Source organism: Canis lupus, chromosome 24 (genome assembly GCF_003254725.2).
Source record: "Canis lupus dingo isolate Sandy chromosome 24, ASM325472v2, whole genome shotgun sequence".
Classification (NCBI taxonomy): domain Eukaryota; kingdom Metazoa; phylum Chordata; class Mammalia; order Carnivora; family Canidae; genus Canis; species Canis lupus.
The window spans coordinates 27947036-28091214 of NC_064266.1; the positions used below are offsets into that span (position 1 = coordinate 27947036).

General features: G+C 42.0%; 2 long non-coding RNA genes across 2 annotated transcripts; one reads left to right on the forward strand and one right to left on the reverse strand.

Moving 5' to 3' along the window:
- Positions 1-1773: 1773 nt before the first annotated feature.
- Positions 1774-3839, forward strand: LOC112673391 (uncharacterized). Its single transcript, XR_007405575.1, has 3 exons — positions 1774-2208; positions 2447-2475; positions 2570-3839. It is a non-coding gene; the product is annotated as an uncharacterized LOC112673391 (long non-coding RNA).
- A 29650-nt stretch (positions 3840-33489) lies between these two features.
- Positions 33490-72985, reverse strand: LOC112673949 (uncharacterized). The gene is made up of 7 exons (XR_003145142.3): positions 72915-72985; positions 58540-58621; positions 56169-56231; positions 52148-52289; positions 38234-38340; positions 37627-37803; positions 33490-34510 (listed from the first exon to the last, which is right to left on the reverse strand). It is a non-coding gene; the product is annotated as an uncharacterized LOC112673949 (long non-coding RNA).
- Positions 72986-144179: the final 71194 nt, after the last annotated feature.

Here is a 144179-nt window from a genome sequence, read left to right on the forward strand (position 1 = left end):
TCACTGTCAATGTCAGCAGGCGAGCTTTTCCAATTTTACAAACGTCTTTTCTTTCAGGAGCTGGAAATGTTCTCAAAACTGTCCTGAAAGCAAGTAATGCTTTCGGTCGTTGTCACCTTCGTGAAGAACAAACTGCAACTTTGCTTTCTGACTTCATTCTCCTGGTGACATTTTTCACACAGGCTCTGACAGAGACGGCAATTATAAAGACATCCAGGTTGGCATTCAAGGATTCCTGAAGTTAACAAATTGTCCAGGGATAAATGACAATGAAGTTAGCAGACTACACATTCCTTCATGAAAATGCACACACAAGGGGATCGGAATCAAGCCTGGAGATGAGGCTAGCCCCCACCCATGTTCCTGGCGGGGTGTGTTGGGATTATCCCCTGCGCTTCTCTCCTTGGGAGGCCATTTGGCTTAGGCTGGCTGGGCTGTGGACACCTCAGCAGGTCTGAGAGTTTGGAAGGTTCCAGAGAAAAATGATGAAAAAATACATTGCTGAACAAATACAATATAGCTTCTGGATGTGCTGACGATACTCAAGGGTAGGGATGGTATTTGTTCAGAGTCCCTCTTGCATATGTCTGCCATTCATGGGCCCCCACTGCCCAAAGCCTATCCTCTTTGTGCAGACTCATTACTTCTATAGTCTAGCCTTTTTTTTGGTTTCGTTCAGCTGCTCCTCATTCAAGTGTTCTCATTTCCAGGGGTTCAACATCCCTGTTCCATCTGCCTGGGATTGCCTCTCCAATTTCCCATTGAGTGTTTCGGCTCTAAGTCACCTGTTCTGTGAAGCCCTCTCTTTTCATTCCCAGGAGAACCATCTTCATTCATGATGGAGATGGAGTTGGGGGACTTGGGAGTAGTGCCTCAGGGGTCTGGGATTGTCTAAGGAAGCTTCTTTACCTTAGAATATAGAGGATATACAGAACTCAGCCCCAGCCAAGGCCTAGGGACTGTTCTCTGTGAGGTAGCTGAGTCCATCATGAAGCAGGAAGCCCAAAGGTGCATAACCAAGTCCTGATGGAGCGAAGTCAGTAACTTAGTGCTGCTAAGTGTTTGGTGCTCAGTGCTTATTGTGTGGGGGAACATACTACTCGCCTAATGTTCACAATTCAGGATCTCAGAGCTGTGTGCCATTGTTATGCAAGCCCTGTTTTATAGATGAGTATGTGGAAAAATAGGTTTAGAACTTTTTCAAGGTCTTACAATGAGTAAAAAGTGAAAAATAAGCCAAGAGTATCAAAGGCTGTAGGCGGCCAATGTGAAGGCAGGTCAGACCAGAGGTTTGGAGTGGAAAAACTGAGGAACCCCTAAACCTCTGGGTTCATCACTACCATCAAGACCTTGAACATTTAAAGGGTAGCCTTCCTCTGACCTTCTTCCTGGGGTGGTAACTGGAGTTGGTTAGAGTTGGTTTTTAGACTTTTCCTAACTCTTAACCCCTTGGCCATACACCTGCGTGCAGAAGGGCTCATACCACTCCTCCTTCCAGGGCACTGGTCCTGGATCTGTCCTGGAAGGAGGAGCCTGGCCCTGCAGACCAGGGAGAGGGGAGAGCTGAGGAAGGTGGGGAGGGTGGGGCGGTGAGGTAGGTGGGAGGTTACATTGAGCATGGACAGGTGTACTTGGGAGATTGTGGGTTTGATTATCCTTTCCTTATTAAGGGTGACAACAAGACCATTATGAAGTGCTTACTGGGTCATACAGCCTGCATTGTACTTGGGTTAGCACACTTAGTCCTCATTTCCACCCTCATTTTGCCAAGGAAGAGGTTAAAGCTGAGAGCAGTAGAGCCGGAGGTTGCATAGCAAATAAGAGGCAGGGCTAGGATTCAAACCCAGCTCCTCACTGCTCTGCTCTACTCCCCAGAGAATGTGCAGCTCAGGAGCCCAGGCCAGCCCAGGGGAAGACCCCAGGGGTGAGGGCAGTTCTCGCTCTCAATATCTTCCCGGAAATCAGTGCTATTTAGTGACAGTAAGACGTTGAAAGGTGCTGTGATGTCCCATCTGGGTAGAGGAGGTAGTTCACTATAGGCTAGTTCTGTCTCGGTAGGAAAGACTAGCTGTGCTGTTGGTAAGTAACATAGCTGTGTGCGTCCCTCAAATATCTAGTACTTGATGCGGGGCCTGTGACCAAATGGACAGAAGTCTTGAAGGATGCATTCAGTATGGCTGGCTCTGACCTCTGACCTCCCTGCCGCAGGTAACTCCCACTCCAGACCTTGGAGAGAACCCCAACAGCACAGTCCTTCTCTCCTGTCTCAGGGTTCCCATCTCCTCCTTTGGTTTAAGTGCCATGCAGCCTAGGTCTGTAACCAGACATTTCTACCGTCACTTCACTGTTTTCCTCAGGCTCTTAGCTGGTCTCCTGCACCCACCCACCCTCCTAATCTCCAGCTCAGAACCAGCCCCACCATTTTCTCTCTCTGTTCCTTCCCTAGGCCTGGAAGTCCCCCTGAAGAAAAATCACGTATGTGTGAGATGATCGTCCTTATGATGTGTAATTCCAATCTCCCCAAATTCCTGGACTTTGAAGTCATCTTTTTCTTCTTTCCCATCAATAGCCACAGGCATTCGAGACAGAAGGAGGAGGGAAGATGGCACAGTTTACTTGGTGTTTGTCAGTGATATGTTTTTCACGTCTTGTTTTGATTAACTGAAATAATTTTCACTATCCCCCAAACCAAACAGACCTTTAACTCCTGTTTTACAGCGTACGTGATGTGCTTTGGACAGTCATCATGTTTATGACACTTGACCATTGTTTTTCTCTGGCTCCTAGATGGGATAGGACAGCCTCACATTTCCCTCCAAGATGTTCATGTCTTCCGCCTGGGTGTTCTAAAAGGTTGTTCATCCCCAACACACATTTTGCATCCCTGTTTGTCTCAAATCTGCATGATTAAATTTAAGAGCTGCCCTCCTCACTCCCAACATATGGACTGCATCTCTGCATGTACCTTTAGCTACCATAGTCCTCAAACTGAAGTGTGTGTGAAAATCACCAGAAGGTTTGTTCACACTCAGATTGCTGGGCCCCATCCCCAGGGGTTTGGATTCACTAGGTTTAGGGTGGACAGAGAATTTGCATTTCTAGTGAATTCACAGGGGAAGCCAGTGCTGCTGGTCTAGGGACGCCCCCTTGGGAATGACTATTGTATGCTCTTCCTTTCCTTCTTGACTTCTATCCCAGATAAACAGGTGTCCCCTCACCTGTATGTGGCTAATCTCTCCTGCTGAAGACACTTATCATTTTCCCCGGAGCCTGGATATAAGAGTCATTATAAGCCAGGCCCTGGAGCTCCACCTCTTTAATTAAGCGGTAAACCAGGCCGAGTCAGACCCTGCCCTCATGGAAGCCTCACTGCATGTGGGAAGAGAAGCATCTCTGGGGGTGAGAATAAATGGGATTAACTCTGAATGGGTGAAAGCCTTTCTTTCACCAGACTGATGATGGGGAATACATGACAGAGTTTGTCTACATGACGGTGAATATGGATAGATCCTGAAGTTGTCAGATAAGCAATCAAGTGATTCCCCAAACATCGGGACAGCTGAAGAGAACCTGACATGTTCAAATGAGGCATTCCAGCAAAGGATGCGTCTCCTTCTGCAAACTGACCCACGGGGCTCCACAGAAGTCAGCTTGTTATTTGCCAAATAGAATTGTCTATTCCTGGGGCACCTGGGTGGCTCAGTCACTTAAGAGTCGGCCTTCGGTCGCTGTCCCAGGGTCCTAGGATCGAGCCCCACATAGGGCTCTCTGCTCAGTGTGAAGTCTGCTTCTCTTCTCCTCCTCACCCCACTTGAGCTCTCTCTTTCTCTCTCTCTCTCTCTGACTCTCTCTCTCTCTCTCTCAAATAAATAAAATAAAAAGAGTTGTCTACTTTTCGTTTTTGTATCTTTTGCAATATTTCAATGAGACACACCAAAAAATAAACTAAACTAAATACACACACACACACACACACACACACACACACAGAGGAAGGTTGGCAGGGAGATACAGCAGTTACCTTTAAGGCAACTCTTAAATCATTTGATCTTTTTGAGGCTTTTGCTCAGACAGGAAAGTCAGCGCTCGGCACTCCCGTCCCCAGTGGAGCTGGGTGGAGGTGGAGACAGCACAATGCCAACACGCGCGGTTTCCCTGCGGCGGCCCAGAAAGCACTTGTGAACGTGGCAGCAAATGAGGTCTTAAGTCGGTGCATAAAACAATCAAATCCATCACAGCCTTGGAATGGCCCCTCATAACTCAGGGACTGTCGGAGCACTCCGTGTGTGCAGGGAGGCAGTCGTGGAAGAAGTGACAAACTGAGCTCTGAGTCTGCTAAATCCATTCTGGCAGCCAGAGGAATACATTTCCAAAGCCAAGTCACATCATTTTCCTTGAGCTCATTTGACTGCAGGCTAAGAAGCTATTGCAGAAAACAAAGGGATGGTGGTGGGGGTGGGGGTGGTGCTGGGATAATGAATATTAATGAACTTAATTCTCTGGTTCTTGGTGGTTGGTCTAGGAATGGTAGAATGGGAAGGTGGATAAAGACAAATAAATTCAAACTGATGTTTCAAAACGGATGGATGGTGTTGGCCACCCGTCTATCCACCTAATGCGAACCTACTGGGCACCTACTTACTCCATGCCTTCTCCCGGGGCTTGGGGAAATGAGCACCCACACTCTGTCCTCAGGGACTTCACAATCTATCAGAGACATCCGATGTACAAGAAATCACGACAGTTCAGGGCTTTGCTTTGCATTATTGAAAACATGCGAAGTGGAGGGGAAGTCAGGGACAGCGCCCCAGAAGACGTGACGTCTTAAACAAGACTCCCTCCCCCCAGCAGACATGTTGATTTCCGGTTCTTGAGGGATGAACCTGAGATTGGGTGAAAGCTGATGACTGTAAAGGTATAACAACCATACCTTCCAATTTCCTGGGAAAGTCTTTATTATACCCATTGCTCCGGAAGCTTCATGATGTGAGTTGAGTCCCACAAAAAGATATGTCCAAGGCCTAACCTCCAGTACCAGTGAATGTGATCTTGTTTGGAAATATGATCTATGTAGGTGTAATTAAGTTAAGATGTGGTCAGGCAGCTCGGGTGGCTCAGCGGTTTAGCACCGCCTTCAGCCCAGGACGTGATCCTAGAGACCTGGGATCGAGTCCCATGTCAGGTTCCCTGCATGGAGCCTGCTTCTCCCTCTGCCTGTGTCTCTGCCTCTCTCTCTCTCTCTCTCTGTGTGTGTGTGTGTGTGTGTGTGTGTCTATCATGAATAAATAAATAAAATTAAAACAAAAAAGTTAAGATGTGGTCATGTCAATTGGAAGGGGCTGCCCTAAATCCAGGGACTGGTATCCTTATAAGGAGGCTTTGCAAAAACATAAAGGTCTAGAGAGCCATCACAGAGGGGAGAAGACTGTATGAACATGAAGACAGACATTGGAGAGATAAAGCTAACGACCAAGGAATGCCAAGGTTTGCTGGAAAGCACCAGAAGCCAGGGTAGGTAAGGAAGGATTCTTTTCCCTGGAGCCTTCAGATTCTTCTCTACCAATACCTCAATTTTAGGCTTCTTGCCTCCTAAACTAGGAGAGGATAAATTTCCGTTGTCTTGAGCCACCCAGTTTGTGGCACTTTGCTACAGCAGCCCTAGAACACTATTACAGCTCTACCTCTGAATTTTGATTCAGAACATGTGTCTGTATTTTAGTGTTCATGAAGATACAAAATGAGGCTGGGAGGATACCTACCCAGGCTCCTTCTTGTCCTTCCTTGTCCCTGCCAAATCCTTCCTGGATCTGGTTTTGGGTTAGGAAGGTCACTCCTACCTCCACTTGGTGTGGTCATCAAGCTGACCACATAACTTCAGTTTCTCTTGGAGGCTGTGGAGGAGCCCTTGTCCTAACCAGTCAGCATTGGCCAAACTAGATTTGATTTCAGTGGATTCCAAGTAAAGTCTGAACGTTCCATTCCTCAGAAAAAAGTACTGACTTCCCTGCCTTGGATGAGGCCAGAACCTCCTGGCAGGTACGTTCAAAACTACTAAAGAGAACAATTTTTGTAACTGTAGACACCTGATTGGGATAGCATTCTCAGATGACTGCCAGTTGCAGATTATATTAGCATATACTTTTGGGAAACCATTTTGTATTTTTATCAATCTCCATAAAAATGTTTGGATCCTTGATTCAATAATTCAACTTTCGGGAATCTACCCTGAAAATAACTCCAAAATGCAGACCAAGTTGTGACAGCAGTGATGTCATCTTGGTAAAAGAATTGAAATCAGTCAAAACGCCCAACAGTAGGGGAATGGTTTGGTAAACCATTAGAATATATTCATTAGAAGAGAATATTATACAGCTACTTAAAAGAATGACCTTGAACATCATGTAGCAACATTGAAATGATTGTAATGTGATGTTAAGTAAAAGGAACAAGTTTAAAATTTTTTTATGAACTGTGCTGATAATTATGTTAAGTACCCACTGAAATCTGGCTGGAAGGAAATACACCAAAGTGATCATTTTATTTGCATTTGCTCTTAAGAAATCTCTTTTTTTTCCGGGATCCCTGGGTGGTGCAGCGGTTTAGCACCTGCCTTTGGCTCAGGGCGTGATCCTGGAGACCCGGGATCGAATCCCACGTCGGGCTCCCGGTGCATGGAGCCTGCTTCTCCCTCTGCCTATGTCTCTGCCTCTCTCTCTCTCTCTCTCTGTGTGACTATCATAAATAAATAAAACTTTAAAAAAAAAGAAATCTCTTTTTTCATCTCCGCTTTTGGATTTTTCTGTAATGAGTTTTTATTTTTGAAATATAAAATACAAAGGAATAGACCAGTAAAATAATTTATTTATGTGTATAAAATTGATGGAAAATCACAAATAATTTTTATCTGTTCATTAATTAAACACCGGTTGCTATTTCACGTGCACATGTAAAATAATCTTGCCTATTTCTCCTGAATATTCTATAGGGAAATTACCTTCCTTTAAACTATGACCTCTGGCCACCAAATCCAGCCCATTGCCTATTTTTGTTAAATAACGTTTATGGGAACAAACTACATCTGTTTATTTAAAGCTGCATTCTAATAGCAGAGTTGAGTAAATCATATGGCCCCCAAAGCCTAAAATATTTGATCTCTGACTCTTTACAGAACGTTTTTTGACTCCTGCTTTAAAACAGTCTTCCATGTGACTTCAAATAACTCCATTTGGTCTTCTCCACTTACAGTCCTGATAGAAAAACTGGTTTGATCTTTTGGAATGGGCAAGTGGCGTTAGTTGAATCCATGAACCCAGGCCTTGGTGGTTTTTACACTGGCATTTATGAGATGACTTACTTTGGATGTGGTTGAAGAAATACCCTATATTGCTGGAAAATTCCAGATTTGTTTCTTAAATTGTAACATCCGTGGCTCTGGACACATCCTTCTCCCCCCATCCCAGTCAAATAGGTTCTGGATAACTAGCTCCCGCCCCCACACTGAATCCATTCCACGTCGTTAAAACAAAGGTCCAGGGTATTGGTATGATTGTTATTATCCACTTCAACAGATAGGATTGAATTCGATTAGCAATATAGCAGGGAGGTTGTTCCTCCAATGACAGCATAGTCTTACCCAAAAGCAGTTCAAGTTCATTAAAATCACTATTATCTGACTCTCAATTAAGTGTGATGATAATTTAATTAACAATGCCCACTTAATTGTTGATGGCAGGAAACGGAGACAGACAGTCTCCATGGTGGCTACGGCAGCTTTACCCTGAAATGCAGGACACGCTTTCTGAACCAGCCAGCACAATGAACTCTGTGCACTTCTTTGGCAAAGGAAAAGCCTGAAATAAGTAAACTTGGCTCGGCTTAGAAAATTGAATTTTGATCTGGGATGGTGAGGCTGAGGATTTACACCAGGATGCCCAAAATGGAGATCCCAGATCAGCAACCTGAAGGCTTTTCATTAATCTCATTCATTCATTCATTCATTCATTCATTGGCTTTCTCTCTGTCTCTCTCTCTCTCTTTCTCTCTGTCCCTTCCTTCCAACATCTATTAAAACCTTAAACTTGTTCTATTAAGTACGAGGTGCTTTGTAGGACACAGAATGAGCAAGGAGCCATCTTTTTGACTGGAAGAGGCCAGGGCAGTCTGAATTTCAAGAAAAGGAATGATAATGTTAACAAGCAGTTTGTTGAGTCCTTATCATGCGCCAAACACTATGTTATGTGCTTCAATCTCATTATCTTATTTTATGTTCACAAAACCCTGTGAGTTTGGTAATATCATTTGCATTTTACCAATGAAAGAAAGCTGGGGATTTGGGAAATCTAGTAACATCTCTAGGGTCACAAGGCTAATAAAGGACAGAACCAGATAGAGCACTGCTTTGTCGGATGCCCTTGCTCTTAAAAACTGATAAATGCTTCTTCTTTCCCGATCTTAACCCTACAGAATGGCATAGACTACCACTGTCCCTATTGGCACCCCCCCTTAGTAGACAAACATTTTCAAATATTTCATGCATCCTGAGAAAAGCAGAACCCTCAGGGGAGCCAGATCCCTGCCTTTTATTAAACATCCTTTCTTGCTGCTCCAGGTTTCGATGTGGGAAGTCCAGTCTCCAGATGACAGGGTTTAGAAGAGCAGGGCTCAGGGCAATCGGGTTCTGTCCCAGTGGGACATCTCCCCATGACCTGGGCATTAGTTGCTTTCTCCCTATGCCTTCAGTGTTCCACTCAGATGCCCCCCGCCCCCCCCACTGAGACACAAGGACCATGCTTCCGCACATTCCATCAATCCCTGAAATTGTTCAAAACCTGGAGAAAAATGCACCTGTGGATTTTTCCAGAATATGTCCATAAGCTTGCAACAGATTCTACAAGTCTGTACAAGGGACAAGGGTAATATAGATGTAGCCAGCCTCTTCAAAGGTATTTCTCAGTTCGGTGACCCACAGGCCACCAACGTCATTTTGTTAAAAATGCAAATTCCTGGGCTCTAGCCTAGGACTGGCTCTCTGGCTGGTGCTACCCAGGAATCTGCATTTTTTTAAACAAATACTCTGCTCAAGAAATTCTGATCTTTGAAGTCCTGGGTTGAAGTCTTCCTCTGACGTTGCTGGCATCTGGGTTTGGAGGAAAGCCAGGGCGCTGCTGGGGTCTGGAGGGGCTGGAGGGGCCAGGGAGGCGGCCCCTTCGCAGGTTCCAAGGCACACTGTGTGGTGTGGTGGATTTCTCAGTGGTCTTCTCCCTGGGGCTTTATTCTGTCCATTGTTCTCAGCCTTGGAGATTGCTGCCAGTGTGTGGGTGAACCTTGCTTCAAAAGGAGGTGACTGCATGACCAGCTTTTGTTTGGAGCAGCCCCTGGGGCTCCCTTTGCAAGGTATGCTGGAGGCTCTTGAGGCCAGGGTTATAATTTCCTCTGTTTGGAGGCAGGAGGAGTGGGGGTTGGCCTTTCCCAGGCTTTCTGTGGCCTTGCTAACGTGAGAGTTGGTGTGTTTGCTAGTTCTTTGTAACCCCCCAGCACCTCTTAGGTAGCTGAGCACAGGTTGCTCCTGACTTCAGTGGCCCTGAGGTCCTGGACAGGAAGCCCCCTGTCTGGCCCTTCTGCTTGCCAGGCCAGGGTCAAAGCCACTCGGGCAGCTGTCACCGCAATGACCACAGCTGTATAGTTCTGGGTGGTGACCTCCCTGTCTCAGGTCACAGAGGAGTGGGTGACACCAGACTCACTTCGGACAGCCAGCCTAGTGGCTCCATTCCGGGACTCCTGGATGCTCATGTAGCAGACCCCACTTTGGTCTTCCACCCCACTTCCCTCTTTTAGTACCTCTGGGCCACAAACCCTGTGATGGCTCAAAATCACCAGGAATTCCTCCTGAGTCCTAGTTATTGAGGACCAATTTCCTGGAATTTCCTCCCCAGGTTTCTGAAGTTCAAAACCAGCCACATAGAAGCCAGTCATTGATAACTTCGTGAGTATTTACGACTGGTGGAGCTGATGAAAGGTAAAGGGCATTCCCTGGAGATGATACACTTCCCTCTTCTTTACCCCAATCCATTATCCTTCCTTTGGAGAAGTTTCTTGGCCTCCCAACTGGTCAGGAACCCTGTTCAATGCTGACAGCACTTTATAGCATATATCTGTCCATAATCATACATTTTTCGCATGATTCCTTAATTAATGCCTGTCTGCTCCAACCTGACTGTTAGCCCCTGGAGGGCAGGGATCCTGCTTGTTTTTTTTTTTGTTTGTTTGTTTGTTTGTTTTGTTTTGTTTTTTGCCTTCCTTTCTGCTCTGATGCTTGTCACTCTGCTAGGCCCAGAGACGGCCATTATTCTATTTCTCCTGAATGAACCCAGTGAATGAATAAAAGAGTAACTTCCTGCATGAAAGCAGTTTGCTGCCTGGATTGAAAGCATTAAACCCCCCTCTCCTGCTCCTGCTAAGCAACTCCTAGGATTTGTGCGACAAAAAAAACCACGCATGGCTCAAACCCGCCTCGGGGACTTTCTGGGGCCTCCAGGTCACCAAGAGCATATGGCTTGTGCTCTGAAACAATTAGCCTGACTTGGGCTGCATTGGATTTTGTTAAAATGTGTGCCGATTGCTACGGAAACTGTTTGCATGTAATCAATCTTCAGCGGCAGAGAGCCGTCTGGTGCGGGCAGGCATGTCAGGCTTGCTGCTCTAAGGCCTGCACCCCAGCTGAGGACGCATCCCCACACCGCAGTCCACTGCCCCCGCAGGCCTTTCCCTACTGGGCGATTGTGCGAGTTAGTCTCCCTTTGCTGACTCCAAACCCAGTGGGCCTGCTTGTGGGGACCGGGGTAAGGGGACAATGCGAGACAGAGCAGGGAAGGAGCCAGGTGAAGAAGAATTGTGCCAACAGGGGTGGGGGCCCAGACGTGTGGAAATGGTGCTTGAATTGCAGCCGTCAGCTGGGCTCCTTTGCGGGGCCACCGCACATCCCTACTGTGGCCAAATCCGCATTGAGGGAAGGTCCAGTTGTGCAAAAGGTAAAGTGGTCAAATAGTCTACACGTCTCGTGGTTCTTGATGCCTGCCTCCCCATTAGTGATGTAGGAGGCGTGTGGTTCCTAGGGCATCAGCTGATTGGAAGGATCGATAGTCGATAGGAACCGTCCAATCAGAGCCTCAGGAGCAGCACCCTGCAGGCGTACCCAGGGCCCAGATGGCACCTTGGTACCAAGTCTTCAGGGGCCCTCGAGCCACCGCTGCTGGGTCTGCTGCTTGCATTCCCGGCTACCAGCCCTGGCTGCTAGCATGTCACCTGGGGAGCTGTTTACAAATACGAATTCCCTGACCTCACTGAATCCCCATTACCCAGGGATTGCAGTCTGGACATTTGTCTCCCCGCCCACCCCAAATAGTCCATTGATTTTGATTCAAAAGCACAGCCAATCCATCTGCAAATCTCACTGGGAGGTGGGCTTGCCTCTTGCTCTCCCGTAGCTCAGCTCCTCCTCCTCTATTTACCTGATGTCACACCTTGGCTCTAACGCTCTTTTGTGTCAGGGCAAAGTGGAAACTTCTGATAACTCCAGAGCTTAACTTAATGTTTTTTGGCATTTCTTAAATAATGTAGTCTCATAAGCCAAACAAAACAACTTTTCCTCTCTGATTTTTTTTTAATTTCGTGTCTTTGTCCATAAGCAAGCAAATACTTGAAATAAAATGTATGCATTGCTGAGTATCCATTAATTTAGTTCCCAGTTTGATAAGCATGTATCTGTGCTTCTGTTTCAGTGAGAAAATGTTAATTGTGTACAGCACCAGTGACAATATATATAAACCTAAATTAAATTAACCATAGCCCTATTTTAAGATATTTAGGTTGCTTACAGGTTTTTTTCACTGTTAGAAATAATGCTGAAACCTATATCTTCAAACATACAGCCTTTCTGTATGTAGGAATTTTACTTTGAGTATGTTTCCAGAACTATCACTGAGTTTTATTCACAAGCCCTTTTAATTGTTCTGGAAATCTATTGCCAAGTTTTTTTCTGAAAACGTGTTGCCAATATATACTCTGATAACTACTTATTCATGAAAGTTTCATCACCTTCTTGCCAGCACCGAGTATAAACATTTTATTTTGTGTTTTTACTAACTTAGTAGTTCACTGTGGCACTTCATAGTTGCTTTATTTGCATTTTAAAGTGTATTTTAGACATATAGACAGCCTTGCTGCTACATAAACTTCACCTGTGGCAGTATCATCACCAATTTGATACATGTAGAATTCTGTTCTTTGGAATAACTTGTAGGGTTTATGTCAAGAATTGCCTCAGGTAAGAATCCCACCCTGTTGTCTCCTTAGCCAGCTGCGGGACAGTAAGTTGGCCATCTGAGGAAGCTGATGAGGCCCTGGGGAGTTGGACAAACAGGCTCCTCTGCTCCCTAGCCTGGGGTCTGAGTAGGCCCTGGGACGTTCACCTCTTAATTCTGCATGCAGGCTCATACTTCAGCTTGTTTGCCATTCTACACCTGCATCCGACCCTCTCTTCGGTGCAGGGAGTCTTAGCATCACTCCTTTCCCTCACTAGTTAATGAATAATTAATTCAACCAAGTATGTATTGAACACCTACCATATCCTGGGCAGCGTGCTGGGCAGAGGCTACAATACTGAAGGGGGGAAAAGAAGCAACTGAATAGACCTTGCCTGCATGGATCTGATAGCCTGGATAGTCTGATAGTTTATTAAGTTGTCACACGCAACCACGTGTCACTCACTCTGCCCTCTCCCCCTGGTGGTCTTTGCCCACACCACTTCCCTCGGCCTCAGAGCATCTGTGCCTGCCAATCCCCCTGCTGGTTTTCCCTCCCTCCGGCTGGCTCCTCTGCTCTCTCCAGATGTGCTCAGATGTCACCTCTGCAGGGAAAGCTCTGAGGACCCCTCTGTGCTCCCTAGCTGCTTGTCCCAGCTTCACTTTTCCCCACAGCTCTTGTCACTGTTCCAACATATCACTCACATGCACGTTTGCTGATTGTTTCTTCCCTTCACAGGGGAAAGGTCTGTGAAGGCAGGAGCTCTGTCTGTCTCGTTCACTCCTCAGAACAGTTTCTGGCATGGAATAGCCTCCTAATAGGTGTTTCTTGAAGGAAACAGTGAATGAATGAATGAACGAATGAATGAACGAGTGAACGAATGAATGGCTGAATGTTCTTTTTTTCTTCCTGATTTTCACTTGAGGAATTTGTACAGACACTTGTTAGCTGCAGTGAGCCTGGGGGTGAAGGATGGGGTGGGCAGTGGGCAGGGGAGGGAAGTTGAGACCCCACATCCACTTTGGGGTGATTTCTGAGAGCCTGACTCCAAAGTCATCTGACTCTGCTCCCCACTGACTAATGACAATGGCAACAACAGTACAGTGGCAGTGTTTTCGAGGGCCCTGGGCACACCCTTATTCCTTGCAGGAGGACTAGCAAGAGAACCAAGGACCAAGGCTTTGGTTGTCACGTGGGGGAAGCCCTGGGCTCTGGGCAGTGGCTCGGGCATTTTTCACAGGACAGGGAGGCACTGCCCTGGATTTCTGGAGATGCTGAAGGATGGCTTTGGGGAGGCAGAGCCTGAGTCAGCCAGGAACACTGTGATTTCCTGTCTGCACGATTAACATCATTATGGAGGTGTAATCTTCCTAATTAGTTTATTTCATCAAGATTTGATTGAAGGCTTTTCTCATCTGCCTCTGTGGCCTCCTTCTACCTAAGGCTCATGAATAATAGGAAGCAAGATGTTACATCTGACTCAGCTCCCTCCTAAAGAGACCAGCCCATAAATAAAACATCTGGGTCTTGCTGGGGAAGGGATGGTGAGAGGGGTTCTGAGTTGGAGCCTATTGATTGATGGAGACAGGAGAGTGTTTTCTTAAGTGAGGCAGGCAGTGATTTCGTCTCTGGACGTGGGCCACAGGGCCTGGTTTCCCCACGAGAGCAGCCAGCCTGGCCGTGGGCACTGATAAATGGGGAAGGAGGACAGCACTAGGGTGGCTGCAGTACCAGCCCATAGGTTCACTCTCCATTCTCGTTTCCTTTTTCTGTTTCCCAACTAGACTTCTCTTAGAAGAGAGGACGATTCAGGCCTCTGGAGGTCTTTTCCTAAGAGGTTCTAACAGATCTTCATGTTGTCATGTAATTAATCGACAATTTCTGTGATTTTTCAGCAACATACAGAGAGAATGGGTCCTTGCCCAGTTCGACTCTTGGCTGGACCAGGTTTCAGCGACTTGTCTGTATGACAGAGGTTGGACAAAACCTCAGATGGCACCTGTTCTCCCCAGGGCTCTCTAGCGGCAGACGTTGCTAATCAATCACAGCTGCTGACCTGGGAGGGCATCCTCTCATCATGCCCAGAAGGCCATTTTCAGTACATGAGGTTTAGTTCAGAAGAACTGAAACCTACTTCTCATCCATGGAATCTGTGATCCTTTTCAGCCTTAAGCTTTTCTCTGATGATGGCTGAGAAAAACAAAACAAAAACTCTCCAAACACAAACATATCCAAGTGCATTCTCTCCAGAGGTAAGAGACTATCTGGAAACCAAAAAAAAAAAAAAAAAAAAAAAAAAGAGCCATCATGGCCCAGAACTTGGAAGGGAAGTTTTTGTCAGGATGGCATTCCCTTGACAACATGGACAAGTGGTGTAGGTTTTTAAGAGATGCCTAATGATGGCACCAGGAAATACTTGGAAGGCACAAAATATGCATCGAGCCAATCAAAACTATTTGGGGTGCCAAATGCCACTCAAAAAAAACATATAAAATTTACCACTTATATGATTGTGTTCTATTTAAATAAGGAATGCTACACTGCAATGAGAACTGTCTACAACCACACACACAAATGAGGCTACATCCAGCAACAGCGAAGATGTTAAATGATAGAAGACCAAGCCAAAAAGGGGCCATATTGGGTCGCTCCATTGATACAAAGCATGACAGCAGTGAAACTGCTCTATGTTGTTAGACATCAGGTCGGTGTCACTCTTGGGCAGGGTAGTGACTGGGAGAGAATATGAGAAAAGCTTCTGGAAGATGTAATGTTTTATTTTTTTGATTGGGTTCTAGTTGATGGGTGTATTCAGTTTGAGGAGAATTCATCCAGCTGTACACATAATAGTGAGAACACTTCGAAATAAAGTTGAAGAAAGTCTTGGGGTTGGAGGGACATACTTACCAGTGGGAATTCCCATTCTCCCAGGTCCTGGCCTCTGCTCACCTTGGCTTGTGCCTTGACCCTCCTGACATATCACATCCCCCTATGTGGTACAATGGGCATTCCTCCCAGTGAGACCTGGCATAATGAAGTGGAAAATAATTGGGGTTGGAGTCAACACTGGGACTTGATTTCAGTTTTGCCATTTTTGGGATGCAGGGTTCAGGATACATGGCCTCAACAGGCCTCGTGCACCTGTGAGCTTCAGTTTGTCCCCTGGGTCTGGCCAGTGGGATTTAGTCTCACCTTCCTTTAGATGTGCTCGGGTGCCCTACCTCTCACCTCTTTCTTCTTGTCAGTCTGTTGCACACAAGGGTGGAGGGGTGGGGACCATAAGCTGGTAGCATCAGGCCACTGTGGAGAACAGAGCCTTGAGCAATGATTCAAGATTCCTCTAGTCCCTAATGGAGACTGACTATAAAATCATAGCTGACCCAGAAACTCGTATTCAAGTCACAAAACAAATGAGACAATTACCTGGGGAGGCCTCCCAAGGCAGACTTTTTGCCACAAAGCACAATTGGCCAACTTGTGACAAGCAGAGACATCTTCTAGCAATGTGAAGTCTTAGGGCCATCCCTGGAGCTTTGAGGGAAAATGTGCTATTTAAAAACTCATTGGTGCCTTCCACATCACAAATCTGTTTAAAGTGTGGTTGAAGGAGAAGTTAAAAAAAAACTATTGAAATTGAGGGAAAAAAAAAATCTCTCCATCCCAGAAACCCAAAAACCCAAGGGGTTAATCCTCTCCTGTGGCTGAGGAAATGCCAACAAGCCTTTGGCAACCTTCCTCCTTCTTTATATAACAACACTTCCAAGAGCTGATGCTAGGACCGCCCAGTAATGCTTTTAATTTGTGTGCAGTTGGGAAGAGGCCAGGATTTAATCGAAATCGTTAGGATGGCTTTGCTTGGAGTAGCTGAGTGCTCGCAGCAGAGCTAGGCGACAAGGTAGCGCTGGAATAATTAAAAGAAACACCTAAGGTCGTTATCGTTGCATGAGTTATTCTAGATACCAGGCTACAGAGTAAAAACGGTGGAATCAAATAGCACTTTTGTAGCTGGAATAAAATTTGTGCTCAGTTACTTTCCTATTACACTTCAATTTTCTCTTTCCATCCACCTAATAGAAGGAGCTGGGGCTCCATGTTTGTTTAACGGGAGTGAGGGACAGACCCTGGGAGCTGGTTGTTCCTCAGCCAGCCCAGGTGCTCAAAGTTGCTATTCTTAGCCCCCTCTGCACTGTGGGTGGTCTGAACTGGCTCACCCTCCTGAATTACACGTGGTACACAGCTGCACAGAGAACATTCCACTCGCCCCACCTTCCCATGGTAGTCCTACCCACATGAGCCCCATCCTTGAGCAAAATGTGGAAAACCAGGCACAGGCATTGGGATTTCCATATCTGCCCTTATTCCCATTCTTTTTCTAAGGGGAACCATGGGGTCCCAAAGCCCCCAGACAACATATGGTCAAGATGAAGAATCATGTCCCTAAAAGACTGAATAATTCAGGTGAAAAAAGAGCGCATCTGTGAAGTAGAGATATTTACCTGACTTATTTATATATGATAAACGCTTACAAGTGTCACAGGGGACCAAGCATATGCCATGCCAGTTATTCACTCGATCAACAAGGGTTCATTTACTTCTACAAACCATCCATTCCTTCTCTTCCCCGATTCTGTAAAGCCTGTGCTAAGTTCTATTGCGAGAATAAGAGAAAGAGCTGAAGCTTCTGAACACTGGCTGGAGACAGGTCTCGCACACAGAAGGGTTCTGATTGGTGTTTGCACATTTACTGGGGCCAGTAGGGCATCTGTCTTTCTCTGAAGCGATGTATCACCCATGGTATCAATGACAGAGACCTTAGTAGACAACCGAGGCACACCACGGTCCAACCCTATTTTGTTTTCCAATCTCAGCTCTTCAGGAAAGCACGTTCACTGCTGCCATTAGGTGACAAGGAAAGGACTATGATGGTGGGAACAGGTGTGACCACAGAAGTCAGACCCCTGGCTCTTTCCTCTCAATGGATATCTCCATTAAAAAAAAACAAACAAAAAACTATGACTTAGCTACTGTTGTGATCTCCATTTTATGTGTCAGAACACTGAGTTTAGAGAATTTAAACCACTTACCAGGGTCATTTAGACAGCATGTGGCAGAACTGAAGCTTCAATCCAGGGCTGCCTAAGCCCACATTTAAAATCCTTAAGCTGGGAGAAGACAGTGAATGACCAAGGAGAGAGTAGTTTAGAGAAGTCAGGAGAGGATTTTAAGAGGAATGATTAGGTATATTTGAGGAGTGGGAAAACCTATGAAGAAAGGTAGATTTACAAAGTAGAAGACAGCTGAGGATGCTGGTCCTAGAGCAGGGAGCAGAGGACAGAATCACAAGTACCAGTCACCTTGGCAAAGAGGGACATCTCCTCCTTGAAATAGGGAGAGGATGAGTGAAGCTTTGGGATACATTTTGGTTTTTTATTTATTTTTTATTTTTCAAATATTTTATTTATTTATTTGAGAGAGAGAGAGAGTGTACGGAGGGGGGGTGTGAATGGGGAGAAGGGCAGGGGAGAGGGACAAGCAGACTCCCTGCTAAGGGGGGAGCCCCAGGGCAGGGCTCAATCCCAGGATCCCGAGACCATGACCTGAGCTGAAGTCAGACATTTAACTGACTGAGCCATCCAGGTGCCCTTGGGAATACATTTTAATGTAGGGGGCCACCTGTGGGATAGGGGAAAGGAAAAACGGGGAGTTCCTGCAATTGTCACTTTGAGCTCTGCCCTTGGGAAAGTATCAGTTATCTATTGCTGCAGAACAAGCCACTCCACAAAATAGTGGCTTATGGCTGGCCATCATTTCTTCTCTTCCAGCTGCCGTCAGTGGGTGGGTCGGCTGGGACAGTTATGGAGGCTGGGTCTCTCTTGGTGTTGTCTTTCATCCCTTGCTTCTTTAGAGCCTGGGGCACAATTGTTTCCCAGAGGGTAAGAGTGGAAGCTATAAGACTTATTAAGGCTAACGCCCTGGAATACGCACAATGTCATTTCTGTCACATTCTCAAGTTCAAGTCAAATCCCAAGCCCAGCCATGGAGGTTGAGAAATGGGCTCCATCTCTCAATAGGAGGAGCTACAAATTCTACTGCATAGGGACTGGGTAGAGAGAAGTGGGATTTGTTGGGGCCATTATTTAAACCATTTATCACAAGATGGAGGCCAAGAGGAATGGGTATCATTAAAGCGGAAATTTGAGAAGGTGAAGTAGAAAACATTAGAAGACGATTTAAGAGGATTCCATGGGACAACCAAGTAAGGACACATGTGTTTTATCATACAGCTTGGAGGCAGTTTCATTAATTTGGAGGAGTATCTCACTTCAGAGGGTCAAGTCTGGACTCCTACATGAGGATGGAAGCTATGACCAGGCCGTGGCTGGAGCTGCTATGCAGTAGGTACTCAGGAAATGCTAAGGACTGGGCACCACTTTCCATTCCCTGTCTGTGTCTTTTAACTTTAAGGTGGGACATTGGAAGCAACACTTTCAGAATCCCATGGAAAAGGCAGTGAGTCTGAGATCCTCTCTTAATCTGAGAGTCCTCTGCTTACCTAAATCCAGCCACGGTCAGCCTTTCCCCCAGCGGGGGTGCCTACTGTGGGCTGTCGGGGCCAGTAGCTAAATATTTGATCTCCACAATCAAATCAAGTTGGCTTTTCAGGAGAATACTCATCCGGGCAACTAAATGCCAATAGGGTCCCTCAGGTCCAAGTCCTGGATGTTGACTTTTCATTACTGGCCACAGTAAAAGCTTCAAGGCAATGCAGTGTATCTCAAAAGGAAAACATGGAGGCAAAGGGAAGTAGCTCCTTTTGAAGTGAAGAGCAGAGGCTCTGGATTTTATGAAGGAGGCTGGTGCCCATATCCCAGCAAGTAGCAGTCCCTCAGCACTGACCTGCCAGAAGCAGGGACTTTCTATTCATGGCTACCAGTTCCAACTGCAGAGGAGCCTAACCATGGTTTCCTCACAGGTCGTGTTTGGTCTGGCTGTGTATTAATTAGTTTATCTGATATTTTACACACACATACACACACACACACACCTTTATAGGGGATACACCTGAATACTAACACTGTATTCTCAACATACTTGTTTTGTTCACAAGTCATTTCTGGAGCCATCCATCTAGCGTCTTACACGCATCTTGGACTCCATGTGCCAAAATGTTCCTGATTCCTTCAGCTGCTGTTTGTTGGCCTGTCTCCTATTTTCAGTTGAGCCCACAGAAGCAGTCATTTCAGTGCCCGACCTATTTGGTAAGTCTCGGCCTTCCCCAAGACTTCACCTGTCAGCACAGGAACACCTTTGCCCAAGGCTGCTCTGTTAGCCCCACCCCCACACCCCCTGCCTGCCTGGCAAGAACTTTCTACAGCGAGTCCTAACATGCCCTCCATAATCTGCTCTGCTCCTTCTTATGTGGATCTAACTTATGTTTCCTAACTCCCCTCTTGGCTTTCCTCTCTACCCATGGGTAAGGACAAATGTCAAAATCCAGACCTGGTGGTTGCCTGAGGAATAAAGGCCACTTTCTTTAGCAAGCAGGGTGGGAAATGGCTTAGTAAAGCTCATAATTTAAGGTTTTCCTTCTGATTCTCCTTGTGTGACCATGTGCCACCTCCACATCATGTTTGCCTTGGGTGCACCTGAAAGCATGTGGCTCAGACACAAAAGGGACTGCCCCCACCAGCAGCTAACAAAGGACCCTTAGCACTTGCGGAGCTCTGCATTTCCAGCCCAAGGACTTGCCATTCTTGGTTGGTGTCAGTTGAGGCTTTTCCCCTCCCAGGATAGGTATGGTCTTCTGTTTTTCTCCAAAATAAAAGGATGAAGTTGTTTCCTACACTTGAGGCCGACTGTTTTGTCAGCAGCAGCAAACAACTTAATTCTTCTGCTACAAGGCAGGGCTGGAGCTGGTTAGAGTGCTCCACCAATGGCCAACAGGAGAAAAAAAATCATTAGAAAATCAATTTTTACTTAATTGAAGATTCTTCCTCTGAACAGGAACAAAGAGGGATTTATCACCTCGACTGCCTCTCCGCCTGGGTAATGACCACATTACCTACTTGCCTGAGTTTCCTTTGGTAGATAAGATGTCTCCAGCATCCAGGCTCAGCAGCACCACATGTGCTGATTTCTGAGGGTCTGAGGGTGCTCACGATGGCAGTATCCTGGATGATGAATTCATTCTGGATGTGGGCAAGAGCTACTCCATCAAAAGATGATGAGAAATAATGCTCAGAAATGGGATTTATGAGGGACATTGACCTGTTGGTCTTTTTCTTCTTGCAGACAATTTAAAGTCAACTTCTCCCTAGGGCTGCTTATTTCTCTTCAGCATCTGCTATTGAGCCTCCTAGGAAATGCTGAGCCAAGGTCCCCAGCATCTGTTTGGACAAACCTTGAATGCCAGCAGTGTGGGCACCACACCAGGGCCCTGACACCTCAGAAGTGATGAACAGAATCATGACTCATCCAGGAACTGAGAAGCAACTGAAGGAATTGAGAGCATTTCTTTTTGAGAAAGGAAGGTTCAGAGGAGCAAGGGGAACCATCTTCAAACCTTTGAAGGGAATGGTCTTGCTCAGAGGTGCTGACATGAGCAGAATCAAGGTGCCCCTGGCAGGGAAAAATAGTGGAAATAATGAAGAAGCTATTTTGTTGCTGCTTAGAAATATTTAGGATTGGCTTAAGAAGAGTGGACTGGAGGAAAGTTAGCATTTTTGAGGTTCTAAATCTGCCATTATTTCCTCCAAAACAAGTTTCTCTCCCCCCTCCATCATCCTCTATCTTTAGATAGTTATTGAACAGCAAATCCCAATTCGACAAGTGTCTTAATAAGATATCCCTTGAGAACTTCATAATGTAGCCCCCAGAGAAATCGGGCCATGCTAGCATCAACTGAACTTTGTTTACTCTGGTTTCTGTCAACTGAGATGGTGTTTTCATGGAAGGGAATGCAGTGTCCCACACAATCTGACTCCAACCTTCCACTCTGTTGTATGTCCTTCTCTTCTCTCTCCTGCAAGACATCTTCTCCATGATGCCAACACAGTGACATTCCAGTCTTCCTGCATGAGTGCTGTGCCTTCTCTCATCTGCTTCTCTCTACCAACCTATCCTGCATGGAGGCCCTTTTTCCCATCATCTTTGGGAAATACCCATTCATCCTCCCAGACTCAGAAGTTGAGGGTCTGGCCTCCCTGTCCCCAAAATACCATTTTGATGCTTTCAGTATATTGAGTATATTATACTGTGAGCTTATGTTTATGCATTCAACCCATTAGGCCAAAACTCTATTCAAGGATAATTATCATGTCTTATTATTTGTTTGAAAAAGTTATCTCCGTAAGGCCTATTTGAAGGGTCAGGCATCACTTGTAGAGTATTCATGCCCCGAAAGGCATTAGTTTACATCATGAATCGCTCACTGGGGAATAAAAGAGGGTGAAGTTAAATATCAAGCAGAAGTGTTAAGAGAACTTTAAACTTGCTCAAGGGGTATCAGATGTGGTTGTCATGACAGGTAAGGGGTTATGAAGGGGCAGTGAGTGCCCTGGGCCTCCCACAGTACAGCAAAGATTTTTCTCATTTATCAGCCACGTTCGTGAAGACCTCCACTTCACAAGAGCTCTCAGAGGCAGGCAAGGTAGGGCTGCTCAACCCATTTTCAGATGTGCAAACTCGGGCTCAGACAGGCTAAGGTACAGGATTCTGCTCTCCAGGGTGGAAGGGTCTATCAGATGAAACACTGCCCAGAAGTGTGATGATGAGCAAAGGGAGAGGAAGACAGACAGAACATTCTTAGGCTGCACCCAAGAGAAGGCAACACACAACTAGCCTTGAGCTTATCACACTTCCTCTGTTTCTATATTGTATCTGTGCTCCTCACTTGGCATTTATCTGCAAGCAGCTAGGAGCCACCTCCCACAAGGTCTGGGTGAATCAGAATTGGGGTCTCTACATAACGGTATTTCAACATTGAGATTCTCTTAATTTTAGTCAGTGAGGAGCAAAGCCCTGACCACTGTCCCAGGTTGTTCCCAGTTTGGTGAGACCCTCAGCAGTCCACAAATGTCTGCGGAGCAGAAAATATGTGGTAAAGGACATGTGTGCCCACCTCCTGGAAATGACTCGGGACAGATCTTGTGGCCACCTGAAAATATTCTTAGGTCACCCTACCTTTCCTCCATCCTGGAGTCGCCTACAAATGGCCATTTTGGACATCCCCTTACCCCTGCAAGGTAACCATTGCTGACGGTTCTGGGTCTAGAGTATTCCAACATCTTTTCATTTTCTAACCAACTGGTCTAGGAGATTCAGTTTGAAATAAGAAAGGGAACGGATCAACAGGATAAATCAGATATGGGTGAACTTATCAAAGTTCAATAAACATAAAAGTGATGAATTTTGAAGTCACATAATTAACTCAGGATTACATGAGCAATAACTGAGTAATTACACCTTTAATAATGCATTGAACTTGTCAGGAATACTTACTCATTCTGCTCAAATTTTTTAACAAGATAGCCTATAGCAAGTGACTGTAATTAGATATTGCCTCTGAAAACATCGACAGCCGCTAATTGATACCTTTTATTATAAAGCTAGATGCCAAAGATTGCTGTTGAGTGGATTAAGGAATAATATTAGATGTGTTAGGATCATAATACCTACTTGCAAGAACCTAATGCAAGTGGGGAAAAAAAGCCCCCTCGACCCATCAATCACCCACATAAAGTTGGTTCAAGTTTGCACTGGTTTGCTTTAAATTACAGCCTGACAGCAATTGCTACTGCCTGGGCTGTCAGGAAAGGAAAGTGGGGGCGGAGGGGTGGGGAGGGAGACGAGGTTCCTCCCACTTCCTGCTTTCAGGTGGACGGAGAAAGAGAATTCTGGAAGAATGGAGATAGTAGAAGGTCTCCGTGTGGGGAGGGGAAGGAGGAAGCATGTATGTTTTAACCTTTTGAGGAGAGATTATTTTTTTTCCTGCACTTCAAGATTGATTTTCAGAGCTTTTATGTATTGTTTTAGATTTCCCTACAGCTATTTGAGACAGGGTTCTAATGTTTACAAAGGTAAGAGAGAGGCTGTGGCTTTGGGGTGCCAGGGAGGTTCTCCACCCTCTGCTCCAGCCTTAAGATATCTTCTCTGAACATTTTTTCGTGGACCCAGATTTTCTATTAACAAGGTAGCCTTGAGAAACCTCTCAAGAAGGCAGATGGTTTAACTGGCAGGGAGCATGTGCACTGCCTCCAAACAGCAAGCACTTCCAAAGGCCTGAAGAGTCAGTCCCTCGGGGTCAAGAGCCTTGCCTCTGCCTTGTTTGGATTCAGCTCTGCCAGGGTTCTCAGCTGTGCAATATCAGGCAGGCATTATGATTGCTCTGTGCCTCAGTGTTCTGGTCTGTAAAATAGGTTTACAGTCTAGACCACTGATGTTTGCAGGGCCAGGGTTTGGGCACAAATAGAGACTGTCATACCAGTGACTAAGTATTTAAAAATTGTACATTAAACCAGCGAACTCTTCTCAAAGCAAATATTTTCTATCCTCCTACTTTGACAAATACACCTTCAAAATGAAAATGTGTGAGCAGGGAATTCCTGGGTGGCTCAGAGGTTCAGTGCCTGCCTTTGGCCCAGGGCATGATCCTGGAGTCGGGCTCCAGACATGCAGCCTGCTTCTCCCTCTGCCTGTCTCTCTCTCTCTCTATCATGAATAAATAAATAAAATCTTAAAAAAAAAGAAGAAGAAAAGAAAATGTGTGAGCTATGGTATGTATATGACTAAAAGACATTAAAATCTAAAAGATAGCTGAATTTAATTACTATCTCATGAGTCTGGGTGTGCTGTTGGTGGAACAGAGATGTTAGATGAGTAGTCGAGGCATATGCGATCCGTAAATTATTTTACATTTATTCTCTAAAATGTATTTATTCTTTCAATTTCTCAGCAAAGTCACTAATGATGTTGTTATGATTAGATGACATATAGTTTTTGTTCTATTGGCAATAATAACCTAAGCATTATAACACAATATATATTCAAAGTGTGTATACATTTTCATATATTCATATCTTATATCCATCAAAAATGCAAACTAAAATCGATGTTGAAATTGTCACATCAATGTAAAGAATAAAAAAGTAAATGTAAAATATAATTTTTAAATGTTTTTAAAAATGTTAGTATTCTCAAATATTGAAAAAGTATTTATCAAAATCAAAAGGCAAAATAAAAAGTTCATTTGGGTGGGCAATATCAGAGAGGGTGACCGAACATGAGAGACACCTAACTCTGGGAAACGAATAAGGGGAAGAGGAAGGGGAGGTGGGCAGAGGGATGGGGTGACTGGGTGATGGGCACTGAGGGGGGCACTTGACAGCATGAGTGCTGGGTGTTTTACTATATGTTGGCAAATCAAACTCCAATAAAAAAATATGCAAAAAAAAAAAAAGAAAAAGAAAACGCAAAAGGCAAACAAAAATGAAGATAAATAGGCATCGATAATTTAATGACACGAATAAAATTGTATTTTTAATTTACTGAGAATTTAATTAAAATTTTGCAGAAATTTTTTTAAAAAATCACCACTCTGGGATTTAGTATTCATCTAGTTGTCTGTGTAACAAAGTGGTATCATGCTTCATGCATGTTATGTCTAGACTTACATATATTCAAATTTCAGAGAAATATGAATTGCTTAACATTGCAAAATATTCCGTAGCTGATATGTGCACTGTTTTGAATACTGCACTGATTTGTGAATAACTGGAGAACTCTAAATTGGAACACGAAAAGAAGAAAGAAAATGGATGCTTGTCACCACCAAGAAATCATACTTTGTTATAGAAGAATCTATTGCATTCCTGCCCAGAGGAAAGATTTGACAAGCTAATTAATGTATCTTTTCTCTCCTCCCGAATCCTCCCCAACTCCAGAGCAGTGTCCATCTCTGAGGACAACAGATCGCACAACCCACAAACCTCATGACATTCCAACAGTCTCTTCTGGTTTCAAGGTCATCCATTGGGCACGAGCAGTGACAAGTATTTCCTTGGGATCTTAAGAGTGTTAATCATGAGAGTGGCTATATAGGGTGCTGGTTCCCATGTGACAGAGGCACTGTGACATATTTAAAAGGTTTTTTTAAAATAAACTTTTTATTTTAGAATCATTTTAGATCTATAGAAAAATTGTGAGGACAATACAAAAACGTCCTAGACACCGAGTTTTGGGTTTTTAATATTTTATATAAATATGGTCTCTTTGTTACAATTGATGAACCAATATTGATTAATTGTTATTACCTAAAGTCCATACTTTCTTTAAATTTTCTCAGTTTTCCCCTAATATCCTGTTTCTATTTCAATATCCCATCCAGAATATCACATTGTATTAAGCAGTCTTATCTCCTTAGGGTCCTCTTGCCTGTGACAACTTTTTAGACTTTCCCTGGTTTTGATGGCCTGGAGAAATTTGAGGCTTGGATTTTGAAATGAAGTTGGGACTAGTCTGATGTTTTCCTTATGTTTTGGGTTGATAGGTTTTGGAAAGAAGACCACAGAGGTGAAGTGCAGTTCAGGCTATCAATGGGACTTATCACGGTTGACGTTGACCTTGGTCACCTGGCCGAGATGGTGTTTATCAGGTTTCTCCTACGTAATGCTACTCAGCCCTCTTCCCCCCTCTGTACTGTGCTCTTTGCAAGGAAGTCACTGTGAACAGCCTGTACTTCAGGTGTGGGAGTTAGGCCTCACCTTCTGGAGGGCTAAGTATCTACATCAATTATTTGGAATTCTTTATCGGAGATTTGTCTCTTCACTTCCATTTGCTTGTTGAATCTTTTTTTAAAAGATTTGTTTATTTATTAGAGAGAGAGAGAGAGAAAGAGATAGCAGGGGAAGGGGCAGGGGGAGAGGGAGAAAAGAATTGCAAGCAGGGTCCACTCCCAGTGTGGAGCCAGACGTGGGGCTCGATCTCACAACCCTGAGATCATGACCCGAACTAAAATCAAGAGTCGGATGCTTAACCGACTGAGCCACCCAAGTACCCTTTGTTAAATCATTTTTTATATCAGTGTGGACCGATGGATATTTATCTTATATTTTGAGTTATAATCCAGTACTTTAGACAATTTTTGCCTGAATTGTTCCAACTTTGACCATTGGGAGTCCTTTCTGTTCACTCCTGTGTCCCTAGATGTTTTGTTTCTTTTCTTTCCTCTTTTCTTTTCTTTTCTTTCTTTTTTCTTTTCTTTCTTTTCTTTTCTTTTCTTTTCTTTTCTTTTCTTTTCTTTTTCTTTTCTTTTCTTCTTTTCTTTTCTTTCTTTCTTTCTTTCTTTCTTTCTTTCTTTCTTTCTTTCTTTTCTTTCCTTCTTTCTTTCTTTCTTTCTTCTTTCTTTCTTTCTTTCTTTCTTTCTTTCTTTCTTTCTTTCATTTTTTTAGCACATCCTTGCTTTATGGCACAGTAGGATGCTATAGGCTCATCTTGAATACTTTCTGCCCCTGTTCTAGAATCAGTCACTACCCTAAGGTGTCCATAAAATTGTAATAAAACTACTTTTGTGCATATGTTGGTGGGAATGCAATGTCCAGGTGCAATGTCCAGGTCCAGGAGACGGTCCTTTCCTGTAAGGATCCAAGAGCACTACCATTCACCCTCCATCCATCATGAAGTTCAAGGGACAGTTAAAGGAGTTAATGTGTACAGAGTGCTTGGGGCCATTCTTGGCATATAGTAGAAACTCAATAAATATTAGCTATTATATACTACATGCAGTATAAACTTCCCCAAGTCTTGCCTGTGAGTTTTGCTAACAATGGCGACAAAGCAACAGAAATGAGAGCCAATGTTTGATGTATACGCCACAGTGTAAAAGCATGCAGAGATGAGTTACATCCAGAGATGATTTCTATGGTTCACTCTCTGGGGCAAATCTCTGCAACCTGGATGCAGGTGAATTGCCCTGTAAGTAAAGATAAATCTTCTAATACCCTTGTCTATGCTCTGTGTATTTTATACTTTTTGCTGAAGCTGCCCCCTTCCCAACAGTCACTTTGGATAGTAAGCCCCTGCTTTCTGGCTGTAAAAACTCTCGTTATTTAGTAAAGAAGCAAAGTCCCTGCTGGAAACTGAGGCAAAACTCTCCAGGATGGGACAGCTCCCTGGGACTGCAGCCCCATAAATGTGTGTCCAAGGCTTGTGGAGAGTCCCACCTGAGTACTTTGACGTGTAACACCTTACTGTCCAACCTGGGCATGACTTACAAGATATCATTATGCCACAGTAAGAAAATATAAATATTTTGGAGGAGTCGGATGAATGAGACAAACTCATAAAACTATAATCCCAGGCATTATACAGTAGCTGTCAAACGACTGTTAGGGACACAAGTTCTGCAGGACACTAGGAAGGAGAGGAGAACAGAAAAGAGACTACAGGGATGCCTGGGTCGCTCAGTGGTTGAGCGTCTGGCTTCGTCTCAGGGTGTGGCCCTGGGGCTCCCCACACAGGGCCTGCTTCTCTCCCTCTGCCTATGTCTCTCTCTCTCTCTCTCTTTCTCTCTCTCTCTGTGTGTGTGTGTTTCATGAATAAATAAATAAAATCTTTTGAAAAAAAAAAGAGAGATGACAAGCACTTACGAGTACTGTCACAGAGCTACGAGGGCGTGGATGCTGGGATGAGGTGGTCTGGGCTCCAATCCCACCTCTGCCACTTGGCAGCCACATGACCTTGGGTATGTTATTCAACCTCGCTATGTTTCTGTTCCTCATCTGTCAAATGGGCACTCATCAGAGATCTGAGGGTGAAACAAATTAATGTAAAGTACTTAAAACAGACACTGGCATATAGTAAGGGCTATTGGAAATTGTTGCTGTTTTTACTAGATGCCAAGTGCTGTGCCAGGATATCTCATTTTGCTTTTCAGGCAACCTTGTCAGGTGACTTGATCTACATTTGAAAGACAAACTCAGATAAGGAGAGGCTGAGCATCCAGGAGGCTGGGTGTTGGTAGGAATGAACTCGAGTGTATGTGAAGACAAAATCTGATTTGGGCAGGCAGAGGGTCTGTAACTGAAGCTTATGCTGGAGAGGTTTGGAGGGTCGGGAGTAAGACAGATCCTGCATCATGGGAGGATGGAAGGAGGTGACCCGAGACCGTCTGGGGCTACAATCTGCCTCTTTATTTTTTTTAACCCTACTGTGTGACCTTGGGAGTATGATTTAAGTGCCTTGAGCTTCAGTCTCATCGGTAAAATGGAGATAAACTGACATATTGCCACGGTTTATTTTATGTTTGAGTGCACTTATATGTAAAAATCATTTATCTTTATAAGTGTAAAAAGCATTTTTACATGTGCGGCTTTGTACATGTTACGAGAATCTGTCTGGTTTGTATTACGTTTCTTCAACTCTAAGCCGCTGGTACTTGTAGCGCCCACCATCGATTTAACAGCAGGTGGTTAGAGGCCAAAGAAATACTGCCACTTTAAATGTAAATGTTACATTTAAAATGAATCCTTATTACAGAAATGATCAAATATAAAATGAGAGTCCTTCTAAGAACAGAGAAATGGAGTAGTGGAATCTCATTACATCCTCTCTCCTCCGTCCCTGCTGGTAAACTCTCCTTCTAAATGACAGACCTCCTCTCTGGGGCCTAACCCACAGCCCTGGGCTTGCCCAGACTCCGCCTGTGGTGGCCCCAAAGGCAAGGTCTGCAGCGGAGAGTGGGATCTCATGGTGATGCCGCAAACAGACCAGCCCCAGGGAGGTGGAGACTGCCGTAGGGGTGCATAAATTCCTCCGCTTTGAAGAACTTCAGAGTTAAACATCATTAAATCATTAAACAGTCCACCCAAGGGGAGTTAATACACAGAGAAGCAAAGCTAATTTGGGCTCTCAGGTGACTAACTCAGAATTGCCCACTTAAACTCTGACCCTTTAATTCATAGAAATATGTCCTAGAATGTATTTCTCCGGAGAAGACTTTTCTTGCCTGCTTCAAAGTCTGGTCCTCTCTGCTAGCCAGGGTAGAGGGCTGAGGTAGCCTCACTGGAGCTGGTCTTAGCATCCAGAAAAATCTCCATTAATAATCTGCACAGCGGTGGGCTCTCTTGGTGAGAATACAAATTATCAGCGACCTCTGGGGACCCCTCGCCAGCCTCCGATTGTAATGGATTTCAAATGCAGGTCTCTCTTGTCAGGACATCCTGAGATGAGATTAAATCCACCCTTCCCATCTGGGGGTGATCTTGCTCCCCTATTCTGCCCCAGAGGACATTTGGAAAAATTTGGAGATAGTTTTGGTTGTCTCTTGACTTAGGAGGGAGGCTGCTACTGGCCTCTGGTGGGTAGAGGCCAAGAGTGCACAGGCCAGCCCCCACCAAGTGTCAATAGTTGCTGAAACAGAGGAGCGCTGGGTTAACCGCCAGAAGGTGACCTCTTGCAAGGCCAATCTTCTCCATAGGCAGAGGGATGTAGAAAGCCCCCACTCCCTTCATCTCCAATTTTTGCCCCTGAGAAGATATGGAGAAGTGGTATCTGGTTCTGGAATCTTGAATCTCTGCTCTGTGACTCAGTAGTTCCAGGACTCTGGCAAAGTCCCTTCATATTTTTAAGTCTCAGTTTTCTCATCTGTAAACTGAGGGTGAGGATAGTCATCACTGGGCTGGTGTGGGAATTGACCCTCATATAGTGAGAAGCACTGAATAAATGTCTGCTGTTACGGCCATCTCTGGACGGAAGCATCCTTGGTTGGGGCAAATGTGGGCTTCATATGCTACACCGGACACTGTGTATATACAGTCAACCTGAATGTGCGTCCCAATTGGCACAGACTTGTCGCGAGGTCAGGGACTTTTAACCCCAGGCTCCTTTCCCTGTCCCTGATCCCGCTGCACTTCCTCAGGCTTGAGCTTCTTCCACCATGACCATGGCAATAGGCTGCATCTCCAGCCTCCCCGGGGTAATCAGAATGTCTGCTGGAGTGAGCTATTGGAAGTGACAGTCTGAACAGATTACTCTCGTGCTGAGTCTGGCCACCCGCCCCCAATGCCTGCCTGCAGACTAAAATTTCCATTTCTCACCATGCCCCCACAGCCCCCCACACCCTAACTCATACTATTTGCTTTGCCCCAAGTCCATCTGTACCCACTTTATACTGTTTCCCTAATATATTGGCCTGCATCTTCTTCTTAGCCTTTGCTTGTGACATCTCCCCCGTCTGCTGTGTGCCATCCTTTAAAAAATTTTCCCATTATGTGCTTATCATCCAAGATTCAGGCCAGGGGTCACTCAGCTGGGACTCCTTCCCCAAAGCCCAAGGCGGTCCAGACTTCCTTCCCTTGCACGCCCCTGGCACAGAGGGCATGCTGCCTGCCCCCCGGAACTCCTTATAGTGCTGGATTTGAGGGGAGGTACGTGTTTCACCCACTGATCGTTCCAGAAAGGCATTCTCCTAGAAAGAAACCACTGACACCAGACTCTCCTAGCCCTCCAGTTTTGTCAGGACCAGTCATTGCCGTGGGGCATCCTTGATGGCCGGCCTCATTGTCCTGGGGTTCAGAAGCCAGAGCTGCAAATCTGCAACTTCCCAGCTCTGTAGCCACAAGCCAGTTACCTAACTTCTCTGGGCCTTGGTTTGTGGAGTAATAACATCAGCCTCCCCCTCCCCGCCAGGTTTCTCTGTGCAGATGAAGTGAGATAGTTTACCCAAGAGCCTCAGCGCAGTGCCCGGCACTAATGTACAATGGCAACAGTTGTTCACGTTGCGGGGTGCCTCGTCCTTGGAGGGAGCAGTAGACCAGGCATTCACGTGGGAAGCAAGGTGAGCCTGAAGATCTGGAGGTGGGATCCCCAAAAATAGCTCCATCAGTTTTCAGCCAGGAATATGCCAGGCTCAACCACCTGGGCCCTGGGGTGTGTGTGTGTGTGTGTGTGTGTGTGTGTGTGTGTGTGACGAGGGGTAGCACTGTTCAGAGTCAGAAACAGCATTTAGCCATGGGCTTCTGCCCTGACAAGCACTGTGAAGCATTGCTCTGTTCTGCAAAGCTCTGAGTGCACCAAAGCCAAGACAGGGGTCTCGACATCAGAAGAGATGGTGGGGTGCAAACTCCCCCCCCCCCCCCCCCCCCCCCCGCCCCCCGCCCCAGGTTGGCTCGTGCCTCCAGGCAGCACAGGAAGCCTTGGAGAAGCATGAAGGCCCTTTTGTGACAAGCCCCAGGGAGCAAAGGGAAAAGCTAAGGCAGAGTCTAAATCTCCCCCTGAGCCCTAGGAATTTGCCTCAGGGGAGGGTCAGGCGAAGGAAGGTTTTTTCTGCTGGCAAGCTCTCCTCTAAAGATCATCCTGACCTCCTACTTCAGTCTGTAAGGGCCTGAGGGATGTAAGGCAATGGATGTGTCACCAATCAGCCTTGGTCCTGAGCCCAACGGCTGCTCTGTGTGTTCTTGGGGAAGTGTCCCCTACCCCGCTCTGCTCTCAGAGTCTCCATCTCCACAATGCCATGGCCATGCTGGCTGGGGATCTGCTTCTGGATGTTTCCACATTTGTCTCATGAGATCTGGGTCAGAACCCACATCACCTTAGCCTTGTCTAGGAAGGGCCTCTCTTCTGCAGGCCTGTAGCTCTCCCCCTGACTTTCTGCACTCCCTGCCCCTTAAGGGAGCCCCACAGGACCCAGGGGCCCCCAGCTTCTGCCCCATTGCTCTGCTTGCGCCCTGTAGACCTGCTCCCGGCTTGTTTCAGGAACACATCAACTTCATGCAATGGTTAAAGGTGCAAACGCCGTGGTCAGACATGTAGAGTTCTTTGTGGGATGTCCTTGGGCAAAGAACTGAGCTTCTGTAAGTTGAATTGAATTATCAGGTGGGGATGATAAAGCTTTCCCTTCCTAAGACGGATGCAGCCACGAATGGTGAGATCACAGGAGCAGCACTTAGCTCAGCACCCGGCTCATTGTAGCTGCTCAGTACTGGGCTGTTTCCTAAGTGACTGTGTCTGGTTTAGATCTTTCCAGAACTGCTGTCACTGAATCCTCAAGTGCCAGCTTTCTCTTTCTTCTCCATCAGCCTGTAAATTCCTTGAGGGATCAGTGCTTGGCACATAGTAGACACTCCAGGCTTAGCAATGTCCCTCCCTCCTCCTTGCACACGGGGACGTGAGCTTTAACCAGTGACCTCCGGGGTTGGAAGGACATGGTGTGGTCCTCTCAGCTCCACAAGAGACTTCCACTCCTCCTCCACCTCCCTGTGTGAGAGACCCTATCTGGTCATTCCACCAGCTTCTAAAACATGTTCCTCTGAGTCCCTTCAAAGTTCCAGGAAGCATGTCATGTGGCAGGACATGGAGACTGGGGCTGAGGTCCCGGGGCACACCAGTTCCCAGCACCAGGGCAGTGCAGTGCTGCACACCCCGGGGAGCCTGTTGGGGCTGCCTGGCACGGTGAGTGGGGAAAGATCACAGGTGCCCTCTCACACCAAGGAAGTGAGGATGGGAGGGGGAGGGGAGAGTTACTGGGGAGAAGGGCATCCGTTCAGGATAAAAGGACAGGAAGTAATATTTGTCAGGGAGACTCTTCAGTCCATAAGCGGGTCTGGCGCTCAGTGAGGACAGAGGTCAGGGCGGTGGGGCAGGAGGAGCCATAGAGGGCAGTGTGCTTCTGACAAAGCTCAGGCCAAACCCATCAATGGGGAGTTTCAGCACCAAAGTTGTCTCTTAGTGGCGTCCAGAAGGCTCTATCCCAACACTCCCTGCCGCTGGGTCCTTGGTCATTGACTGGGAGCAGTGCAGGGATTTGGCCTGACATTAGGGACAGAGGGCCTCACAGGTGTGGCAACTGGATGCTCTCAATCACCTGTGCTCCCTGCAGCAGGTCCCCAACAGGGGAGGTCTGAGCTGGCGGCTCCATGGCAGCCACACCCGAGATGACTTCTTTCCAGAAGCCTCGATCCTGAAAGCATCTGTGACAAAGCCAAAGGCCTCCCTTTCTAATGGAGACACACACGTTTATTCACTGTGTACACATGAGCATTCAGACAAGCATAATGCACACACAGGTTCACATACCTGTAGTGTGTTGTGCAATAAGCACTGAAGGTCAGCTAGTGACAAGATAAATGACCTTGAAAAAAAATCCCCTTCCCATGAGCTTAATTTTTCACAACTATAAGATTAGAGGCACCACCCTTTTGATGCCAGCATTGTAGGAGTTTATGCATCGCTCTTATCACCAAAAGCAGGAGAGACAGTGAGTATCGGTGAATAGTCCCAGCAAAGAAGAACCACTCATTCATTCATTCAGCTCACATGGACTATCCAGAGACGGCTGGTGTTTCCAGTAGGTTGGTGTGAACAAATGATTCGGTTCTTGTCTTCTAGAGCAATATTCAAGTAGAGACACAAGGAAAAAAAGAAGGAGGAAATAAACAATGGGAGACACTTGTAGGGGATAAATAAGATCCAGTGTCAGAGAACCGCCTCGAATGAGGTCTGCTGAGGTATGCCGCACACTGTCCATTTGTCCCCTGTGACAGGTGATCTATCCTGTCCACATGTATTTATGGGTCATTTCCCGCGTGCCAAGCATGGTGCTATCTGTTTGGTTAAGTGAATTCTTAGTCAAGACCATGGACAAAGGCCTTCCTTCTGGACATTTTTCCAGACCCGCTTGGCTTTCTGTCAAAACGGTGCTTGTCACAAACTGGTCGGCATCTCTCATCCCAGTTTTATTTTCTTCCCTGGAAAAAAAGGCAATGTGAAGTGGCCGGGGGACGTGTCTTTGGTGGAAAGTCAGGGGGTCAACGCTTGCCCTGCTCTGCTGGGTGCCGGGGGCAGCTGGCACCGTCCCGTTTCTCACTCTGCGGGGTGGGGTGGCAACACGACCCAGACAGATGTCTTCCAGCTCCTGGGGGACTGCACCGAAATGCTGGCTTTTCTGTGGAATGGAGGCAAATCTTTTGGTTTGATCAATTCGTGAGCTTACTCGGAGGTTTCCAGGCTTACTTGGATGTTTTTGCTTCGTCCAGCAAGGACTTGCTATTTATTACCCTAACACTGGGACCGTTCTGTGGCTCCACTCTGAATGTCTCTATGCTTTACTTAATCTAAATAATCAACGGTGGGCCCTTTCCCCTACAATCCATGCTTTAAGAGTCCAGGTGTAGGTGAAGATTCCAACTCAATAACTTGGTATCATGGATCTGCTTCACTAAGGAAAGAAAAATCAGTGTTTTCTTTAAGGCCGTAACGAGCCCCAACCCATCCCTCCCAAGAAAATATGCTTTCAATTCCTCACTACCACGGTCGCGCTCTGCGGCCTCGGCCACTTCACCTACTTCCTTGAATCTGTTTCGTCCCTGAGATGATGGTTTGGGGGTATATCCCACCTTCTGTGCTTTCCCTCTCAGGAGGAATTTTGTCTGATTTGGAAAATCCAAGGAAGGGCAGTGACAAGAGCCGAGCGGCCCCTCCATCCATCCATGGGTTCTGATGAAATGAGGTTGCCCTGTTGGGCATCTTTCTCTTGCTTTGGCACCCTCAGCCCTCGAGATTGCAGGAAAATCGGGTGACTTTTGTCAAACAGCTGCACTCGGCATTGTGTTGGAGGTCACGGTGCTCCGTCAGAGGCGGAGGTAATGTATTTATTTGTCACTGCCGCCCGTCCCCGCCGCCGCCTTCCCTTCCGTTTGTTCTGCCCAAGGCCGTTGGGGTCCGACAGAGATCAACAGTGTTTCTACAGAGATGAAGCTGCTCGTCCAAACCTGAATTAGATGTTAAATCTTTTTGAAGTAGGGAGGAGGTAAAGGAGGGAGGAATCATATTGTGCTAAGAATTTATCCTGTGTTGCTTCCTGTGAGATAATGTCCCCGGGAAGATTTGTTACCCGGCGAGTTGCAAACTGCTGTTTCAGGCTGATACGTGCTGCCAATTCATTCTGATGAGTTCCGCCGGTCGGAAAAGTAGCTTTCCCTCCTTTGATTCGCTGGGGCTGGTTGGAAATGGATGATGGGTTCAAGAGCTGGGACAGCGTATGTGCCATGCCCGGGACGCCTGGAATCCCAGATGCCTCGGGTCACACTCGGTGCTACAAAGGAAGGCCAGACCAAGACCATTGGGCTGAAAATTGCTCTCGGCTTCCAGTTCATGTGCCTCTTTTCTGAGTCACTTATTGGGAAACTATTTCCCTACGGATCCCCCATTCACACACACCCTACTCCTGTTCTGCATCCAGGTTCCAGACAGCCCTAAGGTCCTGTCTCTGCTAGGCTGGGAGGAAGCTCAGGGAGCCAGACTCCGGAGGCAGGCAGATCTGGGCACAGATTCTGGTTTCATTCCTAATGGGCTCACTTGGATAAATTGCAGTTGTCTCTGTGACCATCAGGTTCTTCACCTGTGAACCAGAGATGAACACGGTAGAGGTCTACCTCGCCACTGAACTCCACTACCAAACTTTTGCTCTCCAAATATGGGAACTGAACAGATTCAGATACCGTTTGTTTGTTTGTTGTTTGTTTGTTGTTTGAGCAAATTCCTTGTATCTGAACTCTTGCCACTCATGCCCTGAAACTCAGAAACAAAGTAGGGATGCTACTGTCAATAGGCTCACTGTCGACTTCAGCCCCATCAGCCCCTTTCCGAACCACTCCATGTCTCTTTTGCTTGTTTCCAGCTTCCTCCTAGTGGCTTTGCAGCTATGAATCAATAATCTCTGACATTTGCTTCAGTTCTCCCCAAGGAAGCATCTTTCAGATTGCCTTTAATTGGTCCTCAACACAGGGGCACTTCCCTGTGACCCATCCTGGCCTTTGGTTACCGCCAGCAGAATGCCAGTGCATCCTGGTCCTGTTGTGCGCCAGGATCAGCTTGGCATTTTGTTCTCAGGTCTATGATACTCCTGTGGAAATATCTTGTCAGACGGATCCAGCCGCCTTCTCCCGGATGCCTCTACCACATCTCCACCACGTTCAGGGGGTCCCTTCTATTTGTGGAGCTTGTGAACTCTTGAAAATGTTTTTCAGAAGGAAAGACATGTAGCCTTCTACAAAGCTTTGGGATCTTTCCTGACTCTGGCTGCAAGATTCACATAAGTCTTCTCTCTGGACCTCAGTTTACTCCTCCATCCAAAGAGACGGGAAGTCCTCAGGACACCGTTGCATTTTTCCAGGACCTCTGTCATCTTTGGGGTTACTTCTAGGGGATCTCCCTTGGAGAGGGTGGGGTAGGAGGAAGACCATAGGGAGGGCCTCCTGTTCTAGTAGGTTACAAGGTCAACGAGGGACACCAGAAGCTTCCACACTAGGCAATGCCACCCCAATCCACTCCCTTGGCTTTCTGCACTCAGCAAAGAGGAAGCCAGAGTGGCCCAAGAACCCACACCACCTAGATAGGTTCCCAGTCTCTCCCTCTCCCCCAAACCACTCAGTTCTCAGAAACCACCTTTCTGTGGTGATGCTTAGGCAGAACTGGAAAACTTCCCTGAACAAATGGTCAGTGAGAGAGTAACTGGTAATAAACATCAGCTGAAGGCACTCTGGGGACCTGTAAGGGGAGGACAGACAGAGATCTTCGCTTGCACAGTCCCGGGGTCGAGGGAGCTGAGTGGAAATGACCTGGAGTCCAGTGGTGTGTGAATGTGACACTCAAGGATGCTGTCCATCATTTGGACAGGGCAGGGGGAAGCCTCCTTAGGATGCTTCTGAATACTTTCCCATATTCAAGAATTTTCCAGCAACCTTGCTTCCTCAATCTGAGCCTCTTCCATGATAACTGTAGGACACTTATTGGAACAAATGGATATTCTGTGTGAATAGATGTTTATCTGCACTGAAAGTGTTTCTCTCCTTCTTTAGAGTTCTACTTAGTTATAGAGCAGCTTGGGGACCAAGCTTAAGTTCCAAGTACATGGCACCAACTGCTTAACATTTTGTGGGAAGAAAGAGAAAGAAGGAGGGAGAATGGAGGGGGAATTACTCAAAGTGTGTCAACTGGAGCATTAGTGTTAAAATCACGTACCCCTGTTCAGATTGGACCTTTCTGGGAGGGTCCCAGGAATGTGAATTTGAATAAGCTGAGTAATTTTTAATGCAGAGTGAAAGAAAAAAACCCAAAGATATAGATGACTTTGGTATTTGGCTTACTTGTCACTTATGAGCAACTCTTACAAAGGAGAGATAACTGGAAGTAATGGTCAAATTCAGAGACTCCTGTGTTCAAATGCCAGGTGTACTTACCAGTGAATGACCTTGGGAAAGCCACTTTCTGCCCCTCTTCTTCCCAGCCTTGGTTCCCCATCTATGAAATGGGGATGTTGATAGCAGTGCTCACCTTACGGGGTTGTAGAGGAGTAGTTTTTTATATACAAAACACTTAGGAGACTGGGGGTCTTTGAAAGAAATTATGGACAGATCCAGCACAGAAATACTTTTCCAGTAGCCTTGTTGGAATAATGGACGGAGAGGTCTCTAGTGTGGTGATATGAGGGCTCCTGCTGGGTTTCTTGGTCTGAGAAGTGAATGAAAGCCATTTACTTTATGGATCCACAGCACCAATGGGGACAAGGATGGGGCAGCGCCAGCAGGAAGGCCCACTCTATAACCCCTCTGACTTGACCTTCCTAGTAGACACTCAGCTGCTTTTCACCTCCTGGACTACGAAGAAATGTCTGGATTTCTGCTACACAAAAGGGGAGCCAAGATGGTCTGGAGAACCAACAGAAGCTCTCTATGCTCACCCATACTTTTCTATTAATTATGAGTGAACCACCTTCATGGTGGTGTGGGGACAGCCTACAAGGTCCCCTCCTTCAAGTATCCTAAGCAGGGTCAAAGCTGAGCAGTGCAGAGAGGAAAAGGAATCCTCATCTCCCACTGTCTGTCCCTTCTCTCTTTCACAGCCCTCCAGGGTTGAAGAAGAAGCTCTCCTCCGTATTTACCTCTAATCCTCAAGGAAAGAATTAGCTGGTTTTCCCTTCCTCTTTATTCTGGAGGGAGACTACTTTTCCTCTCTCCAAAGAGGCATCCCTTGCCCCTTTTTCTGGAGCTACAACGATAGACAAAATACACACACAGAAAAATCATCTCTAAGACAGCACACAAACACAGGTATTTCAGACATATTATACTTGACACACAAATACATGATGCCCAATAAATAGTTATTGAATTGCACAGTATGGTTGAAAGAGCAGGGACTCAGAATTCAGGCTGGTCTAATTTAAATCTCGGCTTTGTCACTCACTAACTGTATCAAGTCAGGACTGACACAGTGGCTATGGGTAGCAACGAAATGGTTTGTGCCTCATCACTGTTGTGATTTAAGCAGAGCCTGTTCACTGTGCTCTCTACAGGCATGAACTTAAGATTTTGTTTTACAAGCTGATGATTATATTGGCTGTCAACGGAGCTTAAATCCTGGCATCTAGGAACTCACTTAAATACTTGTTCAAAGAATATCTGGGTCAGAAATATTCCCCTTTTCCTTCTTGAACTGTTAAAATTCAATAGGAAAGTGACCTGTTCAAAGATGAACTCTATTTTATAAAGATGTTTTCAGCGGGCCCTGGGTAAAAAATATTTCATAAACCAGAGGAAGCCACTAAATCAAGGAGTCGAAAAAGAAATAGATTTGCTAGAGCGGTACCATTTTGGTGTGGGAAGGTGATATATGCAACATTTTTTACTATATTTGGCTGCAAACTCCAGACAGTTGTTGCCTTGATCTATGACTGAGATTCTGTGGCAGGGCACCATTTGAACTAGCCCTCCTCAGGGCTTTTTGCTGTAACAAGAGATCATAAATGATGATGATTGGGTGAATATTTTGAAAATAGGAGAAGGAGGCAGTTTCAAGTGCAAAGTTCTGGTGGATTCATGGAGCTAATGGATATGTCTATCGAGGCACAAGGAAGACGGGCCACATGGACCGTCATTGGTAGAAGGTATGGGTGTGCCTAAAGTGGCTTCTGATAGGGCTTCTGTAGCCATCTGTGTTCCCTGGGATGCAGACTGAGACAGAGCTTAGCAAGCAGGGTGTTTACTAGCAATGCCTTTAGGATCCATACCTGTGGATAGGAGGTGAGGGAAGCAGGAGTGGGAAGCGGGAAAAGCCTAGCTGTGATGCAGATCCAGAGATAACCTTGGCTGAATCTGGAGCTCCAATTGTCCCCAGCTGGGCTGAGGTGCTGGGCTTTCACATTATGGCATCAATCAATGGATTCAGGGTGAGCTTGGGTGAGATGGGTCAGTGGGGCAGTTGAAAAAACTGCAGAAGGTCTGACAGGTGAACAATGTGACCAACAACCTTCCTTGTGGCTGAACCACAAGGCTTCCACACACCAATTTGGGTGGTGTGCCTCAGTGTTCACTGTTGCTCTTGCAGGGGGACTGGGGATGTCAGGTCTGTGTATGGTTGGTTGGAAGTCTGACCAGGGTTAATCTCCTAGGTTTCTCTAAATAAGAGCCAATTACTAATTGATCCGATAACTCCTTGCAGTGCCAGAGACTTGGGTGAGAGCCAGCACACAGCAGTTCTTGCCAGCGATCCATTCTGCTATGGAAACTTCCTCTTTCCTGCAAGCATGAGGAGTCTGTAGAGAGAGCATCTTTATGGTTGACATGGGCTTTGGAACTGGACTAACTTGCAAGCCGGGCTAAGCCACTTCCCAGCTGCCCAACCTTAGAACAATGGCTTGACTTCTCTGAACCCCAATTACCTCCCTGTAAAAAGGGAATAATTACTCTACATACCTTATATGTTGCTCTTTCCAAGATCATGCAAGCAGTCAAAGTTATTATTACTTGGGGATCAGTGGTATGTCAGAGAAGGGAGAAGATCTACCCATTTACCTTTTCCAAGCCTGATGTTAGCATGATGGCAGCAGAAGTCTTAGCCTGGTCTTTGTGGGCAGAGGTCCTGTCGGGGTCACACAGTGTGGTTCAATAGAGTCTCTGGGATCAGTTCCTCCTCTCAAAATCCTGGAGATGTGGGGATCCCTGGGTGGCTCAGCTGTTGGTGCCTGCCTTGGGCCCAGGGAGTGATCCTGGAGTCCCAGGATCAAGTCCTGCATCGGGCTCCTTGCATGGAGCTTGCTTCTCCCTCTACCTATGTCTCTGCTTCTCTCTCTCTATCTCTCTCTCTCTGTCTGTCTCTCATGAATAAATAAATAAATAAAATCTTAAAAATAAAAGTTTAAAATCCTGGAGATGATGGAAGCCACAAAATTAGCCTCCAGGTTGCCTTGGCATTGGGTGTCCTACTTGATTGAAACTGAAGGGAACCAAGGATCAACTCATATCAGGAAATGGCAATGTCAGGTGCTAGAGTTTCAGCTGTACATGTGCCCAGAGATGCACAAGGAACCATGTGGGTGTGTCTGAATGTTAAGCTCCACTCGTTCTCAAAGTGGATCCTTGTCCAAGGAGAGGCAGCATAAACAGAATTTGTTAACAATGCAATTTCTGAGTCTCATCTCAGACCTACAGAAACCCTGGTGAGAGAACCCAGGACCTACATATTAATAAGGACTCCAGGTGATTCTGATGCATGTTTCTGTTTGAGAATCAATGGTGTAGATAAGAAGTCAACATATTTTTTTTCTGTAAAGGACCAGATAGTAAGTATTTTTGACTTTGCAGCCCATGCGTTCAGGCTGTCAAAATGACTCAAATCTCCCCACTGTAGTGCAAAAGCAGCGATAAACATTATATAAATGAATGAATGTGTGTGTGCTCCAGTAACACTCTACTTTACAACAGGCAGGCTATGGTTTTTTAGTGTCTGGTATAGGCACCTGTAGGATCACAATTTCTTTCCTTAAGGTGACTTCTCTCCTCCACCAGGACATGCTCATTCCTTTATTCATGTATTCAATAACTCATTTTATTTCTCTGTTGTATACCGTCTACATGCTAGGAACTCTGCTAAGGATAGGAAATGCAACAGTAAATAAGAGACACCATTCCGCCATCATGGAACTTAAAGTTTAAGGAGAGACCTAAAAAGCAATTCCAAATAACTATTAAGATAATACATGACACAGAGGAGAGAGAATTCGAAGGGTTCAGAGGTGACCTAATCTAATTTGGGGAGGGTAGAAAAGGACTTTCTAAGAAGTTGTCTTTATTTTTTTTATTTTTAATTTTTTTAGAGAGGAAGAGAGAGACAGAGAGAGATGGTGGTGGGTGGAGAGAGGCAGAAGGAGAGAGAAAGAAAATCTTAAGCAGGTTTGCTGCTCAGTGCAGAACCTGACATGAAGCTTGATCTCACAATCTTGAGATCATGACCTGTGCCAAAATCAAGAGCCAGGTGCTTAACCGACTGAACCACGCAGGCAACCCTAAGGAACTGCCTTTTAAGATGGAATCCTGACAATAGTAGCTAGGTTCTGATACTTTTGTAAGGACTTTGTACTCATAGCTCATTTCATCCTCCAATAACCCACAGAGGGAAGTACCATTTTTATTCCCGGCTCATGAAGAAGAGAGTGAGGCCCAAGAAAGATGCACAGTGTGCCCCCAAATTCGAGCCCAGGCAGTTTGGGTCTAGAGGCTGTGTTCCCAACTACAGCTTGATATCACCTCGGTAACAGGAAAGAGAAGAATATTCTAGGCAAAGACAGAAATTTACAGTCTAGTGAGGTGAACAGTCCCTACTTTAATAATTTTATTTTAGAGACTATTATAATCTAGGTATCATGTTAGACATCAAGGGTGCAGCTGGATAGAAGTCAGAAAGGCCTTCATCGAGCTTATAGATGAGTCCAGAAGACATATGTTGCTGAAAACCAGGGGAGAAAAAGCAGAGGGGGAAGTGGGGCGAGGAAAATGTACACAAGAGTTTAGGGGATGGTCTGAGGCTTCATTCAATACTAAGCAAAGAATGGGCAGAGAGATTAAGACCAAATCTCCCTTCTTGACTTTTTTGTCCAGTGACATCTCTAGAACTCTTGCTGGTTAAATCCAATTTCTGGCCATAGTTTTATATTTATATATATAATTATTAACATAATAAATATATAATATATCTAAATACATATGCAATTTTTCATTATGTAGGGAAGAGAAGGATAAATCATTAGTTGGTATGGGGTTATTTGATTAGTGATTTGTTAATAAAACAAAGTAAATGCTCACTTAATACCCTATCCCCCCCAAAAAAAATACCCTATCCCCAAATACTATATTCTAGATGAATTAAATAACTAGACTTTATAACAAAATTCTATCCTAGTATAAATAACATAAACATCTTGACATACTTAAGTTTAAAATCCCTCAAAAATGTTGTTCTGTCAGAATATATATTCAGAAGATAAGAAGCAAAATAAAAATAACACCACATGGAGATGAATTTGCATTGAGTGTGGCAGAAAGAGAATTACTATCTGTGCTATAGAAGGAATTTATATAAATACCAAAGGAAAAAAGTCCATAATTCTGAAAGTTAAATGTGAACATAATTTCAAAAGACATGGATAGGACCTAGAGCTCACAATATAGAAAATAAAATTGGCTAATAAACATGGACAGTATTTAATCTCAGAGGTAACCAAAGAGATTTGAATACAAAAGCAGAGTGATACAGTTTGTCAGCTAAATTAGCAAAGTTTATAAAAACAGTTGTATTCTGGAGAGATTAAGTTTGGAACGAATACTCTCACTCACAGTTAATAGAGTTCAAAATCAGCATAAAATTGGGGAAATTTTGCAACCTGGCAAAACATATCAAGACCATCAAAAATATTTACACCTTTTGACCAAATATCTGCATTTCTGGGAATTTTTCTAAGGACATTGTATTCATTTCCTAGAGCTGCTGGAATGAGGTACCACAAACTGGGCATTCCAGAACACCACAGAAATGCATTGTCTCACATCCGAAGGCTAGAAATCTGAGATCAAGGTGTGAGCAGGGTTGGTTCCTTCTGCGGGCTGGAAGGGAGGATCTGCTCCATGCCTCTCTCCTACTATGTGGTGATTCGCTGGCCATCTCTGGCATTCGTGGTTTGTGAGCATATCACCCTGAATTTTGCCTTCATCTTCACATGATGTTCTGTGTGCATGTCCATCTTCCCCCTTCCACCTGTCCTATTGGATTTGGGCCCAATCCTTTGGGATTTTGGCTCTTGTTAACACTCTCTCAGGACATATTGCAGGAGCTAAAAGATCATTTAAGTGTCCAAAGAGAGAACTATGTTAATTCCCCATGGCATTTTCCATTTGCATCAGGAAAAAAAAATTACCATTGATCTCACTATTGTCTTCTGAGAAAGGATGCTTCTGTTAAATGAGAAGCTGCTTCATGAGCTGATTTTCTTGATTCATTTAGCAATCCAGATACACAAGTAGGAGTTAGCAGGTGCGGAACAGCTCACCAAGGTGTAGGAGGAGTAATTTGAAGTCTTTTGGGAAGCGGAGAAAAAGACAGTAAGAGTAAGAAGATGGGAAGAAGAGAGGAGGCAGCAGGCATTGGGCAGAGAAGCCCAGGGCAGAGCTCCACATGGGTGGCTCTCTTCTAGCAGATAGGAAAACCTATCATTTTTGAGTTCCTATTGTGTTATCTCTTGGTGAAAACTCTAGCTTGGTATGAAGTTCACTACATTTAAAAATGCCGTGAGTGAGTGATTTCTGTTCTTTATCTCATTTGTTAATAATATAGTTGATGAAAGCTTGGTCTTCATCTCACAATGAAGCAAGCAGGAACCCCAGAGGTAGAGGAGACAATGAGATTAAAAGGATTAGGAGCACCCTGGACTTTGGAGACATTTGGGGAGGCCCCAGTCTAGATAAGTGGGGCTCAAGAAAGTTGTGCCTATATCTCCATGTCTCTGAACGCTCCAGCATACCTATGGGTTACACAAGCATGACCAGCTTTGCCCTCTGGTAGGAGCGGACCCTGGGATGCCTCTCCACCAATCTCCCTTCCTCTTGGGCTGCTGCTGCCCTATCAGCTGTCCCCGGGCCTCTTTTAAATGGGAGGAAGCAAAGCCTCCAACCTACACGTTTTAAAGGACTTTTTTTTCTTTTTAATTGAGGAAAGTTTGCACAATGCAAATAAACAATGGATCTCATTTCCAGCCTCTCCCAGGGGAGGAGGGGAAGGGGCTGCACTTTGATTGATGCAGGAAGGAAATTGAGGCTCAGCTTTCCAGAAACTAGTGCTAGAATGAGGAGACCAGCTTGAGATACGTTGCAGAAGAGGAAAGCCAAAACTATTTTCCAATCACTGATCTAAAGCTTTCCAATTTCAAGCCCTTATGGGATTTAGTATTTTAGGGGATAAACAAGGTAGCCTTGAGGTTACCCAGAGAAACATGAACCATCTGAGCATTTTAGACACTGGGCTTACCTTTGGATGAAGAGAGAGGGAATAAACATTCACTGAGCACCTGTTGTGTAGTAGGCTCTGCGTTGGGCACTTCAGTGTTTTCTCATTTAATACCATGTTACAATATCCCTATGAAGCATGTGTAATTAACCCACTATACAGATGATGGATGGAGGCTCAGTAAAGTGACTGTCCAATGCCACATGGCCACATGTGCCAAATGCTGTTGACATGGTTTGTAAGTGATTGGTCTGGGAAGATGATCTGGCTGGCAGCTCCTGTATTGAATAATATAGAGATAAAACATTGCCATCACTGCAGAAATTCTACTCTAGAGAGAGTAGAACAGGTTGAAATAGTTCCAGGCAAAAGGAGAGGGTATTTGTAAAAGTAAGGGATTTAGTAGGAGTGAAGCAGAGCATCCTTGGGACTCCAGGAATTAGTTGGAGCTCCCTAACTTAGACTCTGCAAAGAGTAGATATGGAGGATTACAATCCGGTAGCAGAATCTATGACCCTTCTCCAAGACTCAAGGAGCACAGATTGGAGGACGTCACATGGACAGTGCAGCTCAGCGGGTTGGGCTGCAGAAAGTAGATAGATCATGTCTACACCTTGAAGGTGGTCACTGGAGACCTGACACAGAGTCAGCTCAGTCCCTAGCTAAATATAGGGCTGGTACGGTTGTGCCTGATGAATAGGGCAGAGCTGTGGCAGATAGAGGCTGACAACAAAAACCTTTAGCACATCTTATGTCCACATGCAGACTGCACACATAAGGGTGTGTGTATGTGTGTATGTGTTTTGGGGGGCAATTAAGCATGCTCCGTTCCTTGACAGAGTAGCTCATTCTCTTGCATATCGTGGAATTCAATTTGAGTCTCGAGAGCACTGACATTGGAAATGAGATCTCGGAGATGTTTCAACACCCAAATAACTTTCTCCCCTCCATCTGTGAGCATCTCTTTTCAACTCTTGTCCACTTTGAGCTTTCTCCCTATGGGCTTGAAAAGATGAGTTGGCTCAAGCTGTAAAACAGCTTTCTCTCGTGTGTGTGTGTGTGTGTGTGTGTGTGTGTGTGTGTTGGAAACGTCTGTCTAGCTCATTCATAACTATGCACACTCATCTGGAATAAATAGACAAAAACTGACTGATGTAAAGGACTTCCATTCCAGAAAGGTCTGTATTCGCTCAGCAATAATTGCAGCAGAAATGTCTCTGCCAGCTTAGTCTCTTTGCCATCAGAATCAGGTCCTGAGATATCTCTAATAAGCAGTTAACCACCACTGATGTTAACAGTCCCCCAGTATAATTGCAAATAGAATACTCATATAAGATGCTTCTGGTGGAAAGAAAGGGGGGTCTCTGTTAAAACCTTACTCTGAGCTTGTGTTGGAGATCTGCAGTGCACTAACAAAGGCTTTGAAAAGTCCTGCAGTAAAGAAACCTTTACAATTTTGTTTCAGCCAGAATTTCCCAAGCTAGTTTAGAAAGCCAGCCTTCTTTCCTTCCTCCCTTTTTCTTTTCTTCTTTCCATGAAGCATTTGTAGAATAAAGCTCAACGGAACATATTTTGGGAAACACAAGCCTAAATACAATTGAATCTTGACGAGCACGTACATGTGTGCATGTGTGATGTTTGTGTGTATGTGTGTGTGTGTCCCCCCACACTGCCTTTCACTCTCTGGGAGTCTGAAACAATGATGGTATTTGAAGGAGGTTGTAATATCTGGGCCTTTCCTGAGAAGTCTGGGGATAACCCTCATAATTCTGTGATCCTTTTTAAAGTCATTACCTACATTTTATTGTTAAACATGAATTCTACATTTAACTGTTTATTTATTAGTTCAGTTTCAAATATACCAACTCCATGATCACTACAGGCAAGATGTTACCTCCTTTTTTTAAAAAAAGATTTAATTATTTATCTATTTATTTATCTATTTATTTATCTATTTATTTATTTATTTATTTATTTATTTATTTATTTGAGGAGGGGCAGAGGCAGAGGGAGAGAGAGAATCAACAAGCAGACTCCCCGCAGAGCCATGGAGTCAATTTTGGGGCAATTCCAGGACCTTGAGATCATGACCTGAGCTGAAACCAAGAGCCAGCAGCTTAACTTACTGAGCCACCCATGAGCACCAAAACATTATTTTCTTAATGCAATCTTCAGAGACATTGTATCTAATCCTTTAATAAAAATTATGGCAGACAGATGTGGTTTGATATTGCATTAGTCTCTTACCATCTCTTACCTGGTATGTCCTCTTCCCTTCCTCACAATGTCACCTGAGCTCTCCCTCTGGCTCCCTTCATCTCACCATGACAAAGATTATTATATACAAGATTGCCCCACTTAAACCACATCATCACTCCCCACTGCTAATAAGGTAAACCCAAACCAGCTTCTCTGTGCTGTGCTTTGCCAGTGCTGTTCCTCTTGATATGCCCTTTTTTCTCACTCATCTGGAAAATTCCTAGTCATCCTTAGGTTCCAGTACAATTGTCATGACTCCTAGGGAGTATTCCTTGGTGTTTGCAGGAAAAAATTATTTGTTCCCTCTACTATATTCTCATTGCATTTTTTATTTACCCACATTCGTGGCTTTTGGCTTTGGCTTTTAAGATAAAATGAGAATTATGGGAAGGAAGCATGTATCAAAGAGAATTTTGAAAAGAAATATATTGAACTCAATCTTCCCTGTCTTCTAGACTTCCTTGATAAACTGACACCATTGTCATTATCTGCAACTGTCATACTCTCTAACCACTGGACAATATGTGTTATATACATTATCTCTTTGATCCTTAAGAGAAAAATGTGTATTTTGTACCCACTCTACAGATGGCTTTATTCAAGGTTGTCTGGCTCCAAAGTTGGTGCTACATCCATTGTGTAACATTGTCTTTTGGGTACATGATTATCCATATCATGTATCCCTCAGCACACTCCATGTTTATAATAATTACCTGTAATTCTCAAATAAACTTTTTTTAAAGATTTTATTCTTGAGAGACACAGAGAAAGATGCAAAGACATAGGCAGAGGGAGAAGAAGGCTTCCTGTGGGGAGCTTGATGCAGGACTTGATCCCAGGACTCTGGATCATGACTGAGCCAAAGGCAGATGCTCAACCACTGAGCCATCCAAGTGTCCTCAAATAAACTTTTCAAGACAATATTAGTATCCTCATTTATAACCAAAGAAACTGAGTCTTATTTGCCCAGGATCATCAAGTAGGTGGATAAGAGATTAAAATCCTGTATTCTTTCCAGTGCACCACACAACCTGAGGTTTCCATCATTTAGAAGATAGAAGCTTGAGATTTAGAATGGAGATCAGGAAGCCCTATTGGATCCTTAGTCATACAAGTAGATTCAGGAATTATAGTTCATGGTGGAATGATTAACCATTAAGAACATATAGGAGAAAGAGGAACATGCTAAATAACACCACAGTGGTGTATTACAACAAAATCCAGCCAATGATCCTTATTCTTCAACTGACAGATTGCAAGGAAAAGAGAGGGAGAAAGCAAAAGGGGAGAGAGAGAGAGAAATAAAGAAAGAGGGGGTACCAAGACAAATGCTTATTTAAGAGAATTAAGTGATATGCCAAGAGTTGCAATGTATGTATCTTATTTCAATCTTGATTTTTGCCAAAAAAAAAGAGAAATAAACTATAAAGAGATCAAGGGAAATCTGAATGCTGATTGAGGGTCTGATAAAATTAATAAATTACTGTTAAATTTTTCGGTAATTATGCTTAAAAATGAAGTTCTAGGGGTGCCTGCATGGCTCAATCAGTTAAGCATCCACCTTTAGCTCAGGTCATGATCTCAGGGTCCTGGGATTGAGCCCCACATCAGGCTCCCTACTCAGCAGAGAGTCTGGTTTTCTCTCTCCCTCTGACCCTTCCTGCTTATGCTTCCTCTCTCTGTCTCAAATAAATAAATAAAGTCTTTAAAAATGTAAAATAAATAAAAGTGTTCTATTTTACATAGATGAATATGAAAATATATATTGGTGCAGTGATAGATATCTTGGATATACTTTAAAACAATCTGGGAGAGAGGCCAATGGTAGTAATATAGATAAATCTAGGTTGGTCATAAGTTTATCATTGTTGAAGCTGGATGATGGGAATTCAGGAGTTTACTTTATTACTCTGTCTAAATTCAAATTCCCAATTATAAAACATCACAAGTAAATGATTAGCCAGATATGCCCATCCCATGAGCTGAAGGATTGATAGGCATTTTGAGTGTTTTGTTATCAATAGATTAAGAAATCAAAGCAGAAAACATGTCTTTGAATCAGATTCATGTTCCCATAGCCAGTTTGCTAGGTCTACCCATTTGGAAATGAATTACTGGGAATGAGGAGAAATAACAGCATTTCTCCTTGTGCTCTCTGTTACTTACTGTCATGAGAGCCTATATTTTGAAAATGGCTTTGGATTTACCTTTTGAATTATTAATATATGTGAATTTGTGTCCCAGGAACAATTTTGCAGTTTTATGACATGTGATCAGTCTAGAAGATTCTAGGAGAGAACCCATGTTTGCCAAAGTGACATTGGTGTGCTAAAATTAAGTTTCCATAGCAACTCCTACTTCAATGTTGGTTGGTCCTAGAAGAGGGCATGCTGATTTCCCAACAAGAAGGAGGGAGTGAGGTGGAAACAGCAGGAGTTAGGCCGTGGGAGGGACTGTTTGCTTCAGGAAGAAGAAAGTCACTTTTAAAGAAATATATTTTTAAGTAATCTCTGCCTACAATATAGAGCTCAAACTTAGAACCCCAAGATCAAGAGTTGCATGCTCTACTGAGCATGGTGACTGAGCCAGCCAGGCACCCTGAGGAAAGTCATTTAAATCACTGAGACCAAGAGTAAAGCCAAGTCAGTTTCCATCTGGGGTAAGGTTGATATGCAAGAAGTCTTATTACAATGGTGGGCAATAGTGGCAGAGAGGGATTTGGGTCTTGGCAGAGTTTTCTTCATTCTATTGAAGTCAAGTTCGCTCAAGTCAGGGTGTGGATGTGGTAGGGTTGCTCAAACAGGTGTTGTGGAGGGAGAGTCTGGGTTGGAGGCTATGATTCTTTCTTAGGCTACATTACCCACGGCATCAAGAGTAAGAATCAAGAATAAGTATAGGAGACCACCAGCCCTTAGGCAATATATAGGAGCTTGGGATGAAAAGATCCATACATGGCACGTGGGTATGTGCTGTGTTCTTTCTTACCCCATCTGTGCTGACTGTCATATAGAGAATGTAACTATTTCTGAACTGGCTTTCCTGATGGGCAGGGACACGCTGACATCTTTCTGAACTGGGTCGTCATTGCCTATTCCTGAGGAGGGCTAAGGCGTCTGGGGGCAGTAGTCAGCATTCACAGCTGTGCTGGGAAGGCTGGGGCAAGTGCAGTGAGCAATTTTTCCAGCTGCATCTTTGCTGGACCATGAGAAAATGCAAGACAGCATTGCCTGAAGATGAGGTCTGGCCTCTTTGCCAGCCCAGTTTCGAGCTGAGCCTGAAACTAAAGCTATAGGCCCACAGCCATTGACCGTCATGTGACCAAGGCTTCCCTGAGTCAAGGAGCCTCCAATGCTGCAATCCACACTCCACACTGTGCTGTTTACTTATCTGATGGAGCTGTTCTTTTGGAAAGCTGTGTTAGTCCTGTAATGCAAAGTGACAGAGAAAATAAAAACACCCAGCTGAGAAAAAGCCACAATGTTAATGTGAAACACAAACTTTCTGTTCATCTGAATCGTAGTTTATTTTAAAACAGAACCATAACAGCTCAGATTCTGGGGACCGGGAGGGGCTGTGGCTGCAGCTGCCCAGCTCTCAGATCCTTTCCCCAACTCGCCTTTTGGTCTTAATTCTTGGCACTTCTCCCAGGAGTCAAAGTGGTGTGATGTGGGTTTGCCCTCCCTGAATATGACTCCAAGACCAAGGAAGAGTGAGATCTGGAGTTTACAGTAGATGAGCCTGAAACTAATGTCACCGTGCTCTGCCCACTAACCCTGCAGTCTCTCTGACTAAATAAAAGCTTGGCCCTAGGTCCCCAGGAGCTTTGTTCTGGAGGAATCTGGCTTTTGTGTTTCGTCTGAACCAAGTTTGGGGTCTGATCCCAAACTCTTACAGCTGGCACTGAGCAACATCTGGTTGGCATCTTCTCTACCCTGTTTCCTGGTGTTTGCCTGCATTTTTTGGAATTAGCTCAGTTTTCTTAATATTTTTTTGTTTCTGAATGTTTTCTGAACAGTATTATCCATATGAGAATGTTAGCCGTACAAAAGCCCAGGGGAGAATCTTGCTATGTAGGCTGCTTCCCGTCCTCATTCCACCTCCAAACTGGAAAAACAGGAGCCCATGGTGGAAAATGAAGAGAAGCAGTCCAAGTTTAGAAGAAAAGCAGGAAATTATCCCAGAGGAGAGGCTTTCAATGAAGCAAGGGGAGGCAAAGTGTGTCAAATTGTACCTGAGAAGACAGATCAGAAAAATGGCCACTGGGTTAAGGGTTGGTGTCTTCATGTAGGGCTGTGTTGGTCAAAACCAGAATGCAATAAATCAGGAAGTGTATAGGAGTGAAGAAAATGGAAAATTAAATTGCCTTTTCAAGAGTTTTGCTCATGGGTATCAGTTCTCCACTGGGGATGCACATTAGAATCCCCTGGAAAGCATTTTAAAAATACTGATGCCTGGGCTCCTTCCCAGAGATTCTTATTTAAATGGTCTTTTGAGGGGATTTTTTTTGCTTATTTTATTCTATTTTTAAGATGAAAGCCAGGGGCACCTGGGTGGCTCAGTGGTTGAGAGTCTGCCTTTGGGTCAGGTCATGATCCTGGGATCCTAGGATGGAGTTCCACATCAGGGTCCCTACAGGAAGCCTGCTTCTCCTTCTGCCTATTTCTCTGCTTCTCTTTCTGTGTCTCCCATGAATAAATACATAAAATCTTTAAAAAAAGATGAAAACCAATGGAATTGTTTGTAGCCCTACTGTAAGTAGTCAGTACAGAGGAAGAGATTAAAAGTACAAGGTGGATGATGGACCAATGATGTCATGAGATTGCCCAAGAGGTAGCAGCTGGAATCAGCCTATAGCTTTAGTTTCAGGCTCAGCTCGAAGCTGAGTTGAATTTAGACCTGGGCAGGTAAGCTCAGAACACAAGATGGCTTCTTTTGCCGTTGTGTGTTCTCACTTGATGGTTTCCAGTCCTTGACAGGGGACACCAGGTTATCTTCTGAGGTTTGTTGTTGTTGTTGTTGTTTAATCAAAGCAGAGTGTCTGATGAGGTTTAGGCTTGGTTTACTGACACTACTACCCTCAAGGAGACATAGCAAATGGTATGGGGAAACTCCTTCCTTGTGCTTAAGTATAATTTTAAAGGCACTTGTGGTAGAGGAAAAAATGTTAGAAACTGGGGGTGGGGAAACTATAGACAATAAAAACTAGTTACTAAGGGTAAATACTGACTTGGGAAGGGAAGGGTGGCTGTACTTAGACACCTACCTGAGCCTCTCCATGACAGCTTCTGAAACTGCAAGGACAATTCATTCCAGATCCACTTGGCTTCATCTTAAAGTATTTTGTTGGAAGAAGCCCAAATTCAAGCTAGTGGTTTGTCACCATGAGTCAGTTTTTATGTGCTGTGCTAGAAAGAAGGAGATAAATTCAGACTAGAACAAACCAGTAAGCCAGGGAGACCGAGACACAGTCAAGTGCTGATACCCCAGATGAAAAGGCGTGAAGACATCGTGGCAGGTCAGGCAGACAAGGTCAGGAGGGAGAATAGGCTGCCAGTGAGGAGGGGGGCAGGCAAGAGGAGGGGGGCCAGGCAACAGGGTGGAGATGTCCCTGCCAATGCTTGTTGGAGGCTTTTCCCAGCTCTGTCATTGCCTTGGCAGTGCAGTGTGGCCTGGGCAGTAAAATGACAGGTAGGGATACCTATCGTCAGGCTCTATAATCACTGATTCATGTCTATCATACTTGATAGAAAATGTATTTTTTAAAAAATTGTTTTTGTGTAAAGATCAGATGTCCAACACACACAGATACACATCAAGTGATCTAACACGTATAAAATAAAAAAGCAGAGTATCTCTCTTACCCTCTAAAGCCTGCTCTTCAGAGGCAACCATCATTAATATATTCAGGGTATGAATTCTTCAATGGGCACTTTTTAAATGCCATTTTTAAGGGTTACACTAGATAATTGTATAATATTGTGATAAATAAAAGGAAGAAGTGTTGCAAATTTCCAACATGGTTGCACAGGGGATGCTCTCTGACAAGCTCAAGTTTTTGAATAATGTCTACCAATGGTGAGGAAAATAGGCTAATTTTATCGGAGTGATTTTCGAGGAACAGTGGATAAAAGGAAGAAATGTAGACAGACAAAGACAGTCCCATTCTGTAAAGGTGTATAAAGAGGGATTATCAAATTTTGCAGCAGTCATTTTACTGGCTCTGAGGCACCATTGAAGAATGATGGCTAAAGAGATCATTTGTGTGCGTTTAGACAGGAATGTTATGCTCACTGGGAGCCAGGACTCACTTACTAAAATAAATCAGGAATTAGGTTAAACCACCATTCATTCTTTTAAAAATAAGGTCTTCAGGTTAGTAATTCAAGGAGAAAGAAAAGAAATCTTGTGCCTGAAGTTAATCAGGGCCTTGAAATGTGATTTCCTGATATCCTTGGGGATAAGACAGAGGCACATGTTCTGGATAGCGTTGAAATCGGGATGGTTTTTAGCTAACAATGCCAAAGGATGCTATAAAATAATCAGCCTCAACGGAAAAATGGAAGGAGCTGCATTGTAACTCCTGTCTTATTTTATGTTTTATTTTCACTGCCTTTTGTGAAACATATATATGGTATCTGGTACATGATAGATGTACACTAAGTATTTGCAAGAGATGCAATGTGAGAATGAGTGCAGGAACAAATGAATGGATGATCCAATGAATCTGAAAGGGACAGATAACTAATAATCTGGGTGATACATTTAAGAAAAAAAAAAGAAAAAGAGCCTCTCGGGCAGGGGACTAGAATGATCATCAACTTGACATGCGGTAGGTGGGAATGCAAGGATTCTCAGTTTCTAAAGCACAGAGAGGAGGCTAGGTGGCTGTAAGAAAACTTTGCCATTCCTGAGCTTCTTGGTTCCCTAGCTTCATGCTGTTTGAACATTGTGAGGTTTTTGCACAGAAGCTTGCAGAGCCCTCTCCGCTCCCAGAGAAGGCACGTGGTGCACCAGTAAGACTTTATTGGTTTCCTACCTAACAGTCTCTGCACTGTAGAAATTCTCCAGCGTCTTGTGGTAGCAATCTGAGGACTACAAGAAGGAACCTCCTGCCCCTTGGCCTCTGGGTTCATTCCTGAGACGATTTTCAGTCTCTTCCTTTGCCATCCTTGAGCACACAAGTAAGATTCCCTTCACTATGTTTTGGAGGAATCTGAACTTTAATAGTTGGTTCAGTTTGTGAGTCTCCTCTTCTCTTATCCCAGCTCCACATTATCCTCTCACATATTTTTGTCCTTCAGTGGTGAAGAGGACTTTTAAAGAGAGCTTTTAAGATCCATTCTCTTAGCAACTTTCAAACGGACAATACAGAATTATTAACTACAGTCACCATGCTGTACATGACATCTCCAGGACTTATTTATCTTAGAACTGAAGTTTGTACCTCTGGGCCACCCAACCCCTTTGGGCTCGCCCCACTCCCACCTCTGGCAATTACCAATCTATTAATTATACCTCAATTGAAAAAAGAAAGAACTTGCATCACTTTGTGAAGAAGTGGCCCTGGTGGACATGAAGGGGACCACCCTGTCAGGGAGGCCAAGGAGGTACTGGTACTTAGAGCGTCATCTTGTTGCTGAGAGCACAGTCTCTGATTCATCTCCTATCCTTTATATTCTTGTTACTTAAAGTGTGGTCCAAATTTCCTAGGAGTTTGTTGGAACTGCAGGCTCTCAGGCTCAGCCCTAGATCTAAGGAATCCGATTCTGCAGTTTAACAGGATCACTGGTGATTCACTGGGCATGTGAATGTTTAGAAGCACCGCTCTGTAGCCCCCAAGACAGAATGGTGAGGAAGCAGTCAGCTAACACTTGTTCTGTGAGTCGGCAGGGAGTCAGAGGAAGGGAGCGAAGGGGAGGGAAGGGAAAGGAGAGAAGATGAAATCATATGAATCAATGTGAGGTGAAAACAGACTGAATTTGTGGCAAGTATGACATAGAACATTGCACCTAAGGGCATGTGATAATACAGAGCAATTGCTACAAGCTTTTCCCACTTTAATAAAAAAAAATAATAATAAAATTTTAAAAATAAATAAATAAATAAATAAATAAATAAATAAATATCACATGCCCTAGGAGGAATCACTTGCATATTCATATTTCACTTCCTGTCTTAGAAAAGGGTTTCTAAAGAGGTTAAATATCCCCATGCTTCCTTGGGCCAAGGTTTTAGAAAACTCTTCATAAAAAGAATTTCTCCCTGGATGAGGAGAAAGTTGGGGAAACTTTCTGGATGTATCCAGATGTATCCACTGGATGTATCCATCTCTGCAGCTGGCATGGCTTGAAAAATGTACAACTGGTATCAGGGAGCTCAAAGTTTAGTGTGGGAAGACAAGCCTATAAACACGCCCACTCCAACAGCGTGATACATGTGCTCCATCATGTGCTGTTACAGCCAAATGCTCTGAACTTCACGGGAGCTCAGGGAAAGAAAACTGGTCTTTGCTGAGACTGGGAAAGGGGTTGACAGGAGCTACCCCAGAGGGTACAGTACTTAAGGTGAAACTTGAAGACTAGATTGGCATTCACCAGATACTCTAGAACAAGATGGTAGTGTGCACTAAGGTGGTAAAGAGGAAGGCATGTCTTGGGGACTGAGGTGGTGTGGTGTGGCTGACACGCAGGGCATGGGGAAGTAGGAAGCCAGGGGACAGGAGGTTAGTGAGGTGGGTGTGGCCAGATTAGAAGGGCTTTGAATGCCAGTCTAAGCAAGGGAAGGTGTGAGTCAATGATTTTATTTTGGTAAGACAATTTGAAAGGCAGTCTGGGTGATAGACAGGGGTGAGGATGGAAGGGGGAAGTAGGGAACAAAGGTCAGAGCAGAGGGTAATCCTAGAGTGAGGGGACCAGTGAACAAGGCAGCTGCATTGCTGAAACAAGACCAGATGGTCCCGAGGGAGGGACTTCAGGCCGTGACCCGCCATGGAGGCAAAAGGACTCAGGAGTATTTCAGAGAAATTCAAGAAAGATTTAGGCTTCGTTGTACCGTGACTGGTTTATTTATTGGCAAATGATCCACAACAGTCACAAACCTGGCTGCCGAGATTTCAAGGCCAGCAGTGGGAAGGACAAGAACACTTAGATGTCCAGAAGCTGTTTTCTATCATTATCATGTTTTGATTTGCTTTTTAAGTAACTCTTTCCATTCTGCGAAGCTCTGGAGGAAACCCCAAGTGCCTTTTACCACCAGGATAGACGTTTCTCCAGTTAGTAACTCACAGTTATGAAGAATCTGAAGTGAACTTCCAGTCAGCCTCTTCCTTGTGGGTCCATGGAGCTCCCCTAAAGGCACATCAGTAAGGTCAGTGAGTGGAAAAAGAAATACGGGTAATAAGGTGGGAAGGGAGGCTTTGTCAAATATTTTAAAGAGTTGACAAGAGGCCAAAAGTCTACTCTGCTAAATCTAAATATTTAAACTCAGAAGCAAATGTCACTTGGCTTTCGCAAAGCATGTGCTCAAGGTGAGGGTGGGGTGGAACACTTGTAAACTCTTCTATTTGAATTTCTCTGATCTTTTCACTACCCACACTTTTTACAGCCAGGACTGCAACATGACCCCTCTTCATCTTCCCCATATGCCAGAATTTCCTAACTGAGGCTCTGTGGTTCTCTAGAGTCTTGGAATATCTTGAAATTGAATGTGAACTTGATGTGTATACATATAGCTTTTTGAGGTTTTCTTGATATTGAGTCATTATATGAGATTCTCAAAAGATTCATGACCTATAAGATAGAAAGAATCGTAGCTCTACACATCACCACCCTTAACCAGCCCTGAGTATGCACATCATCTCCCTTTCCACTAGAATGAATTCCCAGACATTCTCTCCAGTTGCCATCGCTATCCCGAACCCTGAACCATGGTCTCTATTGCTTGTTTGGCTGCTTAGAAGACACACAACAATGAATGCACCTCAAACCTGATCGTATTATGTTCTCTTCAAACTTTGCCACCTCTTTGTGTGTGACAAAATGCCTCGTATTCCCTTCTTACCATCTGCAGCCAACCCATCACTAACTCCTGATAATATAACCTCTGTCTTTGAAAGTTTCCTTCCATTTTTGGTTTTCTGTTACTTAGAAAACAGAATTTAAACTTGTAAACAGGTTGTAGGAGCCCTTGAATGAGTGATCCTGCCTCATCTCCCAACATCACGCCAGCTAGCACTCCACCTACACTGTGCACATGTTCACAGTGCAAGCTGGTCCCACTTCCTGGAATACTCTTTCCCCAATTGGATGCATGACAATCACAACTGCAAGACTTAATTCAACCATTTCTTCTCTCCAGTGTCTTCCTAACTACAAAGCTACCTCCTCCTTTCATGTATATACAATGTCTTTGGTGTAGCACTTAATCCAGTGGTCCTTTTCTTCACTTCTGTGCCCATCTCTCCAGCTAAGCCTTGTGTTTCTTGATGGCAGTGACAGTGATTAATCTGCTGCTGAATCCATAGTGCCTAGTGCAAGAGGGCTCGGGACTCTGTAGGGGTCAAACAACAAGCATGTACTTTGAATTGTATGAACTCAACATTACTCCATGTAACCATGCTTTACACTCATCTGATTGATAGAAGATAAGACTCCTGAGCCCATGACTCAACAGGATCTTAATTTGGAAGGTGGTGTTTACTTGAGTAGGAATCCTGTGTAGAATATTTTCCAACAAGAATTCTCCTTGGGTCAAATATCACCAATAAGTACGAATCATCTTGGGGGGAGGGGGATTTATTTATTGATTATTTCTTATCAGAGACTAGTAGTTCTCTGGCACATTAACCAAAATTTATTAAGCTAGTACTAGGTGCTAGTTTCCTATGGTGTATACTGGAAGTACAGCCATAAACAGAACAAGTACATGCCCTGCCCTTATGAGTTTATATTTTAAGGTGGCTCTCTTGTCTTTATTTTACCATTTGCTTCCAGATTTTAATCATGTGATCATTTCTGAACTGATAAAAATATTTGGTTTGGTTTGGTTTTTGCTTTTGTTTTTTGAGGCATATCCTACATCTACATTCAGGTGTCCTATTATAGTTAAAATGAGACTGGTTTTAAATTATAATAATAGGAACAATTACGATTATTGTGAAGAGCTGTTCAGTAGGAAACTTCCTACCATTTCTGAGGCTTGGTCTTATTTAAAAGGTGACAAGGATTAAATGAGATAATGCATATAGAATGGAACATGGTAAGCAACTGATGAATATTTTTATTACCATTATAATTATTAGAGATTTTCATGTAGTTTCTTCTATTCTAAACCAGGCTGCACTCAAAAATAATACTAATTGACACAAAATCCAGAGTTGCCCAGTGTCACGAGAGAGAAATGCCCACTAGAAAAAACAATTAATTAAAATGGCTGTAATTTCCAGAGTTCCCTCATGCCTCCTATTCCTTTGCTATGTTAATGAGTTGTAATAACCCTTTAAAAGAAAACCTTTTAACATATTTTCTGTTTATCTCAAATATTTCCTTCCTTTGTCCTCAAGGTTGGGCAGTAGTAATTAGACAAAAAAAATTGTATTTTCCTTTCTTTCTCAGATCCCTCTCAAGTTGAGCAGGCCCTGGCTCCTTGCCCACCCACCTTTATTCCAGATGTTACCCTGGCGAACCTCTCAGGCTGTAACCAGGCAACCACTGGGAAGAGGGCCCTCCTGGCTCAGGGCCTAGAAACAGAAGAAAAACAAATAGGAGGATGTCTTGAGTCTTCTACTTACTTTGGTTTTCCAATCTCATTTCCCTCGAACTTTTATTATTTTAGTAATGGAAACTGGGGGTTGGTATCTGGGCTGTCTGTTCACACACCAAATGTCCGGTCTGTTCTGGAGTTGGGCTAGATCTGGGCTCTGGTTGGATTTGATCCTATTGGTCCTGATTTGGGACTATGACAGCCAAGGAAAACATTCTGACACCCCCTCTCACCATCCTGGAAAGGAAAGCATTGACCATGTAGCTTTGTAGTGATGAAGTTTGGGGCCCAGAAGAGAAAGAACTCTCAGGCAACCCAATAGCTTTGTGCAGATAAACTAGGCATCCAACATGGAATTTCTCTGCCTTGTTTTAAGTCCAAAAAACATCTCTTCCAGGCACAGAGCTCTTGCCCTCTGTGGTTCTTGCCTGGGCTATGAATTAGTCCTTCCTGTGGCTTCCCTTACTGTGCGTGGCTTGGAACTCCAGATCTCCCTTCCTGATTCTGCTGGAAAGATCATTTTAGATACAAAAGTAATGATATTATGACCTTATTTAAACTATGCAGTGGCTCTCCAGAGCCTCTCCAGGCTCTACTGCCTTATTTCTTAAAGTCTGGAACCCTGTCTTTGAGGGTTCATTCATTCATTCATTCATTCATTCATTCAACATTTATCCCCCGAATACTATCCTATTCCAGGCATTGCCATTCCTCTAGGTGCTTTGGATGTTCCTTGTAAACAAAACAGAGATGGACCCTTGACCTCATGGCACTTGCATTCATGTCATGGAGGGAGATAATACATTAGCAAGTAAAAAACATGATATGTCAGATGGTATGGAGTGCCATGAAAAAGAAAGCAAAGATAGTGGATGGGGATATAAGAGTGAAGGCAGTCTGTGAGAAGCTCACTGAAAAAGTAACAGCTGGAAGAGATCAATAATTGGTGGCAGGATCAAGAGGGAGATATCTGGAGGGAGGACATTCCAGGTAGAAGAAAGAGCAGGTGCAAAGGCCCTGAGGTGGAGGCATACCTGAAGTATTTGAGTTACAACAAGATGGCCAATGTGATTGGAACTGGAATGAGGTAGGGAGAGAGTAACAAGATAGAACAAGTAACTTCAGAGAGGTAGCAAGGAAGGGGGACATATTTTACAGATTCTTTAGATCATTATATGGACTCTGCTTTTCATAGAAGGTGAGACAAGAATTCATAAGAGGATTTTGAGCAGAATAGTGACATTATCTGACTTATTCTTAGAAGCATCATTCAGGATCCTATAGATTTCTTTTTCTTTCTTTTTGCTGAAAGGCAAGACCAAAGCAGGGAGATTTGCTGGGAGACTCTTGCAACAATCTGATAAGAAATCATCGGTGGGAGAATGGTCAGGGCAGCGGTGGTTTTGCTCAAGCCTTTTGTTTGATTATTCTTGCCAGACATTCACTTTCTAGTTGAATTCTTCTAGCCACAGAAAACTCACTTCCTACTGAGACTATCTGGACTGCTCTGATGATGCTTAGAGTTTTAGTTATTTTTTTTAATGAGCTGGAGTCTATCTTCTACAGGTTCCTTTCCTTCATCATTTTGGATCCACTGCTTGCATTCCTTATAATCAAACCTTGATCCTCTTCTTTGTGACCATGTCCTCTTATGCCTCCTCTTCTCCAGAATCAATATCCCAGTTCTTGATTCCTTCATCATCTGCATTGTTCCAGCAATGCCTTCCCATTCTGGACAATTTTCTGTGAAGGTTCTTTAGCTGGGAGTGCTGTATTTTCACCATCCTGGCAGTCTGGGGCCATAAGAAAGCAAGACTGTGAACTGAGTCCCTGCCCTTTTGTAACATTTCACCATTGATCTTTCCATGCCTCTATCTATCTATCTATCTATCTATCTATCTATCTATCTATCATCTATCTATCATCTATCTATCTTACAGTGTAGACTAATTCATTTCCATCATCCTCCTTTGGGGGCCTGGTAAGAGTTAACTTCCAAACAAACTCACACCACTCTGCAAATGAGAGCAAACACCCAGTGTAAAATTATCTTTATAAAACATATCTTTCCATAATGTGGTCCAAAGCATAGAGAATATTTTACTAAATCTAGCATTTCCTGCCATTAACGTTTTCCTTTTGCAATCTTCAGATAGTGCTATGACTGAGTTTTGTGTTCTAAAAAGCTACATAAACACTTTCACCTCATAATCCACGGTAATGGCATTAGTTAGACCACCACAGGCCTTTCTGTCTTCTCTGCCTTTGCTCCTAAGTGTAACAACAGGAAAGTGTTATACCTTTCAGAGCTGGTTGAGATAATGTCTCTTAAGAATGAGCTGTGAGAGGTAGAGAGCATTACACTGACACTCTGAGAGCAAAATGGGTGTACAAAGCTTGGCAAAATTCCTATTCCAGTTGGTAGCCAAGAAGCCATCAGACGTGCATTTCTGTTGGAATTACTTTATTAATACAAAAGTTTACTCCAAATAATGGTATAACAGGTGAATTTGGGAGTAGCAAAGATGAAATAATTTCTTTTCTATAAATTGTCATGGAGGGGTGGGAGCATATGCTGGACAAAGAGGGACAAACGCGTTTTAGATCTATAATCATTTATAAACTATGAAATGTCTATCAAAACAATGGACTGGTCTCTGTACTTTGCTGTAAGGGTAAACATGAGCTCAGTCCTTGACGGACTTTAAGTGGAGAAGAAAAAAATGCGTTCAGATATTTGCAATACTAGGAGATGCAAAGCAAATATATAGTATAAAAGGAGACATGGATTAACACCCTGAAAATTGTTTAGTAGTTCTCCAAGGATGTAAGTATAAAACATATGAGAAGGCTCTAATGACACAGAATCAGCATGAGCTTAGTATAAAACAGGCTTAAAATCTTGAATCTAAAATATAACCCTTAGCATAAACTTCTATGTCCTACTCAATACCCATTTTTTCTTCTTCCTTAGAAAAAACAACAAAAAAATCCCAATTTCATTTAGGCTGACAGTGCCCAGCTAGAAGTAGACATTTTCCAACTCCCTTATATTTTGGTCTGGTCATGTGACTAATTACTGCCTAAAGAGAATACACCAAAAGATGATGTAGTGGCTTCTTAAAGAGAGCTGACACAGCTGGAAGGTGCCTCCCTGTGCTTCATTCCTGTTGTCTGGAATGCTATGGTGATAGATGAAGCCCCAGCAGCCATTTTGGAGAGTAGAAGCTGCATGTTAAGATGGTAGGGGTTAAGATAGAAGTTGTGTAGGGTCTCCGATGAGTCTGTGGGGTAGTTATACCTGTCCTAGATTGCCTACCTATGAACTTCTTTACCTAAGAGAGACATGGTCTTCAATCTCATATATATTCTTTATTCTAAGTCTTTGTCACTAGCAGTGAACAAAACTCTTAACCCATATATCCTACTTACTGTTAAATGGAATATGGAAACTCGCACACAGAAGGCATCCAGTAAGCATATTTTCTCTTTCAGTCTATCTACCACTCCTTCTTATAGGAAAACTCTTAATTTGGAACATAAGAAAACTTAGAGACAGTTATTAAGGAAACATCATTTTAAAGTACGAGATATGACGTTCAGGAAGGGAGCTCTCAAGAGGACAATTATCTTTTTGTGTGTGTGAAACATTTGTTTCAAGTAAGAATTGAAGAATGAAATTTTGAGAAGTTTAATTTTTAAAATTTTTAAAAAAGATTTTATTTATTTATTCATGAGAGACAGACAGAGAGAGAGACAGACAGAGACACAGGCAGAGGGAGAAGCAGGCTACTCACAGGGAGCCTGATGCGGGACTCAATCCTTGGACTGGGATCACAACCTGAGCCAAAGGCAGATGCTCAACTGCTGAGCCACCCAGGCATCCCTGAAATTTTGAGAAGTTTAGAGCAGATGTGAAGGACTCCATATTGCTCCTTCCCTGTCAAGTCACTTGTGGTGCTCCAAGGCCACATGGAGAGGTTTTATAAGGGTCTCAATCAGTACATTTTTAAGTCATTAGTCAGGCTTGCATAATGGGTTGGGGGCTAGGCACCGGAAACTAAACGGAGTGTCAATGAACGACAGGTGATCAGATGTCAATCATTAGAGTTAGAGGTATATAGAGGTCAGTTGGATCTGGAGGGTCTGATATCCTGGAAGAGTAATATAGCATTGCAACACTAGAGGTCAGGTAAGGGCAGCAATAGACTCCATAGGAGGGTGGCCAGAGAATGGACTCTGGGTTCCAGTTAAGGATGATGCCCATTTCCTAAAAGTGAACTTGTCTTTGCGTAGCTGAAACTATATAAAAGAAAATGTTAAATAGATCAGAATTGAAGACAGCTAAAGTTTAAATGGAATGTGTGTAGAAAAGGATTTGAGAAAGACCCAGCAGGTACCAGCAACTCATTAAGTCAGCTCTAGTCAGTAGTGGAGGCTGACAACGAGCTGTTTCCAGCTGTCCTCTTAACTGATTTAAGAACGTCATCAACAATACATGCTCCTTCACTCCTAAAGACACAATGCAGGGGTACCAAGGCTAAGCTTCTGAAAGAGGGCTGTGCTGTCGATAGGGCTCCTGAGGATGCTTAAGCAGGAAGCCTAATCAGGAAGGAAAGCATCAAGTCATCTTCAAAAGGTGAGGATCTCTAGGTCCTAAAACAAATGTATCCATGAATTTTTATAACAGCACCCCCATGGTGTCCAAAGCATAATAGCTGAGGTGTCCATCAGTGGAAGACTTGATAAAAAGTTGGTGGAATATTCATACAAGGAATACTACTCAGCAACAACAACAACAACAAAAAGAAGCATTGGCACATGCCCCAACAAAGGTGAGTTTCAAAGCTCTAATCAGTGAAAGAAGCAATGCCCTCACTCCTTCCCAGCCATTCCCTTCTCCACACCATGAGGGGCAACCTCCATTCTGATTTAGTTTTCTACCACAGATTAGCTTTGCCTGTTCTAGAGCTTCATATAAATGGAACATACAATATGCACTCTTTGGGGTAAAGCTTTCACTCAGTATGTTTTGAGATTCAGTCATGCTGATACTACATGCATCAGTAGTTCATTTATTTTTACTATTACTCCTGAGTAGTGCCCCACTGTGTGAATAAGCCATGGATTATTCATTACTTTTCTGTTGATGGACACCTGGGCTTTCTCCAGCCTGTGTTGTTTTTTTTTAAACAACTTTGAGTACAGCTGCAATGAATATACTGTGCAAGTCTTCTTGCTGGCATATATTTCATTTATCATGCAGAAATAAATAGGGTAGGTGATATTTAATTATATAATAAAGCAGTAGATATTGCCCAATGGTTGTACCATTTCATATCCTCACTAGCAACATAGGAGATTTCTGATCACTCTGTATATTTGTTAGCATTTGACATTTTTAATCTTTTATTTATTTTTTAGTTCTTTTGCCATTTTGGTGCGTGTGTAGTGGTATCTCACTGGGGAGAACACCATTGTTAAATACATGAAGTAAAAATACATAGATTTATAAGGAAAAGCGTTTATCTTAAAAAAGATGAAAATGTTAAAAGTATTGGAAATACAGTACTGTGTGAGCTTCCTTATTAACATTAAATAACAATATCTATCATGGGATCAAATAATTTTCATTTTGAGGCCATAAGGAGAATACATAAGATGTTAAGACAGCTGTGATCATTACATTGATATGAGCTATCTGTAATAGATATTGGTGATTAAGTTCAAGATAATGAGCAATACAACTGTAATCATTGCTTACAGTCATAATAGGAGGAAAACGAAGGTGTAATATTTTCCACTGAAGTTTACAGACCCCAGGTGAAAAAGCTCTGGTAGGGAGGCTATAAAAACATTCCAGTTGAGAGGATGGTAAGATTAGGGAATCTCCTGGGTGCTATCTAATTCTGAGATTCTAGCTGTCATGACATAACCAACTCTAAGGTCAAAGTATCAAGTGAACTAGATAGAAATGAGAGCTTGGGAGCAATTATTAAGGAGGAAGGTTAGTATCCAGAACAGCAGGTGGATAGTAAGGCAAGAAGAGGCAGGGCAAAAAGGAAAGAGGTTGAAGCAGTTGTGGGAGCTACATGAAGGAGCACAAATCTCATGCTCTAACTCAGTGGCTCACCACCATGTCCGCTCTTCAGAATCATCTATGGTCGTTTGAAAAATAAAAATAAAGTATCCTGGTTCTACTCTTGAAAATTTTGATTTCATTTTGTGTGGGGCTTGGAAATCAGTATTTCAAAAAAATCCATTGGTGGGTTAAATGTTAAATGAGCAGTGATAGTTGGAAACTATCATTTTAATAGGAGGTTTGAGCTGTGGTATAACTAACATGTTTGTGGACATGAAGGAATGGGATGGATGGGACAGGCTGGTGGGGTCAGGGCTGGGATTAAGCCAGGGAGCACATGGTTGATAGTGGAGGGGCAGGTAAGAGGTTGAGAGATAAGCCAGGATGAGAGAGGATTGTGGGCTCATTAGGAGGGTTCCTTAACAGTTTTGGCTGGGCATGCATCTGGCTAGACAATCCAAGTCAGGGATTAGCTTCACTGTGTGATATTTATGTGCAAGTGGATATGAGCTTCTATTAGTCAGCATTCTCCAGAGAAAGAGAACCATATAGCATATGCACCATACAGCATATGCAGAGATATATCTCTGAAGACTTAAACAAATTGGCTTACGTGGTTATGAAAGCCAAGAAGTCCCATGATCTGCTGTCTATAAGCTGGAGAACCAGAGAAGCTGATAGTGAGTAATTCAGTCCAAGTCCAAAGGCCTGAGAATCAGGGGACTGATGGTGTTAAGTCTGGATGTGAGTCTGAAAACCTGAGAACCAGGTGTGCCGATGTTTTAGGGCCAGAGAAGATGGAGGCTGTCTCAGTTCAAGCAGAGAGAGAGCGAATTCATCCTTCTTCTGCCTTTTTGTTTTATTTGCTCCCTCAAGGGAGTAGATGACGCCCACCACATTGGAGAGAGCCATCTGCTTTGCTCAGTTTCCCAATTGAAAGGCTAATCTCTTCCTGAAACACCCTCACAGACACACCCATAAATAATGTTTTACCAGCTACTCTGGCATTCTGTAGCCCAGTCAAGTTGACACAGAAAATTAACTATCACAGAGCTTCACAGCTGATGGAGATTTAAAAATAGACAGCTTTTATTCCTTGCTTACTTCACTTATGCTCAATGTCAGGTGCTAAAAATCTCCAGTGTTCAGAAGCACCCAATTACCAATAATGGTATCTAGATGTTTGTCTTTACATTCTGAGTCTCAGTTTTTTTTTCAAGGTTTGGGTGGAAATAAAACATCTGTGCTAACTGAATTCAATGGAAACATACACCAACGATACCAGATTGGCCTCTGAACACCGAAGTAGATTAGACTAAACATTTCACCACACCCTCTTAAACAGTGTAAGGTTAATAGCACATGTAGAGGTCCAGTTCACCCTATCTTCTATAATATTAAACATATTTCAATAGAAGTTGGTTTGTATGGAGAAGCATTCGAAATAGATGAAAAGAATATAAAATAATGATAGAGTTGTTTGTAATAAACATATAGAACTTATATACGAGAACATTATCCTCAAAACAATCACCTTGAGAAAATAATATATTAGACTTTCATTGTTCAACACATCCTAAGGCTCCTTTCTGGAAACTAACTCCAAAACTAGTTCAATCATCACAAATTATGATCAGTTTATGGGATCTGATATATGTCTCCTCCCAAATTCATTTGGCCTGCCCTGCTTGCTGAGCTCTATTTCATTTGCTTGATGGGAAACTCCACCTGCCATTCTCATTCCTGGCACTGTCATTGGCCTAGGCCTCCCTGACAAGGGTGGCTGGATTTTTGAGATGACCTCCACTAAACCTTCCACAGTGAGAGCCCCGGGCCAATAGGGCTCGCACTGGAAAGGCTATGGCTCCTCTATCTTCCTACCTGAGATGCAGTTCCCCATCACTGAACACAGGAGTTCATTTTCTCTATGCCCAGTGGGGCCAGATCATACAACTCTGAGGCATAAGCTGTGAGTATCCTGTGGGGAAAACTTAAGAGAAGTAGGAGACAAGAGGGAGTGGCCCATAAATGCCAGCCCCTTTCTTTCTCCAATGGACTATTCCAAGGAATGGCAGATGTTTATGGCCTATCTAAGGATCTGTAGTAACCAGCAACCAGATGTGTTTTCTCATAATGCTTTGAACAGTGTATTAAAGTACTACCCTACTCTCCTGGCACTACTTCTCCTAGCAAAGCACTAGCACATAAGCTCTGTGTCAGGCTGTTTTCTAGGGTACATGGTCTAACACCACACAGGACTCAATTGTCTTTTTCATAAGACTCATCCAAACTCAAGGAGCACAATCTCCCTGACATTTAGGACAGTAAGAAGCATATTCCCAATATGCTGAAAGAAAAGTCCATAGGGTAGTTTCACCATAGAAAAAGTAGCAAAAGCAAGGTTTGGCCATCCCATTGTGTTGGGAATAAGACAATTTTTTTAAGTGAAAGTATAATTAACACACAGTGTTATATTAGTTTCAAGTGTGCAATATAATGATTCAATAATTCTATACATTACTCAATGATCATCAAGATGTGTGCTCTTCATCCCCTTTACCTCTTTCACCACTCACCCCACCCACCACTGGTTTGTTCTCTGTATTTAAGTCTGATTTCTTCGTTTGTCTCTTTTTTTTCTTTGTCTATTCTATTTCTTAAATTCCACATATGGGTGAAATCATATAATTACTAACTTTCTCTGATTGACTTATTTCACTGAGCTATTATAATAGCTTCTAAGTCCACTCACGTTTCAGATGCCAAGATCTCATTCTTTTTATGGCTGAGTAATATTCCATTATATATAGAGAGATGCACACACACACACACACACACACCATATTTTCTTTATCCATTTATTTATCACTGGACACTTGGGTTACTTCTATATTTTGGCTATTGTAAATAATGCTGCAATAACATATCTTTTTGAAAAAATGTTTCCATTTTCTTTGGGTAAGTGTCCATTATAGAATTGCTGGATCATATGGAAATTCTATTTTTAATTTTCTGAGGAAACTCTATACTGTTTCCTTCAGTGGCTACACCTATTTGCATTCCCACCAACAGGGCATAAGGTATCCTTTTTTTCTATGTCCCCACCAACACTTGTTATTTTTTGTGTTTTTCATTTTATGTCCAAAATATATAAAGAACTTCTAAAACTCAACACCAAAAAATAAATAATATGATTAAAAATGGACAGAGGATCTGAATAGACATTTTTCCAAAGAAGGCACTCAGATGGCTAACAGACACATGAAAAGATGCTCATCATCATTCATCATCATCAGGGAAATGCAAATCAAAACCACAACGAGATATCACCTTACACCTGTCAGAGTGGCTAAAATCTAAGACCACATATCTTTGGAATTATGTACTCTGAAATGTTGTTTAAAACAAACAAACACAAATTACCTGAAAAAATTTTATTTAGAACAATCTGCCACGCTTTTATTATGTTAGTTCTATTTTCCTTCATAGCTTTTATGAGTATCTGAAATTATATTATTCCCTCCTCTTTTCCCTCTCCTTAGCTTACTGAAATGAAAACTCCACAGGAGTCTTATCTGTAAAGTTTATGGCTAAATTCCTGCCTCTATGAATAGAGGAGCTAGAATCCATGTACTGCATGGTCAGAAGAAACTTAAGGTATTCTTAAACATACATTTATCCATTGATTTATTGACTCATGGATTTAACAGACATTTATGCAAACAGATCTGTTTTTTCAATTATCTCCCTTGAAAGTGTCTGGATATTTTCTTCATGAACATTTCTTGTGACTGAGAGCCCACCAGCCTTAAAGAACCATGTACTAGATTCAAGTAGAGCTGATATTCAGCTGATATGGACTTATTTAAATGCACCATTTGGCAAAATCATGAAATACTTTCATTTTAGTTAATAAGTACTTTATAGTAACTGTGAGAAACTATATGATTAATTTATATTATTTCTAATATGCACTCATAAGTTCAATTATGATATGTCCCAATGATAATAGTTAAATAGGTTTTCTGACACAGAATCATTTAAATGATTATCAAGATGTTGAATAAAAGAATATCTAGGATAGTAGAAAACTTTGAGTGTAATTATTAATTCAGCAGACGCAAGAAGAGGCTTCTGCACCATGTATAATATCATTTGATAAAGAGAATTTTCTATTTAATGATTCTGAAAGTATCCAATGATGTCGTGACAGCAGTGGCCATGAAACCAGGTCCTGAAGGCAAGTGAGCATGGATATTGGACAAACCCACTGGGTTCCTAATGACAGCAAGATGACAGCAGCCTAAGGGCGTATGATCTTTGTCTGTTGCTACAGATAAACCCAGATTGGCAATGGCATTGCGTGCAAAGTCCAGGCACTGTAGGTTTGGAGCATATGCAAGTGCTGACATACCACACTGGGCCCCACTCAGCGACCCACAGCTCCTAGGACACGCTCTCTGGATGCACTGAAGTGCTGGACATCAATAACCTGCATGGGAAAGTCAGTGGACACTTTTTATACCATTTTCCTATGTCAAATCATGGCTCAGAGAGAGACACCATTAGCTAGAGATCCACACCCAACGAAAAACTATGCAAGAAATTTCTCAAAATCAACATATGACTTGGAAATTATCATAATGCCTTAATGAATGCTTTGTACCATGCAGTCTATGAATATGATGATGTTTAGTCAGTAGAGTATTTGAAACTCTATGTGATTGTTGTTGCTTCTGTTGTCATTGCCCTTTCTCACTGTGCAAATCATTTTTAAAGTAGTTTAAGACTCATGAGAAGCTGCAAAAATACTGCTGCATTCCCGTATACCCTTCACCCAGCTTCCCCTAATAATAATAATGCACACAAGCACAGTGGCATCCAAATCAAGAAACTGCCATAATGTAATACCATTAACTTGAGTTCAGAACTATTCAGATTTCACCAGGTTTAACGTGCTCTTTTGCGCATGCGTGTTGGGGGCAAGGGGTTACCTCTATTTTTAAAGAGTCTTGCTTAGGGTCTCTATGCCAAGGTCTTGGAGTTTTAGCCATTGCTATGTGGAGGTGGAGGAAGAGCCATACATGAGTGCACTCCCACAAATGCACATTCCTTTCTCTTAAGAATATTCATCCCATATGGAGAAATAGACCATGTTTATTAATCACTCGAGAAAGTATGTAATTTCATTAGATTGAGCTCTGTCTCTGGGCATTGAGTCATAGGAGGGAACGGCTCCCCAGCGACCCACAGCTCCTAGGACACGCTCTGTGGAGACCGCACTTTGGGCCCAGCTGCTCGAATGCACTGCTGGAATCCCAGGCAGAAATGTGTAATGGCACGCCAAGGGCTGCTGAGCTGTCATGGCCCAAGCAGGGTTATTTGTGGCTTCCAAAGAGGGGCTGTAACCTTTTATGTTATCCACAAATCTCAGCCTTCAAGAGTCAGGGAGAAAATGCAACCATGCTGTTTGACCTAGCTGGCTCTTTCCCCACCCTACTCCCCTCCCCCTCCCATTGCCATTCCACTCCCAGCCCTGAGAAGCTTGCATAGCTGTCCCAGGAGAAAAAAAAAAAAAAAAAAGACACTACCTTTACATTGTACCAGGCCTATGTGAAATGGCCAGATGTCCCTTATAATTAGATGAAGGAAGATCTAAGAAAGTCAGTGACAAATGGAAACTTTAATTTGAGGCCCTGAACATCCTGTGTTATTCAAAAAACAAGACAGAAAAGTCAAATTTCTTGACTGGGACACTTTGAATGGCAGTGTACCCTAGAGACAGTCAGGTCTGTCTGCACTCCTTTATCATTCATTAGATCAATCAGAATGTCGGAGTTCAAGAGTGTCTCCTGTGCTTTGCAGGGCATCAGGAGAGTCTTTGGTTGTCACTTGACATAAAAGCAGGGCTTTAATTACTTTTCCTCAACAACAACTTTGTTCTTGAGGAACTTCTTTCCACTTGTATATTTAGTCACTTATTTCATTCACCAAGGAGTCAAATCAGTGAAATGATTACAAACGATTACAAATGTGGCTCTGGAATCATACAGTCTTGGGTTTCAATCTTACCTCTAATATTTACTGGCCATGCAACCTTGGGATTAAGCTGGTATCATGGTTGAACTGTGTTCCCTCAAAATTCATCTGTCAAAGTCCTAACCCTCAGTACCTAAGAATATAGCTTTATTTGGAGATAGAATCTTTGCATAAGTAATCAAGTAATTATGAAGTCATTAGGCTAGGCATTAATTCAATATGACTGGTGTTCTTTATAGAAAGGGGAAATGTGGGCATAGACATGCAGAGAGGGAGGAGACCAGGTGGACATCAAAGAAGAGATTAGGATGATGGTTCTCCAAGCCAAGGAATACCAAAGACTGTCCATAATCCACCAGGATCTAGGGGAGGTGCCTGAAACAGACCCTTTCCTCACAGCCCTCAGAAGGGAACAACCCTGCCAATACCTTGATCTTGGACTTCTAGTCACCAGAATTATGTCACAATTGATCTCTGTTATGCAAGCCACTCAGTCTATGGCACTTTGTTACAGCCATCTTTGGAAACCAATATAGCTAGTTAGTCAACAATTTGAGATTTACTTTTTTTTATCTCTAAAATGCAAATGGTAACTTTAGCAATGATACTCATTGTGGTCCCTGGACCAGCAACATCAGTATCACCTGGTAGATTATTAGAAGTGTAAATTCTTAGGTCCCCACTCCAGATTTACTAAATCATAAATTCTGGACACGGGGGCTCAGAGTTCTGTATTTTAACAAGTCTCCATGTGATTCCAATGCATGCTCAATTGTGAGAATGCATAGTATTATAGTAAGGATTATATTAGAAAATGTATTTAAAGTTCTTGGTATAGTGCCTGATATATAGTAAATATCTAATATATGATTAACTATATTCAGATCTTCTCAGACTTTTATAGAACACATAAGGTATTCTAGTTAGTAGAAGTGTAAAGGTATATAAAATATTGCTGTTCAATAAACTGGTGGAATTCACAACCATGGGAAAGGCATATATGCAATGATTAACAATAATGCTCTTAGGTGTTTTAATATCATTGTTTAAAATATGCTTGGGTAACATAGTAGATGCCCTGGTGCAGTGGAAAGTCAAGGCAGATATTGATAGGTGATAGATGTAATCAAGTAGAGGAGTAGTAATATCCAAAGTATGATTTATTGTTATTAAAATGACGTTTTATCTTTAGATAAGTTTATCTAAATCTCACAATAGATTTGTGGTATAAGATACTATTAGAGAAATAAAATTGGACCTAACTACTAAGGGCATAATAGTAATGCCTAACATATTATCACTGGGAAGATCAAATTATATTATGCATGCAGTGCTCTTAGAACAGGGCTAGGTATATAGATAGTTTCCACTAAATTTTGTTATCATTCTTATTATTATTTTCCTACATTGTTTTCATTGTTAATATAGAATGGAGGCTTGGAAAAACAAAATAACTGGTGCAAAGGACATATATAACTTGCTATAAAGATACAACCAAAGAGCCTCATTTCAAGCCCTCTGTAGATGGTTTCCCCATCTTTGTCCACTATGTTGTGCAGTCTCTCGTATTAGACAGGTAGGTTTCTCTCAGTCCTTGCTACAGTTCCCATGATTGTCCCACTAGAATGTCTGCTCCTGTAACTCATGTCCCCCAGTCAAATGACTATAATAAGGCATCGCACTTCAGTGTGCAGTGGCTGTGTGTTCTGGTGTTTCTGAGAAAACAAAAGTCAAGTCCTGGGATTATGATTTTTTGGGAGATCATCAGAATGGTGGACATTTAAAGTGAAAAAGATGATGTCAGGCTACAAAATTATCCAGACACTCAAGAACACATTTTGATGTTTCTCTTTTAGTTTGGGGCTGACCATCAGGCCAGACTTGCTATGAAGGTCCCATTGTGGTCCCTGAGATCCATGAAGGAGAACAGAGAACTTTCTGGCCATAAGAGATCTAGAGAACATGAACTCTGAGACACTATGAGGCTAGAAGTAGGAAAACTTTATCCTCCATGAACTGCTAATTTGAAGTTATTTGCCTTCCCACTCAAGGCCCTCTGACCTCTGGCCCTGATCTTTTACCCCAACATTACCTCCTGCCATGTTTTTGCAGATTCCTGTAGTTCCAGCCAGACTACATATTCACTTACCTACTTGCCTGAGCACTATCACACCAGGTGTCAGGTGAGTGCTCAGGCAGCTGTGTTTGACAAGAGAAGAGGCATTTTAGGCTGTTGTCACAACGGTTCCTGTGGCAACCTCTGCATCTTGCCCTAGACCATACTGAAGGAGCCTGTGGGGATGTATAGACTTAATGAAGTCTTTGTTTTTATTTTTTCTTTTCCTTGCCTGTCTACTTCTCTAATTTATTTTTCCAACTTTCTGCCCTCAGCGCCTTTCATGTCCCTCCTCCCTACTGCTCTTGACCACATGAGTGATGTTCAGGAAAAATGATGGGCATTGAATGATGCCCTGTCCTTCCTGCACCAGTTGTTCTGTGGCAGGGCTTGCAGATACATTGTGAGCACTCCAGCATGAGAATAGAGGGGATGGTGATATTCCTTTGTGTTTTAGAAGTGCTTGTCAATGTCTTTCCAGCCATATGAGACTCAGACCCAACCAATTGGAGCCAATTCTCCTCTAACATATCCAGATATCCCCATACGCAAACAAAAATTTTACCCAACATGCGCTTATTGAGTACCTATACTATTATGCACACAGCCAAATCCTTATGGATGTGACTATAAGCAAACAAAACAGATTTAACTCCTACCTTATTAATCTTGACCATGAGGAAAGCCATCCTTACGAATTCCTGGAAATTCCTTAAGAATTTTTGTTAAGCTGAAATACCTATCTCTTCTGATGGTCAGTAGTTTTTCTTCTGGTTTTTCTTTGAAACAATAGGGAAGTAGGAAGTAAAATGACAAGAATGTAGGAATTAGAAGACTTAACTAGGAACCCAAGCTCCTCCCAAATCAATTAGGTGATCTTGGCCAGCTTTTATCTATGGGTCAAAAGCCTAGATGGGGATCCCTGGGTGGCGCAGTGGTTTGGCGCCTGCCTTTGGCCCAGGGCGCGATCCTGGAGACCCGGGATTGAATCCCACATCAGGCTCTTGGTGCATGGGGCCTGCTTCTCCCTCTGCCTGTGTCTCTGCCTCTCTCTCTCTCTCTCTGTGACTATCATAAATAAATAAATAAAAATAATTATTAAAAAAAAAAAAGCCTAGATGGAAGGATTGAACTTTTAGGGAACCCAGTCATAGTTGTAGAGCATTATGAAATCTAAAGACATAAAGAAACCTAGCATTCATTCTTACCTCTTTTGGGTCAGCATTACAATAATGCTGGCCACTATAACTGATAAACACTCAGTAGTCTATCAAGACATGTGCATTTACTATCCACATCAAGTTCAACTGATGAAGGAACTAAAGCCAGTTACTCAGCATCCCAACTTGCCATGGATTTTTTTTATCTTTAAGATGTGAATATCAAGAGTACCCTTTAGTATCGACATTCACTCACAAGATGAGGAAATAAAGAGAATGGAAAAATTCATACAAGTGTTATAAGTGAGGCTGAAAGAGGTGTGCATCATTTGCCCAAATTCCATTGAATGGAACTCAATCTCATGGCTGCAGCTACATGGAAGACTAGAGATATAATCTACCTGTGTGTCTAAAAAGAAAGGGAAATAGATTTGCAAAATCTTTAGCAGCCTCTGCCATAGCCTCCTTAAGAAAGTTAAGACAAATTTGGACCTTTTATCCAGAAAATATATACCCAAACACATGAAAAGAAAATGGTAATTATTTCTAAAGTTTAGCACAATCCCTGAAGTTACAATCCCTAGGATCAAAACCAATGATACTCCAGCTCCTTAGAGGAAGGGGTCAGATAATGTGATGAGTACTTGCCAGCATCATTTGGGAGACTCTTTAGTAATAAACAGACATTTTTCAAAGCCTTTGAGAATTCATCTTTTAGAAAGTGAAACAGGGAGTTGCTGTTGACATCTGTGACATGGCAGTTACCTCCTTGGCTTCTCCAGATCTGGTACAAGGGAGATAATTTTCCAAGAAAATTTTGGCACATTTTCTTTATAGACCAATCAACAGAACAATCTACAAAGTGAAGAAGGAAATCAAATGGAAAAGAGCATGAGAGAAGGTATTTTATTTCCTGTATCCCATTTGATTCCTATTCCCTATCCCAGTGTTGAGTCAGTGAATGGAGAGGATACCACAGAACCTGGCAGTCATAGAAGGAATTCCAGAGCAGCTATGAGCTCGCAAGGTTTTGGCTGTAATGGTTCATTAAGTATCTCCATACTACGGGTCAAGAGAAGCTGAGTTTAAGACTGACCAAATGAAAATTTGGGAATATGGGATTTAGTCAGGGTCCTGCCAGTGAACTCCTTAAAGCAGACCCGAAGTCTTCCTACAAAAGAACATGGTGTGGTATATAAGGCATGAATTTTGCAGCAAGAGGAATTAAATATAGATTCTAACTCTGCTACTTCAACTTTAAAGTCTGTTTAGCATCTGTTAAAATGGGAGAAAAGACATTTACTCCTCAGAGTTGCTGTGAAGATTAAATCAGATAATTTTCCTAAAGCACACAACACAATGCCTGACCCACAGTGGGCATGTGATAAGTGTCAAAGGTGAGCTCTCTTCAGAGAGAAAAAGACACAAAGCGCTTCCTGCAGTGAGCACATATGCAAAACAATATAAACTCAAGGGCAATTCTGGTAACCAATAGAAATCTTTGGACAATATTATTATTACTTTTCTGGAATCCTTTGTCATGAACAGAGTTGAGTTTGAATCTAGTCTAGAATAGTCGGTACATATACATCTTTAAATGATCAAAAAATGAGATCAAGCTGGGATGAGGGCCCCATCACTCTCCCTCACTCCACTATAGTAGTAAAAAAGCAGGGGCTGGAGGTTGTTGAATCCATAAATCTCATCAGCCACCTACTATGAGTCTCAGGAATTCCCCAGCCATAGAAAAAGGAGACAAGTTCCTTTTGGGAGAAAATATATCAAGATAGAATCCGAATCCCAGTACTACTCTGTCCAGAGGAAATCTGACCTCTCAGATCAAGTAGAATTTATGGGATATTTCACAAACCCCTTAATTAATGTGTCCTGGAAACATTAACTTGTACCTTCTTAACCCAGTCCCCCCATTCTGGGAGCAGAGAAAGAAAGTAGGGGACTTTCACCTCAGGTTCTTTATTCTTGTCTCTGTCATTCCATGCACAACATGTATATCCACACAGATTGTCAAGGGTGATTCTCATCAAGGAGAAAACAAATAAAATAACTAAAGGGGTCTCTTTGGCATGGTACAATTTGTGGATATTCTGATTCTCACTTTACAAAGGGAGACGAGTGTCATCCACTTGAAATTCTAAAGAGATTTATATAAGCATATTTAATTGAGGGATAAGAGAGAAGAAGGAGCTCCTTAAGTGAAAAGAGGATGTTGTATTATCAGATTATGAGCTCATCACCTATCTCTTCCTGCCATTGGGTGAGCTGGGCAGAGCATGATTCTTAGTCTAGAAATTTCAGGACCTTACTATCTAGTCTCAGACAATTACCAAATATTTTGAAATGGACGGCTTGAATACCACAGACAGTGGCATCTGGAGTTCTACGGGAAAGATGGACAGACCAAGGAAGAAAAATAATTTCTCTGCAGCCAACTAGAGGAGCCTCAGAGAACAGGTTAGGAAGCAGATGTGTATCTTAATTTCGGTTCCTTCATGATCCTGAGGCAAAAGCTTGGGTGCAGATAGTATACTTGGAAGATGATTCTAGAATTTATAGGCATGGACATGGAGAAAGGAAGACAAAGAAAGTAAAAAAGCCCATAATCTGTTTAAGAGCCTCTGAGAAACTGTAGAATGTATCTCAGAATTATCCCACTCCAGATGAGTGCCTCCCATCTGCCGTCAGTTGGAGCTTGCCCTGGGGTGTTAATTCTCTCACTTCACCACGCACTGCTGCATTGAGGCTGAGTGTGGCCGAGCAAGCTCTGGTGACCTGCAGAAAGACCTCAGACAGAGAAGATGAAAAAAATTAGGCACTTTTGGTGTAAAGCTGGGAACTCTGGTGGCCTAAGGGAATATGGGGATTGAGCATCAACAGCATCTACTAAAACAGAATTAAAATGCAAAGAGTTTACCTTCTCGAAATCTTCACAGCTAGTAAAAGGCGGAACTAACATTGGAACATAGGTCCCTTGGGCTCCAAATTATTAGGAGCTCTGAAGAAACGTGAGCTTGAAATAAAATTTAAATTCAACACATGAATTTCTGGATTATAGAAGTGTGCTATGACTCATTCTCTAGGATAGAAATTGAGATATCACTTCTATTAAGCAAGAAGAGATCGAGGGAAAACAGTGGAAGAGAACGAAAATTGTATGAAACAATTAAAATAATCACTGGAAGCATTAACAAGTAGAATTGACAGCGTGGAAAATTGAATTAGCTAAGCAGAAGCTAGGCCCAAGAAATAAATCAAGAACACGGAGATTAATACTAACAGAGAAGTGAAGAGAATCTTAGAAAATTTGACATTGAGCACGGTGTGTCAATAGGCATATAATAGAATCTCTTATAGATGATATGGGGAAGTGAATGATCAATACGATGGCAATAGAGAGACGTGATCAGATCTTCAAATATAATAACCATGTTCATAATGAGAACATAGATCATCACTCTCTAAGCTCCATTATGAAAGGCCTGTTTGAAGGATTTTGAAGCAGAGAAGACTGGTAGGGAAGACTGAAAACCAAATCTGGTATCTATAAATAAGAACACTAAGTTTTGAACAACTAATATAGTTATCAAGTGGGTTGATTTTGGTTTGGTATAACATAGAACTGTACACATAAAAATATATGCCTACTTCTGTTGTGCATACCATCTACTATAGCTTTTATAGTTGTTTTATAGTTGTTGCTCTGGTAAGTTGGAAACTTACAGAATTTCAGATATTTACTTTTCATAGTCAAATCCATTGCAAAACCATTCTCCTCAAATGAAGATTGATTACTCCTATTCATTTAAACGTTTTACAGCTGAGAGCCGTCCTTAGTGACGATAAGGACAAGTGTAGGAGGGTCATTCCCTGTCAACACCCTCCCCACCTTTATCACCTCCCTTACTCCTACACTGCAGATCTGCACCCCTCCAAATGTCTAATGCTTCAACACGATAATCCACACGCACATATCTTTGGATTTGTTTTTTTTTAAGTATTTTTTAATTGGGATACATTCCACATGCAGTAAAATCCATCTTTTATAGTGCAAACCCCTATGCAACCACCACCACAATCAAGATACAGAGCAATTTCATCACTCCAAGCAATGTCCTCGTGCTCCTGGCAGTCAATGCCTTCCCCTGCCTTATGCGCATGATGACCACAGCTCTGTTTTCTGTCCCTATAGTTTTGAAATTTCCAGACGTTTTTGTAGTTTTTGAATCTGGCTTCTCTTGTGTAGTATGATGCATTTGAGTTTTGTTCGAGTTGCTGCACATATCAGTAGCTGATTCATTTTATTGATGAGTAGTGTTCCATTTTATGTAAGTTCTATAGCTTGTCTGTCCATTCACCCATTGAAGGGTATTTGGATTTGGGGGAGAGTGATTATGAATAAAGCCACTAGACACGTTTTCCTTTTGTTCTGTGTAAAATTATGCTTTCGTTTCACTTGTGTAGTCAGGATGGAGATTGCTGAGCTATAAGGTAAGCATATCATTCATTGAATTTTACAAGAAAATGTTTATTTCCAGAGTGGGTGTGCCATTCTAAATTCCTCTCAGCAAAATTTAAGTTCTAGTAATAGTGTTATTAGAGTTTGGTATTGTCTCCCCTCCCCTGATCCCAAGCTAGTAGGCGTGGTATCTTAATTTGCTTTTCCCTAATAACTAATGATATTGATCATCATTGTGTGTCCTTATTTGCCATTGGCATATCTTTTGTAAAATACCTGCTCAAATCTTTTTGCCCTTTTAAAAAGTTATCTTCTTGAATTTTGAGAGCTCTTTATTTATTCTAGTTATAAGTTCTTTATTAGATAAGTGTTTAGCAAGTATTTTCTTCTAAGATGTGGCTTGTTTCATCATCTGAACAAAGTCTTTTGCCCCTGATGCTGTAAGACTGGTTCATGGGGATGTGGCTGGGGTTGAATTATATCCTCCCCAAAATTCATATGTTGAAGTCCTAATACCCAGTACCTCAGAATGTTGACCTTGTTTTGAGATAGGATACTTACAGAAGTAATCCTGTTAAAATGGGGTCATTAGGGTTGGTTTTAATCCAATATGTCCTTATAAAAGGAGGAAATTTAGACATAGACACACACACACACAGAAGATGATGTGAAGGCAGAGGGAGGAAGTGACCACCTGCAAGCCAAGGAGAAAGGTCTGAATAGATCCCTTTCTCTCCAACCCAGATGATACCTTGATCTTGCACTTCCAGCCTGCAGAACTATGAGAAAAAAAATTGTGTTATGAAGCCACCTCATCAGTAGTCCTTTGTTATGGCAGCCTAGGAATGCAATCTCTGATAGGGTTTCTTTTCTTTCTGACAGCAGTATCTCCTTCCTTCCCCAGGCATGTAAGATGGAGGTTTTCTCTAGATTCCTGCTGGGCCCTCTTCCTTCTTGTTAACATCCAGGGAGGCCCATGGAAGACATCTTGTGAGGGAGTGCAAACTCCCCTTGGGCACACTGCATGGGTACTGGGCATGCACATTCTTAGGCTAGTTCTCTCTCAGTCTTGAGCACTTTATCAAGAGTTTAGCTTCTTACCTCTTTGTATGGCAGCCCCATATACCTCCCGTGCGCTGCTCCAGCCTAACTGGTGAGCGTCTTTCCATGGAGGCACCTGCCTTTACTGAGCTTTCTGACTTGTTGTTTTCTCTGTGACCTCAGATCTTTGGTGGATTCGAGGAAAATTATGGATCTGTAGAATATTCAGCTTTTTCAAGTTTGTCAAGTGGAAGCAATCTTCTTTTTGGTTTTTTACATTCTAAGCAGAAGCTAGAAATCTCTTTGCATTTCAAAATCCTGTACACATGTCATTTTTTGTAGAATGCCCTTCTCCTGATCTGTGTATTGGGAAACTCCAACTCACATATTAAAACTCATGGATTTTGTCACTTCCTCCGTGAAGGCTTCCCTTACTCCCATGGATATAGTCAGTGGATGAAAATCCGTGTATTCTCATAGAACACTGTGTACATCTCTATTATTCAACTTGTGTTACAAGTATTTATTTTTTAAAAAGATTTTATTTATTTATTTGACACAGTGAGAGAAAGAGCACAAGCAGGGGGAATGGCAGAGGGAGAGGGAGAAGCAGGCTCCCTGCTGAGTGGGGAGCCTGATAAGGGACTCAACCCCAGGACTCCAGGATCATGACCTGAGCCAAAGGCAGATGCTTAACTGACTGAGCCACCTGGGTGCCCCTTGAAAGTATTTCTTAATACTCCTGCTAGACTGTGAGCCCTCTGAAGACACACCCTAGGACTTTTTGGGTTATCTTACCTCAGTCCTTAGCATAATCATCATTATGCCATAAGTCCTTAGAACACATCTAGTTCAACAAAAGATTTCTTGAGGAAAAGTGTTGAAAGGTTGGTCCTCCATTCCAATGGTCCAAAGTAACACTAAAGAATTTCACATGGAAGAGAGACTTTCTAGCCTTTTGTTTTTTAGATAACCCAGTTTTTTTCCCTTCTCTTCTCTCTCTCTCTTTTTTTTTTTTTTTTTTTTTTAACAATATATACCTGCCAGGTACACCCATAACCAAGAGGAGAAATGCATTGAGCCATAATGAGTGGTAAGACATAGTGGCTAAAAGCATGGGCTCTTAGGCTGCCTTAACATTTGAATTTTGGCCACAATACTCATCAGCTGGAAGATTTTCTATAACTAAATGGCACAAAACTGTTTCCTCGTCTGTATGACTATCTACTTCAGAGGGATTGTTGTGAAGATTACATGTCCCACTTGATGTAAGGTACTCAGCACAGGATAGATGCTTCACCAACACCTCGTAATATGAGCGATCTTGTCTAATTATTCCACAACATCTTCCCTACATGCCTGGGCCCAGGCTATGAATTCCTCTAATACAGTCATTTACTTTTGATCAATGACATCTTTTCCAGCAATCTCTATGACAATCTTCAAAAGCCACAACCAAGAAGTTCACTCCAGTAGCACTCTGAGAGTTGTGATGGCTCAATTTTACCTGTCACTGTGACTGGGGTAACGGGATGCCTAAAGAGCAGGTGAAACATTCTTTCTGGGTGTGTCTGGGAGGGTGTTTCTGGAAGAGATTAGCCTTTGAGTTGGTAGAGTATAGAAGACTGCCTTCCATGTGGGTGGGTCTCATCAGTTCTTTTAAGGGCCTGAATAGAACAAAAAGGCAGAGGAAGAGCAAACTCATCCTCTGCTTGACCTGGGACATCCATCCCCTCTTGACCTTGGATGTTGGTGCAGCTGCTCCTTGGACCTTAGGTCTCAGACCAGAAATTTCACCACCGGAGAACTGTGGTTCACAGGCTTTTGGATTTGACTGGAAGTTACACCATCGGCTCTCCTGGGCCTCCAGCTTGCAGATAGCAAACCATCAGACTTCAGAGCCTCTATAATTATGTGAGCCAATCCCTCAGAATAAATCTCTTTTTACATATCTCTGTATATCCTATTGGTTCTGTTTTTCTAGAGCAGCCTGACTAATAAAAGAAGACACATTCATTGGTCACATCTTAGGAGGGAGCAGACTCACCGAGTATTACCCTGTGGTATGTGCCAAGTGCCCAAACCCACTATGACTGGTATAGGGTGATAGTCTGAAGCACAAGCTACATCGTTGGCCAGACTTGATTAGTTTTGAGGCTCAGCTCTTGCCACTTACAAATGAATGTGCCCTCAGACAAATCACATCACCCCAAACTGGCAAACTGTTTCTTCCTTTCATAGGACGATGCCAAACATGCTAACACAGGGCCCCCATGCCAGGTTCATGGCTCATGATTCAGAACTATTAGCTACTTACTTAGTCAAGATTATCCTAAAAGGTTGGCACTTTGCTGCCCACTTGGCATGTCCTGCAGCACATGGAGCCACCAGGCCTCTGGCTTTGCCCTCTCTCTTTTTCCCATGCCGGATGGAACTGGTTTTCCTTTCTGGCACACTCTCTACAGATGGACTTGGGAAAGGAACAAAGACTGAAGAACAAACCGGTCAGTTTTTCCACTTTTTAAAAGTAGCTCCATCAAAAGGTTGCCTGGAGAGGAGTTTGTAGCCATCGGCTAAAGTGGGGGCTCTCTTTTCCTGCAAGCAGACACCCCTGAATCCTACCCTCCATGCCAGTTTCCTGGCCGGGCAGACCCAGTATGTGGGCCCCTCCCTCCCTGATCCGTCCCTGGTATCCACATGCTTTGCCAACTCAGCACATTCCCCTTTCCATATTCTTCTAGAAAAGAACTCTGAGACTGGCACAGGGCAAAGCCAGCAGGTAGCCGGCAGCTAGTCTGGCACAATGAGGGGCGTCGTGCAGTTGCAGCTGCTGAGTGAGGTCTTGGGCCTGACAGGACAGATGAAGCCCTTTGTTCCTGCAAATGGGCCTTTGCTGGCAGTGATGGAGCTGCCTGCAGTCCTGCCCCGCTCCTCCTCTGCAGCTGTGGCCATTATCCTAAAGTGTTTCTATTGATCTGCTGACTCTCCATCTCCTGCTGCTCCCCCACTCCTGCTTGCTCCCCCCTCAGCACCCCATATTTGGGCTCCTGAACACTCCCTAGCTAGCCTCATGCATTCAAGGCTTGCTCTTCAGGGGTGAGCAGTAATTTTGGAGTTAGATTGTACAACCACACCTGTCTCGTGAGAAAGCTGCTATTCCCCTGGGGAAAGCGTTTTCAGACCGGCCAAGGGCCTGTCTCCCTTTCCCCATCATACCCTCTCCTGGATTTTAGTTTTTGTTGCTTCAAGTTTTCATATTGACTAGGAATATGGGAATAGGAAAGTCTGGTTGCCAAGCTTGCCTTTTGGCAAACTGTAGCACCTTTTGCAACATCATGAGAACATCTCATTTTAAACAGTTACCAGTCCTATTAATGTTAATGCAATTTACACGCAATCAACACAATGAAAAATCATTCCGCATTTTTGTATAAGATGTACTTACAAGTTGCTTAAAGGTAGTATTCTTATTTTATTCTCACCAGTCTTGTGAGATAACTATTTTTATCCCCCTCTTTAGGTGAGAAAAAAGAAATGCCTTGTAATTCATAAATCCATAGAAACATAGACGAGGCCAGAAGCTAGGCCATCTGACACAAAACCTTTTTTTTTCCATATGAAAAGCTCCATTTATGAGGACACCTGAGATTTCAGGCATGTGTCTGCTGAAGCCCTGCTCTATTGCAGGTGTGCTATATTTGATAATACTTTTGAAACTCGAGCACTCTTCGTCTTTTGGTGGGGAGTGAGGGGGTGAGGGGGTGTTAATCATTGTGTGCTGGCCCACCCTGAGGCATTTTCACTGAACTGTCCTCATTGAGTTCTACTTTGACTTTTTAACAATTCTGTTAAATGTTTTGATAGAAGATGGGATTGCTGTTCTTCAAAGAAAACGTGAAACCTGAGTGGTGATTTAAGCCTTGACCCAATGTCCATGAAGAAAGCCTGTCAAAAGTCTTTTTTCCCCCAGTGAGATAGGGAACCAGAACACAGACATGGCAACTCCCGGGCTCTTATCCTTGGATGCGCCAAGAGCCCAGCTCCAAGGCGGCGGGCTAGGAACAATAGGAATGAGGACGACCAGAGAGGCCAGGATGCTGTCGTGACCTTTAATTAAACTTATGATCACCTTATGTGCCAATGCGGAAGGCACATTTAGAAGAGATGTATGTACTTTCCATGGGCCGAGAATGAATTATGGCCTTGTTAGAATAAGAGTGAAGGGTGGTCTCTGGAAGAACCAGATTCTGATTATTGTGAAGGCAGGGAAATGGAGCATCAGTGAGACAATCCCTGTACATAATTATTATTTATTACTATTGAACAATACTATCTGCTGTGCACCAATCCGGTCTGCTGCCATATATAACATTGACATGCTCTTGGCCCTGCCAAATCAATACCTTCTATTGCAGGCTATAGAGATGACTTTTGTCCTTTATCTGCCCCCACTCCCCATTTTCAAAGTGGGTGATGTAGAGAGTGGGATATAATTTTCAGCTTTTTCATTTTAAGATTAGCTCCTACAGATGTTCTTTGCTTTACAGCAAAGTTTGGCTGTATTTTTTTTTTTTCCTGTTCATTCACTTAAAATTGGCAATGTGTTTTCACTAGAAAAAAATAACAGCATATTTAGTAGGAATATGAAATGGAAAAGGTGCAGTACTGGGAGTCAAGACGTCTGGGATCCATTTTTAAATCTGTCACTTTATGACTAGGAGATGGGGCCCTTGTCAGGATTTTGCTCCTATAAGAGTTGGGACAGTTTATTTAGCAATCTTCCAGCCTTGGTTTTTACATCTGTACAAGGATGGGTTTGGACTAACTCAGAGGTGGCAAATATCTAACATGAACACCATCACTCACAATTTCCATGCCCAAAGCAGACATTGCTAGCCGATAGCATTTCTCTTCTGATCAAGCCAAAATACAGTTTCAGCACTCTTATAATAAATGAGGACTTTGTACTGACCAGAGTTAAAACCTAAAACGCTTGAGTTATAGGCTCTTCCAGTTTCTTTTCCAGCACAGGCATCCCAGGATCCTGAATAAAATAGTGGCCACATTCTTGCAGTTTTCAGCCAGGACCCTTCCGTATATTAAGCATATCCTTTACATAATTCTCTCAAGTCATTTCAAAGAATGAAGGCAAGAGAAAAATGCAATAACAAGCCTATTAATGTAATACAAAATATTTTCATTAAAAGACTGTATTGCTAGAGCATCTTGTTCAAAACAACTCTTGTTCTACATCTATTTTTTTAAAAATATATTTATTTATTTTAGAGAGACTGAGAGAGGGACAGAAAGAAATAGGGCATGAGGGGGAGGGATAGAGAGGGAGAGAGACTCCATGCTGACCATGGAGCTGACACTGAACTCTCGATCTCAGGACTCTGAGATCACCATCTGAGCTGAAACCAAGAGTCTGATGCTTAACCGACTGAGCCACCCAGGTGCCCCTCTAGATCTATTCTAATTTGGTCTTCCTTCTTCCTCCTTGGTTTGAACAGCTCTCACATTCTGGTTCTCCCTGTCATTTAAAAAAGTGATTCTTAATAAAAATTCATAATTGTGGCAGTAGCCATGTCCTTATCACTTGGGGAGCTGATTTTCTGTAGGCATTGTATGGATAATGTCTACTATTTATTGCTTCACAAGGAAAGACCTTATACATGCGTAGCCACACAAATGCAAAGTGAAAAAAAGTTTATAAGTGATGACAAGCATTAATTCTACTGCCGTATTATTCTGGAAGTGGATGCTGAAGGACTGTCTTCGAGAAATGTTCGTTCTAGCATGCATTTACTTCTATTTGTTTTTATGAAAAAAATTAGGTAAATATACATGAATAAGTCATTCTTTTATGATGCCATCTTGAAAAAACATGCATTTTAAATGAAATTGGCCTGTTACTTCTAATGTGAAAGTTGTAACCCTCGGCTCTGAAGATTTTATTTATTTATTTGAGAGAGTGAGTGAGAAAGAGACCATGAGCCAGGGGAGGAGCAGGAGAAGGAGAAGCAGAATCCCCAAAGGGCTCCGGGGAACCGGATGCCTGGCTTGATCCTCGGACTCCAGAATCATGACCTGAACCAAAGGCAGATGCTTAACCGACTGAGCCACCCAAGCACCCACCCCCACCCACCACCACAAGGTTTCAATCTTAAGGAATATTTTTGTTTCACATTACATTTCATCAGTTACCTAAAAAGGGGAATGTTGGTTATCAGTGGCTGAGTTTTGAGTAAAGATTGTATAGAATTCATTCATTTTATAAAATATATGCACTCTTCCCCCCCATGACACACATTTTGCTCTTACAGTTATAGCTATTTGGGATCAGGTTATCCCACACTGAATCCATCACATAAAAGATCCATTGTCTTGCAAGGAGGGTGGGGCCTCTGAAGGAGGAATGTTGGTTCCTATGGAAAGATGAATGAATGAATGATTGAATAAATGAACATACAAACCCCCTGACTGTGAGGGACAAACAGTACAATAAATATAAGGAATCCAAGATGTGTGCTAAGGCAGGGTTGTTTTCACAGTTCCAACTGCCACTTCACTTGTGACCTGGAAGGATAAAACAGAGGAAGTATTTCTTTTCCTGTGGCTACACCTCTGGCCTTGCCCTCCTGCTCTAAGTATTAGCTCTACTCCTAAGTATTGAAGAGCAGAGAACTGGATTCACAGGACCACGATTTATCAGTGTGAAAAGGGACTAAGAGTTCTAGTCTAGCGCTCTCAAAACACCTTTGATTTGCTCCAATGTAGTAAGTTCAGCTTGGCAGGGCCTCCCTGCCCTCAGGGATTCTACATAACAATAGGGCAGGAATTGCCCTTTGGGGATGATTGGCTAAGGCAACTGTTAGATTTGGGGTGAAGATGAAGAAAGCCTTATTTTGACCTTCATTACAGTCCTCATCCTATAAAACCCAGATTTTACCAGAGGAACTTGCATTTTGGGTGTCTGCAGGAAAAAGGTGGTGATTGCATGCTTTCCTGGGTATTGATACAACAGAAGCCTTTGCTTGAGACACGGTCTGGCCCCAGCAAGGGGGTGTTACTCCTCAGGTACAGTTCTGCTGTCCTGCCCTATCTGGTGAGAATGACTGCCCTTCCACCCCAGTAATGAAGCCATGAAGACTTCATAGACTGGGGCAAAGACTGCTAAGGGATGCGTGCCCTCTGAATTTCTAGCCCATTCTCATGTCTCCAGAGACTTCCTTTTAAATTTGGGAACAAAACATTATATGGTCTCATTCATTTGGGAATATAAAATAGTGAAAGGGAATAAAGGGGAAAGGAGAGAAAATGAGTGGGAAATATCAGAGAGGGTGACAATACATGAGAGACTCCTAACTCTGGGAAATGAACAAGGGGTAATGGAAGGGGAGGTGGGCGGGGGATGGGGTGACTGGGTGATGGGCACTGAGGGGGGCACTTGATGGGATGAGCACTGGGTGTTATGCTATGTTGGCAAATTGAACTCCAATAAAAAAAAATATACAAAAAAAAAGAAAGAAAGAAAGAAACCTTGGCTCTGGCAAAAAAAAAAAAAAAAAAATTACCTGTAATCAAGGTGGCCAGAGATGACTATCGTCATTATACAAGTGTCTTCCCTTTGTATTGGCACAGCTATCCTACACTTTATATGTAGAGGTATACATATAGCCCTATAGTTCTGAAAATTTATTTTAAAAGTTGGCTGCAGCAGCCGAGGAAGATGGATATATTCACTTGAGATAATTGTTATTTTGTTTTGGCTGAGAAATGATTTTTCTCCTTTAAAATGTGAATACAGGGCACCTGGGCGACTCAGTCAGTTAAGTGTCTGCCTTTGGCTCATGTTACAATCTCAGGGTCCTGGGATCAAGCCCTGCATCAGGCCCCCTGCTCAGCAGGGAGTCTGCTTGTCTCTCTGCCCCTCCCCCTGGCTCGTGCTCTTTCTCTCAAATAAATAAATAAATAAATAAATAAATAAATTTAAAAACCATGAAAAAAATAAAATAAAATAAATTTGGGAACACTTATGGGAGTCTCAGAATTTCTTGGGCTTTGTTCCTGAAATGCACTGCCAGCTTTTTGAATAAGGGATTGTTTGAAAGCCACCAAAGCTCTTTCAATTTTGCCAAAATGTGCTGTATTTGGCAGATAATAACTAGGATTTGTGGTGTAAATTTTGGGGTTATCTTTGTGCAGGTTTTTACAAATGTGCACTTTACACCGCCATATAGCCAAAAATGTTTTTTTTTAATGTTTGTTGAGGATAAGTATATCAGTTCTCAAAAACAAATCTCCTGTTGTGCTTTTAATACTTGAATTTTATTTTTTTAAAAGATTTTATTTATTTATTCATGAGAGACACACACACAGAGAGAGGCAGAGACAGGCAGAGGGAGAAGCAGGCTCCCTGTAGGGAGCCCGATGTGGGACTTGATCCCAGGACTCCAGGATCATGGCCTGGGCTGAAGGTGGTGCTAAACCGCTGAGCCACCCAGCAGGCTGCCCTAATACTTGAATTTTAAACGCATCCCATAATTCATGCGGGGAAGTGGATAAGTTACTCCTAATCCTTAATTAGATTTGATAGTCTTCAGCAGCATTTCTAATGCTGTTAAGGGGGATTTAATGGCATTGATAATGAGTTACATACTCTGGCATGGGAAGGTGACCAGAAGAGGAAACTTCACCTAATGTCAGTTTGCATAGACTTTTCCCTTTTAATCATCATTAATTAGAAACAATAAGGGATAATGATTAGAAGGTAAAGAAGAAAATCCCTCATTTAAAAAAAAATATAGACTTTGCCACCAAAGTCACAGGGAGGCTGTGGGATTTGAGATCCATGAAGTCAGTATCTAGAACATGCTTCTCTCTCCCCATCAAGATAGATGGCTTGCAAGGAGCTGAAGGCACAATCATTAGCTTATGAGCTGTTGATGGGTGGTCTTGGATTCCCTGTGATCAACAAGAAGAGGCCTGAGAGGCAGTGCAGACCAGCCCCTGAGATGGCTCAAATTTTTATAATCAGTGCTCTTCGTATACTCAAAACCATAATGTGTATTTTCTCATGATGAGTCCCTAGGGTAAAAACCAAGAACTACTTAAATTTAACTATGTTAACCATGGGGTATGATGCTTTATCCATGAGAATATAGAAGCCAGAGGTTTCAAAAGGCCTTCCATAGAACCAAGGTTGTACCTTTCCACCCTCTCCTCAGACTTAGTTTTGCTTTCCATGGGATCTTGCACTTTTTATCCTGGCAAAACCAGGAGAAACTCTGGGATGCCCTTTGACTTATTCTTGGAGGCTGAGGACTTTATCAGGCTCCATTTAGTAGGCTTTTTGATAACAGGGATTTGAAATGTCCTCGTGACAGGAAATTCTCACTGTTATATTTGTGCTTTCCTGCTGGACCTAGTGGATTTTGTTTTCATATTATTATTTAATTTACAGACAGGAAAATCATTTGGATCTGGAGGCCTCTTGATAACACCGTTAATGCAATTGCCAGGACTTCCCTGTGTGACTGTCCAAACCTGGGGACCCTGAATGGCTGTCCTTTCAAAGATCCAGATGTTGGTTTCAACAGTGATCACATGACATCCCATAATCACATTTATGAAAGAATTAATTAAAAATACAGATGTCTTTGGTTCACAATACCCACACAGCTGAAATACTGATTAGGTTTTTTTGTTTTAATGTTAAAACTATATCCTCACCTCTCTCCAACAGAAAAACTAATAATAGATACCAAAGCCCAAACAGGAGGGCCCACGGCCTTCTTTCTCCCAATAAATGGTAGGCTTTACAGAGAAAACACCTACACTTGTGCAAATTGGTACTTTACAAAAATGCTTTTTTAGATGATTTTCCTATTTCAGGATGGCTCAGATTCACAGGGTTGTTGGTAAAGGGGCAAGACAGCTTTGAAAGGCTTGTAGCACAATGCTTCTAACAAAGAGCTGATGGCCATACTAAAGATGGTCTGTGGCCAAGAACAGAGAACCATGAAGGGTCATTCAACCTGAAAATGGTTCCTTATGCTGCAAATGTCAAGTTGTCTCGAACTCCTAGGACGCAGAATAAATAGAACTGCTGTCATATTAAAAAATGTCTTAGAGATCTGTGGATCTAAGAACTTTGCCCTGATGAGTGAAAAACCCTTTATAGACAGACATGTTGGGCTTGCATATGTGATGCAGGGCTAATGCAGTTCCCCTTTCTGGAAGACAAATACTTTAGATGTGAATGTCAACAACACCAAATTTATGTTCTACCAAAATAATGCCCTGTTAAGGTACAAAGATATCTTGGGGATGTTGATATGACCTTCTGTTAATTTCTTTCTTTCCTTCCCTCCCTCCCTCCTTTCCTTCCTTCCTTCCTTCCTTCCTTCCTTCCTCCTTCCTTCCTTCCTTCCTTCCTTCCTTCCTTCCTTCCTTCCTTCCTTCCTATATACACAACGCCATTTTTGGAGAGCTTGCCAGGTAAAAAAGTCACAGTCTTGAGCATTGAGGGGATTATATAGATACGAACAAAACTTTCCCTACAGGAAGTCTTATGCCGACTGGAATTATATTCTGTGGTCAGTTTGGAGAGTGGACTGGAGAGAGTATAATTAGAGATCAGAAAGTTGGAGAAATGATCCAGATTTTTGGAAAATCCTTCTCTGAAGTTGTGGGGAAGATGATCAAACATCTTTGGGAAGGAAAGCTATCAACATTTTCACTGTCCCAGCCCCTTGAAATAAGAACGAAGACAAGGCACAGCTGGGAGTGGTGGTACCAAGGCTTCCCCTTGAATGGGATTTTCCTTTCTGGCTTTGTACCTCTGTCTTCAGCTCCCAGGAAAATTTCACATGTTTTCCTGTCTATTCTCCTCTTTTTTACTTTATTCATTCCACAAATATTTTTTTGAGTATCTCTAAGGTACAGGCACTTTACTAGGCATTGTGAGTTCACCAATGGGTAAGACAGATTTGGCATCCATCCTTATATGACTTATAAACCCTGAGAAACCACATGGTCCTACCCTAGACTTCTAATGTCAATGGCAAGAATTGGCTTTGGAAAAACAGAAAGGAATTTCTAATTATGATGCTACTTTCTAGTCTTTATTTTTTCTAAAACTTTTATCCTATCACTTTTCAAGTGTTAAAATATCACTGGCCTTTCTAGTAGAACCCACCATGGTGAAGTGACTCCCTATTAACCTTTTTTTTTTTTTTTTTTTTTGTCATTTGAACTGTTTCATGTTCACCATAAACTTATATGTGAATAATGTCAGTTAAATTAGATGTCCTCACAATATTCAATAACTGCAACTGGAGAATGATTTGTGGCTCAATATCCATGAACTAATCTGACTGTTCACCTCATATCCCCCCAGTTTTGAGTTGTATTTGGGAGGTGTCTATCCGTGATGTCTAATACAGTGGCCATGTGTGGATATTGAATACTAGAAATGTGGCAAAACTAAGAGGTATTGTAAGTGTAAAGTACAAACCAGATTTCAAGGATTTAGTATAAAGAATACAAAGTATTGTATTAATATCTTTTTTATTGGTTACCTGTTGGGTAGATGGTGTTATGTAAAGTATATCACTAAAATTAGTTCCACCTGTTTCTTTTTCACTTTTAAAACAGAGCTACCAGAAAACTTCAAATTACATGGCAGCTTCATTGCATTTCTACAGGACAGCACTCCACTTCTCGCTTACCATGCCCTATGTTGATTCACACATGAAATGCTATTGTTAGCTCTTTCGGTTGAGCCTTTACTCCCCTCCCCGCTTGGCCACATACAGCAAACATTACTGGTTGTTTACCAGGTCCCATGTATTGTGATGGTTGCTAAGCATACAACTATGAAGAAGAAAGAAAAAAAAATGTCTTCTGCTCCCACAGGGTTTTTGTGTTATAGGAATCCCTGATGGCATTAAGGTGAGCACCCCCTGCCCTGCACACTTAGCTTTAGCAGTCCTCAGACTAAAACATTTAAAAAAATAATAATAAAATAAAAAAATAAGACATTTAAAGAAAAGTGCAACCTGCTCAAATGTGAGCCACCTTATTTGTGGTCCACAGCTCATTGTATGTCTTTTACAATCTTAGAGTCTATAGCATCAACAGCACACGCCTCTCAAAGTTCAGCAGAAAATGTTTGCGTTGGAAATTGATAGTTGTTCTGAAAAGAACCAAACAGAAAATACATCCGTGCTCAAAGGTGTTTGGGTCACTCTGGATTAAAAGAGACACATGTCTCTTTACTGCAAAACTTATCCAAGGACTTGCTCTTCCAAAGCATCTTTATGAATTAGGAACGGGGGGATACCATGTAGATTCCCTAAATGGATTTGACCACGGATACTGTTTCTGGTGGATTTTTTGCCCCCGGGGATAAAATTGTGCACAATAAACTTTTGAAGATAGTGTTCATTTTTTTCATCATCCTTCACTTCGATGTATGTCCCCATGCTGGCCATGAAGCTACTGACTCTCATGGGCTCCACCCACCCTTGGGTTCTTTGTACCTTGTGTTGCTGGAGCTCAGTAACCACCTTTCTGCTTTACCACCTGGCTCCATGCTAGCCTCTGCCAGGCGGGGGAGCTAGAGAGAGGCCGGAAAAGTGGAAGAAGGCACAGGGGCTTCAGGTTTCTGCTTCCTGTTTCTCTCAGATATGCCCTTAGCAATGTTTCTTCACCCTGATAGCAGTCCTTTCCCGTCTTAGCCTCTGAATCCAGCTGGCAGCATTTTTTTGATGATGCTTATAGAATTAGTGTCATAACCCCTGCCAGGGACTATGTTCCACCCTCCTCCCAATTCATGCATTAAAGCCCCAACTCCCAGTGTGACTGTATTTGGGGAGAGAGCCTGTGAGGGGGTGAGTAAAGCTACATGAGATCTCAAGGGTGAGGCTGTACCGCAATAGGGTTGGCACCTCTACAAGAAGGGTATCAACCAGAATACATTCTCTGTCCCCACTATGTGACGACACAACAAGAAGGCAGCTGTCTGCGAGATGGGAAGAGAGCTCTTACCAGGAATGAAACCTTGCTGAAACCTTGATCATAGACTTCTCAGCCTCCAGAAATGAGAGAAAATGAATTTCTGTTGTTTAAGCCCACTCAGTCTATGGTGTTTGTGATGGCGGGCCTAGTGACTATCTGCGCTGGCTGGCGGGAACCCTTCCTCACTAGCCTGTTCCAGCTCTGAGCTTCCCTCCTCTCAGTTTCTATGTTTTCAGAACAAATCTCTTTCCTTTGTTCCTGCAGCCCCAGGAGGGTAGCTATTTCCTGTATTTGCTACTTTCTGATACCCCAGGGTGTTCTCTTTGCCTTCCCAGTTCTTCACCATGTAGTTCGTTATATTAAATTTTCTATTGAAATCATCTGTGTGGTTTCTAACCCCTGACTGGACTTGTCTGTGTTAAACTCCTTCCTCTCCCCATCTATCTGCCCTCCCAATCCCCGCTTTCTAAGCCAACAAGCTGAGAGGTGAGCCAGAAAATTGTTCGAATGAGACAACACCAAACTGCTCCAACATCAGACCAGCCAGTGTCTCCTGGTGAGCTCTTCTTAGTCCCCAGGAACTAGGGACTAAGAAGAGGAGCTTCCATGGAAACGGACCTACCACCACCAGTCTACCCTTGCTGGCCTTTCCTGGTGTGCTCAGGCATGAACAGATAGATTTGAATCTGCTGTATTTGGTCTTCTCCCTTGAAACCTTGATCTATAAGCTGTGACAAAATTGCAAAGATAGTTTTTTACCACATTTCTGATTGTCCTGGAAATGCACAGTGTGGCTGGCCACTAGAGTAGCTAAACCTATCTGAAGAGTTGAAGCCTTCTAACTCAAGGAGTGTTTGGTTCTCAGTACCTGATTGTGGCTTTTAATTCATGTTCGTCTGCATTTGTGCATATGTGCACGTCCATGTGTCGTAGGTCCATCTGTGCCTATGTATGCACATTTGAATATGCATGAGCATGTGTTGTGAAGGTGTGTGAAGGTGTGTGCGGATGTGTTTAAGATACATGGGACTGGCTACTTTTTCCCACTGTATCACAAATGCCTAGTACAGAGTATGTGCTGATGAATGTTTAAACACTTTTGTTGAGTAAATGAATGGATGAATGAAGGAATGTGTGTTAACGCTAACACAAAAGAAAATGAAATATACGCATCGCTTTGGTTAAAGTAGATCCATCTAGCTCTACTAAAAATATCATGAAAGTCACACACATAGTTTAAAATTTTCTAGTAGCCACCTTGAATAAAATATAAAGATATAGGAGAAATTAATTTTTAAAATTTGAAAAAATTAACTACTATATAAAAATATCATTACTTTAATATAATCAATATAAAATAATTATTAATGTAACTGATAAAAAATAATTATTAATGAGATACTTATATCCTCTTAGAGTATATTGAAATCCAGAGTATATTTTGAAATCCAGAGTATATTTTATACTCATAGCACATCTCGATTAGGAGTAGTTATATTTCAGCAGCTCAGTATCCCCATGTGCCTCATGGCTACAGTATTAGTGTAGCTCTTGATAACATCCCGTGGGTGGTAGAGGGTAGTATGAGGCACTTTCTACTGTCTATATGGGAAAGTTTGAGGTTGGGAATCTTGGGAATTGGGGGATTATCTCTTGGATTTAGAAAATGTTAGTGGGGAATATGTGTCTCTGACAACCTTCAGATTGCAGCATGGTTTACACAGTTCAGCTCACAGCATCTTTCCTCCATTTCAGCACTGTAGGGTGAAAAACAAATAAGACATTACTGTGAAGTCGCATTACCCTTTCCCTGAAACCTTTTCCCGTTGCCCTTTCTTTGTTGGAAACCTCTCTCCCCCCTGGAATTTGATCTCCTATTCTAGAATATCTTTCCCTAGAACAGTTTCAAAACAGTCTCTTTCCTAATTCATACTTCAAGTTTGACCACAAAGAAATTAAAAAAAAAAAAAAGAAAGAAAACAGAAAATGCACGCACATGCACACATACACACACCAGGAAACATGATTGGCCCTTTACTCCTCTCTCATATTCTGCATCCTGTATCTCTCCTCATCACATCTTATATGAGCCATTTTATATAGGAGTCTGATTTTTTCTCCCCACTTTTGTCTTAAGCCAAAGATCTCCTAGGTTCAAAATCTCTTTACCCACCCCTATCAATACCCCATTTTATAGTTGTAACATCTATAGAAATCCACATGGCATTGGTGGAAAGCCCCATGTCTTCTCTTTCCCCTTCCTCATTGTCTCTGTCATTAGATAAGAGAGAATCTCAGAGATGGTTCCACTGGCTTCAGACCATCTACCCATTATATTCTTCTCAGTGTCTTTTTAAATTCTCTAAACTAGCATCATTTGTAACATGCAGGCAGTTAAACAACAACAAAAACCAAAAACAAAAATCCCCACACAAGCTACATATTTTTCATTAACGTATACTGTTAACTATGCCAGTAAATTATGGATAATTTAATTTAATTTAGACTTAATGGCAACATTTTCCTCAGTAATGAAATGGTTATTTGTTATTAGGAAAATATTTATTGAAGTGGAATTGTGTGATCTCTCACATCACTATTAAACCTTGTTAACCATTTTTAATTTCAATTTGGGTTTAATTAAGATTCATTAAGCATTTTATTAAATCTAAATTAAATTGAAATGGAAATGGGTTTGCCAAGGAAAGATGGTGGTGCTCTTCCTTCACTCTCAGTTCTATCAAAGTGACACAGTTACAGAAGTACTTAGAAGGAAGTGGGGCTCCCTCATTATTGGTAGAAGAGAAAGAGCACAGGCTTGGTCACAGATTGATCAGGGTTCAAATTGAGGAACTGCTGCCAGCTCACCATGAGACCTTGGATGAATCGTATCATTTTTGAGATAATCAACTTACTCCTTTATAAGATAAGAATTGCAATATTAGAGTAGTTGTGGGGATATACGGGCAAGGATTAGGTACCAAATTGATATGTGCGTCTCCTTTTCCTATCTCAGGTATCTGTAGCTCCTTAGAAAATGGAAGGAAATAAATAAGTTCAAAGAAAGAAGAAGGAGGAGGAGGAGGAGGAGAAAAAGGAAAGAAAGAAAGAAAGAGAAAGAAAGAAAGAAAGAAAGAAAGAAAGAAAAAGAAAGAAAGAAAGAAAGAAAGAAAGAAAGAAAGAAAGAAAGAAAGAAAGAAAGAAAGAAAGAAAGAAACTGTGACTTTAGGGGCAGCTGGGTGGCTCAGTGGTTGAGCATCTGCCTTTGGCTCAGATAGTGATCCTGGGGTCCTGGGATTGAGTCCTGCATCAGGATCCCTGCGGGAAGCCTTCTTCTTCCTCTGCCTATGTCTCTGCTTCTCGCTCAGTGTGTCTCTCATGAATAAATAATAAAATTTTAAAAACAAAACAATAAAAAAAAACCTCTGTGACTTTAAAAAGTGGCAATATGCATGGAGTTGTCCATGGGAAGCCTAGACTCAAAAGAGGATGTAGATGGAGCAAAGGCAGAGGAGCCAATTATTTTATTATTATTATTATTATTATTATTATTATTATTATTTAGAGGGGCCAATTAAAGCTTGATGAGCTGGACCTTGGAGAAACCTGGACCAAGAATACAGGAGCTGGGACTCTGCAAGTCAAATGGGATAAGTCTTGTCTACCTGGAAACACATGAGAAAAAGGGTCTCCCCTTGGTTATGAAAGTAAGTGCATGGCCTTGACTTTGTGAAGGAGTTGTTTAAAGTGAAGCCTGAATGGCATGGATAGCTCTTTCCTGGCCCAATCCAGTGGAACTCAGAGCTACACTTTAGTCCAATGTAAAGTCCTTGAAATGTTCAAATACCAGTGTTCGTTTGTCCAATAGACTACTGCTGTGGACTTCCTGGGTGCCAAGCCACATGTTAGGGATATGATGGTCAACAAGACCTTCATGACCCAATGATAGAAAGAGACACACCAACAACACATTCCAAAGTAATATTGTCATACTGTGAACATGAATAGTGTGTTGCGTTAAAGAGGCTGTGTAATGTACCAACTATTAAAGACCTACTCTATGTGACATCAATTTGTGGTAGGCAGATCAAAGCAAATATCTGTTTTTTTCTCTAAGAAGGAGTCATTCAGGGGCTACTCCTTGCTCTGTTTGGCCTGTATGGATTATTGAGGATTTTTATTTCCTCTAAGTCTTATTACTTAGTGTTTGAAGAGCAGGGAAGAGTACTGGAAGTCTCCTCTGGGGTCATATGTGTAGAAACTATCTTTAGTTTCAATGAAAGGATGAGATATGTCAAAAAGAAGGACCTGTTCTTGCTTTTAAAGAACTCACTCCAGGAGAAGGAAGAGTCAAATCAAGGGTGAATGCTTCCATTTGAAGAGGTGCATCCCAATTATCTCACCTGAACAGGGGAAAATAGAGACTCATTCTAATAATGGGGCATTAAAAAGGGGGGGGGGGCTTTTTCTAGGAGCTTCAAGTGAAAAAGAAATCAAGGACTGGGTTGAGTCAATAGCTCAGTAAGGATTTAAAATGGAACTCAGAGACTCTGATCAGCCTAGCACATGCTCATGTTCATATGTGCACTTATATATGGGCACATAGGCACATGTACCTGCATCTTCATTCTGCTGGGTAACTTCCATTTGCCCCTACAGATTCATTCTCTACCCATTCCCATCATGGTCTATGACCCAGAAATCTGATCAATATTGACAACTCTAGTGGGTTCTCTTGACTTCTGGTTTCTGATTAAGGGCAACCAATGGGGAGTCCCAGCAGGAAAGTTCAGAGGGGAAGGATGTGAGAGGGAAGCTTGAAATCTCTCATCTTTCTTTCTGTGAGTACCAAGGCTGGCTGCATCCACAGGCCAAGATGGCAGCTCCTCCTACAGGGTCCTTTCTCTCCAGAGGGCTGATCCCTGTCCTTATCCCTTCAAAAGTGTGGTGACAAGAGAAGTTTGCTGCTGCAATCCCCAGGACACTGCGCTATCCATTGTGGTTTCTCTGCAGCTTGACTACCCCTTTGTAAATTGTTATTTCATTAAATTTTTTTTAAGTTTCCCAATTTAGGTATGCTGAATGCTTTTTGCCATGGCCCTGACTGATAGGCACACATAGAAGCACTCAGATCAAAGGACTCACTCAATGTATAACTAGATTGCCTTTATGGAAGCCAGGAACACTGATTGTCCTAGTAGCCAGTCAAGGTGTCTCCAGCTGTGTGACTAGTCAATCTGAGATATCATAAAAGTGCTGGAAAGATCTGCAGGTGGATTTAGTCCTTTGCCAGGCCTTTCTGCTCCCAGGGGCAGGCCAGCCTCCCTGAGTTTCCAATACCTCCTTTTGTCTTCATTCCAGAAACGGAGTGAACCAAGAGGCCCAGATGGAAAGCAGAAATGCAGACAGAGGGTTGTGGAAGAGGAAACTTAAAATAACTGAGCAACTTAAAGAAAACAAGCAGGGATTTATTGGAAACAACTGCCTCAAAAGGAAGAAAAAATATTCCCGGCTTAAGAAGAAAGAAGATGAGAAGACACAAAAACAAGCCAGATGAAAATCTCTGGGAGGAAAACAAAAAAGAAGGAAGAAAGGGCACAGTCCTACAGAAAATCGGTCAAGAGAACAGACTCTGGGGCATCGTAGTCTCTGTCTTCCTTGCACCCAAGGACAGAGCCATTCTGCTGTTTTTGAAAACTACTGCCCTGAATTCTCTCTCACAAGGTCCTCACCTGGGGAGTATTTCCCCCTCAAAGCCCTGCCCTGTATCCTGTATGGATCATTGCATCATCCTATTACAATCCTAATCCATGCTGAGAGGGACCCACTATGAAAAGGGACTAGCCTCTCTCCAGGTTTCTCCACTCCTCCTGGAGTTCTGGGACAGGCTCTTGATTTTTCTCTGCTGCACTATTTTCTCTTACTTTTCAACCAGATCCATTTGCAGTAGAAAAAAACAGAAGGGGAAAAAAAGCTAAAGGTAAAACCTCCAAAAGGTACAGTATATTTATTTTTTAAAAGATGTATGTATTTCTTTGAGAGAGAGAGTGTGGGGAAGGGGCAGAGGGAGAGACTCTTTAAGCCGACTCCCCTAAGCACAGACCCCAATGGGAGGCTGGATCTCACGACTCTGAGATCACCAGCTGAGCTAAAACCAAGAGGCAGATGCTCCTCAGACTGTGCCACCCAGGCGCCCCCCAAAAGACATAGTTTAATTTAGTTTTGTGTTTCTTGGCAGTGGGTGTTCCTGCTAATCTGTCCATGTCTAGAACTCAGGTTGAATTTTGTTGTCAATATGATCATTGATAATAAAGACCATCTTTTCAGGGCAGTGAATCTGAGATGGCACCCCCCACCCCCTCAGCTGAGCGTATCTGGTAAAGGATGTAGAGGCCATGGAAAGGCCTCCTTCTGCCAAATTGGGCATATTCCTTTTCCAGCCCAGCTGAACCCTCTCATCTCTCCACTCTGATGATAAGCCCTGTTAAGGCTCAAGCTTTCATCTGCCTGGGTGGTATCAGGATTTAGGGGACATGTGGCCTCAGTGCTTGCATTTGGATGGCATGTGGCTGGGAGGCTCTGCTGAAGTAAACAGGTTTTATGAATAGACAAGGATGACAGTAAAGATAAAAATCATTAAAACTTGTTGTGTAGGGCATCTCCTCTGCTGTCCGTGGCTCAGGAACTCTGGAGAAATGATGTCTGATTCTCACAACAACCACAGGAGTTAGGGACCATTAGTCCATTTCACCAATAAGGAAGGAGGCCCAAGGAGCTGGTATCTTCCCCACGGTCACATGCCCTACCGCTAGTGAGAAAAAGAGCTGAGATTTCCTTTACATTTTGTGTTCTCTCTGTCTCTCCCTGTGTGTGTGTGTGTGTGTGTGTGTGTGTGTGTGTGTGTGTGTGTTCTCTTTTGAGTAAAATATTATGGGTGGCATTTCTCTCTTTGCCATGCATTAAGCACCTGTCAAGTCCCCAAGAAAAGGAAGAGAAGAGGCAAAGACAGAGATAAGACAGAGGTAACAGACTTGTCCTGTTGGGACTGCCTACTCCAGGAGAAATGGTCTCACACATTCTAGATGTGAGATCCAGGACACAATAGCATTGAGATAGCTCTGCACTCCTCCATCAAAGCTGTGTTTCCCTCCATTTATTCAACAAATATTCATTGAGTGATGAAGTGATTAAAAATCCAGGCTCTGGAATCAAATTGGCTGAGTATGTATTCTAGCCCTGCCACTTTATGAGCTATGTAAACCTTAAGTAAGATACTAAAGCTCTTTAGGCTTTTTATTTACCTCTTCTGTAAAATGGGGTTAACAATTGGTGAGTACTGTGAGGATTAAATGTGTGTTAAACACTTAGCACAATTGCCCAGCACAGATTTAGTGAAATCAGAGTTGTTTTGACCTCTGAAAGAGGTGTGTGTGTATCTATGTCTGTGCATATGTATCTGAGGGAAGCAGGGAGAAACTGGAATTTTTATGTGGCTCCACCTCTCTATGGCTTGTTGTATCTATGTATATGGCTGTGGGCAAGTCCCTAGTCTCTCTGACCCTCAGCTTCCTCATTTCATGGGAAGAGTCTTCAATAAGTATGTAAAACATTCAAAACAATTCTTGAATCAGTGTAATTGCTCACTGAAGTGCTGTTTCCCCCTCTTTACTTCTTGTTTTACTAACCCATTAGGGCTGCAGATCCAGGGACCTGTATCAGGGTTTTCAAGAAGCCATTATGAATTCTCTCAACTATAGCCAGGAACAATGTCCAATGGGGACAATGTGTCAGGGGGAGGGTGTACAGAGTTATAAGGCATTTATTGACTTTTCTGAGAAAAATGAGCTCAAGGAAACAAAATGTTGGCCACTTTTCCCTTCTGACACCTCATCTTTCTCTCAAATTAAGCTAAGCTGGTGACCAGGCTCTGGTGTGGAGCAGGCCCCTCCCCTGCCACAGCCAGATCTAGAGAAATGAGAAAAACAGCCAGGATGAGGCCACAGGAATGACTTTCATGCTGGCTTCACCCAAGGAGAAGGGACCCAGTTCCTCTATTCCCTCCAGGTATTCCCCAGGATGCAAAAATTAAAGATATAACTTTATGTCTAAGTAAGTCCACTGTGGAAAGTTCTCAAAAGGCCAAAGGGATCTGTCTTATTTTTTTAAATAAACTTTTGGGTTTTAGAATAATTTTAAATTTACAAAAACATCTTAAAGCTAATTCAGAGAATTTCTGTGCATCTGTCACCTAGCTTATTCTAATATTAACATCTTACATAATCAATGGTATATTTGTCAGAACTAAGAAACCAACAATGGTTGGTTTAGTATAACTAATTACTGTTAACTAAAATCCACACTCCCTTTGGATTTCACCTGTTTTTCCGTTATTGTCATTTTTTGTTGTTCCAAGGTACTGTACTACATTTAATCTATTTGATGTTTAATGTGTCAGTATTTACCTTGTGATCTAGAGAGTTCTGTGCCTACTAAAAAGTCTGGAATTTGAGCTCTGCCTTTTTTTTTTTTTTTAAGATTTATTTATTTATTTATTTATTTATTTATTTATTTTAGTGGGGGATGGGCAGAGGGAGACAGAATCTCAAGCTGACTCCCCACTGAGCGTGGGGTCTGACGCAGGGCTTGATCTCACAACTCCGAGATCATGACCTGAGCCAAAATCAAGAGCCAGACACATGACTAAGCCACCCAGGCACTCTGAGCCCTCCCTTCTAGAACACACCATTCCCAGCATCTTCATCTTGGTCATATCCCAAAGATGTGGTCAGGATACTCAGATTCTATTAGATGTTGTTATGAGAAACTATTTTGACTTTTTATCCCTCACCTAGGTGGTTAACTAGTGAGTTCCCTTGCCTATGGAGTGCATTATGTGCCACACAGCATGCTAAATGTTTGCATTAGATTATCTAATTAAATTTCATAACATCTCTTTGAATTTGGTGCTACTATTATTAGTATTTTCTAGATGAAAAGACTAGGTTCCATAGTGGTTTATAATTTGTCCAAAATAAAACATGTGGTAAATGGTAGGACCAGGGTTTCAAAGACAAATTGCTTTGTGAAGCTCTACCCTAGAATTCCTAGTTTCTCTTCTGTGTATCTAGTGGAATGGTTAACAAGGCTGATGAATGGTACCCTTGGATAGAATTCACTCAGGATTAAATGCTTCAGAGCCTCAAGAGGAAGATGGCAGTGGTTCCAGCTGATAGATCTAAAAGAGTAAGCAAATTCTGAAGTGATCCAGAATGTGAGTATAAGAGCATGTTCACATGATACCCCTCCCTCCATATACATGCACTTGTAAAAGCCTGGCATTTTACCTTGTCAGTGTCCAGAGTCCTATGTACACACTCACCCCAGTGAGGCATTTCTTTGAGAAGGCATTTCTTTGAGAAGGGAAGAACCCCACACAGTCTGCCAAGGGAAGATTAGAATCAGGGTGTGGAAAATCCGAGGTGAGCACAGGTCTCACTCACCCTGAATGTAGGACAGAGGCATTCAAGGAAAGACCAAGGGGATTGTGAAGTTAGGCTGGAGACTCATTTAATCAATTTCAGGTACAGGGTGTATGTGTGCTTGTGTGTGTGTGTGTAGCCATGCGCAAATCTAGTTCAGAGAAATAGAGGTAGGACACATGCAAACAGATATTTAGAGCTTGTAGGCACAAATCAATTCATTTTATTATTCACTCATCCATTCATAGAATAAGCATTTATTAAGTAGTTTTGTTGTGCCAGGCCCTGTGCCAACACAGATTTCTGGTCTTGGCCTGTGTTTCAAGACTTCAGTGAGATCTTCCATGGGTGCAGCTATATGGGAGGCTCAGGAAACTCATCTTTCTTGAAAATTAAACCTCTCTTTTTGCTTTTGTCAAAGGGAAAAACCAGTTACTAAGGAATAAAGTATCAGAGAAATCAGTTCAGAGCACTTTGCAGAAGATCCATTCTTAATAGCAGAAAGAAAACATGGCCTTTTTGTCCCTTAGTGGTCAAGAGTTCCACAGGGTATGCTAATTCGGGGACCCTGGGGTCATCTCAGGTTTTTGGTACTGCATCCTCTCTTTTTACTTCCTGTGTATATCAGGAATTGGGTGGAAAATTAGAAATGCACAGAGTAAAGTGAAGTATCTGGAGAGGATGCCCTTGGTGTCTGCTGGGAGGCCCCATGGTGAACACTGTCAGGAAGATAGAGAACAGGTGTGCTCTAATATGTATGGACAATTACCATGAAAATGGATAGTGATAGTGCACCAGAAGGATGGAACTATGGAACCATCAACAGGGAAGACACATAATATCTTGGAAAATACCCCCTGTAGAAGTCAAGAAGGGAACAGCGTTACCTGAGAAAACCAGAGTGGTGAGGAACATGCAGGACACACCACTATGTTCCTTTATATCCACACTGGTATTTTTTACATCCTCCAGAAACAAAAAATGTGGCAACAATTCTGTTGGTGTGTGAATTGTGCCCAGAGATGGGTGCTTCCTGGGAAGGCTGGTTGGGGAGGGTGATAAGTTGAGAATCTTTTCCTTATCTGGAAGTCAGAACCATATTTTCCCCTCTCCCCTTTGAAGGAAGGTGAGAAGAAGAAATGATGAGGGTGAAGAAGGAGGGGGAGGGAAGAGTGGGAGCTTCTGTGATGAGTCTACGTTTGGCTTAGAAGGATATTCCAGCAGGGCCCACACTGGGAAGGTTTGGATGTATTCGGAGTTTTCTGCTTGGGTCTGTGAGATGGAATCATACTAAGGAGAGACTGTCGAGCTGGATGTCAACAAATGTTTCCCTCCCAGGATGATAAATTTGAGCAGGGGCTGGTATTCACAGGAAGTGGGTAATGCCCCATAATTTGTGTAAAAAAACAAAATAGGCTGGGAGGCACATGTGAGGGGTAAGCTGTATTTGGTTTTGTTTGCTGGGTTGTGGAAGCCTGAGAGGAGCCAACATGGATTCAGCTGGGTCTGAGTTCAGGGGATTGGACTGATTGATGATTGGTGATGCCAGGATTAGTGACCCCACTGCCTTTCTTGATCAGTAATTTATAAAAAAATTGACCTGATATGGCTTTTGTTTCTTGATGATCCTGGCCACCCCTTGACTAAAATTTCTGTGACTAGTCTTGGCCTTCGTGAGGTCAGTGCTGGAATATGACCAGTAATCTAGTTCACAGAACTGGCCAGAAGGCATAGCAAAAGCCAGCATCATAGAGGTTCATGATACTTGTTATTTCTCGCCACTCTGGAAACCATGTTAGACTTCACTAATCCATTGTGGCACTCCTACTGGGCTCAGGTCTCACAGTCCTTATTAAGACAAAATTCTAGAAAGCCACTACATATTATTCATAATATGCCCTAGACATGAAATCTTCTAGCCTTCTTGGAGCTAGAGCTAGCGGAGGACAATGGGACACTGCCAAGTAACAGGAGCATTCATTCATTCATCTCTGTATTGATTACTTCAGAAAATATTTACTAAGAATCTATGATATATTGAGCTTCCTGCTAGACACTGGGGATTAGAGAGATAAACAAAGTTTCATCTATATTGTACATGATCCACCATTGTGTAAAGAGATAGAAAGATAACATAGATCTTTCCAGTAGGATTTCAAACATGTTGTAGGAATAGAGGAAGCTGTGTCCACCACTACATGGGGGATTGCAGATTCACAGAGATGGTTACGTTTGACCTTGATCATGAATGAGTCAAAGAATAAATGGGAATATGGATAAATAGTATAGTTTGTGCAGTTGGCAGTCTATAGGAGAAATATTTGAAGATATTACTCCTCTTAAACATTTCATAGGATATGTTTGGTCAAATGCAATAATTTTTTTTCACTCTTAAAGTGGTCAGACTGACTCATAAACACAAATGACAATTTAGTAAGAAAAATTGAGAGAAAGATCCAGGAAAAAAGAAGAGAGGAAGAGAATTACTTTTCTGAAAGCCTCCTAAAATAAGAGAAGAGTTAATTTAAAGTTGCCTCATGGAAACAATAGGAAGAGAGGAATATTATTTTCCATGATAGGAAGAGCCATTGGGAAGGACATATGTTGACTTTTTCTCCCTATTGTCCTTTTGCTCTTATAGAAATCCTACCTAAATTGCCTTTTGGGGAACCAGATTCTCCCCTCTAAGCCCATATGATTTGGGGTCTCCAGCTCTGATTTGAGGATGCAAGATATGACCATGTCACTGTCACTCAGATCATCAAGTTTTGTTATGACTTAATTTTATATTCTGTATGACAATCTGAGCCTTTTAATTGGGTTACACAAATCATTCACATTTATATTCTTTATTAATATGGTTCACTTTAAATCTACTATCTTGCTCTATGTTTTCCATCTTATCTCTTGTTCTATTTTTATTTTCCCTGCTTTTGTGATAATTAAGTACTATTTCTGATTCCATTCTGTTTTCTTTAGATATTAACTATATATCTCTTTTTATTATTTTATTTTTGTAGTTGCTCCTGGGTATATAGTATATATCCTTAACTCATCATAATCCACCCTCAAGTAATATTATACATTTCATGTATAAGAACCTTAAAATACATTTCATCCCTTTGGGCCTTTGTGCTATTGTTACAATACATTTCATTTTTATGTAAGTGATAAATCTTGCACTACATGGTTATTATTTTAATGGTCAATTGTATTTTAAGGATTTAAATAATAAGAACAAAATTTTATATGTCTACCCACATAACTCTTGCACTATTTATTTCCTTGTTTAAATTACATGTAGGCAGAATAGTGTCCTCGCAAAGATGCCCAATTCTCAGAACTTGTGAACCTGTTTTCATACATGACAAAAAGGACTTGATAGATGTGATAAAGATTAAAAAGGTTGTGAAGAGAACATTATTATCCTAGATTATTAAAATGGATCTATCCTGATCATATGATTCTCTGTAAGTTAAGAATCTTTCCTGGCTAAATTCAGAGGCTGAGACCAGAAGATATCTCTTTAAAAGTATCATCAGAGAATTGTAACAAACATCATTGACTTGAAAATGGAAGAAGGGGTCATGAGCCAAGGATCTTCTGGGTTCTTCATGAAATCATGGGTGATCTCTAAGCTGGAAAAGGCAAGCAAAAAGAATCTCTTCTTGAAGATCCAGAAAGGTAGACACACATTTCAGACTTCTGACCTATACTACTGTAAATTAACAGATTTGTGTTGTCTTCAGCCACTAAGTTTGTGATAATATTTTTTTTTAAATAGCGGCAATAGAAAAGTGATACATCATGTATTATCAGTGGAGATCTCACCCCCATGTGAGTGAATTAGTTCTTGGGGGGCAAAATTACTACTTTTAATGTAGAAAGCACAGATAATATATGCTATACACAAGCAGATATATAGTGATTCTGTTATATTGAAACATTGTTGGAATGGTGGGAATTAGGGAAAAAGTCTAAAAAGATTCCTTAGGGGGATGATAACAAAAAAACAGTTGAGAAACAAGATGCATATTTCCATCTGATGTTACTTTTCTTCTGCCTGAAGTATTTTATCATTTCTTGCAGTGTAACTTCACCATCTTCGGGTGATAAATTCTTTCAGGGTTTTTATGTCTGAAAAAAAATTTTTGTTTTACTTTCATGTTTGAAATATATTTTTGCTGGGTATAGAATTCTACATTGACAGTTATTTTTTTCCTCCTGGTACCTCAAAATGTTGTTCCACTGTCTTTTCTATGTGTTTCTGATTCAAAATCTGCTGTAGTCTTTATGTTTGCTCCTTTGTGCTTAACATGTCCTTTTCTTTGACTAATTTACACTTTTCTCTTAGTCATTGGCTTTGCAAAATTTGATTAGGCTGTGCTGAGGTGTACTTTTCATTTCTATGTTTTAGAGCTTCTCAGATCTGTGTATTTATAGTTTTAATCAAAGTTGCTATTTTTTCCTCCATTTTTTTTCTGTATCCTCCTTTCTCCTCTGTTAGATACTCTGCTTTAGTGTATATTAGATCACTTGAAATTATTCTACAAGTAAAAAATGCTCTTTTCATTTTTAAACTTTGATTCCAGTAAAGTTAATATACAATACTATATTAGTTGCAGATTTACAATACATGATTCAACAATTCTATACATTACTCAGTACTCATTATGATAACTGTACTCTTAATCACCTATTTCACCCATTCTCCCACTCATCTTCCTTCTGGTAACCATCAGCTTGTTCTCTATAGTTAAGAGTCTTTTTCTTGGTTCACCTCCTTTCTTCTTTTTTATCTGTTTTGTTTCTTAAATTCTACATATGAGTGAAATCATATAGTATTTGTCTTTCTCTGATTGACTTATTTCGGTTAGCATTATACCCTCCAGATCCATTCATGTTGTTGCAAATGGAAAGATTTCATTCTTTTTCTGGCTAAATAATATTCCATTGTATATATATTACTGCATCTTCCTTATTCATTTGTCTATGGATATCTGGGCTGCTTCATAATTTGGCTATTGTAAATAATGCTACAATAAACATAGGGGCACATATATCTTTTCAAATTAGTGTTTTTGTTTTCTTTGGGTAAATACTCAGTAGTGGAATTGCTGGATCATATGGTATTTCTATTTTTAATTTTTTGAGGAAACTATATTGTTTTTCATACTGGCTGTACCAGTTTTCATTCCCACCAGCAGTGCATGAGGGTTCCTTTTTCTCCATATCCTCACCAACACTTGTTATTCCTTGTGCTTTTGATTTTAGCCATTCTTACAGGTATGAGTTGGTTTCTCTCATTATGGTTTTGATTCGCATGTTTCTGATGAGTAACGTTGAACATCTTTTCATGTGTCTGTTGGCCATCTATATGTCTTCTATGGAAGAAATGACTATCCTTGGATGGATTTGTTCTTTTCATTTTTTAAGACTTTTTGGTATGTCTGTTTGCATCATTTCTATTTCTATGTCTGTAGGCTTACTATTTTTTTTGTTTACATTTAATCTACAGACACGATAAATCTTTCTCTGAAACATTTTGGACTAGAAATTTGATTTGGTTAATATATATATATATATCTTACCTATCTCTATTTAATTTTTTAAATGTATGAAATAAGGTTATAATAAATTTTAATGTCCTCTCCTGCTAATTCATTTATTTAAATTCAATTTGCCAACATATAACACCCAACACTCATCTTATCACATGTCCTCCTTAATGCCCATTCCCAGGTTACCCTATCCCCCCACCATTTCCCCTTCTGCAACCTCTGTTTGTTTCCTAGAATTAGGAGTCTCTCATCATTTGTTTCCACTCTTTGTTTGCTAATTCTAACATCCATGTCAATTCTGTAAAGTTTCAATTGGTTGATTTTTCTCCTCATTATTTTATCTTTGTTTGCATGTCTGATAATTCTTAGCTGAATGGCAGACATTATGATGTTTACTATGTTAGAGGTTTGATATGTGTATATTCAGACAGATAGATGGATAGATATATCTTTTAAATCTTGCTTTTAAGATCTGTTTAGGCAAGACCAAAGTAGTGTTTACTTTAGGACTAATTTTCTCTCATTACTGAGTCGAGACCTTGTGTTGAGATGAAAACTGAAGACCTCTTTGAGTTCATCAAGAAAGAGTGTTGTAATTTATCAGTTATGTTTACATTGGGTAGGAGATGGGAGATACAGGACACACACTCATTATTTGTAGCCTATATTATATAAAATAATGTGACAAAGAACCAAAAACATAGTATCAGACACAATGGATACCTTGAAATTTTCCCAAGAAGTTGGGATACTCTTGCTAGGAAAATAGGGAAGATGACTTAGATTATTATCCACATTTTGAAGAAAATAAGATTCAATGAAATTGAATGACTTATTTAAGGTCCAAATTTATTTATTTATTTATTTATTTATTTAAAATATTTTGTTTATGTATTAGAGACACGCAGAGAGAGGCCGAGACATAGGCAGAGGGAGAAGCAGGCTCCCCATAGGGAGCCTGATGCAGGACTCAATCCCAGGACCCCAGGATCATGACCTGAGCAAAAGGCAGATGCTCAACCACTGAGCCACTCAGCTGTCCCAAGGTCCAAGAAATTTAAATGCAAGAACCTGGATTTGAATCACATTTAGACTGATGCTAATATTATTTTTTAAATTGGCAGTTTAGTAGGAGAGATGGCAACAAATTGACAGACAACTAAAGGTATACTTGGGGCCTTATAGGAGTCTGTTACTGTCCCCCAACTACATTATGTGGGTTGATGCTTCACCTATCTATTTTCAGAAAGGACTAGATCTAGAAAAGGGACCCATTAGGACCATATCTAAAAAGGGAGGCTGAGAAAATATTGGATTGGCAATGTGTAGCTTTGATGGGTGTTGCCAGAACTTATGAAAATAAATAGAGAAATAGAGATGATGCACAGGGACTTTTATTCTTTTATTTTTTTAGATTTTATTTATTTGTTTGAGAGAGAGTGAATGAGTGAGAGAGAGAGAGAGAACGTGAGCAGAGGAAAGGGAGAAGCAGACTCCTCTGCTGAGCAGGGAGCCTAATATGGGGCTCCATTTCAGGACCCTGGGATCATGATCTGAGCCTAAGGCAGACGCTTAACCAACTGAGCCAACCAATGTCCTGCACAGGCACTTTTAAAAGGCACTTTTGGGCTCAACAGGAAAGAATGCTTTAAATGATTATTATTATAATTATTTACTTTAAGCATGGTCAAAGAGAGGTGAGGCAGTATAAATAAGGGCTATTATGCCAACAATCTTGCCCTTTTTTTCCAAATATCATGGCTATGACCTTGATGGGATAAAATCATACTTGGGCATATTTTTCTTTTGATTGTATTTTTTTATTCTAGAATACCCTGTATAAAACCATTCTCCCTCCTTTCTGAGTTTCTTAGTGGAACTTCCAGTGTCAGTCCCCCATGCCCTTGCAGTGGTTATTCATCCATGGGATGAGCACATCATCACAGAACCAATCAGAATCCTTTCTGGAGTGAATATACAGATGCAGAGACCCAGGGGACCTTTTCCTTTTGAATCCAAGGTCAACCCAAAGTAGGACATAGAGTTCTACAGCAAGAATAGAGAATTTCCACATTCAAACTATAAATATCATCTTACTTTTTATAGGGGTCTTTCTAAAAGCTCTCAAATTTGAGAGTCAACTGGGGACTCAGACATGACAACACCACAGCCTCAATCAGAGCAGGCCAGATCAGAGACAATTTAGTTCAGCCATTAAGAGTAAGGGGAACATGTGATCTTTGCTAAGTTTGCTTTTTGGAAAAAAGGAACCCGTTTTTTAAGCATATACAATATTCCAGCATCTATTTCAACACTTGTAATAAAATGATGACTAAGACTGACAGTCCCAGCTCTCATAGACCTTTTATTGTGGTTAGACAGGCAGAAAACAACAAATAAGTTAATCTAATAGTTATATGTTTCTGTGCTTTAGTTTCTTTCTTCATCTGTGAAATTGAAGCAGTGACAACACTCACTTTGTGTTGTAAGAGTTGGGTAATCTAGGATAGAATCAGGAAAAGATCCAAGCCCTTTTATCATTGCTTATTCCTGTTCCTTGTATCTTCTTGTGAAAGGCTGGATTCTAGAGGTCTAGCTCAGTGAGGGTCTGGATCTTAACTAGCCTGAGTCAAAAGAATTCTGCAAGGGGCTGGCACAGGATAGGGCACCCTTCTTATAGTCTGAACATAGACCCCAAGACAATTGTGCCTGGTCATAGTCTTCTATCATGCAAAGGAAGTCCTATTCCATTTTTGCTTATGGGAGAAGGTGATCTGGGCCTCTTACCATTCAGCTTTGCTAGACTACCCTCCCATGTCCCTTACCCCCAGGACCTGGGAGCATTGTCTTTCGTGCCCAGTGTGTCTAGCTGTGCCTCCAGATTCAGACATTACTATCCTTGCTTTTTCTGGTTTTCATTTCCTTTTCTTGTCTGCTAGGCTTTTGAAATGCATATTGCAGCCACTTGTTGCCCTGTTTTCTAAGCTGCCTTGAACTGCTGCCAGGGGCTGTTGCCAGAGAAGCTAATGACTAAGTCACTCTCCTTTCAGCCTCTGGCAGGACTGGGAATTCACTTGAGGATGGGGGTGGGTAGCAAAGGCCCAGCCATCCTGAACCTATCATGAAACCACAATAAAAGTGCCGACCTGGGAGTAAGTCACTCACTCTCAAAGCCCAGAGCTGAGCTCAGCTTGGAGGTGATGACCAGGCAGAGGGTGCTCTGGCTTGCTCTTGCTGAACCACATCAGAGGCAGAGACTTGGGCAGAAAGGCAGGCCCATCACAGCATCCTTGGGGGGATCCCTGGGTCAGCAGGGAAGAGATACTCACTATATTTCTGAGCCAGGAAAAATCATAGAAGATCAGAGAATCACAGGATGTGAGCCAGCACAGGCAAACTCAGGTGACATATTACAAATGATTAAAATAAACTAGCTAACACCTACAGAAAACTGATTTTGTGTTGGGCCTTATCCTAAGCACTTGTGAAGCACTATGTCATTCAGTCCTCCCAGTATCCCTATCTGGTAGGCTTTACTATTATTCCCATTTTCAAAAGAGGAAACTGAAGCATAAACAGAATTTAGTTGGTGGTGAGTGACCTGATGTTTTCCAGCTGATCCTGTTACCTGGACAATGATGACATCCCCCTCACTGGTTGTCATGCCTTTTAAATGCTTTTCCCAGATGTCTCATTGGTTCAAATGTATCCAGAATTTGTACTGAGTTTTAACACCAATTACATGAGGTTAGGAGTAGATCCTTCCCTGTTCCAGTCTCCAAATGAGATCTCAACTCTGGCTGACACTTCTGATTGAGATTTGAGACACCATGAAGCCAAGGACCCATCTAAGCTGTGCCCAGATTCCTGGCCCACAGAAACTGTGAGATGATAAATGTGTGTGGTTTTAAGCCATACAGTTTATGGTAGTTTGTTATGCAATAATAGATAATTAATATGGAAAGTTTCAGCAGTCATGTTGGAAGGATCGAAAGGTACAACTAAGGGAAAGAAGGGAGAAATAAGGAACATTCCAAGCTGGTAAAGGGGTGAGTGATGGCTATATTGTAAGGCTCATAAAAGAGCTCCAGAGAAACCTGGAGAGGCTGACAAGGAGTTAATTAAGGTAAGGCTTTAGAGGAGTTCATCGGTCTTACAGAGCAAGAAAAAAGTAAAATGGAATTGCAGTGGAATATGCAGAGGAATTATAAGAAAATGAGGGGAATGTATCTCCATCAATATTTAGGTGAGCAAGGGAAGATGCTGCACTCATACCAAACGGCTTTGATCTTTTTACCAAAGCAAGAGCTCGAGTTATCTGGTGAAAGTGAGTCAGGAAGGGAGGACTCCCAGAGCAGTAATACTACTGATGACAATAAGGCATCAATAGCTTTACATGCATCATTTCATTAAGGATTCACTACCTCTTCATCAGAGGATTTATTTTTATCTATGTTTTACAGATAAGGATTAAAATATTAATTAGGTAACTTGCTGATTGTCATGGAGTTTAGAAGTAGCAGAATTGGAAAATGAACCCAGATCGTAGTGTCGTGGTGCCACACTGATGTTCTGGAAGCTTTTTTGGCAGATGCCATGGGGAGTGTGTGTCTGCCAGAGTTTTGCTGCTCTGTATCAAGGTGCTTTGGAGACTGCTGCAGGGGACATGGCAAGTTTAGCCTCAGAGGAGGAGGGCAAGAGTGGAGGCAGATGCAGGCAGAAGAAGAAGACTCTTGTTGCCAGGACAGGAAGTGAACTGATGTAGCCAAACGTAATCGCAGGAGGTGGGAGCCACCCCATGTGCAAAGGTCATAGCTACTGGAGCACTTGTGCCCAGGAAACCATGGACTTCCCAGGAACTTCAAAACAGATAGCTCAGTAGACAGAGCGGTAATGATGGGGGATGAAGGGCTATTCCGATCTATAAGGCAGATGACAGAGTAAGCTGGTGAATGGGGAGAGGTAGGCAAGGGATATGGGAAAGCTGTCCATTTCGCTTCAACAAATATAATGCAAATGCTAACAGGTGCATTGAATCTTTGTGACTTCTGGACAAGATACTGTCAGCCCTGAGAAAGGAGATTCCATTTATGCTTCCATCTTTATAAGCCAAGTAGCTGATACCAAGTTTTCAGGAAGAATTCATGCTTTGAGTTCATAGTCATTCTTGCTGCTTCAATGCAAATATTATCCTAAGGCAAAAAGGAACAATGGGATAATAGTTCTGAGTTTGCAGAACTGGCATGAGGGGGCTACCAAGAAGGATGCGAGAGTTTCCTAACTTTCATCTAAAGAGTGATGGCGTTCTTACCTTGTCTTCCCAGGCCTGAAGAGGGGGGCTGTGGTTATCTTTCTTGCTCTGTAAGACAGGTACCCCACATACCTCTCATGCGATACTGAGAGAGCCACTAGGAAGGCAGCAACTATGCTTCTTTCATTTTTCCCTTCTCAGTGCCTAGCTGTGTGTTCGAAAACCAACAGGTGCTTTCTTTCTTTCTTTTTTTTTTTCAACAGGTGCTTTCTGAAAGGATGTTGAATGAATGAACCTGTGTGGGCATGAACATGCATGTTCCCGGGCTCGGTCTCTTTGCAGTCTGTTTTAGATAAACTAACTTTCTAAAGACTACAGGGAAGACAGCGCATGTGCATGTCAGAGATGGAGGGTCTGAGGAGCCCAAACTCCACACACACTAGCTTCTGCTCCTGGCTTCACTCCCTTTTCACAGAGGAAACCAACCTCCTCTCCTTCTCCCCCCTCACAGAAGAGGGAGGCCAGCTTTAACGGCCTTGGCCCCAGTTTGCTTGTATAATTAATGTGGGATTTTTCCTCCTCTAGTAAAAAATGACCTTGTCAAACCAGAGACGACAAAATCTTGGTTACTGAGCGATTGCGGACTCCCTGCTGGGATGGCATCCCGGGCCCTGCAAAGAGAAATCTAATAAAATTGGTGTCAGGGGCTCCCTGGGTGCCAGGTCCCCTGCTGCCTGACCCCACGATCCCAATTTATTAGCCAAACCCAAGGAAGCAGACAAACCTCACTGGCTCCAGACAGGAGACTTCCAAGCGGGAGCTAATGTGGGGCTGGGGCTGGGTTTCAGCAAAAATGACAAGGGAAATGACAGGAGGTGCCAGCCCGTCCAGGGAATCTGGGGAAGCCCTATTCAGAGTATCTCGCTGCCTTGACAGGGCCGATTTTAACTTGGTGGAGGAATGTGTTAGAATGGCCCATGGGGGAAGGAAGCTGGTTTTTTCTCTCTGCACTGTTATTAACCGGACCATGGACCACATGCCCTGTAATAGCCATGTTCCTGGGAGTCAGCAGGCGTCAGTAGAGGAATAGCCAAAGAATAATATTTGCACGGGGAGTTTCCATTTTGTAAGTTGAGCACTTCTGCATGTGTCTGAGAGTTTTCAATGTACTTTTACTATTTACCCTTCCCTGTAGCCAAAACCCCCTGTGATGGGAAATACTGCTTGGCATCATACACTAGCTTTGTCCATTACTAGCTGAATAATATTGGGCCAGGAACTTAACCTCCTCACCTGTGAAATGGGGTAACAGCCACTCTCATTAGTTTGCTTGTGAGGATTACAATAGAGGAAAGCAGAACTGACCCACAAAAACTATATCATTTCTCTATACCAGCAAAAATCAACTAGATGTGGGAAAAAAGGGAAGAAGAAAGTCTCTTCCAAATAGTCATGAGAATTCTGAAGTGTCCAGGAATCAGCTGAACAGAGAATATACAAGTTCTATGGGTAAAATGCTAAAATTCTTTTAAAGTATATACAAGATGGGTGTGGGGGGCACCTGGCTGGCTCAGGTGCTAGAGCATGTGACTCCTGATCTCAGAGTCATGGGTTTAAGACCCATGGTGGGTATGGAGATTACTTAAAAATAAATTCTTAAGAAAAAAGGATATACAAGATGGTCTGATGATTTGAGGGATACTCCATACTTATGAATGAGATGTCACAATATTATAAAGCTATAGTTATCTTCAAATTAAATGAATTCAATGCAGTCACAATAAAAATATCAGCTGAATGTTTTTAAGGATCTAGAGACTAGAGAAACACACACAAATGCATATGGAAATATAAAGGTCCATGTATAGCTTAGTACATTTTGGAAAAGAAGAGCACAAAGGAGAAAGATGCTACACCAAATATTAAAATATATTACAAAACCACAGCAATAAAAACAATACGGTAGCACCTCCCCACCCCCACCAATGATAAACAAATCCATGGCACAGTAGAGAAAGCTCTCAGGTGGATACATGCGTATCTGAGTGGTTGATACATAATGAAGGTGACAAGAGAATCAATGAATAAAATTTCATCCACCAGCTTTGACCAATGGTTCTGGGAAACCTGATTCACTATTCAGATTTCAATGGAAATCTCTTCACTATTAAAAAAAAAAAAAAAAAAAAAAAAAAAAAGGGCCTTAAGATGGATTCAAAGCCAAACTGTAAAAGAGAAAACTCTAAGGTTAATCACAGAAAATACTATTTTTGTGGCCTAGGAGTGTGGGTAGATTTCCTAAACAAGTCTTATAAAGAACAAGTCATGTGTCAGCGACGTGAAGAATTCCTTGAGTATACAATGCCATGGACATGGCTAATAGACAGTCAACAGATTGGGAGAGATTATTTGAAAACTATCTGAAAGTTGTAAAATTGAAAAAGGACTAATACGTAGACTATTTAACAAATTCCCACCAGTTATCAAGAAATAGAGAATAAGGCAAAGGGCATATGCAGGCAGTACACAGAAGAAGAGATGGTGTTCCTGACAAGTGAAAACAGGAAAGGACACTGAAACTCATTAGTCAACAGGGAAATACGAATTAAAAAAAAAACAATGAGAGGTAACATTACCCCATCATCTTGATGAAACTAAGATCATTGGATAATATTGGGAGGAATGTAGGCGTGCTTGGATGAACTATTGTTAGACTGATATTCTACATAGATATTCCACGATCCTGAAATTTCACTCTTGTTGATACAGTATATTTGAGAGGAAGTGTGGCACAACTCCATAAGGGGATGTGTGCAGTAGGTGTTCATCATAGCCTTGTTTGCTGCAAGACTTGTCAAACTGTGGCCCATGGGCCAAGTCTGGCCACACACATTTATTTACATACTGCCTATGGCTATTTTATGCTACAGGAGCATAAAATATTTACTATCCGATCTGTACAGAAAAAGTTGGCCAATCCCCAGTTGAAAGTATCAGAACTACAATAGGCAACCTGGAGTCCCACTGCTGAGGGAAAAATTAAGTAAAATATAAGGGACATATACTGTGGAATACAACGTGGCTCTTACAGGCCATAAACTGTGTGAGGAGTATACTTAAAATATTGAAAGATCTTATGAAAAGGATGCTGAATGCAAGAAAGGAGGAAAAAGAATCAAGTTAACAGTATCATAACTTATATAACCATTATTATTGTAATGACCACACTATACATTTTGCAACAATATATAGAAGATCGAAGTGTCATATCAAAAGCATGATGATTGCTAAAATGAGGAGTGGGAACACGTGAATAAAGCATATCGGGAGATAGTCTTTGCATGATCTGATGATGGAAGTATGCTACAAAATGAGGAGTATGATTTGCTCATGCCCTGTGCCTAGGATACAAGAAAGTTAATATGGAAATTGCTTAGTACAATGTCCAGCACCTTGTGAATTTTCAAGAAGCATTCATTATCATCCTCCTCATCATCATCACCGTCATCATTATCCTTTTGTTGTTAGTTTTTTGAAAGTGAAATACTAACCATGGAGCTAAAATTAATAAAGAGGAACATTCCTAAGAAAATTCTGTCTCATAAGTTGCCCCAGAATAAATGGACAGAGAATAACTCTCTTTGGAGGAACACTTGATGGGTCAAAGGAATTAATACGGCTAAAACTCATGAATTGATGGGGAAGGAAAGCGGACTTATTATATTGTTATCATCATCTCTTCTGCTCACCAACTGATTCCTGATTCCATGTCCCTGTCTTCCTTTTGGTTGGATGGAGCCATGTGACTAGTTCTGGCTGAGGAGTTGTTTGTGTAAGTCATATGGGCCACCTTTGGGTCAGAGTATTAATTGTTCTTTCTAGATGCTCCAGAGCTCTCTTTCCTGATGGCCTGGTGGCTAGCTGCCATTTGAGAAACTAGTTGTTCCATTAGTCCCTGGAGGACTACAATGAGAGCCCCCTTCAGTCCCATGAAGGATATGCTGATTAAAGCCACTGAGATTTTCAGGATTGTTTGTTATCCCAGCACAAGCTAGCCTACCTGACTGATATAGCTTCCAAATCTTCAACACTTGTGTGGAGGCACTCACAAAAATCCAGACACAAAGAATTGGAAAGACTCTCAGAGGCCATATAACCCAATACCCCTGATGTGGACTGAGTCAGGTGAATGTCTAGAACAAGGAACCCCATCCCAGTGAAGAAGACCCCGCTGGGATCTTATTTGGGGGGCACAAAAGCTCCTACCACCTTATCTTTTACCATTAGTGAAATGGTATGGGGCCAAATTCTGCCTCCTTGCCATTTCCACCCATTTGTCTTAGATCTCCCCTTATCACTCTCTCACATAATAATCCTTAGGTAGGGAAGTATGGCAGGCAAAATAATGGTTCTGCAAAAATGTCCTTATCCTCATCCCAGAAACCTGTGACTCTGTTAGCTTACATGACAAAAGGGCTTTTGCAGATGTGATTTACGTTAAAGATCTTGAGATGGAAGACCATCCTAGATTAACTGAATGGGCCTAATGTAGTCACAATGGTCTTTATGGGAGAGAGGCAGGAGGGCCAGAGTCAGAGAAGGAGATGTGATAACAGATGATGTGAAGACAGAAGCAGAGGCTGTAGCCACACAATTACTGGAAGTGAGACTTGGGTCCATCCAAGGAACCCAGGAAGCCTCTAGAAGCTGGAAAAGACAAGGGACAGGTTCTGCCCTGGAGCTCCAGAAGGAGTGCATCCCTGCCAACACTTTGGTTTCAGCCCTGTAAGACCTATTGCATACTTCTAACCTCCAGAATTCTAAGATGCAAATTTGTGTTGTTTTAAGCCACTAAATGTGTGGCAGTGTGTCACAGCAGAAATAGGAAACCAATGAAAATGTAAAGAAATAACTTTTGTTCTAAACCAATTGCTTTTTGGTACACTTAGCTTCAGTTTAAGCATGGTTTCCTGATACTTAAAAATTTTGGCTTCACTCCTCAGTTTGTTAATAAATGGGACTCCCAGAACTTCGGCTTCATTTTTATTCTTGTTGTAACCTGACAAAGGAAATGTACTGAGAAAAATTCATCCTATCTAGAGCTAATCACTGTGTGGACAAAAACAATGTGGACTCTTCAAGCAGCTCATTGAATTTGGGGCCTACACAGACTCTAAATCCTGTCCACAGGTGACATTGGTGACATTTAGATCCATCTCCCCAACCCCACACTTGTACAGTTGATTTTTTTTGGAATTAAATATAGGTTTTACTAATTCCTGCACATTACCAAGTGTGAGTTTGTTAACTCATAAATAGTGTAATCTGGTCAAAACTAACTACATCTAATAGTCTATGCTGTGGTTTTAATAAGAAATCAAGAGGTTGACAGAACTGATCAGATTTGAGAAATGGACTTGATAGCCAAATCATAAATATCTAATTTTTCTTTACTGATTGGTATGTTCCAACCCTTTGCTAAAAACCAAGCAGTTATTGCCTTATTTATTTCTCAAAACAGTCATATGAAGAAGTCATATGAATATTATTATTGCTGTTTCATAGTGGGGAAAATGGCATTAAGGGATGGTTAAGCAACTTGCCCAATTTTCACAGCTAAGGGATGAGAGAGTTGGGCTGAAACCCAGGCAGTCTGAGTCTGCAGATGGTGCCTTAAGTCCGTGCTACGGCATACCCTTGAAGACATCTGTATGGCCCTCACTTGCCTCTAACTTGGATTTGATTCCAGCTCCAGAGGCAGCCTGGACTGTGTGGACACTGTCCTTGGAAATGAAAGGACTTGACAGCTCATTTTGATGGATCACATTTCTTAGAATAAGCACAAAATAAATATTTTCCATTTGCTGAGTGATTTTATCGAGCCTCTCCGGGTTGAGGAGAGAGAGGAAACAGGTTTCATGGTTAGAGCCTGAGAAATACCTCTCAGGCAGTCAAGGGTGAGGGGCTAGTAATGGGTGACTTCAGCTCCTAGTCATGCTCACCTGGCACAGGAAGCTCTGGGTGGTTTGGCCCAAACTCTTCACAATAAGCTCCTCGTTTGCCCTTCTGAGTTGATGGTCTGGTGAAGAGTTTGTCTGTGGGAATTCGTTCCAGGAGAGACCCAGCTGTGTCTGACAGGAAATGGAGAAAAGAGAGACAGAGGCATAAATCTCTGGCCTTCTGCCTCTTTCTTGGGAATCTGTTCTCTCTAGCCCAGAAGTGTGGAAATGAGTAACTAGTGAGTTTCAAAGCCTGGATGAGTGTCATACCACTGGGTAGACATGTGGGGCCCCCTGAGGAGAGAACTGTCCCTTTTGGAGGAAACATCCAGACGCAATATTAAAAACTTACATTAGCCATTAAGCACATGAAAAAAAAATGCTCAGCCTCATTAGTCATCAGGGAAATGCAAATCAAAACCACAATGAAATACTACCTAATGCCCAGTATAATAAAAAAGACAGACAATAACAAGTGTTGGTGAGAATGTAGAAAAATAAGAACCCTCATGCTTTGCTGGTGGAGATGTAAAACGGTACAGCTGTTTTGGAAAACAGTATGGGAGTTCCACAAAATGGTAACCATGGATTTATGACAAAACTCAGCAATTCTACTCCCAGGAATATACTAATGAGAACTGAAAGAGGATAGTGAGGTGTAGTCTCTTGGGAGGTCTCAACCATCCTGGCAATCAGTGTCCCCCATAACGTCCAGCCCTACCCTGGTTTATCTTGTGCCATATTCTCCAATGGTAAATGTCTGTCTAAGATGAACTACCAGATGCCTACCTCCCACCCCCTTTCCACTCAGGCTGCATCATCCAGTTATTCTGTCGGTTTGACCCCTGAAGGTATTTAAATTCATGACTGACTCCTCCAGCCAGAGAGAAGCATTTTGTGGGACATCACAGAGGAAGAGGGGACACTGGCTAAAGCAAATAAATTTATAATCGGCAGCTACCGAAGATGTGACATGGTCTGCAAGAGAAAGTCAAAAGTCACAAGGTAGAAATGGTGGGTGAAACATTGAGAAACAGATTTCAGAGAGCAATAGTGGAGGCAAAAGGAAAACTAACATTTTCAGCATAACAGAGAGAAGCGTCTAACCCCATGGGCCTGATCAACAATGGAGACTTGATGGAAGATCAAGTGGAAGATCGGTGTTGGAACCTGATCCCTGGGACCTCTGAAGGCTTTTGGTTCCTTGGAGGCCCTTAGGAAAAGCAACAATTCTCTTTAAGGGTTTTCTCTGTTTGCAATTATTACCTTCAAGCAGAATGTTTATAGTCAGCTGAGAGTCAGTTCTAAGCAATTCCTCAGACATGTCTGCAAGAGTCTGAACTTTATTCACAGGCAGCACTAACATTCTGAGCCATGGGAGTGCTGGGTCCCATGTTCATGAACTTGAAAGTATCAGGGAGGAGACTGTGAGTATCCTCTCACTCCACATGTTGATGTATTTGGCTGATAGAATTCTTTCTAGTTGTTTTATTCCTCCAAGCTTTTGTTTTCTTTGATCAACCTCCTCTCAAAACCAAAGGCAATTAGCATTCCACGATTGTTTATCCCTCCTGACCATTTAATAACATTTCTAAGATTTTTTACATATGTTGCTTATTTGTGTGTAGTGTGTAAATTTTAAGTTTCTATCAATCAACAAGATTTGAACCTGTTCCTACTGTGTTTTCTATTTACCATGCATTCTCTTTCTGTGTCCCTGTCTTATTTCATTTCCTGTTATCTCTCAGAATGTTCTAAGAAGTTCCATGTTTTGTTTTGTTTTGCTTTCCCCTTTTTTCTCTTTTTCCCTCCCTGGAAGTTATATATTGCCTATTATTTTCATAGGCACCCTTAAAGTTGTTACCATGTATTATTACCTTAACAAAGTCTCAAGTTAGGCAACTTGTCTCCTTTCCTAGAATTAAAAAACAAACAAACCCCCAAAACTTTGAAATTCTTTAGCTTGGGTCTTTCTACCCTCCACCTTCGTCTTTTTTATAATTTTATTTATTTTTTTGACAGAGAGAGAGCGCAAGAAACAGGGGGAGTCATAGGCAGAAGGAAAGGAAGAAGAAGACTCCCCATCTACCAGGGGGCTTGATCCCAAGACCTCAGGATCATGACCTGAGCCAAAGGCAGACACTTAACCAAATGAGGCACCCAGCTGCCCCCTACTCTTCATCTTTTATATTATTAGTTTCCAGTATTTTAATTTCCTCCATTCTCAGCTATCTCCTAAGTAAGACGTTATCATTACAATTATTACATTTTAAGAAAAAGATCTTTTAAAAAGATTTACTATTATGTTTACCACTGTCTTTCTTAACATTCCTTCTTGTATTCCACTTCTTCCCTCAATTTTTTTTTTCTGAATCATATCCTGGTAGAATAAAGAAACTATATATGATCTTTGCTAAACTCATAATATCCATCATCTCCTGTAATCATATCAGCAATTCTTCAAAATACTGATTATTATTCCCATTTTACAGATGAAAAAAGAAAGACACGGAAAGGAAAGTGGCATGCTTAATCAAAATCACAGAGCTGGTACATTTCAGATGCAACTGTATGTTCTGTTCAAAACATCAAGAGAGCAAATACTTATAGTCATATAGAAATATCTTGGGCTAATCAAGAAGAAATTAGGGGGTTATGGAGTGCTTGTAGGCAGGTCATGGTGCTTAAACTCAAGTGATATTTATAAGAGACTTATTGGCAAACCATCCATTATCCCAAAACAACTAGAGAGTTTTCCAAGCCTGAGGGTTAGATTTGGCCAATAATTAATCTAGAGCAGAGAAGGATGCTGTGATGGGGGGAAGGTAATAGTATCAAATTGTCAGTTTGGCTTTACCATTCCTAAGTATCTGAATCGTACAGTTTAAAAGAAAATGTCTGGAGGTACCATTTAAAATTGTTAGCTATATAGGTATTTTTTTAAAGAGCAGTTTTGGCTTTACAATAAAATTAAGAGGAAGGTACAGAGATTTCCCATATATCACCTGTTCCTCCACATACATGCACTGCCTCATTAACAGTATCACTCACCAGAATGATCCTTTTTTTTTTTTTTTTCCTAAGGAAGAACCTGCATTGACACATCATAATTACCCAAAGTTCATAGTTTAGGGTTCTTTGGGTTTGGACATTCTTTGGGTTTGGACAAATGTACAATGATATGTATCCATAATTATAATATTAAACAGTATTTTCACTGTCCTAAAATCTTTTGTGCTTTGCCTATTCATCTCTATTCCCCCATTGCTAGATAGGTTTTTATTTTACTTTTTTAAAAACATCTGAGGCAGAGCCTGGGCAAAACATATTACACCAAAGTTCATTCAGGGTAGATGGCTGGTGATGTTTATGAAGATAACATTATGATATTAGTAAAGAACAGAAATGAGACGTTAGCAATTTGTTGTTGTCAGCCATTGCCTTTGGTGATGTTTGTGGTTGTGACTTGAAGCCCTTTGGGGATAATTTTAAAAATTCACCCAAAGTCGATGTTAAACAAGTGGTTCACAAGCAAAACACCAATTGTTGGACATGCAGCATTCAATATAACACACCCAATCTGTCCATGGAGTCTACATTTCTCACAAGCATGAAATTCACTTTCACAACTAAAGCTAGATCATTAAAACTGTAGCCTGTTGGCGGTGACACATTTTGCAGCTCAAATCTTCCTTAAAACAAAACTTGTAGTCCTTAGAGTGGTGACAATGTGCTGAAAACACCCACACACACCCTCCCTTGGCGTCCTGTCCTTTTTGGCTTGCTTGCACTTCAGAAAGTTGACACCCTGGCTTTCTAGGCAATTTTAGCAGTCTGTTGACTCTAGGGACCACCCATCCTCAGGTGAGCTCAAGCAGAGGTTTTTTTCCACAAACAAAACACATCTTATCAATACAAGTGACTCTTGTATGAAATTTTCAATGGTCAGGGAACCTACGCCCACAAGCTCTTAGATGGTGTGTAACCGTCAGAATCAGGAGGATTTCCATCACTGAAATGCCAAACCACATTCTGGTTCTAATGCTGCCTAGCTGTATGACCTTGGTTACATGACTCAATCTTTCCTTGTCTTAGTTTTTCAATCTGTAAGATGGAATTGTAATACCTACCCTATGAGAATGTTAAAATGGTTCAATGAAGGCAAGTGAAGTTCTTACTGAATGATCATTAAATGTTAAGTATCACCAGTTTATAGAAGTGGATTAGCCCAGACGCTTGGGTGGCTCAGTGGTCGAATGTCTGCCTTAGCTCAGGGCATGATCCCAGGATCCAGGATTGAGTCCCACATCGGGTTCCCTGTGAGGAGCCTGCTTCTTCCTCTGCCTATGTCTCTGCCTCTCTCTTTCTGTGTCTCTCATGAATAAATAAATAAATCTTTTTTTTTTTTTTTTTAAAGAAGCTGATTAACCAAGGATTGAGATCAGTGTAGGTTAGGTCAAGGTCAAGGCAAGGTCAGGGCAAATGGTAGATGTTTTTAATACTAGAAATCCTTTCACTTGAGCATTTTTGAACAGAACTGACTTACTCTCATAATACTATTACTCTTTTATCATTACTGCTAATGGTGATTGATAATATTAATTCTAAAAATTACACACAAAAGGAACAACCAACCAGTTGTACTATTATAATTTTTTATACCATGTTAGAAGTAAATGTGCCCTCCTGCTCATCCGGTTTCACCCCTCCATAGTACCATGCTTAAAAAGTTTTGTATCTTAGCATTGTGACTTTACCATTACAGCCATGTCTTCATTACATTTTCAAATACATATTTTGCCAAGGATCATGCAATACATAATGACCTGGGATTTTTTTTTTTTAATCTGGTAACATCATGAACATCTTAACCTATCAGCAGACACAGATCTTCCTCAGTATTGCTAATGATTATATATGAGTCTTTTCTTAGTAATCTGAGCTTTCACTTGGAAATTTTTATTTTCTGTGGTTTAGTTCATTTATATAGTGGCCACAAAAAAGCTGCAACTGGAATCAGCCTCAAAAAATCTATTTCTTGAATAAAATGCATTCATCATCCTTACTAAGGGGGGGAAATTAAGCTGCTTTAGATGGTGGTTTCTGAGTGCCCTGACATCTCTTTCCAATATTGGGCTTATATGCCTTGGTCTGCTGGGCCAAGATGGACAACTCTGCTGGGTTTGGGAATGATCTCTGTGAATGTAGTCTCTGAAGTGCAAGCCTGGCTAGGCCAATATTAGAGGCTGTCTAAATCAAAGCTTTGTGAGACCTCAGTGAGGTAGAGCTTAAACTTCTTCTCTGTAGACCCCAAATAACAATTGACTTCATGTTCCAGAGTTTTCAGGATATGTGTAAGTTAAAAACTTCAGTCTTATTTTCCGTTGAAATTCACTGACCCTGACCTCAAATTTGGGAGTTGACAAATATGGCTTAGTACTCATCATGGTTAATTCTAACTGAGGATTCCAGATAAAAAGGAGAATGTATGCACCAAAGTGAATATATGTCACTTTGTAAACAGATGAACAACAGAAACCAAAATATTTAGGGGCACCTAGGTGGCTCAGTGTTTGAGTGTCTGCCTTTGGCTCAGGGCGTGATCCTGGGGTCCTGGGATCGAGTCCCACATCGGGGTCCCTGTGGGAAGCCTTCTTCTCCCTCTGCCTATGTCTCTGCCTCTCTCTGTGTCTCTTATGAATAAATAAAATCTTAAAAAAGAGAAACAAAAAGATCTATAATACTGATATCTCATGAAGTAATAAGGAGGATGAAAACAGAAGGAAGAAAATGGGAAAGGGGATGGAAACTTCTAGAGCACTGTGGTAGTCACTAGTCATATGTGGCTAGTAAGCACTTGAAATGTGGCTAGCCTGAATTAAAGTGTGCTACAAATGTACAAAGCATATCAGATTTTAAAAACTTAGTACGAGAAAAGGAATGCCAAAGATGTCACTAATAGTTTTTATAATGGTTTCATGTTGACATGATATTTTGCATATATTCGGTTAAATAGATTATACTATTAAAGTTCATTTCATCTGCTATTTTCACTTTTCAAATGTGGCTCTTATAGTATTTGAAATGACATGTGTGGCTTACATTATATTTCTATTGGACAGCCCTGCTCAACAGCTTTCTTCCATGAATAGATAAGGATAATTTCCTGTTTATTGTATGTAAATAGCATTTCTAGCAGAGTAAGAACAGTTTATATATTATTTATTTAAGTAGGTCTACTAAAATATCAATTTATCCAAAAAGCTTTTCTCACTAGCCCTGAGGTATATCTAAGCCTTGCCCCTGCTACACATGTACAAATTATAAATTAGTGGATTCTAAATGAGAGCAGGCTCTCCACATAGAGCACATGAGATAAAAAGACATTTTTAAAAAAGATTGTTTATTTATTTATTCATGAGAGACACACACACAGAGAGGCAGAGACACAGGCAGAGGGAGAAGCAGGCTCCATGTAGGGAGCCCGATGTGGGACTTGATCCCGGGACCTCAGGATCACGCCTCGGGGCAAAGGCAGGTGCTAAACTGCTGAGCCACTCAGGGATCCCCAAGAGAAAAAGAAATTATTGTGACTCATCTGTAAGCCTAAGTTTGATTTAGAAAACCAATGATTAACATGACAGCCTCACTCTCTAAATAGACAAAGCAGAAAATCAGAGATGAAACAACCTGAGTGGATTTAACACATCACCCAGAGAAGCCTCAGAATTTGCTACCCTGCTACCTTTCTGGCACCTGAAATTGTATCCAGGTGTTATGGCATTTATGGTTCCATCATAAATACTTCCTTCACCCCCATGAGATGTTTCATTGGGGAAGGGCTGGAGGAGCTCTCCCCATTCATAGCTGCAGGAGCAGAGAGACTGTCCAGGTGACAGGATTCCTTGGGTCAGGACCAATTAAATCTCCTGCCTTTGTGCTCCCCATCTCCCCAGTCCACTGAGGACCTCTGCCAGAGGACATTTCTCCACCCATCCTGTGGCATCCTGAGCTTATACTGTGGGTTCTTTTCATGCCTACATCTCCACTCAAGTAACAGTGACCAAGAAACCTGGCTGTGCAGTGTTTGGGGAGGGAAGCATTTGGCTCAATGACATCTGCAGCCTGCTGCCAGTGGCTGAGTTGTGGTGCCATGGGCCAAAATGAAAATACCTGTTCCAGTAAGACCTCTTAACAAGAGAAGGCATGCCAGAGACATAGCTCTTGTCAGAAACTATTACCAGAGGCAAGACAATAGTGATAGTATGGGGGAAGGTTCCAGGGCTTCAAAGATGGGGTATTATTGCAAGCCTTATCTTTAAATGTTCAGAAAAGTACCGGGAAATGTTCCAGAAAGCAGAACTATTAGGGCCCAAGGGGTCAGGAGGCGGAGATTGGAAAGGAGTGGAGCAGCACATATTCTGGTGGGGTGATGAAGTGAGTCTTGAGTGGGGCAGAGCACTGCTCCAGCAAGGGAGGGAAGGTGGGGGGAGAGGCAGTGATCCCAACAATCACATGGACAGCAACCACGGGTTTATTAAGTCTTGATTTTGCATCAAACACTGTAAGTGCTTCACAAGTATTGACTTATTTTAAAACTCTTTTAGAACCACCTGCTGTTCACTTCATTTAATATATGAGAAAGCTGTGGCCACAGGGGCTCGGGTAAGTTGCCCAGTATCACACAGCAGTTTGTAGATAGTCCCGCGATGTAGACACACGCCTGTCTGATTCCAATTCTCTGAATCTTCCACTGTGCCAGGAGGCCAAATCATGAACACATTCTGTTCTCTTATTCTTCCCAAGGTTGAGAATTTTGTGGATGTAGTTTGATCCCTGGCTCATGGAAAGTTGATTTTCACTTTGTAACTCTGGATGGCTCTCAATTTGGAAATGTCGGGAGACAGTTTTGATGGCCACCACTGAAGTACGGGGTGCTACTATCACGGAGTGAGTAGAAGCCTGGGAAGCTGTCAAGCAACCTACAATGCATGGAATAGCCATCACGTGAAAGGGAATTAGCCAGCCCCAAATGTCAATAGCACAGGGGGTCAGAAACTCTGTGGCAGAGGAAGGGCATGGATCTCTGCTTCATCCTGTCCTACTCAGTCCACTTTACAGCAAGTGACTCAGTTGGTCATTTATTCATTCAGCGTACATATATAATGCACCAACTAAGTGACCATGTTAGGGTGTGTGGACACAACATTAAAACACCAAATGACTTCATTCATTATTTGTCAAAAGTATAGTTGAAACCCAGGGGCCACCCATCAAAGTGGGGTGTAATGGAGGAAGCTCCTAGGAAGAGGTAGTTGGCATAAGAATATTTTTGAGAACTCAACACACTGGGTCAGCCGTTACATGTTTTGGGAAAGATAAAGCAGAAGATCAAAGAATGTTTACGTATCAGTTACTAACCCTGCATTTGAAGTTAAATCCATACTTACTCTCTAACTTGTCACTCTAATGCTATGTTTTTCTGCCTAAGACAATTTACTAAAAAGTACAGAAATCTTTCTGAAAATATTGAGGGGTTTGTTTTAAATATATCTGCAAAGAATATTGACTTGTAACATCAGACGTATATGCTGGTTATTGAAAGTTATATTTGTTGTAGAGAATTATATGTATTCCCTTATGATTTAATCACTGTTAGAAGAGTTGAAACGTGTTCACTTACCATTATTTCATAACCCAGTGATGAAGACGTCACTAAGTTTGTGAAGAACAGTGATACTTAAGCTGGCAACATTTCCAAAGGCCTTCCTCCTTGCCTGAATTAATGTAAGCAAAAATGCAAACGTACCTCAAAGAGAATATGTAAGACATCTTGCAAATTTCCACAGCACTAGGAGTTGGATGGTTAGGGGAAATCAGAGGTAGTTCCTAACCTCAGGAGCTAACTCTATAACTAGCAAGGGAGACAAAAATCAAAGAAATAATCACACCAGGAATATCACTACAACTGCCGTTGCTACAGAGCCAGAGCCAGAGAGCACAAGGGGTAAACAGTTGGGAGCATGGCCTCATCCCGGGAGCCAGGCACCGCTTCTCTGTAGAAGTGATGTGGGAGCTGGGACCTCACCAAAGTGGGCAGTAGTTACTCCAGGCCGACAAGAGCTGGCGTGAAGGCCTGGAGTCAGAGAGAGTTTGGGTGGGCTCTGTGCCCGGAGCCCTGGAGCTAAGGGTGTTTGATGGAGTCGGAAGGGCAGGCAGGGGTTGCACATTCCAGGTCCAGGCAGACTGCGTTATCCAGTTTACGTTTTCATCTCGCTGTCATTGGAGTCACAAAAATGTCAAAATTAATAGCACAAAGTGCAAAGTGTGCATTTTAAGAAGCCTGCTCTGGTGACCGGATGGGGAGTGGATCATTGTAGGAGAAGAGCGAAGGCAGAAAGAGCAGCAGGGAGACGGCGGCATCAGGAGGACAGAGATGCTGGGCTGAGACTGGGGAAATGGGGAAGAGTAGGTGAAGTCAAGAAAGGAAGGTAAGATCCCCAGGGCTTTACATTACCACAGATGGTCTCTGATGGAAGTAGATGAGGCAGGCAGAGGTGCAGAGGATTGACTCCTGGATTTGGGGCTTTTCCCATACACTGGGAATAGCAGAAACTCTGGCTGATGATTCAGTAGAAGAAGTTCCATGATGCACCTACACTGTCCTCTATGAATGAGAAAGGGAGCAGGACCTGCCTCCCCATGATGGAATACAGTATTGCCAGGTGCTTGGTAATGGCTTTTAACTCAGGAAAACAGTCATCAGCTCTGAAATAGGAGGGAAAGTCTGGGCCATCTGAACATTTAACTCAAGGATTCAAGCGCTGCCAAGTCCTCATCACAACACAAACCTTTAAGTTCCCATTTCCTTCTGTGCCAGTAATGACATTTGAGACAGGAAGGAGACATCTACTGAGAAGCAAGATCCTCCTCAGTGAGCACACCGGTCAGTCCTTGCTGGTTGTCAGCTTCAGCTGTTAATTTGCCCAGAAACAGTTTCTGAGCTGATTCTATGACGGGTCTGTTGCCAAGATCAGCCATTTAAAGCTTACTTGCATTTCTGCTTTCTGCACATGACATATCACAGGGCCAGGAAAGAGTGAATAGGTGCAGAAACCATGGCCTGAGGAGGAAGGATATGGGACAATTGCCAAAAGCCAAGGAAAAAAGCAGGAGTGACTACAAGAGGAACGGTAGGAGGACAAACGGAAGTCCTGCATGATGCAGGCAAGGTCTCAGCTTGAGCCCGGGCAAAGGGCAGCCCCTCTCCGAGGGGCATCGGCAATGAGTCTCTAAAAGAAGGTTGGAGTCTGATTTGGGTTCAAATCCCAGCTCTGCAAATTGTTAGCCTTCAGATAAGTCGCTTCATCCCTCTGAACTTGTTTCTTTTGAAAAATAAAAATGATGTCTACTCTAGATGACTATGAGGATGAAATGATTTTCTTAGGTGTTCAGAAAATCTTCACTTGACTCTTGTTGGGCAAACACCTAACTTCAAGGAATGCATATGAGAATTTGCCTCTAAGTCTTTCTTCATCCCCTCCACTCTTCAGACCAAAACTGAGACATCCACAGTCTTTGGTACAATGCATCGGCTGATTTAGTGAGTTTCCCCATTGGCCAAAGGCAAAGTAGCTGAGGTAGACATTTAGATTAACCTTCCTGTGTAGCATGCACTCATCTCTCTGAATCAGCTGGGTGAGGTAATGGGTGTTAGTCACATGCACACTGAGTAGTTAGGGGATTTTAAACTACATCACTCCAATTGTTATTATTTCATCTGTTAAAATTAGGTTTTTGCTTGAAATTGCTCACTGACAATACTCCTGGACTTTCTTCCAAAAGCCATAAAGATGGCCTCTCAAATTTAGAAAATGCTGAAATTGTTGGAAAGTTTTATTAAGCTGTTTAGAATTTAAAACAGCAGCTTACAGCAAAACAGTTAAGAAATAAACAGCATCTCAGTGTGTTTTCTAGTTCCCTCATGAAGCCATAACTCAAATCTTATCACATTTGGAAAAGAGACAGATCAACTATCTAAATGTCCCAAGCATCTTCAAGGAAAACACTCCTCCCTCTTGAACAGTGGATCTACCATTAACAACTCGGCTGCTTGGTGAGTTATATCATAGTATCTTAGACCTGGGGAACCCATTATAAGCCACTCCTTGGTCTTTTTCCCAAGTCAAGAAAAGTTTCCTTTATAAAGGAGGGTTAAAATGTTCCTCCTAAAAACTTAAAGGCTTATTGCTCCTTTGCAAGCAAGCTCTAATCTGTGTTTCATTTCCAGCCCTCACTTCTGTCTATATCTCTCCCACCCAGGTATCTGAAGAGAATCACTCTCTCATTTGAGAGAATCCTCTCCTCTTTCTGACATCATTAGGTGCCCGCTTCTCCCAAAGCTTTGCTTATAACGTCCTCTGTGAGAACCTTTCCTCACCTTTGGAGAAACCATACTCCTGTTTTGAGTAACAGTGTCCATTCTTTCTCTCCCTAGTGCATTTCCCCTTGAATAAGTTCTTTAGCCTAAGGACATATTTTGGGGGGCTTCAAGTGGACAGTCAATGCTGACCATTGACGCCATAGAGCTGTAAATTACCAAAGAGATTATTAAAGCATCCTCACTTTACAGGTAATATAATCAAGGTCCAGAGAGGAGATACCATTTATTGAAGAATGTGTAGGTACATAATGGCATGACTGGAGTCCAAACCAGACCTCATGACTCTCAGTCCAGCTTTTCTTCATTAATGATGACATATCAACAAGTCTGAATTTGACTCCTTTTTGTAGAAGAATATATTCAATGAATTTGTATGAGTGAGTGAATTGATACTGAATGAGAAAATAAGAATATTTTCTTAAAAATTTGGTTTTAAATAAAACATTCATGCCATGTCACATGGCAGTGCTCATGATCACCAGCCCTTGGCTGGTCATATATGAACTTTTGTGGAAGATCTCAGTGATGAAAAAGAGGGTGTCATCCTGGAACTGACTAGAGCTAGGTCAGTGAAAATCAGTAAGCATCTGATGCAGTTTTGATTCCAAATCTTATTTGCCAAGTCGTCTAAGTTGGGAATTTAGAAGTCAATTAATTTACTAACTCAGTCAGAGCCAATGAATCTGGAAAAAGTAAAACAGCATATTGGATTGAAGAAAAGATATAACCCAAATTCTCCTGCTCTTAGTGGCTCAAGCTTTCCATGGGTTTCCTATACCTGCCCAGTTAGCAACATCTTGGGAAACCTTCTTTGTCAGTTCCCAAAGTGTCTATCCTCCTTTGGATTCTGAATATCCATTGCTCATCCTGATAGGGGTGCTAATGTTCCCTTATCTCTGTGTATTCAGTAGAAGGGTTTGGACTTATTTACATAGATATTTGTTTCAATATCTAGCAGGTATATGTTTCTCTTCCTAGGGAACAGTGGGCACATTTCTGGATTTGCTAGAACGGAGTTAAGTGAGGTTCAGAACTTTCCATTGAAGCCTGATCCTATGGTGCACCTCAAAACTATTAACAGAGGTGAACTCTTTAAAATAGTTAGATCTCTGTTAGTGAGAAAAAGTCAGTGTTGCTGTAACTTGGGTATAGATAGTAAAATTACTTAACTGGGGTTCACGATCTGGGAGAGCCAAGGATGGATAAGTAGCTATGTTACTGGGTGGATGAATGAAGGAACAATTGGATAAAGTGACCTATGAACAACCCCTTCCTTATATTTACATAGAGTAACAGACTTAACTTCTCAGAATGATGAGCCTAAATATTTTCCCTAAGGGCTTAGGAAGGCAGTAAGTTTGCCTAACTCAAACTTAGTGTCTTTACTGAAAAAATGCCTATTGTCTTTAACTTCTAGAAATTATATCCCATCACCTGTGTCCTTAAAATAGCCTATAGCTTACTAAACTATGTTCATCTTTTCATGATAATTTACCCAAGAAAATTATTTCTTTGTGTCCCCATGAGGCTGTTAGAAGCTTGATAACAGAGATCATATCTTCTTTTTAAAGCTTTCTGTTTTTGTTATTTTTCACTTTATATTGTGAAATAATCTCAAACTTAGCAAAAAGTTTCAAAAATGTATGAATAATTTTTATATATTTTTCACCTAGATTCTTTGCAAATGCTAAAAATTGACCACATTTGCTTTATCATTCTGTATACACACACACTTTGTTCTCAAATATTTGAATGAAGGTTCAACACATGATACCTCCTTCACTTCAGTGTGAATTTTCTAAAATAAAAGGCATTTTCTTCTATAACCATAACTAAATCATCAAAATTAGGAAGTTACCACTGATTCATTACCAGTATGTAATCTTCAGGCTTTATTCAAATTTACTAGTTGTCCACTAAATCCAGGCATTGGTCCAGGATCTAATCTGGGATCACATTGTTGCATTTAGTTGTCACATCCCTTTAAGCTATGATATCCCTTTGTTTTCCTTTAATTTGGAACAGGTCCTAAGCTTTTCTTTGTTTTTCATCATCTTAACATTTTGGAATAATACAGATTAGTTATTTAGTAGAATCTCCCTTAATTTGGGTTTGTCTGAGGTTTCCCCATAATTAGATTCAGGCTATGCAATTTGGGCAGAAGAACCATAAAAGTGATGTTATGTCCTTCTCAGTGCATAATATCAGGAGGCACATGATGTTGATTTGTCTCATTTTTTTGTGTGTGTGATGTTTACTTTAATTGCTTCATGTAAGTTATATCTGCCAGGCTTCTCTGCTGCAAAGTTACTATTATTCTTTTTGTAATTAATTAGAATCTCATGGGGCAATACTTTGAGACTATGTAAATATTTTGTTTCTCATAGTACTTTCACTAATTTTAGCAACTATTAGTGATCCTTGCCCGAAACAATTATGCTGTGGTGATTGCCAAGAGGTGATTTTCTAATTCCATTTTCCTTCTATATTTATTAATTGGAATCCTGGCATGTCTTTTCCATCTGTGTCCTCTTTGTGTCATAAATCTGATCCAAAAAAGGCATTATTTATTTGTGTGCATTATTTTACTTAGTTATTTACTTGGTGTTATCATGAAAACATCTGAAGTAAGAGCACTGTTTTAAAAAAGAAGTTATGCCTACATAATAGGATGTGTTGTTCAGTAAACTTTAAGTGGATTATGGTTTAAGTGGGTCTTAAAAACATTAGCATGGATAAAGGCATTTTGTAAAGCTTGTCAGAAAAGATAAACTGGCCTAAGATCCCTTTAGTGAGCTGAGAAAAGGCTTCAGAGTGAAGTTTCCTATCCTCTTGTCTCTCAAGTGGGAGAGTGTTGGCTGTCTCAGAGATGGAGGACTGAGTCACACCAGGCATCATCTTTTGCTTGTGGGTCAGAAAATTACTCACATGAAGCTTGACATCAGGTGACACAGTTGAGAAAGAAAGCAACAATCTTCATAGACAGTTTCTAATTATTTTCTCTGCTCTTCTTTTTTGTTTCCCCCTTATCCATACACAATAGAACTGATCTTTGTGCTGTCCCATTATCCTTGACTCTCAGGAGATGGACATATTGTCACATGTAGATATGCATGGTAGAGCCACAAGAAGCGTTAAAGTCATTATATAGATGATACAAGTAACTCCCCAGGGTCCCACAAACACCTTCTTCCCTGCCCTCTCTCTCTTTTCTCAAGTTCCCTGGGCAGTGTTTTGCTGTCCTGAACTTGACCCAAGCTGCTGACCAGTTTATCCCATGAGTCAGCCAAAACACTGCCCAAGTCTTTACCTTCACCCCTCTGGGGTTTAGCATCTGGGCAAGTCGCTCTCATTCCTGGCCAGCCTCTGATCTTTCTTCCTGGAATCCTCCACTGCCACATCTGTCAGTTTGAGGTCACTGACCCCATCTGGCTTCTCTTTTGGGCCACTGGCCCACTCCCAAGGACAGCCAGAACTCCCGCATTAATGATCTAGGGTCACATTGCTTCCTTGTCTATCCTGACTTAATAGGGGGAAAAAATCCATTTCCCTTTTGGTTCTCCAAAAGAGGTCAGAATTTTTCAAAAAGAATTTCCACTGAGAAATAAGAATAATACAGAGATCAGAAGGTTAACCAAGTAAATAGTTTAAAGAGACCCCAAGTTTCATATAAAATTTAATTTTGAGCATAGGTTGTATTAAACGGTCCAAGGAAGAATACAGGGAACCGCAGCATAGATGACTACACCATCCATCATTTTTGTCTTTTAGGGAAATCCCTTGGTGGGGTCATCTTTTTGAATTACCAAATGTTTCCTGGTCCCACCTTTTCGGGATGGGACCAAAGTATCATTCCATAATCTCGCAGGATGCCCAACTCAATGAGGACCAAGGACATGACTACGGTGGTCACAGACAAATCACTTGGAATTTGTACCAAGTCTGGAATGGAGTAGGTGACCGAATCAACATTCACTTGAATTTTCTCAGAACATCCTCCTTAAAACTTTGTCATATCCCTGAATTTCCAATATTTAACCCTAAAACCATAGCTTCCAAACCAGAAGGCTAGAAACTTAAGTTATACACATATGGGCCATTTTCACTTGGCATTAGAAACTCATGCTTGTCATAGCAACCCACACAAGGCAGGGTAAACAGCCTGGTCTCTACCCAGTATGTTCCTTTCCTCATGTTTGGAAGGACTCAGGGTACTTTAGTGCTTGTTGCACATAAAAATCTTTAGTGCTTGTTGCACATAAGACCTGAGATCACCAAAGTATTCAGAAAAGACAACTGGAAATACAAAAACAGGGTTAATATGGTAAACAGTGGTCTCTAAGAAGCTTGCCAGTTGCCACATAATTTTCCATGAAAGAAAAGTCTTGAATTACTGTCTTCTATTTGTATTCAATGTGCATTTTCTCTTATTTTCAAAGAAAAATTTGGAGTCATGAATTAGACTTATTGAGAGCTTGAGAAAGTTGCTCAATGGATGAAGAATTTCTTCATCTATAAAATGGGGGCATGACTTAGCATATAATGTTGTCATGAGGCTTAAGTAGAAAGTATGGGACCTTGCATAGAACCATCCTGAAATCACTTGGAAATGGTTTCCTTCTCAGAGCCTCCAGATAACAACCCAGCCCAGCAGACATGTTCACTCCAGCCTTGTGAGATGCTCAGCAGAGAAACCAGTAGGGTCCACTTGGGCTTCTGAACTTATAGAACTATGAAATAAAGAGTCTTATTTTAAGGCATTCAAGTTTGTGGCAATTTGTTAGGCAGCAATTTAAGACTAATACTCATTCCTTCCTTCCTTCCTCTTGTGTTAATAAACATTTATGCTTGGCACAGCATGTTCTGGGTACTGCTTCCGACACCCTATAAAAATCAGGGCATTTAATTCACAAAACATTGCTAAGAAGTAAATTTTACTATCCTCATGTTCACAAGCACGAGCTTAGGGCTCTAGAATTTTTGAAACTGATCTCTAGCCTAAATTTTTCTGCAACCCTGTGTCATCTCCATTTCCCTCTCTTGCATATTGGATTTGGATTTTCCTCTACCCATATGGTTGAATGGCATAGAAGAATCTGGGGGATGGGGAGCAGTGAGAAACATCACTTCTGAGGTTGCCATGAAGATAGCCACAAAGTAGAAACCAAACTTCATGAGGTGGGAACAGCGTTTGGGGACTTGCTTTCCCCCATCTACCTCTCAATTCCTCAGAATTGTATTTGGCACAGTCAGCTAGAAGTCCTGGTTCTGCTTTGGAGCTCACGAGAAGGAATTGTGATAATCGTGATAACAACTAATATTTAATAAATATTTATCTTGTTCTAGACATTAATTAATCTTCAAACCTACCCTCTGCCTCACCCAGGGGAATGTTATATCAAATCATATGGGAACCTGAGACAGAAAGAAACATGTGCCTTGGGTTTAATGGAAGCAAACACATCAACAATACTTTCAAAATCTGCTTTATTGCTTATCTCATTTTCAACTGAGAGAGTGTCATGTTGACAATTGCTCTTCACCCAGTGACAGTCTTAAGCAATTTTTAATTAACTTAAGCTGAAGTAAAATGATCATAAATTGTATTTTGTTATAAATAAAATGCTTAAGTTGAAAATTGTCAGTTTTTATATACTTACATTTCAATTTTCAATATTTTCCCAACTATAATCTTTTGCAACCTCCTCCCCTGTAAAACACCAATAAGATACAAAAAAAAAAAAAAAATGCATATGGGGCACATATCTTTCCTTTTGCCTCGGGCTCAACGTGGCTCAACAGAGCAATGGTCTTTATTTAAAATTTTCATATTTTGCTCTAAATTAATTTTGATTTCTAGAAAACACATTGCATTAAATCATTATTTATCTTAATTATTGAGTTTCTCTACACCCTCTGAAATTTTACACCTGAAGTGAGTGCCTCACTTACCTTGCCTTAGTCCTGGCTCTTGCTTGGGGCAAACATTCAGCTTCTAGAAAAGCACCTCTAGACTCTTCTGTACCTTAAGGAAAATCCTGATACTGCTGCCTTCTTCTCCAGACATGAACTGGCAGATTTTAATATTTCAAAAGTCTAAGTATCTAATTGTCTTGGTAACTAAAACACACAAGACTTTGCAAAGCTTTGGTTTGAAAAAAAAAAATATCTGACAAAAGCCAGAGTTGCACTAGTGTAGCAGGAGCTGTAATTTTAGTCTGAGAAATATCCTAAAAGAAGGCTGCTGAGGGCCGGTTTATGCAGTATAAAGGAGCCTCCTGGGAAAGAGAGAAGGCAGGTGTGCAATTTTCCGCAAAGAAAAAGTGTTAATTATTTGACCAACAGTGTCTTTATTGTTTTGATAATAATAGGAAAAAAGCATACATGCAAATATATTCTGGGTCACAGAGATGACTACTCTAAAACTAGATACTGCTAGATACCTTTATTTCCCTATTCTTTCTTTTACTTTTTTTTTTTTTTTAAGGATGAAAGGCAGTCATACTGCATCAGTGAAGTGTCCATTCCCAGTGAGGGTCAATTAATGTCCCCAAACCATTTATACAAACAAAGCTTTAGGAATAGTTCAACTAGGCAAACGAGATGAGAGAATGGGGGTGGATCCGATGCATTGGAGTATCAGCTTGCCAGACAGATAAGATACTGTAGAAACATAGCAATCAGTGTCATGTGCAGATTTCAAATAGCAATTTAGTTTCAGGAACACAATACAAGACGCCACATTAAATTAATATTTTAATTCAAATGTAATGGGTATTGTTTTGTTTCTATTCAAGTCATGAATGTGTTTTGTATTATAGTGGGATGTGAACCATGGTGATGAACAGTTAAGACAGCGTTTTACCTTTGTAGACATTGAAGTGATACAATGATGGAAATTATATCAATGCTGAGGAGGGCGCTTGACAGGAGGAGCACTGGGTGTTATGCTATATGTTGGCAAATTGAACTCCAATAAAAAAATGTTAAAAATGCCGAGCATACATGTAATTCTTTTTCCTTCAGAAAGGATCATCGTGTTACCCAAGTTGAAAATCCTGGGACTCTAAACAGCTATAGAGAGAATATTTGGGAAGGAGAGAGCAGGTGGTATTTCACTCAAACAGACTAATAGCTTGTGGCATATTGTCTTCTCTCTGATGGAAGAGAGATTTGGGAATCTAAACCTTCTAGACACCTTCAACCATAACTGTAGCTTTTGCTTAATGATGCAACGGGTCTGAACAGCTCTGTACTTTGTTCACAAAGTGTTAGAGCAAAGTTAGAAGGGCTCTTGCTTCCTTCTCACACCAAACAGCCTAATGAGATTGTTAGCAGCATTGTGAGAATTTGTTATCATCGCTACATTTAGCAAGAAGGTGTGTATGTGCGGGTGGGCATGCCCACGTATGGACGAGGTGTAGAATTGTCACTGCTGCTACACTTCCAAATTTCAGGAGCTGTGAATTTGGCTGGGCAGGGTCTGGGCTTCCCGCCAGCTGCTAAGCTGTCCAGGTAGATGACAAACTAATTAGGAGAATTGCAAACCAATTAGCACTTGGGCTGGATTGGCTGATGTGTCTTGGAGACTTCTTTGTTGAGTGTTTTGTGGTAAGATCTGGCCCAGTTCCCCCCTTCCACCATTTAGTTGGGTCATCCAGTCTGTCCTGGACATGGGGTGCTCTAGCCATAGGGACATTGTTAATTTTCCAAGGGAGGTTTCAATCCTTAGATGTTATCCGTCCTTTAGAATATAACAGTTCTCCCCTGAGAGATGACTGTTATGCTCTGAGTCTACTATGAAGTAGGCCATCCCCTCCATGGTGAAGAGAAACAAAACAAAGAAAACTTGTCCAAAAAACTAGAAGGTAAATATCTCCCTGACCAACACATTGATCCATACAAATTATTGCCACTTCTTTTTTTTTAAGCATTTTATTTATTTATTCATGAGAGACACACAGGGAGAGGCAGAGACACAGGCAGAGGGAGAAGCAGACTTCCTGGTGGGAGCCGGATGTGGAACTCGATCCCAGGACCCCGGGATCATGACCTGAGCCGAAGGCAGACACTCAACCACTGAGCCACCCAGGTGTCCCAATTATTGCCACTTCTGACGTGGATTCCAGAATTGGATGGATTTTCTTTATTTCTGAAGCATTCTTGCCCTTACTTCCTGCAGATTGCAGACACCTAACCTTGCTGCTGTCCTCCCTGTTAGCTCTGCCTCTTGCTTTCACTGGTGTGGTGTGGGTCCCCTACATCAATCCTGCCCTGTTGACTTCTGCTGGCCTTGTGGCTGAGGAGGACAGTGAGGGCTGGAGCCCAGAGAAGAGAGGAACTGCCCAGAGGAGCATCTTCTGTTTAATTAACTGCTCTTTTATATTTGAGAATCCTATTAGTGCATTTGTGAAAATTGTTTACTTCTCAATGACAACAATAGAGTCAGGAAACACATTTCTCCTTTCTTTGCAATGAGGTTAGTTTCTTAGTATATCACAACTTCTGAGTGGCAATAACAATTGGAGAAAAGGAACAAGGGACTGTGTCCTAGAATCCTTACCACTAACATCTTTCCTAGGAATGTGTGATTAACAGGAATCACTGCTGAGTGTCTGATTCTGGAGTTTCCCGTGTGTACATTGTGTGCATCTGTGTAAGACACAGGGACCCTAGGCTTAATTCTGGCAAGTCAGCCATTTCATCCTAACCAGAGTCTTGTTCCATGCTTCCATAAGGGACACCTGGGTGACTCAGTGGTTGAGCGTCTGCCTTTGGCTCAGGTTGTGGTCCTGGGGTCCTGGGATTGAGTCCCTCATCAGGCTTCCCACTGGGAGCCTGCTTCTCCCTCTGCCTATGTCTCTGCCTCTCATGAATGGATAAATAAAATCCTTAAAAAATAATAAAAAGGCTTCCTCTTTGAGAATAGATTAATCATAGATCTGAGGACAATGTGTCTTTAGTTCATGGTTTGTGTGCAAGGTTATACCTGTTTGGCCTCCCTTACTCTAGAAGAAAAAGAAACAAAACTTACGTGTATAATTCAAGTGGTGATGCTCACATGCCTCTGTATCAGCAGCCTCTGCTCTTCTCTTAGCACTTTGACACATGGTGTTTGCAAGCCTGGAGATCTTAGCATGTTTGGGGTCCGGACTTTGGATTAAGGACCTAGAAGGACTCTTGAGACAGATGGTTTATTTCATTTTCCAGATCCAATCAGTTTACTGTGGAGCACAGCATTGAGAAAAGTCTGGGAGTGTGTCCCAGATCATTCATAAAGCATGCTGGAATCCATCCACCATAACTGACAAGGAGGTAGGCACAAGGATAGTGCCATTTGTAATCTTTGCCTTAAAGGCAAGAGAAGGTCAAAATACCAAAAACTGACTCATCAGTTAGACAATGTTATTACTTCTTTTTTTCAACCCTTCCCTGCATTCCCACACATGTGTTGGCCTCATCATAGTTGTAGTGCATTTCCCTGACCCTTGACTTCGGACTTGACCAAAGGGTTTGCTTTGACCAATGGCATGTGGGTAGAAATGACAGTGGCAGATTTAGAGATCAGGACTTAAGAGGCCTCGCCTATTTTTACTCACTGTATTAATTACATATCTGCAACCAATAGGAGTGAAACCTGCCCTGGTGAGCCCCCAGGTCCCAGGGGGTGGTTGAGAGATAGCAGAGCTGCCCCAAGTAAGCTCTGCTAGCCAAGCCCAACCTTGTTAAGCTGAACTCCAGCCCCTCTGCAGACCTGTGAGTCTGACCATGATTTGCCACACTCAGTAGTTAACCATATAGTCCACAAACAAGAATCTCATGGAATGAGAGTCATGAAATGAAAGCATGATTCTGAGTGTAGAAGAGTGTCATTCTCTCAGTCTAGCACCTAGCGACTTATGTCTGAGTCCCAGGACAAGGGGACTGCAAACAAACACTGCCAATAAATACAATGACAGGAGGTATTTCATTAATAAATCATAACAAAGACCAAGGGCCTGCTAAAGCCAGGTTTTTAGCCCATGTTGCAGAATGTAATACTTATGGGCTTGGGTATAAGGATGTGTGTTGTGGTTTCAAAATATGTCTGTAAATTCTTGACACTCTTACCACCAAAAGGTGGAGTCTAATTCCCTTCCTCTTGATTATGTGCCAGTCTTTGAGGTTAGAAGAGACTTGCGTCTGATAATTATTATTATTAATTATCAGATACTGTGTAGCTTCCGAGTCTAGGTCATAAAAGATGATACAGCTTTTAATCAAACTCTCTCTCTATCTCAATTTCTTGTGCCTGCATCCCTGCCCCTGGAGCCCAGACACTATGCTATGAGGAGGTCAACCAGCTACATGTAAAGGTCCGTAAAGGTGTACCAAGCCCCAATTCCTGCTAAGGTTCCATATAACCATCAGCATTGTCAGAGATAGATGTGAAGAAGCTTCTAGGTGATTCTAGTCCTCTGTCTTTGATGCTGAGTAGAACTGAGAAGACCTGTTCAATGAGTCCTGCTCAAACTGCAGATTCATGAGTGTCATAAACATTGCCTTTGCTTAAATAACTAGGTTTGTGGGGTGATTTTTTTATGCACGGATAACCAGAATGAGGCATTTTCTTTTTAAGGGATGATATTGGCATGGGGGGAGACATGGCTGTATGGACTAGTAAGCTCTGGGGCCAGACTAAAAAGAAATTGCTTTCCAGGGCTAGAGGTGGAGGTGGCTCTGGCAGCTTCGGCATGAGCAAGAGACGCACCCACACTACCCCCATGAATTGAGAGCTGCAGGAACCACAGCATTATGGACAGAAGCAGAAATGAAGAACATAAAGAACACTATATAATAAGAGAGAAGCCCCCCATGTATGCAAGGATCCAAAGACACCCTGTGGGGACACCCTGAATAGCTGAGGAAACATATAATGAGGGCTTGTGCTCCCACGCTCCCAGCTGAGGCCAATGGGGATCGGTGTGTGTGACCTGCTTTTCCTCTCAGGGCCGCTGTGGCCTGGAAAGCCAAGCTTGCACATTTGTTACAGCACTCTGGCTTCCCGAAGCCCTCCCATACATCATCTGTTTCAGTGCTCACATTAACACCTGTGAGGTAGGCATTATTATTCCCAGGTCTCACAGCCCATAAATGGCAGCTCTGCCAGGAAATCAAGCCCTGGTTTGTTCCATGTACCACAGCTGCCCTGGCAAATGAAATCTTATTTTTTAATATAAGTCTACAGAGAACTTCTTAAATTAACCCCGGGGTAAATTCTATCCCTCACCCTAAACTCCTACTGATTTATCTATTCTGTGAATTCAGAGCTCTGCATAATAAAATCTCATTAATTCAATCTTTATGAATGTAGAATGTGAGGTAGGAACCAGACAGAAGGTCTCTCCTTGAAACAGGAATCCTTGTGCATTGTTGGTGGGAATTCAAACTGGTGCAGCCACTGTGGAACATGGTATGGAGTTTCCTTAAAAAGTTAAAAAAACAGAACTACCCTATGATCCAGCAATTACACTGCTGGATATTTACCCAAAGAAATACAAAACCACTAATTCAGAGGGATAAATGTACCCTGATGTTCACTGCAGCATTATTTACAACAGCCAAGATATGGATACAGGCCAAGTGACCACTGACAGCTGAATGGATAAGAAGATGTGGTATACAAAGAGGTAAAGGATCTATACCCTCAAAACTATAGAACACTTCTGAAAGAAATTGAGGAAGACACAAAGAGATGGAAAAATATTCCATGCTCATGGATTGGCATAATTAATATTGTGAAAATGTCAATGTTACCCAGGGCAATTTACACGTTTAATGCAATCCCTATCAAAATACCATGGACTTTCTTCAGAGAGTTAGAACAAATTATTTTAAGATTTGTGTGGAATCAGAAAAGACCCCGAATAGCCAGGGGAATTTTAAAAAAGAAAACCATAGCTGGGGGCATCACAATGCCAGATTTCAGGTTGTACCACAAAGCTGTGGTCATCAAGACAGTGTGGTACTGGCACAAAAACAGACACATAGATCAATGGAACAGAATAGAGAATCCAGGAGTGGACCCTCAACTTTATGATCAACTAATATTCGATAAAGGAGGAAAGACTATCCACGGGAAGAAAGACAGTCTCTTCAATAAATGGTGCTGAGAAAATTGGACATCCACATGCAGAAGAATGAAACTAGACCACTCTCTTTCATACACAAAGATAAACTCAAAATGGATGAAAGATCTAAATGTGAGACAAGATTCCATCAAAATCCTAGAGGAGAACACAGGCAACACCCTTTTTGAACTCGGCCACGGTAACTTCTTGCAAGATACATCCACGAAGGCAAAAGAAACAAAAGCAAAAATGAACTATTGGGACTTCATCGAGATAAGAAGCTTTTGCACAGCAAAGGATACAGTCAACAAAACTAAAAGACAACCTACAGAATGGGAGAAGATAGTTGCAAATGACGTATCAGATAAAGGGCTAGTATCCAAGATCTATAAAGAACTTATTAAACTCAACAGCAAAGAAACAAACAATCCAATCAGGAAATGGGCAAAAGACATGAACAGAAATCTCACAGAGGAAGACATAGACATGGCCAACACGCACATGAGAAAATGCTCTGCATCACTGGCCATCAGGGAAATACAAATCAAAACCACAATGAGATACCACCTCACACCAGTGAGAATGGGGAAAATTAACAAGGCAGGAAACCAAAAATGTTGGAGAGGATGCGGAGAAAAGGGAACCCTCTTACACTGTTGGTGGGAATGTGAACTGGTGCAGCCACTCTGGAAAACTGTGTGGAGGTTCCTCAAAGAGTTAAAAATAGATCTGCCCTACGACCCAGCAATTGCACTGCTGGGGATTTACCCCAAAGATGCAGATGCAATGAAACGCCGAGACACCTGCACCCCGAAGTTTATAGCAGCAATGTCCACAATAGCCAAACTGTGGAAGGAGCCTCGGTGTCCATCGAAAGATGAATGGATAAAGAAGATGTGGTTTATGTATACAATGGAATATTACTCAGCCATTAGAAACGACAAATACTCACCATTTGCTTCAACGTGGATGGAACTGGAGGGTATTATGTTGAGTGAAATAAGTCAATCGGAGAAGGACAACCATATATGTTCTCATTCATTTGGGGAGTATAAATAATAGTGAAAGGGAATAGAAGGGAAGGGAGAAGAAACGGGTAGGAAATATCAGAAAGGGAGACAGAACATAAAGACTCCTAACTCTGGGAAACGAACTAGGGGTGGTGGAAGGGGAGGAGAGCAGGGGGTGCGGGTGAATGGGTGACGGGCACTGAGGGGGGCCCTTGATGGGATGAGCACTGGGTGTTATTCTGTATGTTGGCAAATTGAACACCAATAAAAAATAAATTTATTATTAAAAAAAGAAGATGTGGTAAATATACACAATGAAATATTATTCAGCTACAAAAAAGAATGATATCTTGCCATTTGCAACAACATGGATGGAGTTAGAGTGTATAATGCTAAGTGAAATAATTTAGAGAAAGACAACTACCAAATGATTTCACTCATAGGTTGAATTTAAGAAACAAAACAACGAGCAAAGGGAAAAAAAAAGAGAGACAGAGACAAACTGAGAAACAGACTCTTAACTACAGAGAATAAGCTGATGGGTCCCAGATGGGAGATGGGTGGGGGAGGACAAGTGAAATAGGTGATGAGGATTAAAGAGGAAACTTATCTTGCTGAGCATTGAGTAATGTATAGAATTGTTGAATTACTGTATTATACACCTGAAACTAACGGAATACTATGTTAACTATATTGGAATTTAAATAAAAATTGAGTAATAAAAAGGGTCTCTCCTTGATAATG